Source organism: Bubalus bubalis, chromosome 10, assembly GCF_019923935.1.
Source record: "Bubalus bubalis isolate 160015118507 breed Murrah chromosome 10, NDDB_SH_1, whole genome shotgun sequence".
NCBI classification, from domain to species: domain Eukaryota; kingdom Metazoa; phylum Chordata; class Mammalia; order Artiodactyla; family Bovidae; genus Bubalus; species Bubalus bubalis.
In genome coordinates, this window is record NC_059166.1 from 17371752 (window position 1) to 17515930 (window position 144179).

Genomic DNA, 144179 nt, shown 5'->3' on the forward strand with positions numbered 1-144179 from the left:
TAGTTTGAAATTCGTTGTAAACTAGTTTGAATACACAGAAAATTGCAGAGACTATTATGAGAAACAATTGAGTTGAGTTGTAATATCTTGCCATTTTTTTTTCCGTGTTTGTTTTAAAGAAATGAAATACTGAAGACACAGTTCTCTGGTTCTCCAGAGATAATACTAGCTTAAATTTGGTGTTTATCATTCCTGTGTATTTCTATGCCACCAGTGTGTACTCATAAACATTATAAATATCATTCTGTGTGTTTTCAATTTTTATGTAAATGTTACCATCCACACTACGTGTATTGTTTTGCAAGTTGCTTTTACAACCTCAGTCATTTCAGAGGTTTGTTCATGTTGATATAAATAGCTCTGGTTTATTTATTTGAATCACTATTGTATTCGATTGCATCTCTACAACAATCAGTTTATAAAATTATTGGCTGATTTCGACTTTTTACTCACTGCCGCAAATGTTACGATGATAATTTAAAAACAACTTTATTTAGGTATAACTTGCATACCAAATAGTTTACCGACTCTAAGTGTACAAATTTAGTGACTGTACGTAAATTTACCAGGTTGTGCCACTATTACTATAATTCAGGTTTCAAATATTTTGCTGTCATTCCAACAGGGCTCCCTGCCTGTTGACCATAAATTCCCAGACTCAGGACGGCCAGGCAACTGCTATTGTATTTTCTGTGCAGTGATCATCCTTACACAGGTCTCTCTGTGCTCGTGTGCAAGAGAGTTTCTCCCATGAAGGGTGGCACCGCAAAGGCCATGAGCATGCGTATTTCGAGTCTCAAATTTTGCCTTATTTTTCTTGTGTGGTTGAATCAATTTACACTCTTACCAGTGGTGTGTACACTTTTTCTTTGTCTATGTTCTTTAATTTTGTTCTTTTCTTTGCCAATCTGATGTGTGTAATCATTTTGTTGTTTTAATTTGCATTTTCCTAATTTCTCTCTTTTGGTGCTTATTGACTTTTTGAATTTCCTCTTCTATAAATTGCCTATTCATATTCTTTGCTCATCTTCTAACGTATTGTCCTTTCCTACTTATGTGTAGCCATCCCTTATATGTGTGTGTGTGTGTAATAATTTTTTTTTTTCCATTACATGCTTTGGAAATATCTTCTCCAAATCTGTGGCTTACTTCAACTCTAGGGATTTTTGTTGAAAGAAGTTGTAAATTTTTTTGGGGTGGGGGGGCTGTGCTGGGTCTTCAGTGTGGCAAGCGGGCTTCTCCAGTTGCAATGCTTGGGTTTAGCTGCCCCACCGCCTGTGGCATCTTAGTTCCCCAACCAGGGATTGTACTCTTGTCCCCTGAGTTGGAAAAGTCAGATTCTTTACCACTGGACCACCAGGGAAGTTCCAAAAGTTGTACATGATTATGTAGTCAAATTTATCAAGTTTGGTAAGGGTGTGTGCGTTTTGCATCTTATAAGAAATATCTTCCTACCCCGAGATCACCAAAATATCTTTCTATATTTTCTTCTAAAAGTTTTAAAACTTTACATTTCACTTTAGATTTTCTTTTTTTTCTCTTTAGGTCTTTAGTCCACCTGTACTTGGTTTTTGTGTGTGGCAAGGAATTTTTTTTCTCCATATAGACTCCTTTTCCTCTTTCAAATCACATCCCATGTCGAGTTTCTGTTTCTGGGCCTCTCTGGTCTGTTCGTCTGGGCCTGTGCCTATACTTAGCATCTCCATTATTACAGCTTGAGAGCAAGTCCCGATATTTGGAATGTTACCAAGCTCTACAAGGGCACAGATCAATGATCATTGTGCTAACTTCTATATTCCCAGCATCTAAAGCTCTAGCACATAGTAGGTGTTCAATAAGGGTTTATTGGATGAATGAATGTGGTAGGGCAAGTCTCTTTTCTCCTTTTTCTTCAGGAGAGTCTTCCCTATCTTTGGTTCTTAATAGTTCTGGATAAATGTTGAGATCAGCTTGTCAAGTCCCACAGAAAACTTTAATGGAAATTCTATCAGAATTGCTTTGAATTGATAGACTTGTAGAATAGTTCATGGAGAACTGAACCTTTCCATCTAGGAACATGGCATATATCTAGGTGTACTTAGGTTGTCTTTTATTTCCTTTAGTAATAATTTGCAATTTTCTCTACAAAGGTATGGGTGCATACGCTATTGAAATTATTCCTGAACACCTTGTAGTCTTTATCGTTATTATAAATGGATTCTTTTTTCTTCCCATTTTCCCATAGTCTATTCTTTTTTTTCCCCCGTAGTCTATTCTTGGTGTATTTATTTTTGTATAAATAAATCTTGAATTCCCTGAATGCTTTGTTGACATCTATTGCGAAGATTCAATTTTCCCCTTTAATTGGTTCATGCATATTTCATTCTTTATTTGGCCACACCACATGGCTGGTGGGAAGTTAATTCCCTGACCAGGGATTGAACCAGTGTCCCCTGGTTCACCAAGTTAAAAAGTCACCAAGTCCTAACCCCTGGCCAGTCAGGGACTTCCCATGTGAGTTTCTTTTATAATATTAATGTTGAGTCATCTCTGCATATGGGAGAAGCCGGTTAATTTTCTCTGTTAACTGTGGAGCAGTGTGGAAGTTTCTGTAGTGATGGAAATGTTCTGCTTTGTTTAAGAGAGTAGTTACTACCCATGTGTGGCTACTGAGTGTTTGAAATGTGGCTAGTGCGGCCGAGGAAGTGAACTTTAAATTTTGTTTTGTTTGCTAATTTAATTCTAAATTTAAGTGGCCACACGTGGCTCACAGCTGCTGTCCTGCATAAAGTCCAGTTGTGAGCCTGATGCTGGCCAGCTTGTGATGCTCCTCGGGGTTTATCTCTTGTGTTCTCCGCCCTTGAATGGGCTGTTTGGGAAATGTGATAAAGACTGTGCGAGACCATTGCTTCCCCTGTCCTTGTTCAGTCACTCAGTTGCGTCTGACTCTTTGCGACCCCACAGACTGCAACACACCAGGCTTCCCTGTCCTTCACTAACTCCTGGAGCTTGCTCAAATTCATGTCCATTGAGTTGGTGATGCCATCTAACCATCTCATCCTCTGTCACCCTCTTCTCCTCCTGCTCTCAATCTTTCCCAGCATCAGGGATCTTTTCCAAGGAGTTGGGCTTTCTGTGGGGAAATATAAAAAGGCAGCTGAACCTAAATCATGATGCAGTGAAAAGTCATATGACGGCCAGAGCAGCCTCCACCCCAGACTTTTCTGCTTCAGGAAGCAGAAGCAAGCTTCTTCTCACAAGCAGGGGAGTGGTGCCCCACCGCACATTACCAGATGGACAATGCAGATATCCATATCCTGAGTGCAATGCCTTAATGCTAAGTGTTCTTGGGAAAATACTGCGCACGTGTATTCCACTGTTAAGGGGGTGCATATTCACTATAGACAACAAGGAGATACATATTCGCTATAGACAACAAGGAGATACATATTCGCTATAGACAACAAAGAGATACAGAAAAATGACCAGGAAAAAAATCAAATCAACTACATAACATTTTGGTGTATTTCCTTCTGATATGCTCTTAATAGTTTTTGTTGCTATTGTTGGTTTGCAGATATATAGTTGAGATCATCCTCCAGATACAACTAAAAATTGTATTCTTTCCTATAATATTATAACGAGTAATTGCTCATCTTATTACATGTTTTGTAAACATCATTTGTTAGACAGACTATAATTTTCTTTATTGCACATTATTTATTTGTCTTTTGCTATCAATATACATATCTTTGGCATAAAACTTTTATATCCAGTTGAATTACTAGGTGCAAGCTAAGAAATAGATATGCTGAGGCCTATTGTCCAGTTCCTGGAGAAGGAAATGGCAACCCACTCCAACATATCGTGGAAATCCCATGGACAAAGGAGCCTGACAGGCTACAGTCCATGGGGTTGCAAAGAGTCGGATACGACTGAGTGACTAAGCAAAGCTGCCTTGAGGCCCTGCAGAGGGATAATAAATATTACTATTACTATTGCTGTTATTAGGCTTTAATGAGCAATTAAAGGCTGGGTGGGATGCCTCTTGCTAAAAGCCTTTATCTTCTGCAGTGGAAAAACTGACACAGCTGAAGAGTTGATTGAGGACCTGATAGACACGAACTCCTCAGCCAAGGCAGGTCTGCAGGCTGCTAAGGGCGTCACCCTGGCTGGGAACACATGACCCGTGAGCATGTGATGGGGACATCTGGACAGACGCCTCTAAGGATGTTGGCTCCACAGATTCCCTGAGCCTCAGAGCTGGCAGAAGTGGCCCGTTGCCAGGGAGAGGTGGCCCTGCCCTGTGCAGGAAGACGCTGCAGGGCGGCAGGAGGGCCCCTCGGAGCCGCCCTCATCTCCTTTCCTGGCTGCCAGTTCGATTCCAGCACACAGACTGAATCTGATCAAGTAGGAAAATGATTATATTCCCGAGGAGCTGGGAGAGTCTGAAAGCACTACAGACAGGAGCCAGGGGCATCTCTCCGGAATTGGATTTTGAGGGCCTTGATCAAAGGGGGGTGGAATATAAGATTGGATAAAAAAGAATTCATCGATTTGGGGTGCATTACTGGACATGGGGTTTAACACCCTGGTAAGGCCTCCAGAGGTGGGGAAAACTGCTGAGGTGGCTGTTAGAAGCTGAAGCAGCCAGCACTGAGTGAGGTGAACAGGCCTGAGTTGCCCTAACAGATGGTGAAGGAAGGAATGGAGATGGAGGGGAATTGCCATGCTGGACAGGATGTCCTAGGTGAGGCTGAAGACTTATGGAGGAGATACTCCAGGAGGGGCCGTCAGGAATGTGTGGGGAGAGGGAGTCAGCACCTCCAGGAGATTCATGTGTGCTTTCTGCAGCTGCCCAGGGTTGGTGGTAAAAGGGTGGCACAGAGCAGGGCTCATTAATATCCATTTCCATCCCTGGATTGGGAAGAGCCCCTGGAAGAGGGCACAGCAACCCACTCCAGTATCCTTGCCTGGAGAATCCCATAGACAGTGGAGTCTAGTGGGCTACAGCCCATAGGGTCACAGAGAGTTGGACATGACTGAAAAGACTTAGCACACATGCATGTTACTGGGCTTTGATGATGGGGAGACAAGTGACCATGCAGAACTGTCCATAATGGGCTCCACCAGACCCCTCAAGTCATGGGGTTGAATGAACCACCCTCAGTTCATTTTAGGTTGGAGATGGTCCACCCAGAATCAAGCCCAAGCAGGATCAGAAGCCCACAGGGCTGGGAAATGAGGGGTGAAGAAGTGGCTGCACTTCCCAAGACCGCTAATGATACCGGGGGTTGTGTGCTTCTCTTTCCCCCAACTTTGGGCTCTGCAGGGCCAGAAATGGGGAGCCTTCTTGCCAGAGTGCACGGCCAGGCCCACTGAACTATAGATACCGTGGTGGCACCCACAACCCTTGTGTCCGGCAACCAGTGCATGAGGGTCATGGTCATGGTCATTGGAAGGAGGCTGGGCTGCTTCTTATAAAATGGGGACAGGGAGGCATATGTGAGGAGCCCAGGTGATTGGCTTGGCCTCTGGCTACCTGCCTCCCTGCGGCTCGTAGTAGACAGTGCTGTCCTGAGCTGTGCGGGTAGTGGTTGGCCGGACTCAGAACCCTCAGGGAACAAGGTTTGGGTTATTTCTGGGATGCCCCAAGGACCAGTGGAGGGTGAAGGGAAACTGGAATGGGCAGAGGACGAGGGAGGCAGTGAGTATGGGTTGTGACCCCAAGACCAGCGGCAGTGACGGGAGCTGGAGTTGGACCACCTACCTCCCTCCACAGGAAGAGGCCCACAGACCCCTGGAGGTGTTGGTCCCTAGATCCACGTGGAGAGATGAGGTAGATCCATGAGGCATGTGGCTGGACCGTGACAGCCACGAATACTGACCGTCCAGACATCCCGCTGCCACAAGGCCCTAGCTGCTGCCCTCTGCGGATCTATCACGGCATCTCTGCTGAGGCTTCCAGCCACTGATGGAGCCCAGGGGTGTGGGTGAGGTCCCTCCTGTGCAGACATGGGCTCCTTTGCTTTCCTCGGATAGGTCGCTAGAGCTGATGACTCCCCACCACCCTGGCTAGAAGGAACTGCTTTAGACGTGTGCTGGGGTCCCAGTCTGTCCGCCCAGTCCTTCGCCTCTCCCCCTGCAACCCTGGGGCTCAGGCCCACCTCCAGCTCTACAGGCTCCCCTCAACCCCATCTCGCCTCTCTAATCTCGCCTCACCGTGTCTGCTTCCTGGAGGCTGGGAACTAACAGAGAGGCCCTTCGGATTTAAAGCCTTCACTGCTGGGTCATGTCTCAAGGGGTTTAGGGTCTACAGAGAAGCTTAAAAATGTTTAGAACAAAAGGCAGCCTTAAAAAAATCAGCTATGGAAATGCAGCATATTGTTCTCATTTTTTCTTATTTGCCACAGATCGCTGAAGGAATCGGTGTGGGCTGGGAGTGGCTTGAAGTCTGGGGTAAGGGAGCCACCGGAATAAACATCCCTCTTCGGGGCTCTTCTGTTTCCCTGGCTTTGTTGCTGTTCCTCCCGATGAGCCCGTAAACTCAATGTGTGTGCTCACACTGTGTGTAGTTGTGAGTTTTTTCTTTTTTCTTTGTTTTTCCATTAGTGCTTTGTGAAGAGGGGTAGGGATGGGACTCACACAAGGTTAAATGCCTTAGCCCAGCCAATGTAGGTGGTTGGCAAAGGCCCACTGCTGGGGGGACTTCATTCTCAGGCACTGGAGGTGATGGCTTCACATGGACTTGCAAGCAGCGCCTTCCGAGGCGTGGAGGAGCCCAGACCCCTCCATGGAGCCGTTGCTTCCTCCACTCGACGTCCGTTTCCTGTGATCAGCATCCTAGGTGCTTTTGAAGCCTGCTGGACCATGTCTATGCTGTCTTGTGGAATCAATCACAACTTTAATCCTCTGCTCGAAGAGTTGCTTTTGAACTCTGGAAATATCAGCCCTGTCAGAAACTATTTCTGAAGGGAAAACTGAAAACAGCTTAAACTCCTCTCTCTAAAGTTTTTTTCTGGGTGAGCAATGTTTTCAAGTCAAAAACGTTCCCTTATAATTATGCCTCTGTGTGCATTCGTGCTTTTCTGCTGCTCGACTTCCATTCTGTTTATTCAGCAGTCAGGAGCCGTGCCGCCTGGGGCTGGGCGGATGGAAGATGTTCTCATGATGTGCTTAGAAAGCAAGAAGGGGGGGTCCAAGGGGAGAAGCCATGCATGTGCTGAGTCCCTCACACCCCAGCTCAGCGGTCAAGGAGGGAGGCATCCTTCTGAGATAGCCTCGCTCTCCCCTCCTTATTAAAGAGAACATTGAAAGACAGCGAGAAAGAAGCAACACCGTGTCAGATTTAGGAATCCATCCAACTTAGTATCAGCGGGCGCTGAGCAAATCAAGAAGCAAGGAGTACAGGATTGGAGAGCGCCTCTCCAGCCTTTCGGGTGCAGTGACCCCAGAGTGTTTCCCTTGCCAGTTTCCCTTTCCACCCTCCTCAATCTCACAACCGAAATCCGCTCTAAAGAGACTGACAGCTGATTTTTGGAGCACTCTGGAGCACGTCTTGACTGGTGAGGTTCTCCACTGTTTCACAGAAGTAGAAGCCAGAAAAGCCAGTTCACAGTTCTTCAGTAAAGGAAACGGTTGCTGACATTTAGAAGTGTATTTTTGGGACTTCCCTGGCGGTCCAGTGGTTAAGACTCCATGCTTCCAATGGAGGGGGCACCGGTACAATCCCTGGTTGGAGAACTAAAATTCCACATGACCCTTGGCGCAGCCAAAAAAAACAACCCAAAAAACTACTAGAACCATATTCTCTTGAGTTTGAGCACAGGCTACCAAGGGGAGAACATGAAGCTAAGATATGACAAGACCACTCTCAAAGCAGGCACGTGACAGGCAGTGCAGAAATGTGAGAGATCCCCAGGGCCAGGTGGGCTCAGGGGAGACCGTAACGCCAGGCCTGTGTCTCTAGAACCAGAATAAGCCTTGGCACGTAGGACTGCGTGTTTTGAATGAATAAAAAATCTTCTAAAATAAGGTTTAACTCAGTAGAAGCATCTGATGGTTGTTGAGGAAGTGTCATAAAATGTTACATAGTGAGTATAACCAGAGGTATTAATTTCATATACAAGAAAATTACTAGAATTAAATAGTTTAGTGAAAAGGCAGTCACCCAGGGAGGGCGTCTGTTTGTTCTGCAGAATTTGATCTGCCAGAGGCTGTGCCCTGGGGATGCCCGCCCCGATGCTGCATCCCTTTGTGGGACACCGGCTGCTGACTGCATGGGACTGAGCACCACCAGGACAGGTCAGCTCTTCCCTCCCTCACAAAGAACGGCCCTTAGCAGGGACCACGGGAGCTGAGGTCCTAAGACAGCGCTGATCTTGGGGGTACAGTTCACCAGCCACTTCCACAGTGTGTTCACAGGCGCTGATCTCATGCTGAGCTGCCTAGAATGAATGAGGACACGACGCTCCTCAGCACAGGTTGTTCTCATCTTTCTTAGCATTAATTCAATGGTGTCAGTGGATTGAGGAGAACACCAACCAGGTATCTTGGTCACCTGATAGACGGTGACAGCTTTCAGAGAAACTGGTATATATACTACTATGAACTTGTAAATAAAACACAAGTTAGCGACAGTATCAATAATGGAAATTCTCACATAAGATGATGTCTGTGAGTCCTTAGCTTCAGATGTGGCAAGGTACCACCTTATACCTGATCATTGCAAGAGGGCACCTAGTTGGTACTTATGTTTCTGCTTTTCCCCTTATTTGTCTTTCTCATGAGTGTTTGTTCATTACTTTTCATCTCAAAGTATTAGAGGTTTCCTCCCCTAAAGTTTCTTTTAAGACGCATTCATTATTTTAATTTAATATGTATTGTTTTAATACAATGAAATGCACTCACATTAATTGTGTGATTTTTATATAGAAAGTTCCCAATTTTTAAGTGAGTTTTGACAAATGGATGCATTTGAACTGACTCATTGGGAAAGACCCTGATGCTGGGAAAGATTGAAGGCTGGAGGAGAAGGGGATGGATGATATAGTATGAGATGGTTGGATGGTATCACCGACTTGATGGATGTGAGTTTGAGCACGGTCCAGGAGTTGGTGATGGACAGGGGAGCCTGGTGTGCTGCAGTCCATGGGGTTGCAAAGAGTTGGACACAACTGAGTGGCTGAATTGACTGTCTGGCTTCTTTCACTCAGTGTAACACATGTATGATTCATCTACATTGTGGTGTCAGTATTTGTTCATTTTTAATCATTCCAATGTGTAGACAGATGACATCTGTTTGTCCCTTCACCTATTGATGGGTGTGTGCGTTGTTCCCAGTTTGGGGCTATAATGACTAATTCTGCTGTCAACATTTACGTTCAAGTCTTTACATGGACTTCCATTTTCATTTCCTTGGGCAAGTTACCCCCAAAGCTTCCATGGCTCATTATTGTCTATCAAATTAAGTACACTCTCAATCATCATCAACAGAATGGTTCAAATTATCTTTCCTGTCTTATCTTCCCAGCCTGTACTTACCTTTCAGCCAAGCGAGGTTCCCTGTGGATCATGCAGTCTCTGTAGCTTCTAGATTCCTACAGGAATACGTATTTGGAATGTCTTCTCACCTCTGTCAGATTCTCACCTGCCATGAATCCCATTTCAAATGCCTCCCTTTCATAAATTGTCTTTGAATTGACCAGTAGTAGTCATCTCTCCCATCACTGAACCTTGTGCCCTTCTGTACAGCACTTGCCTTATAATTATAGTCAATTCTCGTTATTTATGGTAGTTGTATTCTTTGAAGTCTCCACAAACACTGAAATGGTCAATACGTAATCGCTGCTCCTAGGGGAATACAGGGTTAGGTTCCCATGAGGCTCTGGTCACAGTGTTTTCATCAACCAATCAATATGTGACCTTATTTTTACTGTGTGTTTTTCATATATATGGTTAACTTCTTGATGTTGACCTCCCCGGTAGCAGCACTGTTTGACTCGCTCATACCCGGATGAAACTTGCCTGATACACCGTCTTCTTCACAGGCACACGCTGGGCTTGAACTCAGGAACACTAGACAGCATTATGTTTGAGGGGTCACTGTAAACAATAAAAAGCACAAAAATGCAAAACCTGTGGCACTAAATAGTCCGCAAAAAAAGGACAGGTGTTTGTAGTAGGAGAGCTGAAACAAGAAGGCGGGGTCCTCATGTCGTCTGTCTGACCTGAGCCTGAGCATCACGAGACCCAGCACTGTCACTGTTCTGTTCATGCCCATGAATGACTATAGTGAGCAGGCAAATCCACAAATGAAAAACAGTGAATTCATTTTGGTTGTGGTGGCACTGGGTCTTTGCTGCTGCGCATGGTCTCTAGGGTGCGTGGGTTTCAGTAGTCATGGCTCGCAGGCTTAGTTGCTCTGCTGCAGGTGGAATCTTCTTCGGACCAGGGATCGAAGCTGTTGTCCCCTGTGTTGGCAGGAGGATCCCATCCATTGTACAACCAGGGAGTTCCCCAATTCACAAATTTTATGGAATTCTGAGAATAACAAGGATTGACTGTACTTATTTCCTTCCTATAAGCTCTAAGATGGTGACTTTATCTGCCATGCTGTCTAACACAATGCCTCGCCTATGGGAGGAATGTGATATTGAGATGCACTTGGTGGGGACATGATAGAAAAATAAAGTTACATGAGGTTACCAAATTTATCAGGTCACTTAAAATTCATTGCACATTTCCGTGTGCCAGGCTCACGTGGGGAGCAGGTACATAGTGATGAACAAAACAAGAGATCCTGTCTTCACTCATAGGAGTCAAATTAGGAAGACGAGCAAAAGGCGGAGTAGCAGAAGTTCAAATGTGAAATTCCTCCTCAGATGGAAAGAAGATTCCAGAGATTTAGAGCTGGAATAAATAGCTGACTTGGAATAAACAGGAATACAAATTGCTCTGCAGCTCCCTGGAGAGCCTGAGGTAGCGCATTGCAGTGGTTAAAAGCACGGCTAGAGACTGCTTGGTTTTTAATATTGGCCAGGACTTCCCTGGTGGCTCAGGTGGTAAAGTGTCTGCCTACAGTGCAGGAGACCCAGCTTCAATCCCTGGGTCAGAAAGATCTCCTGGAGAAGGAAATGGCAACCCACTCCAGTATTCTTGCCTGGAAAATCCCATGGACAGAAGAGTCTGGCAGGCTACAGTCCATGGGGTCGCAAAGAGTCAGACACGACTGGGCGACTTCACTTTCACTTTCATGAGTCCTATTAGCTGTGGGAGAGTTACTTAACCTTTCTTTGCCTCAATTCTTCTTTTGTAAGTGGAAATATCATGTCATCTGCCTCTTTGGGTTGTTATGAAGATCACATGAGTTAATATTTGAGAAGCATCTAGAAAGTGAAAGAAAGTGAAAGTTGCTTAGTTGTGTCCGACTCTTTGTGACCCCTGGGACTATACAGTCCATGGAATTCTCCAGGCCAGAACACTGGAGTGGGTAGCCATTCCCTTCTCCAGGGGATCTTCCCAACCCAGGGATCGAACCTAGGTCTCCTACATTGCAGGTGGATTCTTTACCAGCTGAGCCACCAGGGAAGCCCAAGAATACTAGAGTGGGTAGCCTATCCCTTCTCCAGCAGATCTTCCCAACCCAGGAATTGAACTGGGGTCTCCTGAATTGCAGGCAGATTCTTTACCAACTGAACTATCAGGGAAGCCCTGAAATGCATTTAGAACAGTGCCTAATAATGTAGTAAAAAGCAGATGTTAATTGTTCTTTTAAAAACTATACAGTGGTGACCCCCACGGATTCTGCAACTCACCCACGCACTCTCCACTGCATTGCGGGTAGTCCTCTACTGGCCACAGGAGATGGTCCTAAGATGGTGGAGGAATAGGATGGGGAGACCACTTTCTCCCCCACAAATTCATCAAAAGAACATTTAAACGCTGAGTAAATTCACCAGACAATTTCTGAATGCTGATAGAGGACATCAGGCACCCAGAAAAGTAGCCCATTGTCTTCGAAAAGAGGTAGGAAAAATATAAAAGACAAAAAAAGAGACAAAAGAGGTAGGGACGGAGCTCTGTCCCGGGAAGGGAGTCTTAAAAAGAGAGGTTTCCAAACACCAGGAAACACTCTCACTGCCAAGTATGTGGTGAGCCTTGGAAGCACAGAGGGCAACATAATAGGGAGGGAAAATAAGTAAATAATTAAAACCCACAGATTAGGAGCCCAGCGGTAACTCCCTCAGCAGAGAAGCAGCGCAGACGCCTGCACCCGCCACTAGGGAGCGGGGGCTGGGCAGGGAGGCGCGGGCTGCATTGCTTAGAGTAAGGATCGGGCCTGAATGCTGTGAGGGTAATCAGAGCGAACTAATTTGGGCTAGCAAACCAGACTGTGGGATAGCTACCACGCAAAAAGCCCTAAGACACCGCCAGGCCCACGCACAGAACAAAGGGCTGAACAGAACTAGCCGGCTGCAGACCATCCCCCTCTGGTGACAGGCAGCCAGAGCCCGAAGGGGGCAATAGCAGCCCCAGAGAGACATTATCTACCTAACTGCAAGCAGGCTTCTTTGCTAACTAAGACTTCTTGGGGTTCTGGACAGTCATCATCCACCTGAGAAGGTGCGCCAGTTGTACACCCAGAAAACCAAGTGGCAGGGACAGGAGAGGTGATAAGTCGCAGTGACCACACTCGCCAAACACCCCATCACCCTAGCTGCTCGGAGCTGGGAAGGGCACAAAACGCAGGCCCAACGGAGTCTGTGCCTCTGAGGACTACCCGAGTGCCTCAACCTGAGCGGCTTAGACCTGGGAGGTGCATGCAGCCCAGGGTTGGCCTCGGACGGTTCCCGGTGGAGCAACCTAGAGCCTAAGCTGTGTGGGCAGGGAGGGTGCATGTGCTGTGAGCGGGGGCAGGCCCAGTGTGGCTGAGACACTATGAGCACATGGCAGTGTTTTCTGCAGAGTCCTTCCCCACACCCACAGCGCGACTGAACAAGTGAGCCCCCCCGCCCCCAAAAAAGTGTCCACCACCACCCCCCTTGTGTCAGGGCAGAAATCAGACACTGAAGAGACCAGCAAACAGAAGAAGCTAAAACTGAGGGAACTGCCTTGGAAGTGACAGGTGCAGTAGATTAAAACCCTGTAGTTAGTACTGACTACATAGGAAGGGGCCTATAGATCTTGAGAAATATAATCCCAACCAAGGAACTATCCAAAAATGAACTGACCCCATACTGCGCACAGCAACACCAGAGAAAGTCCTAGATATATTTTTACTATTTTTACGATCATTCTTTCTTTTTTTTTTAACTTTAAAAAGAAATTTAAGTCCTCTATTACTCCTTTTGGAGAAGGCAATGGCACCCCACTCCAGTACTCTTGCCTGGAAAATCTCATGGATGGAAGAGCCTGGTGGGCTGCAGTCCATGGGGTCGCTAAGAGTCGGACACAACTGAGCGACTTCACTTTCACTTTTCACTTTCATGCATTGGAGAAGGAAATGGCAACCCACTCCAGTGTTCTTGCCTGGAGAATCTCAGGGACGGGGGAGCCTGGTGGGCTGCCGTCTATGGGGTCGCACAGAGTCGGACATGACTGAAGCAACTTAGCAGCACTACTCCTTTAATTTTCATTTTTATAACCTACTATTACTTTTTTTTTAAAAAGACTTTTAAAAAGCAAACTTCATATATATATATATTTTAACAACTTTTGTGACTTTTTTTTCCCTTCTTCTTTTCTTTAGTATGGTATTTTTGAAAATCCAACCTCTACTCTAGAATTTTAATCTTTGCTTTTTGGTATTTGTTATCAATTTTGTACCTTTAAGAACCCAATCTTCAGTACCCATTTTTACTTGGGAGTGAGATTACTGGCTTGACTGCTCTCTCCGCCTTTGGACTCTCCTTTTTCTCCACCAGGTCGCCTCTGTCTCCTTCCTCCCCCCTCTCTTCTCTACTCAACTCTGAATCTCTGTGTGTTCCGGATGGGGGAGAACACTTAGGGAACTGATTACTGGCTGGATCTGTCTCTCTCCTTTTCGTTCCCCGCTTTTATCCTCCTGGCCACCTCTGTCTCCTTCCTCCCTCTTCTCTTCTCTGTATAACTCCATGAACATCTCTGAGCAGTCCAGACTGTGGAGCGCACGTAAGGAAGTGATGACTGGCTAGCTTGCTCTCTCCTCTTTTGATTCCACCTCATCTCATTCGGGTCACCTCTAACTCCCTCCTCCCTCTTCTCTTCTCCATGTAACTCTGTGAACCTCTCTAGGTGTCCCTCACTGTGGAGAAACTTTTCATCTTTAACCTAGATGTTTTATCAACAGTGCTGTATAGAAGGAGAAGTCTTGAGACTACTGTAAAAATAAGACTGAAAATCAGAAGCAGGAGGCTTAAGTCCAAATCCTGAGAACATCAGAGAACACCTGACTCCAGGGAACATTAATTGATAGGAGTTCATCAAACGCCTCCACACCTACACTGAAACCAAGCACCACCCAAGGGCCAAAAAGTTCAGAGCAAGACATACCACGCAAATTCTCCAGCAACACAGGAACACAGCCCTGAGCTTCAATATATAGGCTGCCCAAAGTTACTCCAAAACCATTGATATCTCATAACTCATTACTAGACACTTCATTGCACTCCAGAGAGAAGAAATCCAGCTCTACCCACCAGAACACCAATACAAGCTTCCCTAACCAAGAAACCTTGAAAAGCCACCGATACAACCCCACCCACAGCGAGGAAACTCCATAATAAAGAGAATTCCACAAACTGCCAGAATACAGAAAGGCCACCCCAAACTCAGCAATATAAACAAGATGAAGAGACAGAGGAATACCCAGCAGGTAAAGGAACAGGATAAATGCCCACCAAACCAAACAAAAGAGGAAGAGATAGGGAATCTACCTGATAAAGAATTCCAAATAATGATAGTGAAAATGATCCAAAATCTTGAGATAAAAATGGAATCACAGATAAATAGCCTGGAGACAAGGATTGAGAAGATGAAAGAAAGGTTTAACAAGGACTCAGAATAAATAAAAAAGAGTCAATATATAATGAATAATGCAATAAATGAGATCGAAAACACTCTGGAGGCAACAAATAGTAGAATAACGGAGGCAGAAGATAGGATTAGTGAAATAGAAGATAGAATGGTAGAAATAAATGAATCAGAGAGGAAAAAAGAAAAACGAATTAAAAGAAACGAGGACAATCTCAGAGACCTCCAGGACAATATTAAATGCTTCAACATTCGAATCATAGGAGTCCCAGAAGAAGAAGACAAATAGAAAGACTATGAGAAAATACTTGAGGAGATAATAGTTGAAAACTGCCCTAAAATGGGGAAGGAAATAATCACCCAAGTCCAAGAAACCCAGAGAGTCCCAAACAGGATAAACCCAAGGCAAAACACCCCAAGATGCATATTAATCAAATTAACAAAGATCAAACACAAAGAACAAATATTAAAAGCAGCAAGGGAAAAACAACAAATAACACACAAGGGGATTCCCGTAAGGATAACAGCTGATCTTTCAATAGAAACTCTTCAGGCCAGGAGGGAATGGCAAGACATACTTAAAGTGATGAAAGAAAATAACCTACAGCCCAGATTACTGTACCCAGCAAGGATCTCATTCAAATATGAAGGAGAAATCAAAAGCTTTACAGACAAGCAAAAGCTGAGAGAATTCAGCACTACCAAAACCAGCTCTCCAACAAATGCTAAAGGATATTCTCTAGACAGGAGACACAAAAATGGTGTATAAACTTGAACCCAAAACAGTAAAGTAAATGGCAACAGGATCATACTTATCAATAATTACCTTAAACGTAAATGGGTTGAATGCCCCAACCAAAAGACAAAGACTGGCTGAATGGATACCAAAACAAGACCCCTACATATGTTGTCTACAAGACACCCACCTCAAAACAGGGGACACATACAGACTGAAAGTGAAGGGCTGGAAAAAGATATTCCATGCAAATAGAGATCAAAAGAAAGCAGGAGTAGCAATACTCATATCAGATAAAATAGACTTTAAAACAAAGGCTGTGAAAAGAGACAAAGAAGGTCACTACATAATGATCAAAGGATCAATCCAAGAAGAAGATATAACAATTATAAATATAAATGCACCCAACATAGGAGCACCACAATATGTAAGACAAATGCTAACAAGTATGAAAGGGGAGGAGAAGGCAATGGCAACCCACTCCAGTGTTCTTTCCTGGAGAATCCCAGGGATGGGGGAGCCTGGTGGGCTGCCGTCTATGGGGTTGCACAGAGTCGGACACGACTGAAGTGATGTAGCAACAGCAGCAGCAGCATGAAAGGGGAAATTAACAATAACACAATCATAGTGGGAGACTTTAATACCCCACTCACACCTATGGATAGATCAACTATACAGAAAATTAACAAAGAAACACAAACTTTAAATGATACAATAGACCAGTTAGACCTAATTGATATCTATAGGACATTTCACCCCAAAACAATGAATTTCACATTTTTCTCAAGCACACACGGAACCTTCTCCAGGATAGATCACATTCTGGGCCATAAATCTAGCCTTGGTAAATTCAAAAAAATTGAAATAATTCCAAGCATCTTTTCTGACCACAATGCAGTAAGATTAGATCTCAATTACAGGAGAAAAACTATTAAAAATTCCAACATATGGAGGCTGAACAACACGCTTCTGAATAACCAACAAATCACAGAAGAAGTCAAAAAAGAAATCAAAATATGCATAGAATCGAATGAAAATGAAAACACAACAACCCAAAACCTGTGGGACACTGTAAAAGCAGTGCTAAGGGGAAAGTTCATAGCAATACAGGCATACCTCAAGAAACAAGAAAAACGTCAAATAAATAACCTAACTCTACACTTAAAGCAACTAGAAAAGGAAGAAATGAAGAACCCCAGGGTTAGTAGAAGGAAAGAAATCTTAAAAATTAGGGCAGAAATAAATGCAAAAGAAACAAAGGAGACCATAGCAAAAATCAACAAAGCCAAAAGCTGGTTCTTTGAAAGGATAAATAAAATTGACAAACCATTAGCCAGACTTATCAAGAAACAAAGGGAGAAAAATCAAATCAATAAAATTAGAAATGAAAATGGAGAGATCACAACAGACAACACACAAATACAAAGGATCATAAGAGACTACTATCAGCAATTATATGCCAATAAAATGGACAACGTGGAAGAAATGGACAAATTCTTAGAAAAGTGCAACTTTCCAAAACTGAACCAGGAAGAAATAGAAAATCTTAACAGACCCATCACAAGCACGGAAATTGAAACTGTAATCAGAAATCTTCCAGCAAACAAAAGCCCAGGTCCAGACGGCTTCACAGCTGAATTCTACCAAAAATTTAGAGAGAAACTAACACCTATCCTACTCAAACTCTTCCAGAAAATTTCAGAGGAAGGTAAACTTCCAAACTCATTCTATGAGGCCACCATCACCCTAATACCAAAACCTGACAAAGGTGCCACAAAAAAAGAAAACTACAGGCCAATATCACTGATGAACATAGATGCAAAAATCCTTAACAAAATTCTAGCAATCAGAATCCAACAACACATTAAAAAGATCATACACCATGACCAAGTGGGCTTTTTCCCAGGGATGCAAGGATTCTTCAATATCCGCTAATCAATCAATGTATTACACCACATCAACAAATTGAAAAATAAATGCCATATGATTATCTCAATAGATGCAGAAAAAGCCTTTGACAAAATTCAACATCCATTTATGATAAAAACTCTCCACAAAGCAGGAATAGAAGGAACATACCTCAACATAATAAAAGCTATATATGACAAACCCACAGCAAACATTATCCTCAATGGTGAAAAATTGAAAGCATTTCCCCTAAAGTCAGGAACAAGACAAGGGTGCCCACTTTCACCACTACTATTCAACATAGTTTTGGAAGTTTTTGGCCACAGCAATCAGAGCAGAAAAAGAAATAAAAGGAATCCAAATTGGAAAAGAAGAAGTAAAACTCTAACTGTTTGAAGATGACATGATCCTCTACATAGAAAACCCTAAAGACTCCACCAGAAAGTTACTAGAGCTAATCAATGAATATAGTAAAGTTGCAGGATATAAAATCAACACACAGAAATCCCTTGCATTCTTATACACTAATAATGAGAAAATAGAAAGAGAAATTAAGGAAACAATTCCATTCACCATTGCAACAGAAAGAATAAAACACTTAGGAATATATCTACCTAAAGAAACTAAAGACCTATATATAGAAAACTATAAAACACTGGTGAAAGAAATCAAAGAGGACACTAATAGATGGAGAAATATACCATGTTCATGAATCGGAAGAATCAATATAGTGAAAATGAGTATACTACCCAAAGCAATCTATAGATTCAATGCAATCCTTATCAAGCTACCAACGGTGTTTTTCACAGAGCTAGAACAAATAATTTCACAATTTGTATGGAAACACAAAAAAACCTCAAGATAGCCAAACCAATCTTGAGAAAGAAGAATGGAACTGGAGGAATCAACCTGCTTGACTTCAGGCTCTACTACAAAGCCATAGTCATCAAGACAGTATAGTACTAGCACAAACACAGAAATATAGGTCAATGGAACAAAATAGAAAGCCCAGATATAAACCCACGCACCTATGCACACCTTATCTTTGACTAAGGAGGCAAGAATATACAATGGAGAAAAGACAATCTCTTTAACAAGTGGTGCTGGGAAAACTGGTCAACCACTTGTAAAAGAATGAAACTAGAACACTTTCTAACACCATACACAAAAATAAACTCAAAATGGATTAAAGATCTAAACATAAGACCAGAAACTATAAAACTCCTAGAGGAGAACATAGGCAAAACACTCTCCGACATAAATCATAGCAGGATCCTCTCTGACCCACCTCCCAGAATATTGGAAATAAAAGCAAAAATAAACAAATGGGATATAATTAAAATTAAAAGCTTCTGCACAACAAAAGAAACTATAAGCAAGGTCAAAAGACAGCCTTCAGAATGGGAGAAAATAATAGCAAATGAAGCAACTGACAAACAACTAATCTCAAAAATATACTAGCAACTCCTGTAGCTCAATTCCAGAAAAATAAATGACCCAATCAAAAAATGGGCCAAAGAACTAAATAGACATTTCTCCAAAGAAGACATACAGATGGCTAACAAACACATGAAAAGATGCTCAACATCGCTCATTATCAGAGAAATGCAAATCAGAACCACAATGAGGTACCATTTCATGCCACTCAGAATGGCTGTGATCCAAAATCTACAAGCAATAAATGCTGGAGAGGATGTGGAGAAAAGGGAACCCTCTTACACTGTTGGTGGGAATGCAAACTAGTACAGCCACTATGGAGAACAGTGTGGAGATTTCTTAAAAACCTGGAAATAGAACTACCATACAACCCAGCAATCCCACTGCTGGGCATACACACTGAGGAAACCAGAATTGAAAGCAAGACACGTGTACCCCAGTGTTCATCGCAGCACTGTTTATAACAGCCAGGACATGGAAGCAACCTAGATATCCATCAGCAGATGAATGGATAAGAAAGCTGTGGTACCTATACACAATGGAGTATTACTCAGCCATTAAAAAGAATACATTTGAATTAGTTCTAATGAGGTGGATGAAACTGGAGCCTATTATACAGAGTGAAGTAAGCCAGAAAGAAAAACACCAATACAGTATAATAATGCATATATATGGAATTTAGAAAGATGGTAATGATAACCCTGTGTACGAGACAGCAAAAGAGACACAGATGTATAGAACAGTCTTTTGGATTCTGTGGGAGAGGGAGGTGGGGGATGATTTGCGATAATGGCATTGAAACATGTATAATATAATATAAGAAACGAATCACCAGTCCAGGTTCAATGCAGGATACAGGAAGCTTGGGGCTGGTGCACTGGGATGACCCAGAGGGATGGTATGGGGAGGGAGGTGGAAGGAGGGTTCAGGATTGGGAACACGTGTACACCCATGGTGGATTCATGTTGATGTATGGCAAAACCAATACAATATTGTAAAGTAAATAATAATAATAATAATAAATTTCATTGACTAAGTTCCTGTTAACTTCTCTAACTTTCAGAATAATTTTTTCATGATACATTAAAAATTTGGTTTAGAAAAAAATAAAAACTACACAGTGCCCAGACTATTTGCCAAAGAAGCGAACCTTATCAGATCAATGTGATTCTCTTTTAAGAGAAACAGGGAAGTGCAATGTGAGGTACGTACGTCTGCTTGGCATTTCATTATCAAGCCAGTAAATGTGAGTAGCGTAGTTCAAGGATGTGCCGAGTTAGAGGTGTTCAGAGATGATTCCAAGGACTGAGTCATGGTTGATCCTGAGGCTATGAATCACCACCCCATGCTGCTCATCTCCTCGTGGGTCATGTACAGACCTACAGAGAAAATGCTTAGGACGTAGAGGAGGATGAATTCAGGATGGATGGTTAACAGTTAAATAATCTAAAATGTTAGAAAACAAAGAGTCTATAAAAACAGCAGAGGGAATTACCTGGTGGTCCAGTGGTTAGGACTCAGCACTTTCACTGCTCTGGGTGAGGGTTCAATCCCTGGTTGGGGAAGTTCTGCATGCCCCTTGGTGTGACCAAAGCAAGGATGCATTAAAAATAAGGATGTAACAAAAACCAGAGTGTGTAACTGGATAGCACAATTCTGAGGTTAACTAGGTCCATGAAACGGTCCTGAAGAGCATAGGCAGAGAGAGAGAGAGCTGTGTAACAAACGCGGTGGGAGGAGATCTCCAACATGCCCCCAGCATGTAGGCAACGTATCGGACATGCAAGCACCAGGAAACACATATTAAGCCCATTTTCTGAATGAATGAAGATGTCAAAGGTTCTATGTCCAATTATAATTTTTAAAGCATAGTAGAGCAACCTGGGACCTAAGGAAATGAAAACAGATTGTACGAGGAATAACTGAAGGTCACTCTTGTGTTTACAGGAGAAAGCTGGTGTTACTAAATTGCATTTTTTGAGAATGGAAGGGTATTTTTTCCCTCTATTTGCTTGTAGAAATCTGAGAAAATAGAACCAATGACTCAGTATAGTAATAAAATCTTTTTACTTGTGGACTCATGATTACCTAAAAATACCATGAAAAATGAAAGGTTTATACAACGCTAAGGGTCTTAAGATTTCTGCCCTGTAGCAAACATAGATGCCAGAGCACACATGCTCAGAGGGCAAAAATGACTATTGGCTAAAGGTTTTCAGCGAGTCCTGCTGATTTTTAAAAAATTTTTTTCTCTTCTATTTTTTACATTTTGAAAGTATGATAATACATTTATAGGAGACCTGGAAAATACAGAAAAAGTTACATATAGTTCCACTATATATTACAACTGTGGCTTGAGTCCTGCTTATTGTTTCACTTGTCTTAGAACGTGGGGGCCAATTGTTTCAGTAATATGGAATCAGTGCTTTTAACTATGGTATGTTAATGGTTGTGAACAGTAGAAGAGAATAAATTGTGGTTAATGAAGAAATACAAGTGACAAGTTTAAAAAACTTTGCTGTATATTTCTGCTATTCAATAGTAATATAACCATGCTTTGGGATATTGTATCTGGAGCTTCAGTGAAACAGTCTGTGGAATAATTCTATTAAAACTCAAAAAGTCAATGTGATCCCTATCAAATTACCAATGGCATTTTTCACAGAACTAGAACAAAACATTTCACAATTCACGTGGAAACATAAAAGATCCTGGAATAGCCAAAGCCATCTTAAGAAAGAAGAATAGAGCTGGAGGAATCAACCTTCCTGACTTCAGATTGTACTACAAAAAGTCATCAAGACAGTATGGTTCTGACACAAAAACAGAAACATAGACAAATGGAACAAGATACAAAGCCCAGAAATAAACCCATGCACATGTAGTTACTTTATTTTTGACAAAGGAGGCAAGAATATACAATGGAGTAAAGACAGCCTCTTCAATAAATGGTTCTGGCAAAACTGGACAGCTACATGTAAAAGAATGAAATTAGAGCACTTCCTAACTATACACAAAGATAAACTCAAAATGGATTAAAGACCTAAATGCAAGACCAGAAACTATAAATCTCTTAGAGGAAAACATAGGCAGAACAGTCGATGACATAAATCAAAGCAAGATGCTCTATGACCCACCTCCTAGAGTAATGGAAATAAAAACAAAAGTAAACAAATGGGACCTGATTAAACTTAAAAGCTTTTGCACAGCAAAGGAAACTAGAAACAAGGTGAAAAGACAATGCTCAGAATGGGAGAAAATAATAGCAAATGAAACAACTGACAAAGAATTAATTTCCAAAATACACAAGTAGCTCATAAAACTCAATACCAGAAAAACAAACAACCCAATCAAAAAGTGGAAAAAGACCTAAACAGAGATTTCTCCAAAGAAGACATACAGATGGCTAACAAACACATGAAAAGATGCTCAACATTGCTCATTATTAGAGAAATGCAAATCAAAACTACAATGAGATATCACCTTACACTGGTCAGAATGGGCATCATCAAAAAGTCTACAAACAATAAAAGCTGGAGAGGGTGTGGAGAAAAGGAAATGCTCTTGCACTCTTGGTGGGAATGTAAATTGATACAGCCACTATGGAAGACAGTTTGGAGATTCCTTAAAATCTAGGAATAAAACCACTATATGACCCAGTAATCCCACTCCTAGGCATATACCCTGAGGAAACCCAAATTGAAAAAGACACATGTATCCCATCATTCATTGCAGCACTATTTACGATAGTTAGAACATGGAAGCAACCTAGATGTCCATCGACAGATGAATGGATAAAGAAGTTGTGGTATGTATACACAATGGAATATTCAGTTCAATTCAGTCGCTCAGTCGTGTCCTACTCTTTGCGACCCCATGAATCGCAGCATGCCAGGCCTCCCTGTCCATCACCAACTCCTGGAGTTCACCCAAACTCATACGCATCAAGTCGGTGATGCCATCCAGCCATCTCATCCTCTGTCGTCCCCTTCTCCTCCTGCCCCCAATCCCTCCCAGCATCAGGGTCTTTTCTAATGAGTCAACTCTTCGCATGAGGTGGCCAAAGTATTGGAGTTTCAGACTCAGCCTCAATCCTTCCAATGAACACCCAGGACTGATCTCCTTTAGGATGGACTGGTTGGATTTCCTTGCAGTCCAAGGGACTCTCAGAGTCTTTTCCTGCACCACAGTTCAAAAGCATCAATTCTTCGGCCGTCAACTTTCTTCACAGTCCAACTCTCACATCCATACATGACCACTGGAAAAACCATAGCCTTGACTAGACGGACCTTTGTTAGCAAAGTAGTATCTCTGCTTTTTAATATGCTATCTAGGTTGGTCATAACTTTCCTTCCAAGGAGTAAGCGTCTTTTAATTTCATACTCAGCCATAAAAAGGAACACATTTGAATCCGTTCTAATGAGGTGGATGAACCTAGAACCTATCATACAGAGTGAAGTAAGTCAGAAAAAGATAAATATCATATTCTAATGCATATATACAGAATCTAGAAAAATGGTACTGAAGAATTTATTTACAGGGCAGCAATGGAGAAACAGACATAGAGAATAGACTTATGGACATGGGGAGAGGGGAGGAGAGGGTGAGATGTATGGAGAGTAACATGGAAACTTACATTACCATATGTAAAATAGATAGCCAATGGGAATATGCTATATGGCTCAGGAAACTCAAACAGGGGCTCTGTATCAATCTAGAGGGGTGGGATGGGGTGGGAGATGGGAGAAAGGTTCAAAAGGGGGTGGATATATGTATACCTATGGCTGATTCATGTTTGAGGTTTGACAGAAAACAACAAAATTCTGTAAAGCAATTATCCTTCAATAAAAAAATAAATAAAAAAAATCAGAAAGCAAAAACTCAAAATGGTAGTAATTTTGACTTCCAAGCTGATTCACGTCATAAAATGCACACATTTCATGGCATCCATCACACATGTAGTGTCTTGGTTATATACGCACTAGTCACAAATACACACCTAGTCCCTGCTCTCTGGTATTGTTCCTTTAGTTAAAAGTATGCCTTTCCATCCCCCTCTTGGGAAAGGGGAAGAGAGTTATCACACATTTTACATTCAACTTTTGTCTTTTCTAGACCAATTTTCCCAGAAAAATATTCTCCCTTGTTCCTCTCTGCTTCAATAGTTAGTTCAAAAAAAATTGATCCTTGTTATGTTTAAGTCACGCAAACATCTTTATCTAAGAAAAGACAAAATTAAAGCTCTAAAGTGAAATCAGAGGTAACAGAACCAGGAGACTCAATTTCAAATGCCAAATTTCTGAAGGTTCCAGAATATCCAGAGGTCTCGACTTCTCCATCGTCTTCCAGAAATGCATGTTGAGAGTTGAAACGTTCTCACTTCACTTGGTCCTCAAGGATCATTATCACCATCAATTACTGACTTCTCATGCAGAGCAGCATTGACTGTGTGGACCCAAAGCGGGTATGTCACAATACCTACTGTCAGTATGTAAATGGAGAGGTCAAAGCAGCAAAGAACGCCATGTGGGCAGAAAATTATACAAGTGTTACGAGAAGGTGTAGTTTGGAAAGTTCTCTTAGCCTTGACTCTTGACCTGATGCCTGAATGGTTGAACTTAAGTAAGACTGGGGAAATGGGATGGACAAAAGTACATGGTGGGGCGGGGGGAAATGCAAGATCTATTACAGTAAGTGGTTAGGCTGGCTGAGTTGTAAAGCCTATTCAATTGGAAAGTAAAACCATCCTGATAAGACTACACAATCTTTCAAGTCAGCCCAGTTAGCAATGGGAAATAGTTGATATTTCTGAAGAGAACATGGATAAGACATTTTCTCTTTATTCTAGCTGCAGTGTGCAAGGTAAGAGGAAGCTGGACATGGAACCACTTAGATCAGTGTGAAAGGCGTGAGCCTACTAGGAACTAGTTGGTGGTTTCTCAGGCGGGAGTGTTGTTTTTTCCTTTTTAAAATCTCTGGAAAACATTTCCCCAGTGAAGATACTGCAGTATTTATTTAGTGTGCTATAAGGATCAATAAACATTTTTGGAATGTGGATCAGTAAGTTGTAATGGTTCTATTATTTAAGTCATCTCTTGGTATCCTCCTGACCCCATACCAAAATCTGTGGATGTTCAAGACCCTTATATAAAAAGGCATAGTATTTAGTATGTCTGAAGTCATCTCTGATTCTTCCAATACCTCATACAATATAAATAGTTTCTGACACACAATAAATTCAAGTTCTGATTTCTGGAACTTTTTTCCTGAGTATTTTTGATCTATGGTTGCTTAAATCTGAAGATGTAGAACCTGTAGGTATGGAGTGCTGAGTGCAGTTGCAATCAAAGGAAGGATGTATTCCTACCCTCAGAAATGGGGTGGGAAAGGGGGTAAAGAAGGGGATCTGTAAAGAGTAGCTAGAATGAAGTGGACTTTGGGTCAATTTTAGGGTTAAAACAAATATGCAGATGTGCAAACACTGGACTAAGTCCTTTGAAGAAAGTATTTATTTTCCCGGAGAAATAATTTGTTATTCTCCATCATAAAAAGTACATTCTTTAGAGAGCTGGACATGTATAAACAGACTTGATCTTCAGGTCAGCCTTGAAACGTTTGCAAAGCAATAAATCTTTTGACATTAAAAGAGGGACAGAATTCAATCACAGTGACTGAAATACCAAACTCTGAAAGATTGAGATGTTCTGAGGCCAAGTCAAAGAAATAAATAAGTCAAATTACCATTCTGTTCATTAATATTGTTGAGAAAAATGTTTCAAAATCCATTCATACAGAAACGTAACCCACTGCTTTAGGATAATCCGGTTCCTACCAAGAGAAGAAGTTGGCTCTGATGGGCTCACATTAAGCCTCTCAACACCCCTGTGAGGAGCATTTAACATTAATATAATCTTCCTCTAACAAGGTAAGGAGTGAAAAGCAAGTAAGCAAGTAAAACAGAGTAAATCCAGGGAGATGCCCAGTTGGATCACAGCTGTCCCAACTCTAAGACTTGAGGAGGTCTAGCTGTGGAACAAGGTGGCAGTGTTAAGAAAGCAACGCTTTCCCTTCTTAAATAACTAAGTAAATAAATGAACTACTTACTGTTAACAAAGCAACTCTATTTTTGAATCTGTAACATAGAAAAAACTTAATAGTTGCGAAGACAATGCGTAACCAAGCATTTTTAATGATAAACTACACTCCCTGGGAAAAAAAAAAAAGACAAGAACAAAAAACACCAAACAGCCTACTACATATTGAGGGGGGAAAATCCAATTTAACAAGTACAAGGCTATAAAATTATGCTTTCTTTAGAGGAAGTCTTTTCTCTCATTTGCCTAGTTATATTTTCAGATGGAAACAACAAAAATGAAATCGCAACCCTGAATCACTTAATCTTCAAGTAAAATGGATATAATTATAGCTTCTAAAAACTAGAGCCACAAAAAAACATGCTCACTTGTCATGGAGAAATGGAAGTATTTTGTAATATTATGTGTAAAACTGTATTAATACCTAGCAAGCATATATTAAATCTGGAATGGCCTTTGGTGCCACTGCAGACTTATTTTCTAAGGCAGCATGGCCATCTTCAATTACTCACAGGTTATTGTCTCTTTTACCATTTATTTCTTAAACTATCATTGTTCACTATAATTGCCCATCAACATTAAATTGGGATACAGGAAACTGATGAAGTGTCAGTTAACTTTGCTATTTATACACGCCTTGATTAAATTACAAATTTAAAGCTAAGAGCTAATACAGTTTTGGGCTATCATAGATATGATTTTATGCACAATTTCAGTTCTCCAGTATAAAGTCAATTAACATTATGCTGTAGCTTGATCCTTCTTGATCATTTAAAAAAATGGAAAATTTAAAAGAAAAATAAATTTTCATATTTTTTTCTACAAAAATTCTCAATATGCATCTTCTTTGTATAATGTACTAGCTATGATAATAGATACTGGCCAATATTTTGTTAAAAATAAAAGCTTTCCTGAGAGGGCCAGTTTACATGAGCTGCTAACTGCCCACCTACCTTTTAAAAATAATGTCAGCACCCACGTATGATCAGCAATGGGAAGTGAAGTCCATTTTTCCATCTGAGGCTCATAGGACCTGTAATTCTATTTCACTGCAATAATTCTTGAAGGTGGTCTCTAGACCTCATTTTCCCTGGCAAAGAATATATTTGTCCTACTAGGTTTAAAAGACCAACAACGGCAGACAAAGTTAGCTGCTCAGTCCTGTGCAACTCTTTTGAGACCCCCATGGACTGTAGCCTGCCAGGTTCCTCTGTCCATGGGATTCTCCAGGCAAGAATACCAGAGTGGGTAGCCATTCCCTTCTCCAGGGGATCTTCTTGACCCAAGGATCGAACCTGGGCCTCCTGTATTGCAGGTAAATTCTTTACTGTCTGAGCCACCAGGGAAGCCATTGGCAGGGCTTAGTTATGTCATAATGAGATCAGCAAGCGCTACTTGGCTCTTTTTCAAACTCAGAAAAACTGAGTCATAAGTTTTTGAAAATTTTTAAAGGTTCTCTTCCAGAGAAGTACTGCCATCTTCAGCACATACACATAGTGTGAAAAAGCAAATATGAACTAAGCAACTTACTCAGGCTAAATGGCCCAAGAAATCACACTTCAACAATGGGGTAAACTTAAAAAACAAAACTCCACGAGAAATGAAAGAATAAAGCTATAATAAACTTTGAAAAGAGGAATATTCATTTCTCTGGCTTAGCTGAAACATGGTTGCTTTCATTAGTTAAAAAGAAGCCTGGGGAAATTGATACGAATAATCTGAGAACTGCCGCGGAATGCCATGATGTCAGGAGGAGACTCTGGAGGTTGAGTTTCCTCTGATTTCTATTAACTATCAAATGTTCTGCTGGGGTATAATTTACCTCCTATCCCACAAAACTTTAAGAACAAGTCACAAAATCCATGTTAGAATATAAGTTTTTTAATTTTTATAAATAACTTATCTGTTACAAAGATAGTTTACCCAGCTAAATCACAAAACCATCAACTCAAGATATCCAAATTACGTTTTATTAATAAAACAAGTAAAAACTGATTTATCAATCTTCACATAGAACTGCAGATGAAGCTGAAAAACAAGGCCTATTTTAAAACAAAATGCATCAAATGTAAGGGCTTTGGGTTTCTCATCTAATTAACTAGGATTGTCATAGTTCTTCTCATATACAAGATGCAAAGCCTGGAAGTTAAGGCTCTGACATTCATATAGAATCACCTGTAATAATCTTGCTTATTTAAAAAATATTCATTTGCAAACATTTACAGTGGGTGCCAGTCTACATTATCTCCCATCTTTTGCTACATTTCAGCACTTCCCTTAATCCCATTCTAAGCACTGATATATAATTTCATAATTGTTTTTTTTAAATGCATATTGTTATTTTTTCCTTGATTTCATTTCGTTATATACATTCCTGATCATCTGAATATTTATTTTCCTTATAAAAATATATCATCAAAATAAAGAGATGCTTGAGGTTGCTTCAGTGTTCAAGTTTGCTTGTTTTTCTTTTTTCCAGCTTTTCTTCAGTTGTCCTAAATGCAACTAGCCTTGTTTTATAAATATACACGATACTGCCACCAAGTCAGGTTTAGAAACGGACTGCCCCAACAGTAAAGCATTTAAATTTCTCTCCAAAAAAAGGGCTCTTGGTTTTGAAACTGTACTTTCCCAAGAGTAATCTCTTGTGGAAGTTCTGTGGGACACAAGGCAGATAAAGCAAGCTTAACCTTGTTGCTGTCAGTGGGTTAAAAATACCTTTTGTTTTAAGCTTCCCTGTGGAAGATAAAACACCATGTTGTGTTACCCACCACTAAAGGCAGTATATAGTGTGACCTATAGACATAAGTCTTGTAATATTTTCTGCAATTCACTGTGCAGCATCTGTATGTCTTCACAGAACATCGGTACTCATGAGGGCAAAGTACAGAATAAGTAGAGGAAAGTTATTTTGTGCATAGTTTCATTTCATTAATGCTTTTTTATTTTGAAGGCAATGCTTCTCTCATGTAAGGCTTAAAAAGGGACATGATAGTACTTAATCACTAAAAGGAAAAAAGAAAATTAGTTAACAAAAGACTATTACACTATACATATAGAAATATAAGAAAATAATAAGGAAGAAAAGAAATCACTAAAGCAAACTTGAGAGCTCTGTACAGTAGGAAAAGCTCTGGGGTGTTTCACTCCATGTTTGTACAGACAATGCTGCTGCTCTCCTTTCATCTTTAGACCCTAGATGCTGGCTTCACAGAGTGGAGACGTTTTCAGGGAAGACAAAGACAAGGCCAAGAGTACCACAGATGTGTGAAGTTCTTCCCCTTTCCATTGGCACTATACAGCAGCAAACAGTTTTTAAATAGTTAAACCTTGTTGCTTTTCTTCATGTTTGTAGTGTTTCACCGAAAGCTTAAAAAAAAAAAAAGCCATCATTCTATTCCTTCCTCCTGTCAAAATTCAGTAGTGACATGAGGGAAAAAAGTACTGGGAACACCTAGGTATTAATATGTTGAGAATTATCCATGATGGGCTACTGGTAACACTGTACATGGTTAGGCAGTGGGCAACCAAGTCTTTCAGCAGATTACCTTTCATGTGATGAATTTCAACTGCCCATGACATTAGACTGAGGTATTATTAGCTCTGTGGGTTGACATTTAACATTATTAGCACAACACCATCTTGTCACACCTTCAATTTTACAAAATCCTATGTAGCAGTGAAACTTTTCCCCTGATGACAGACTGGTTTCTTGAATTTCAGATGTGGATTTAGAGAAGATATAGGGCCTCCTGGCTCACAAATGCCTTGGCATCTCACACTGTTCGCAACGGTTTAAGGCTGGATGGTTCAAAAAAGTACAGGCAGCACAACTCCACTGAGCCCCCTCATCATCTTCTGTGTCTTGAGTCTTTGGTGTTTTGATGGTGGACCTTTGATCTGCAAGGAAGCAAAAGAATTATTTTAGAAGCAAATTCACAGTCATAAATTACTGGCAACTATAAACACTATGGGACTTTCCTCATAGCTCTGTCAGTTAAGCTCTAGCACCACACAGCATGAAACAGCCTGTTAATCCAATGAAGCATCTGGCTGAAACTGACCCACATGCTTGATCCTCACAACCTGTATCTATCAGGCCGGCACATCTCTGCTGGGGAATAGCAACATGGACATGACTTAATCACCTCAATATCTCCTCAAATGTGAAAAGAGCATCATTTCCCCCAATTTATAGCAGGAGAAAAGGGAAATCACTTCATATGGTCACTAATAGCCAAGATTACCATAATGTCACCTAAGAATGTGAAAAGGTATCCAACTACAATGCAGTACTGCTAGTGCATTTCCGTCTCATTCAAGTGTGAGTTTCATTTCTCACTGATGTAGTAGTTATGTTTCTGATTTCTATCATGAATGGAAGTGTTTATTAAATGTTCTCCATCTGCTAAAATCTAAAATTGCACAAAACGTACTAATTTCTAAAATCTTACTTAACTAAATGTCAACAACAGACTTGGAGAAGCAAATTAGTATAAAATTTTATCAGACTTTATTTCTCATGTTATTTGAAAACGTATTTGTTATGGAACACTAGAAAGACTACCAGCTCCAGAGTCATGAGAATGGAGTTCTATTCATGGTTCTGCTATCAACTCCTAATTTCTTTGCTCTGTTTTCTTAGATAATCATGTTTCCTCTACATCTAGTCTTTCTTTCTTATAAAATAGTCACTGCAGTTTTATGAGGTCAATGTTCTAAATGTTTGAATGTACAGAGGTATCTTAAATGTAAGAAATATATTCCTCCATGGTTGTGTCAAAGATGAAATTACATTTATAAAACTACTTTTTTTGGGGAGGGAGGTATCTTTGTAATTTAAAATAGGATTTAAATAGGATCAAGCATAAAATAGGATTCCTATAAATTATTTTGGGGAGGTTTGAGCATGCACCATTGGGTCTCTCCAGTCACAGTTTATGATTTGCAGTTTACAAATTATATTAAAAATGTATATTAATTTGCAAATTCTACCTATTCCACCGAGCTGGTAAGTAAATGATATCTTTTCTGTTATTTTAAAAGACAAACTGATATATAGTGGATAAAAATATAGGAAGTCAAGTTTCTGTAACAAATTCAAAATAATTAAGTGACGGTACTTTGTTTAGTGGCACTTTATTTAGTGTTTGGTCTTAAGGTTAACATTTTATTGCAAAATTCCCACTTTAGGCATGGGAATTTTTAGGCATCACCATGATTTTGGCACATGCATGAGCACCATGAAAGTATTATTTATATAGTAATTTTCTTTAAATTGAATAGCTTTAAAACAAATATCGAAGGAACTTTGCCAGTGATCCAGTGGCTAAGACTCTGCACTCCCAATGCAGGGGGCCCAGGGTCAGGGAACTAGATCCCACATGCCACACCTAAGACCTAGCACAGCCAAACAAATAAATACATATTAAAAAAATTATCTATTTAAGGTTTATCTAGGTAAAAATATTTTAAAAATCAAGGGTCTTACAATACGAATTAGCATCCACCTAAAACTAAAAAATGAACAGTTTAAAAAAGTTCGACTTTTTACCATCTACAATTATTCCACAATTTTCTAGAACAACTGTTTTAATCTGGGGATAATCCAGTCTATTTATTAGAATTTTGGTCTTACTAAGGTTAGAAAACATTCCAATCTGGCACATTTTTAGTAAAACCTTGTCTATCCTTTTTGTTAACTACAAAGGTTTTTTAGGAGGGCTAATCAATCTGTATTAACACTTCATTCTATTACTAAGTGCCAGGATTATCTTCAATATTTAAATATCTAAGGTAATCAAATAGAGGACCTAATTTTTTTTAAATGAAAAAAATCTCCAATGGTTTTCTTGCAACTGCACAAAATCTTCTGGTCCTTCGAATTATGACTCTTTATTATTAGTGGTATTTGGAAACTAAGTAACCACCAGAATCGAGAAAAGAGGAAGTTCTTTAGGGTGCACAGTAGGAGATGACTTGTGATGGCCACACTTTATTTTAGCTGTTAAAAAATCCACACTGCAAAGCGGAACTGATTTTAAGAACTAAGTAAAACCTCTCTAAGTGAAACTAGTAACTCCCTATTTTAGCCTTAAGGCAAAAATGACTAATTCTTTATTTCTCTAAAAATATCCAGTACACGAGCATTTATCTTTTGTGAAAAGCTTTTTAAGTTTTTTTTTCCCCTTACTTTTTATCATGAAAAATTTCAAATACACACAAAAGTAGTGAAAACAGTGAAATAAATTCTCAGCCCTTATGCTGCCTCAACAACTGTCAAGACAAACGTTATTTCATCTATACCCCATCTCCCTCTTACCCATAACACATAAGTACTGAATTACATGGAAACAAGACAGGATCTTTTTATATGAGAATTTTTAGTTTTTGAAAGAGAATAAAAAGATTAAGGCAACTCATTCAGAGTCTAAAATGTCCATTTTGCTTATTTTAAGGAGCTAGGCTATACCACTGCTTTCCTTATTCCTTTATTCAATTAACATCCAATGTCTGAACACTTGCTTACTCACATACTGTGTCAAATGCCCAATTTCACTTTTGATCCTCTGTACTAAGACTTCATTACATTCCAGCTAACTATGTTTAAAAACTTTTAAGTAATAAAAAAAATATGAAGCCACAGCTAGGCCTAATTGAATTATAACTGAATAAAAACTAAGGAGTGGAGACAACAGGATACTGAGTGAGAATATGAAAATTCTTATAACAAACCAAAGATTGTTCCCATTTCTACATATTTTTTAATACCTGGAGTAAAACTCCCACCCAAATGTTTCAACATTTCTTAGTTTGGTGTGTACATAATCTGTATCGATGACATAAAAATGACAGGTAATAATTAAAAAAAACATTTATCTGAAATTCAGAGAATTCTGATTATAGAGAACTATGCATAAACTATATAGGACAGAATACTTATGAAAAATAAACTTTCCTAAGGTGTCTTCCTTAATGTTTGTCTAAAATTTCAAAGAATACAAGTTTTTATACCTGGTGATTTTTTTTTTTGCCAAGATTTGCTATTCTGGGAGTATACAATGAATCCTAAGGACATGCATATTACTTTTAAAGGGCTAAGTACATTACATTTTTGAACTCTCCCAATTCCCAGCATGTTAAGTGAAAATAAGTATCTTCCTAGTGAATCCATCCAAGAATGCCAAAGTTGGAAGTACTTCTAGAGTGGAAGGCTGCTAAGAATAAAATTTTCTCAGATCTTGTTTTTCAAAACCAACAGTTTCACACCTACTGGATACACTAACCTTTGGGTTTTGGTGGCACAGGGCCTACAAATCCAATATTGTCATAAAAGTTATGAATAGCACTGGGATTGAAATGTGGTCCTGAAATATATAAAAAGAAGTATATCAATGTTTATAGCTCAAAAAAATTAAAAAGATTTTTAAAAAGCAAATATTTTCTTTCTTAAAAAAAAATCAGTTAAATAGAAAAAACACTTTTCTTTTATTTCACAACTCTAATCTCCAGTTACATGAAAGGATTTCAAAAACAGCTGAAATAGGTGTAATATATCGATAGTACCCATAACAGAAGTCCAACCTGTAAACTGAGGAAGAAGTTAGATTAATGCAAGACAGTAAAAGAATTAGAACAGATCCCTGTTGCATGTGACAAGTTAAGATAACTTAAAATTTGACAATGTAAAATATAATTTTAACATGGTCTTAAGCAACTAAATAGCTTGGCCTCAAGTAAGTATAAAAACCTGAACTAATATAATGTGATGCTTCAGATTTTAAACAAAAGGAACAAGTTCAAAGATTACATTTTCTAGACTAGCACCAATCTTTTCTCTCCAAATTAAATTATGGCATTTTCTATGACTGTTTCAAGAGAAACAGCTTACTTACTAAAAGAAAATAAAACGAATCATCTTCCAGTTTAATGGATTTTGGCACACACTGAGAAGTGCGACTATGGGCTTATTTTTTGGCTTCTTCCCTTTCCTATCTTTTTCATTTTATATATTTCTATTATTTCCAAACTTTAGAATTAGGTTTAAGTTATAAACATTCTTTTTAGTTGTCTATGGAACACTTTTTACTCACTCACGTACTGTGCCAAATGCCCCAATCTTAATTTACTCCACAATAAGCAATTATTACTGGTCAATAACAGTTCAAATACCATAAACTATCATTTTCCTAAAAATATTGTATGTCATATTTTAATTTTCTTCTCTATGTCATCAATTAAGTAAGTGCCATTAGAGTGGGGATGCCTTTTAATCATGTTCTTAAAAGCATAATTCTTCAAAGGTAGAAGGAAAAAAGGGAAACAGGAATATGAGTATATATATTACGATCTTAATAAACACTGTAACAGATTATATTAATACATAACAGCAATACTTTTGACAATACAGCCAGACATACTAATCACTGTCTTCCCTTAATGTATGACTAAAGGGGATTTGAAGGCTATTAAACGTATCAAATTACTCCTCAACCAAATAAATGTACAGCTTTGGAGGGAAGAGTGGCAAGTAAGAGAAAGTAAGAATCTCAGCAGCACTATATGGCTCCAAATCAAATCTGAAACAAGATTACAATTGAAAGTCTGTTTTCAGCCACAGGAAGAGCTGATAAATTAACACAAAGAATTTCAGCTGAATATGCATTGAACTTTACCTCGGGCTTGAAAAAGATCAATTTCTTTGGTTAAGCAGTCAATGTCAATCTGGAGCTGTCTATTACAACTTCTCAACTGCTGCATTTCTTCGAGCTGAAAAATAATTCCAGGTGAGGATCTACATCGAACTCTTGTGTTATTAGTTAAGAAGGAGTCAAGTTTTGCAGGGGGAGGTAAGGACAGAAAAACAAGTATGAATTAAGAGCATTTCTAGAAAAGTAGGTCAAGCTTTTATACTGATGACAGGTTGCCTATTCTCATGTTCAAGCATAACAGTTACAACAGTTACAGAAAGAAAGACTTACTGAAGGTATTTGGGATATGGAATTTGATCTTTTCAGACGCCTTCGAGTTAGATTATTTTCCATTTCATTGACCTCAGATTTTAGTTTATCCAGCTTTTTCTTTTGAATCTCAAGTTCTCTTTGAAGCCGTTCCATTCTGGCCTTCTGGTGTACCAAAAGAGCTGCAATACATATTAGTACATATGAAGATCCACCCAGTTTAGTCAATTAACCTTTAAACAACCTTGGGAAAACAAAACAGATAACTATTTCTGTGACAAACAAGAGGTTCCGAAGAATCTCAAAGATAACACTAAAACAAAGTATTGTGTGTTAAATATTTAAAATTTCAGAATTTTTAACTTTAGAGAATTATTTTATTTTTGACTTGAGAATCATTTAAGCATATAAACAACTTAATGGGAATGTGGGTTAGGTTAAATCCATTTTGATGTATGCAATAAATAAAAGTGATTGATTTCGATCCACATGAATGTTAACATTAAACTGCTCAAACTGCAAATCAAAAACAAAATCATTCAGATAAACCAAATACATTTTCTTATATTCCAATTATATTGTGTGAAAATATTTTCCTAAGATTTTTTTAAAAAAGAAAATAAGCAATCAATCTTGTCACATGAATGATGAACTGCTTGGGAAACCTTAGTAAACCATAAAACTGGTATATATGATTTTGCCACTTCTGGACAAAACGAGTTTGACTTTTTAGGATATTGTACTGGTGGTGAAGATAACTGAATTTACTATTAAATGGAGGCCTGGGATGACTCTACCACGAGAAAACAAGCTGATTTGAGAAAGTATAATAAATAAACTCTAAAAATGAAAAATAGCAATTAAAAAAGTCAAGTCGATTAAACAGATTAGATTAATGCTAAATAGTCACCATCAATCAACAAACTAAAATTCCAAGAAGCTAAAAAGGAAGGAAAAGGCTATATATATTCAGGCCATTCAGTCCAGCAGTGTATTATAGAATCTGAATTAGGGTGTGGGGTGTGGGGAAGCTAGTTAGGCTCAAGTGCTTTAAAATTAACTTTAAATGGTAGACAATTTTTCCCAACAAAAATCTGACACTAATACAATTCACAGGTATCTCCCTCTGTAATTCTCCTTTCTTACTTATTGGAAGAAAAGAGTATTAGGGGAATATGTCTCATATTTAAAAGTTTTAAAAATCATGACTGATTCTTGGTATCTTATCTCTCATTTTAATATATATTCTAAAAACGCAGGGAGGTGTTTTGGAGGTACACATGTTCCTGATAGAAAACTCACTGTGTCTTTGTATATCCATAACCACCCCAGGCTTGCTTTGTCAGACCTTTATTAATTTGGTTTATTTTACTTGAATTGCAAAGTTTTATGCCTCTATTTCCAAAACATAAGAATTGTGCATTAGGGTTTATTTTATTCTCTTAAAAGAAGATGAGGAGTGGATTGTTATTTCTGAGTGGGACAGTAAGAAGAGAAAGACAGAGGCATGAAGTGAGAATGAAAAGCAAGGCAAAGGAAAACTATAAGAACATAACATACTTTCCTTCATTTCTAAACTCTGATGATCTACCAATGAGTCTCAAATGCCATTAGTAAGACATTTGTTCAAATTAATGATTATTTAAAAGCAGTATTTCTTAAAAATTAATGGAGATCATCTCCCTAAAAGCTTTTCCCTAAATATGCAAAACAAAAAAAACTTTAAAAAACGCGTTTATTTAGTGCTTCTAATGACTAAGTGATAATTTTTATTTGTACTGAGTTAGAAAATAAGACATACATTTGTGATATTATTCAATATTACATGAGGAGAAGGGATAAGAATAGATTTTCTGAGAAACTGATTTATACGGTGAGGGCAGACAGAGAACCTCTGAGTGAGGAATTACTGTTAACAATTAGCTCTAGGCTGGTGATTTCCTTGAAGTAACCAGCAGAAGCAAATGCAAACTGCTCTGGCAACCTACTTCCAGTATGGAGGGACACCTACTATGGAATCCAAAAACGGAAAAATCCTCAATGAAGAGAAGCTCTCAGCAGAAAAGTATGACCGAACAAGAAAACCATCTACCATGAGAATCAACAGCCCGAGAGGAGCCCCCTAAAACTTGGTTATATAATAACTTCAAAGAAGCTATGGAAATACCTGTTTAAGATGATTATAATGATCATAGAAGAATATAACAAATAAGACACCATGAATAAGTTTTGGAGAAGTACCATTAACAACCTCTAGAAATGGAAAATAGCCATTGAAACAGTCAACCAAATACATTAAACTGTAGATTACACATAGTCAAAGACATATTTAGTGACCCAAGAGATAAATCTAAGAGTATTCTCAAAATGCACAGAGATAAAGTGATGGGACACATAAAAGAGGGGTTAAAAGATCTTAAATAAATATAAAAAGGAGTTGTAGAAGGAGACAATAGAGTATATGGCAAAATTTGAAGAGAAACCTGAAGAAATGAAATAATATTTCAGAAGCTAATGGAATAACTAATTCACTTGATCAAATTACTGGAGTAGGGATGAATAGATAAAGTTGGAGGATTTTACAAACCATGGACTGCTCCTAAAGAAAGAACTACTGAAGATGTTTTTTTTTGATACGGAGGACATTAATACAAGAGGAAGGAACAAGATAATGAACGTAAAAAAAAGTTCTAACTCTGAAACAAAGGAAAAAGACCATGGTAGTGGGTGGGGAGGCAAAGACTGTTCAAAAGAGAGTAAAACTAAAATATTAGAGAAGAATAACAAGAAATTGGAAATACGAAAATTAGATGAAAAGCATTCTAAGGCTTTAAAAGTGTTTATAAAGAATATTCTTAGTTCAGTTTAGTTCAGTTGCTCAGACGTGTCTGACTCTTTGCGACCCCATGGACTGCAGCATGCCAGGCTTCCTTGTCCATCACCAACTCCTGCAGCTTACTCAAACTCATGTCCATCGAGTCAGTGATGCCATCAAACCATCTCATCCTCTTGTCATCCCCTTCTCTTCCTGCCCTCAATCTTTCCCAGTATCAGGGTCTTTTCCAATGAGTCAGTTCTTCACGTCAGGTGGCCAAAGTATTGGAGTTTCAGCTTCAGCATCAGTCCTTCCAATGAACACCCAGGACTGGTCTCCTTTAGGATGGAATGGTTGGATCTCCTTGCAGTCCAAGGGACTCTCAAGAGTCTCCAGCACTGCAGTTAAAAAGCATCAATTCTTTCGCACTCAGCTTTCTTTATACTCTCACATCCATATATGATTACTGGAAAAACCCCATGGAGAACCCCATGAACAGTAATGAAAAGAATATTCTCAAGTGTCGCTAAACCAAATATACATGTTAATATCTAGGGATAAAGATGAAGAGTATACAAGAAAGCTAAATATAGTTTCTAAAAGAACAAAAGGATAGAATTTGATTAAACTTAGATAGCAGGAAAGGAGGAAAGTGGAAAGAACTAGAATACAAATAATTCCAAATATATCAGTAATCATAATAACTGTGATCTAATTAAATGAATCTCTTTAGATATAAAAGATCTACAGCTGCATTGCTGTTTTCTAAAAGCACTTAAAATGTAATTTGCTAATCCATTCTTTTAATATATTGAGAGCCTATGTCAGGATTGTTGTAGCCACTCAGGAAATCAATGAACAAGAAAGGTAAAAATCCCTACCCTGCTGGAGCTTGGAGATATGGGTGTGTGTGTCCCAAGAACAAAGCTCTAAAAAAGGGGTCAGCAAATTATGGCTAAAGGGCCCAATCTGGCCATTGCCTGTTTTGTGAACAAAGTTTTACTAGAATATAGCCACGCTCACTTGTTTACCTATTGTCTATGTCTGTTTTTGTTACAACTGAAACCACGTGGCTTGTAAAATTCCACATAATTTAGTATTTGGCTGTTTATCAGATCATGTGGAGAATGAATAAATGGGGACCCATCACAGCTCAGAAAGGTTGAAAATCAAAGGACTAAAGTAAAGTAATACTTTGTCCTCTAGGCAGCCCTCTAAGAGATACAAAGTAAGAGCAGCCAACTGCTAGAGATATTTGAAGACTGTAAGGAACTAAAAAGGCAACAACAAAACCCAGACCTAGCTCCACTCCTGCCTAAACTGACTTAACCCTTCACACAATATCCTGACAGGAAAAAAGGTATTCTGGTTTCTGGATGTAAAGGTCTCAGTCTCTTCTGTTTTTTTACATATGATTTTTGGCATTCAATAATAATAAAAGAAAAAAGTAACAACACACAGAAAAGTGAGAGAAAAATTCAACGAATCACCAAGAGGGAAAGCAGTCAATGGAACCATATTCAAAGATGACCCAGATGCTGGAAGTAGCAGGCAGGAAATTGCAAAATAACTATGATTGAAGCTTCCTAGGTGGTACAGTGGTAAAGAATCCGTCTGCTAACAGGAGACGCCAGAGACTTGGGTTTGATTCCTGGGTCAGGAAGATCTCCTGGAGAAGGAAATGGCAACCCACTCCAGTATTCTTGCCCGGGGAAAATCCCATGGACAGGGGAGCCTGGCAGGTCCCAAAGAAATGGACACGACTGAGTGACAGAACATACACACAAAATGTTGAAGGAGTTAGGTAAAAAGATGAACATGTAGGAATTGATGGATAATCTGAGAGGAGAGATGGAAATTATTGAAGAAGAGTCAAATATTGGAAATAAAATATGGTATCAGAGATAAAGAATTCTTTCAACATGCTTACCAGCATGCTGGATACAGAAGAATCAGTGAACCTGAAGACAGAGATTATGTCAATTGAACACAAAGAAAAAGAGGGAAGAAGAACAAAGCATCCAAGAGGTGACAGGCAATATGTGTCTATAATATACATGTAACTGGTGAAAGAAATGGAAAAACAGTAAGTCGTATTTGAGGATAATGGCTAAATGGTTTCCAAAATTAATGAAAGACAATAAATCACAGATCCAAGAAGCCCAGGGATCTCCAAGTAATATCAAAACAAAACAAAACCTAGACATATAATAAGACTGCTTAAAAAACAAAGATACAGAGGAAATCTTGAAGGCGGATAGAGACACTTTAAAACTGATATACTAGGCAAATTTAACACTGAAATAAAGCCAGTGTAATAATACTCATTTCAGGAAAAAAGCTGAGCGAGAGAAGGTCAATATTCAGTTCAATTCAGTTGCTCAGTTGTGTCCGACTCTGCGACCCCATGGACTGCAGCATGCCAGGCCTCCCTGTCCATCACCGACTCCCGGAGTTTACTCAACTCATGTCCATTGAGTTGGTGATGCCATCCAACCATCTCATCCTCTGTTGTCCCCTTCTACTGCCTTCAATCCTTCCCAGCATCAGGGTCTTTTCAAATGAGTCAGTTCTTCGCATCAGGGGGCCAAAGAACTGGAGTTTCCGCTTCAGCATCAGTCCTTCCAATGAATATTCAAGACTGATTTCCTTTAGGATGGACTGGTTGGATCTCCTTGCAGTACAAGGCACTCTCAAGAGTCTTCTCCAGCACTACAATTCAAAAGCATCAATTCTTCGGTGCTCAGCTTTCTTTACAGTCCAGCTCTCACATCCATACATGACTACCGTCTAGCTTTGACTAGACGGACATTTGTTGGCAAAGTAATGTCTCTGCTTTTTAATATGCTGTCTAGGTTGGTCATAACTGTTCTTCCAAAGAGCAAGCATCGTTTAATTTCATGGCTGCAGTCACCGTCTGCAGTGATTTAGGAGCCCCCCAAAATAAAGTCTGTCACTATTTCCACTGTTTCTCCATCTACTTACCATGAAGTGATGGGACCAGATGCCATGATCTTAGTTTTCTGAATGTTGAGTTTTAAGCCAACTTTTTCACTCTCCTCTTTCACTTTCACCAAGAGGCTCTTTAGTTCTTTGCTTTCTGCCGTAAGTGTGGTGTTATCTGTGTATCTGAGGTTACTGATATTTCTTCCAGCAGTCTTGATTCCAGCTATGTTTCCATCCAGTCCAGCATTTCTCATGATGTACTCTGCATATAAGTTAAATAAGCAGGGTGACAATATACAGCCTTGACGTACTCCTTTTCCTATTTGGAATCAGTCTGTTGCTCCATGTCCAGTTCTAACTACTTCTTCTTAACCTGCAGTCTCAGGAGGGAGGTCAGGTGGTCTGGTATTCCCATCTCTTTCAGAATTTTCCACAGTTTACTGTGATCCATACAAAGGCTTTGGCATAGTCAATAAAGCAAAAGTAGATGTTCTTCTGGAACTCTCTTGTTTTGTCTATGATCCAGTGGATGTTGGCAATTTGATCTCTGGTTCCTCTGCCTTTTCTAAATCCAGCTTGAACATCTGGAAGTTCACGGTTCATGTACTGCTTAAGCCTGGCTTGGAGAATTTTGAGCATTACTTCGCTAGCGTGTGAGATGAATGCAATTGTACAGTAGGTTGAACATTGTTTGGCACTGGCTTTTTTTGGTATTGGAAGGTATTAATAGGAGATAAAAAACTGATTAAGAAAAAGATATAGTAAGAGAGATGAAGAAGTCATAGTTACTGAAGGTATTATTACGGGGATGTTTTAAAGTTACAGAGTAAATACTTCAGAATGTTTCTTAAACAGAAAAAATACTACATCTTCGGGAATTCACAAAGGAGTTTTTGCAATGGCTGAAGATATGGCTTATCTTTGAGAATTAAGGTGAGATATCACCTATGACAGGCTGAAACTGTAAAGTAAATCCACTGTCTTAGAACTTATCTAAGAGATATTTCTTTTCAATGAAAACAAAGTTGTGGAGCAGAGTTATGACTATATTAGAAATAACAATCTGCAGACTATTCAGGATCTTTTAAGTATGTCTGTTAATTACAAACAAACTAAAAAATGCTCTGGAAATAGTATAAGAGAGACATGGTCTCAATTTCTCTAGTAGGTGCCTGGATTTTTATGTGTCTAGTTCACTTTTCAATTGTGGCTTGGGAGTTGTAGATAGGAGTCTGAGAAAGATGAATTACAAAGTAGTGTCAAGGTGAATTTCTAAAAATCACTGAAAATTCATCTAAAGCTAAACTTTTTCTCCAGTTGTGGTTTTGTCTACAATTTTAGTCTTCACTGTACAAAATATTACACAATACAGATTCATTAAGAAACATTATTAAGAATATTCATAATAAAGAAGAATGATTATAATGCTTACTTATAAAGACACTTTTGCTTTGATCAGTCTCTCCTAAATAAAGGAGCTGGGTATTGACTGTCTGGGGAGAAAAAATATGACAATTATACTTCCAGCATCCAAAAGAAGCAGACAGCCTGGAAACAGTCAGCAAGGGTGACAAGGTGACGGCTGCAGTTGTGGGCCAAGACTAGAACATTTCACCTCTGTTACAGGAAAGACTGAACAGGAATCTGAGGAAATCCCTTAGACTGCTTTTCAGGTTTTTTCTCCCCTTTGTTTTGGCATACAACGAAACTGCTATAAACAAAATAATATCAACCACACCTACAGATGAATGAGGTTCATGCACAATGTCGTGATATGTACTTGTAAAGAAAGAGGGGTGATCTGTTAAACAGACTCCAGTGGGTAAGCTAAGGAAAAAATCCTTTCCATTCCTGTCAATTATTTACATTTAGACTAATATGGACTTTAAAAGTCAAATACAAAGAATCAATTATATTAGAGAGGATTTCCAGTTAAAGGGGACTGAAAGGAAAGTGAAAATGAAACTTGTTGTGTCTGACTCTTTGTGACCCCATGGACTATACAGTCCATGGAATTCTCCAGGCCAGAATACTGGAGTGGGTAACCCTTCCCTTCTCCAGGGGATCTCCCCAACCCAGGGATCAAACCCAGGTCTTCCACATTGCAGGTGGATTCTTCACCAGCTGAGCCACAATATTCTGCCTTTTGAAACCTCATGAAAATAACAGAGGAATAAAATGGATAGAATCCAACAAAGGTAAACAATAGGAAGAAGGTAATTAGTGGCAAGAGATTTCAACAAGTTCCTGGAAGACTGAATGTAGATGAAATGGAATAGACTAATGGAGGACGGAGAAAGCTACAGTCTCTGCAAAGAGGCAGATAATTTGCCATGCAGAAACCTAAAAGAGGCTCCTGGAGAATGCAAGTAAATAACAGAAGGCAGAAGTGAGGGATGGACCAGAAAAGGGGGCTTAATTACAAGTCTCTGAATAGAACAGTCAACCTCTCCCCATCCCATGGAATCTTAAGCACAGCATGCTTAAGCATAAGCAACCTAAAGACCTAAAGACTTTTTAGGTTGCTGACACTACAGAAAGGTGGCTCTTTGATATGCTAATTCTACCAAGGAAATAAGGGATATACTTAAGGCTCCATATAGTGATTTCTTTTTTTCCAAACTATCTAACCTGCCTTTTTAAATAGACAAAAAAGGAGGAGGAATAACAGAAAAATATACTCAGTACTTTTAAAATCTTCTTTCAGTCAAAGTTAAGTTTTAGTAAAGTTTTAAGCTTACAACTCCCTCTGGTGGTTGATAAATAAACATGTAGAATCTCTATGAATTAGTAGAATCTCTTTAGAGAGAGAGACTTAAAATTAAAATTGGTAGCATGTACTGGAGAAGGCAATGGCACCCCACTCCAGTACTTTTGCCTGGAAAATCCCATGGATGGAGGAGCTTGGTAGGCTGCAGTCCATGGGGTCGCTAAGAGTTGGACATGACTGAGCGACTTCACTTTCACTTTTTACTTTCATGCATTGGAGAAGGAAATGGCAACCCACTCCAGCGTTCTTGCCTGGAGAATCCCAGGGACGGGGCAGCCTGGTGGGCTGCCGTCTATGGGGTCGCACAGAGTCAGACACGACTGAAGCGACTTAGCAGCAGCAGCAGCAGCAGCATGTACTGAGACAGTCATCCGTGTTCTTCATCAAATACTTCTGGCTCTCTGCTTTCCAGGTATATAGCAGATATGCGCCTCCTCATCCTCTCTGAATTAGGGGTGGTATGTGGACTTGTTCTTTCTAAACAGTAACACGTGTCGGGGCAGAAAATGAAGGAGTCAGAGCTAATTTGCTGTATGCCCTTTGTCTTGCCTGAACAATCATGGAAGCACAGAGATGGAGCTTCCCTTAACCTGGGTACCTGAGTGAGGGTGATGTAGAACAGAGCCCACCAGCTAATCTATTTGTCAAGTGAGCTAGAAATAAACCTTTGTTGTTTAAAGACACAGTTTGTTAATAGCAGCATAACCAAGCCTAAATGATACATGTATCAAAATTAAAAAAATACAATATCCTTTGACACAGCAGTTTCCTACTCCTGGTAATCTCTTCTGCCAACATACCTGGGTGTGGTTAAAATTTTCATGCATAACATTTTTATTGCAGCAGTTTGTAAAAACAAGACCCTAAGATTTATCAAAAAAGGAGTGATTAGAGATTATGGTACAAAATATGATATAGTCATTTTTAAAAGAAGCAGATCTGCAATTCCTGACTTGGAATACTCTCAAAGAGACAAAAACAAAAGCTCTTATAAAAAGAGAAAGTAAACTATGTTTCACTTGTATTGAAAATGTATAAATATATGTATGCTTCATATACAGTTTCAATTTCTAGAAGAATACAAAATGAACTGTGAATAGCTACTGGTTGTCTCTGGTGTGGAGAACTTTTCATTATAAATCCTTTTGGTTTGCTTATCTTTTTTTTTTTTTAAAAACAAGTATATTTAGAAAAATATTTTGGTGTAATCCCTATAGAATCCCAGCTTGTAGAAACTGATAAGTTGATTCTAAAATATATATGGAATAGCAGGAGACCTCAAATAACCAACCTCAAAAAAGAACAAAGTAGAATGTACACACCGCAATTTCAAAACTTACTATAAAGTAACAACAATCAAGGCAGTGTAGTAATGGCATAAGGACAAACATATAGACAAGCAAACAAACAAAAAAACAAAAAGTACAGAAATAAACCCATCTGTTTATGGTCAACTGATTTTCTATAAAGGTCCCAAGGCCATTCAGTGAGAAAAGTCTTTTCAACAAATGGTGCCGGGAACAGATAACTGACAAGCACCTACTGTATAGCACAGGGAACCCTGCTTCAGTATTCTGTAATAACCTAAATAGGAAAAGAGTCTGAAAAAGAACAGATACAAGTATATGAATAGCTGAATCACTTTGCTGTACACCTGAAATTGACAACATTGTTCACTCCACTCCAACATAAAAAAGAAAAAAAAAAAAAAAAAAAAGGAAACTGATGGCATAGGAGAAAATTTTTCAACAATAAAAACAAACCTAAATGGTGCTGGGACATTTGGATTGCCACATGAAAAAGAATGAAATTTGGACACTTATCTCACAGCCTTATATAGAAGTTAACTCAAAATAGATGAGACAAAAATTTAAACGCTAAAACTCTCAGGAGTAAATCCTGATCACCAGGGATTTATCCACTGATTCTTAGATATGACACCAAAGATAGGAATAATGAAAGGAAAGCGCTAAGTCAGACTTCAGCAAAATTAAAACTTGTGCTTCAAGGACACTCACCAAGAAAGTGCAACGGTAACTCACAGAATGGGGGAAACAGTTGCGAATCACACAAGGGACTTATAACCAGAATATACAAAGAGCTCATACAGCTCAGTAATAAAAACAAGGACCTAATTAAAAAATTGGCAAAGGATATAAACTGGCATTTCTCCAAAGAAAATACACAAATGGCTCGACATCATTAGTCATCAGAAAAATGTAAATCAAAATAAGATACCACTTTACAGCTACTGGGATGGTAAGAATCAAAGAAAATAGCAACTGTGGTGGAAGATGTGGAGAAATCAAAACCCTCCAAGATTGCTGGTGGGAATACAAAATGGTGCAGCCATGTTGGAAAACAGTGTGGCAGCTCCTTACTCGAATGGCTAAACGCAGACCCACCGTAGCACCCAGCAATTCTACTCATGTGTGTATACTTACACTTATGTGTATCCATATGTCCACATAAACTTGTACACAAATGTTCATCGCAGCATTATTTACAATAGGCAAAAGTTAGAAACAATCTAAATGTCCATTAACTGATGAATGAATAAATAAAATGCAGTGTATCTATACAATGGCAGAATGCACCATAAAAAGGAATGAAGTACTAACACATGTTACAACTTGGATGAGCTTTTAAAACATTATCCTAAGAGAAAAAACCTAGTCACAAAAGACTACATATTATGGAATTCTACTCATATGAAGTGTCCAGAATATGTAAATATACAGACAGGAAGCAGATTAGTGACTACTTATGGCTGAGGGTGGGGGTGATGGGATAAGAGGTGACAGATAAAGGGTACTGAGTTTCTTTCTGAAGTGATGAAAATGTTCTAATATTGGTTGTGGTGATGGTTGCACACATGTGACTATACTAAAAACCACTGATTTGTACCCTGTAAATGACAAACTTTATCTCAATAAATGTTAAAATAATGACTAAAATTTTTTAAAGCAAAAGAATAAAATATTTGTACATGCGGAAATAAAATGGTCTTAAGATATGTTAACCAAAATTGTATATCATATAGCCCCACACAGTATGTTTATGTTATACATACTGTAGAGGATATATCGGAGAAGGCAATGGCAACCGACTCCAGTACTCTTGCCTGGAAAATCCCATGGACAGAGGAGCCTGGGAGACTACAGTCCATGGGGTCCCGAAGAGTTGAACACGACTGAGCAACTTCACTTTCACTTTTCACTTTCATGCCCTGGAGAAGGAAATGGCAACCCACTCCAGTGTTCTTGCCTGGAGAATCCCAGGGACAGAGGAGCCTGGTGGGCTGTTGTCTATGGGGTCGCACAGAATTGGACACGACTGACGCGACTTAGCAGCAGCAGCAGAGGATATATACAATTCCTCGTTATGTATTTATATATACTCATATATGTGTGTGTGTGTATATATATAAATACATGTATTTTCTTTCATAAAAGAACTTTTTATGAAAGTTTCATAAAAAACTTTCATAAAAAAAGTGAGTGTGAGACAAAGACTATAATTATAAACAGAAGGAGGATAAAGAACTGATAATGGAGATTTCCTCAGATAATTAAATGGTGGGATGGCTGGGCAAAGTGAGAGGTCAGGGGTCAAAAGGAGACATTTTTATTGTACCTTCCCTTTTTGGTGCTAAATTTCTTTTACCATATGGATACGTTATTTTCATTAATACTTGTAAAAAAGTTCAGCTTAATGTAGGAAATAACTTGCTAGTTGGCAAAACTCTTCACAAATGGAATGTACTACCTCAGGAGGTAGCTTGTTTCTCAGAAGTACCCAAGAATAGGATGGATTCACATTTGATAGGGTCCAATTGCTGGACGGGTAAGTGGACAGGATAACGTCTGCTGCAGAGTTCTAGATGATGTTCAGAGTCTCTTCCGGAGAAGGCAATGGCAACCCACTCCAGCACTCTTGCCTGGAAAATGCCATGGATGGAGGAGCCTGGTGGGCTGCAGTCCATGGGGTCTCGAAGAGTCGGACACGACTGAGCAACTCCACTTTCACTTTTCACTTTCATGCATTGGAGGAGGAAATGGTAACCCACTCCAGTGTTCTTGTCTGGGAAATCCAAGGGAAGGGGGAGCCTGGTGGGCTGCCGTCTATGAGGTTGCACAGAGTCGGACACAACTGAAGCGACTTAGCAGCAGCAGCAGCAGAGTCTCTTCCAATCTTGAGATTTATTCCAACTTAAAAAGGTGGTTAGTCTTAAGAATGGGAAGAATCTATGAGGAGTAGGCCATTCTTTTCTCCAAAAGAAAAAAAAATTCTTTAAATGGTCTGATGTCAAGTAATTACTGAGTTAATTTAACATGATCTCACTGTCAACACAGCAAGTCAACATTTAAAAAAAAAAAAAAAAAGGCATTTCCAATTAGCAGATGAATAAAAGTTAAAGTGCAAATTTTAAAATTTAAATTAATTTTTAGTTCTTTTTGAAAAGAGTATCTAACACCCTCAATTTTTGTTATGATTAGCAGTTTTATTAAATCTTGTTAAGTAGAAAGGTGCTGTGGTTTGGAGGGAAGTACTGCTGAAAAAATGACGAAGGAATGAGAAGTTCCAAGAAGCTAATTTTCATCTCATAAGTTTTTTTATTTGTATTTCTATTTTAGGTTCAAAGTCAAAGCTACTTCTTTTCAATATAATAGGACCATAAATATAACTGGAAAGTATTAAAGTATCATAAAAATGATTATAAGAAAAGGTCAATACCATAGGCGTTTTTTGTTATCGATAATGGAGAAGGAGAAGTCATTTTTGGCAGCAATGTTAGTTTGGTAAGAGCTTCTGGTAACTATAACAAAATACAGAACACAGGCCAACCCTTTCCTCCCCTAATCCCCAATGAAAACTGGTTTGAATGAGTGGAGCATTTGTTCTCCACACTTACACAAGTTGCCAGTGTTACAAAAAGCATATGTTTATGAATGGGAGAGGACACCAGAAAGTCTCAGAATACAGTGAATGATGAAAGTGCTTATTGGTTCTTTACAGAAGTTAGGTAAAGTCAGGTGGTATGACTCAAGGAAGGAAATGTAGTTATCTGGCCAGTAACCTTACTACTGGTAAGCAATTTTCACTTTAATATTTGTTCTTAGCAAGTAAAGTAAGAATCTACTTCACGCTGACAGACTCTGAACTGAAATTTCTAACCTGAATTTGTTTTTTCTATTTGGGACTCATTTTTGTCTCTGATTCTTACAGTGGTTTAAGGACTCAGGTATAATTTATTTCCTTTACAGGGGGTAGTGATAGACTTGGTGCTGAGATGAGCAGGGTCCCGATTGAAGTCTCTGTGTCCTTGTCTTCTGAAGTAAAATGCTGACTCAAGAGTTAATGACTGGAAAATGTGAAGATGTAGAAACAGAGTAACTGTTGGGCTAGGGAACTGCTAACAAGTTAGACTATAATCTGGCCATATAACACAGTCACCAACTCTCAGTTTTCTGAAACACAGAGATAAAGGCCTGACAAACATTCCTAAGTTGTAGTTGTTTATACAGGAAGGACCACACTTCAGATGAAAACTGCTGACCACAAGAACACAGATCCTAGACTAGCTGAAATCAGAAGGCTAATGATACTTGAAACCTCACCCTGATGCCAACCAATCGAAGAACTGTCCATGAGCTCATCAGCCCTGCTCCTTGAACACTATAAAACTCACTAACCTTCCAGGGTGGGTCACATGGTTGTCAGGGAACTAGTCCACTGTGGCCTCCTTTGCCTGGCAAAGCAATAAAAGCTTCACCCAAAACTCTGTCTCAAGGTTTCTATTAGGCACTGGTGAACAGAGGCCGAGTTTCACTAACTTCCTCCTTCCCTCTCATTCTACAACAGAGGGCATATAAGAAATTATAAAGAAATTCTCATTTTTAAATTTTTATTGTAGTATATATTTCAAATGTTAAATGGTAAGTTAAAAATAATGCATTTTGGTTACCAACTTATTGATGCATGTTCTCTCAATTTAAGAAAAATATTTTCCTATGATTCTAGTACTTGGCTCAATTTCTTTTTTCTACTCTGAAACAGTGTTTCAGGAGCTTTAGAAAGATCAATTTCACTGCAGGAAGCAGGGACATTTCTTTTCTCTTGATTACCCACACCACAGAAATTAAGAGTTCAGAAAAGATCCTTACTTAGACACCAGTGTTATTTGGGTCACCTCATTTAGTGCTGTGTAAATGACAAAGCATTACACATGCATAAATTAACAATGCAAGAGATGCACTGTGTAGGAAGGAACAGTCCTTTGATTTGATTGGATGATATATAAGTCTAGGTCAACACTTGTTCCATGGTAACTAGAAAAACGAGATAAGAGGTGGAAGAACAACAGCCACCCCACTACAGTGCACGCACGCAGATAACACAAGGGTACACAGCCATACAAGTGTTAGGAAATTCCATATGTATGTAGGTATGCTTAAGGAAAGTGATCATGGTTGTTCCAGCTGTCTGAAGGTGATTAGTAAAGAGAAATAATCAGTGGCCTATTCTGGGAAACCCTGCTTTTTTGGGTACGATTTGAGTTCTCAAATCAGATCCCTTATTCATTAGCAATTTTTTTTTCTACCTTCAAGTGTCTTTATAAAGTGCTTCCTATCCCTACTCAGGGTATTCCTTTATTGTTTCAAGTTATTTCTAATTATATCTACATATCATCTATTTGTGACTTCTTTCCTAATAGCTGCCTTTATTTATTTTTATTAAGTGATCTTTTAGCTCCATGCTTCTCAAATTGAGCCATACATGGCCCCTCATACATGGTATAGCAGGGGTTATATAAAGGTACAAGAGAAACTTGAACCATTTTTTCAGAGGGTTCATTTTGAAAATCTGAAAAGACATTATAGTGCTGTGGGCTCTGTTAACTGCCTAGGTGAGAATCTGGATGCTGCTACCTGTCCTTTGTACAGGTATCAACCTGTTCTTAAGCATTTTAAGCTGAAAATAGGAATATTACTAGTGTCTACTTTATATTTGGTTATGAGAAATAAATGGGCTTTCAGAACAATGCCTAACACACAGTAAGCTTTCAGCAGGTTATTAGTTGTTATGTATCTTAACATGTTGCACTTATCTCACACACTAGTAAAGTAATGCTCAGAATTCTCCAAGCCAGGCTTCAGCAATACATGATCCATGAACCTCCAGATGTTCAAGCTGGATTTAGAAAAGGCAGAGGAACCAGAGATCAAATTGACAACATCTGCTGGATCATTGAAAAAGCAAGAGTGTTCCAGAAAAACATCTCTTTCTGCTTTATTGACTATGCCAAAGCCTTTAACTGTGTGGATCACAATAAACTGTGGAAAATTCTGAAAGAGATGGGAATACCAGACCACCTGACCTGCCTCTTGAGAAATCTGTATGCAGGTCAGGAAGCAACAGTTAGAACTGGACATGGAACAACAGACTGGTTCCAAATAGGAAAAGGAGTATGTCAAGGCTGTATATTGTCACCCTGCTTACTTAACTTATATGCAGAGTACATCACGAGAAACACTGGGCTGGAAGCAGCACAAGCTGGAATCAAGATTGCTGGGAGAAATATCAATAACCTCAGATATGCAGATGACACCAGCCTTATGGCAGAAAGTGAAGAAGAACTGAAAAGCCTCTTGATAAAAGTGAAAGAGGAGAGTGAAAAAGTTGGCCTAAAGCTCAACATTCACAAAACTAAGATCATGGCATCCAGTCCCATCACTTCATGGCAAATAGATGGGGCACCAGTGCAAACAGGGGCTGACTTTATTTTTCTGGGCTCCAAAATCACTGCAGATGGTGACTGCAGCCATGAAATTAAAAGAGGCTTACTCCTTGGAAGGAAAGTTATGACCAACCTAGACAGCATATTAAAAAGCAGAGACATTACTTTGTCAACAAAGGTCCGTCTAGTCAAGGCTATGGTTTTTCCAGTGGTCATGTATGGATGTGAGAGTTGGACTATAAAGAAAGCTGAGTGCAGAAGAATTGATGCTTTTGAACTGTGGTGTTGGAGAAGACTCTTGAGAGTCCCTTGGACTGCAAGGAGATACAACCAGTCCATCCTAAAGGAAATCAGTACTGGGTGTTCATTGGAAGGACTGATGTTGACACTGAAACTCCCTTACTTGGGTCACCTGATGAGAAGAGCTGACTCATTTGAAAAGATCCTGATGCTGGGAAAGATTGAGGGCAGGAGGAGAAGGGGACGACAGAGGATGAGATGGGTGGATGGCATCGCAGACTCAATGGACATGGTAAACTCCAGGAGTTGGTGATGGACAGGGAGGCCTTGCATGCTGTGGTTCATGGGGTTGCAAAGAGTTGGACACAACTGAGCAACTGAACTGAACTGATCTGATCTTAACATTATTCATTTCCCCCTTGAGCAAATGTAAGCAAAGATGGAGAGAGGAAATGCTGAGGGGTGGATTCAGATAAGGATCTCAGAAATAGTCTCACTGAAAAGGTGACTCTGAGTAAAGACCTGAAGGGACTGAGGGAGTTAACCGTGTATTCAGGGAGAAGAGAATTTTAGACAGAGAGACCACCAAGCACAAAGGCCTTAATGTATGCCTTCTAAGGTTTAAGGGGCAGAAGCATGAAGGCCAGCAGGGCTGGGACAGAGTGAGTGAGGTGGTGAGTAAAAGTAAGAGATGAGGGAGAGCCAGTGGATCTCTGAATGAAAAGGTGGTGATCATGTGCAGATGAGTCATACAATCTGACTTATGTTTTTCAAACCGTATTCCTTTAGATGCTGAGTTAAAAGACCCTAAGTAGGCAAGGGTGAAAGCAGGTAGGCTACTGTAATAATCCACTTGAGAGAAGACGGTGGCTCAGACCAGAGTGGTGACAATGGATGGGGGTAGTAAGAAAAGAGAATTCTTGATATACTTTGAAAGTTAAAGTTGACAGGATTTAGTCAAATTAGTTGTGAAATGTGAAAGAAGGAAGGAGTCAGTGGTGTTTCTGAAGTTTCTGGCCTGATTAAGATGTCATTAATGGAGACAGGAAGAGTAAGCTGGGGGCAATGTAAGACGTTTTTTCAGACACAGTAAACTTGGGATGCATTAAATGGAGATGTTAAGGAGATAGTTAAATAAACTGCTTGAAATTCAGGAAATAAATCCAGGTTAGAGTTATAAATTTGGGAGCATTTGGCATAAAATTTAAACTTATGAGGCTGATGGAGATCATCCAGGGAACAGTAAAGACAGAAAAGAGAGAAAGCCCAAGGACTGAACTTTGAGGCTTTGCTCTCACTTCTTTGAACAAAGAAGTGAAAGGTCAGAGAGATGAGGGAGAACCACCAAAGAACACAAGGAGAGGTGCGATCCGAGGGTGGCATACTGTAGCAAGTCAGGTGGACAAAGTGTTTCACAGCGGAGAGGGTGCTCAACTGCAGCAAGCGCTACCCACTCAGATCAAGAAAGACAAGGACTGAAAGACCACCGGGTTTACAATGATGCTGTCAATGACGGCCTTGCCAGGAGCAGGAGTGCTGCAGTGGGAAAAACTCTGGCTAGAGAGTAGGCTCAAGGAAGAAGGGGAGAGAAATGGGAGACAGCAAGTTTAAGCAACACTTTATTTTCATATGCCAGTCAATATATGAGTATGTCTACTTTAGTAAAATATTCCCCTTTTCAAGTTATCTTCATAAAAACAATTACACCCTGGGAGAGTGGGAGGGGAGAGATACAGGTGAGGAAGATTAAGAGGTACAAACTTTCAGTTATGAAATTCTCAGTCACACGTAAGAAATGTACTCTGGGGGAATATAGTCAACAGTTATGTAATATTTTTGTAAGGTGACAAGTGACAACTAGACTAATCATGATCATTTTGAAATGTACAGTAATAATGAATCACTATGATGTGAGTGCCAGGAATTAAAAGAGTGCTGTAAGTCAATTATACTTCAAAAGCAAACAAATAACTTGAGAGACATCAGATATGTGGCTATCAGAGGGGAGAAGAGAGAGAGGAGTTAGATGGAAACAGTCAAAAGGTACAAATTTCTAGTTATAAGATAAATACTAGGGATGTAATATACAATACAGTAAAGATAAAAATAAACACTGTTGCACATTGTAAATGAAAGCTGTAAAGAGTAAATCTCAAGAATTCTCATCAGAAGGAAAAAGTATTTAAAAAATCTATTTCTTTAATGTATCTATACGAGATGATGGATGTTCACTAAACCTACTGTGGTATCATTTCATGAGGTGTGTAAGTCAGATTATGTTGTACACTTTAAGCTTATACAGTGCTGTATGTCAATTATATATTAATAAAATTGTTACAAAAAAATAGTCTCCATTTAAAGATTAGCAACTATCCAAACATAGGAAATCTACTTTGATGGAGAGAGTAGAGGAAAGAACTTTGGGGTGTAAGAACAGGAATTAAATATCAGTGGAAAAACATGATGTTATATTAAAAATTACTTATTGCCAAAACTAAACAGAAATGGCTCCAGTTTAGTCAGAGATACATGGAACATAAAGTTTCAGCACAATTTCTAGAAAATTAGAAAAACCCACAGAGCTTTAAAACACATGTGCATGCATGAACATGTATGCTCACGTGCACCTAGGCTTTACCATTCAGAAGCTCTAACTGAGCAGTCTGGGGCTGAACCTGGGCAATTTTATGTTTTGAAAGCTTCAAAGGTGATTAAGAATTTGAAAGCACCACAGCCCAGCATGGGTTGAGAATCACTAGAATATAACTGTTTAAAACAAACCAAACGAATCAGGCTCCTCTATGAAATTCAGCAGTAAAATCACTATTTTTAGAAATTTTAAAAAGGACAAGTGGTACTACCAGTAGTAGGAGACTATTTACTGCATGGGGGTGACTATGTAGTATTTCCCAATCTATAATACTGAGAACAGTTTACCAGGGGATAGATGATAATGATAAATCCTTACTTTAAAGGACTCTGGCTAATTTACGAAACCTTTGTCAATACTGAAGAAACAAACACTTATCTTCTTTTTTATCTGACTGAATTTAATAGCTTCCTATTGAAGATTAAATAACTTAAGAGGTCAGATATAATATAAATGATCTCTAATTGAATTAATATAGATATAATTTAGTATTATGCCAATATTAACTAGTCTATTTCTGAAAAGCATAATCAAGTGAGATAGATTTGAAATTCTTATTCACAATTCCAAACAAAAAGATTGCATTAACTGATGTTTAAGGGAGACTGAAAAGAAGAAAAAGAGAAATTTGAATCCTGTTACTGATACTTTTGAGTTATTCAAGAATGCATAGCAATTTAGACTTTGATACAAAATAAGGCAAAACCGTATTAGAACAATGAAGAACAGAGGATTCTTCTGGCCAAAGACGGCAGAGTTTGCTATACTAGTTCACTAATCTCTTATTAAAATGCATGTTTTATGAATTTTTATTTGCAGAAAATTTAAAGGGAAAGTCAGCATCACTACAGGTGAAAACAAACTTTTATGAATATTAAGAAAACAAACAAATCAAGAGGTGATTATTTGGAACATCTGATAAGGCTATCATTCAAGCTTCAAGTTATAACATAATAAAACTGATATATTTAAAATTTATATGAATACTCTCAAAAGTTCTTAAGATAGTATTATTTTGGACAACATTTACAACATAAAATAATAATACCGATACCCATTTCTGCAGTGAAGTCAAATGTACACCAATTAAACCCAGAACGGAAAATGATCCCATTGCAGTATTTTCATTACCTTGTGTGTAGGCAGCATCATCAGATCCCATACTCAACTTCCGTGCGTCACTTATTCTATCCGCATGTGCTAAAGCAGGGTCCGTGAGGTGCTGAATATTCTCTGTTTCTACATAATGATCAGGATGGTTTAAAAGGTTTGTAAGTTCAAAGGTAGGGGACACCACCCCTGGTGAAACTGCAGGGGGTTTATTGGGAGAAACTGTAATTTTAAAAGTATATTTTGTATTGGGTTGAGTGACCACTACTCGAGGAGAAGTTGCAGAGTTATTGCCTATTGCTCGACTTTTGGGAGGGTGGTGATGAATAAAGGCAGGACCCATGCTCACTTGCCCAGACATATTCCTGGAGGCAGCGGATGCTCCAGAGTTGGTGGATATGAAGAGAGTGGGCTGATTTCGTATGACCTGCTCATCTCCTGTGGCAGCATTTGCTGATATATATACCTTAGGTTGACTACGGGACATCACCTCATCAGTATTTGGGGGACTGGCAGCTATGTAAACAGTGGGCTGGTTTCTGTTTAAGGTCTGGCTGTTGACCGAAGAGGAACTGCTGGAGGTTCGAGGTCCAGAAGAACGCAATTTCGAAGAATTGTTTCTTTGTGGGGGTTCAAGTTTGATTTCAATCTGGTTTTTTCGAGGTCCTGTTGAAATATTCTGAATGTTATATTGGCTATGGGCAGAAGACTGTGAGCTACCAGACGAATGAATTGTGGGTGGTTGTGGAGTCGTAGGTGAACTGATGGGCATATAGACATGAGAGGTCTGGTGGCCTTGCTGATTCGGCTGCTGGGCTGAGGTATGTGGCAGGGGACTGGATGCAGGATATGTAGTCCAGGGACCAGGTTGTGAAGGTTGATAAACTTGTTGAGGGTTCATGGGATTAAACTGAGATACCCAGCCAGAATGCTGTTGTGTCTGTCGAGCTGTACCACTAGGAGTTGTAATGTAGGGCCTAATATAGATAGAATTTCCCTGTGGACTGTTAAGTACAGGTGGAGGTACACCATGTATGTGCAAAGAAGTAGGAGTATTACGACCAGTCTGGATATTTGGGGCTAACGTTACCATAATGGGATTAAATCTTGGAGTTTGTGGAGAAAGGTTAGATGTTCCTTTGCTGCCTAAGTGAAATCCAAGGTGTGGTGCTGAATTAGAAGCACCGGATGCACTGGACATTCCAAAAACATTAAAGCCTTGAGGAACTTGAGCTGGTGCTGTCTGTGGCTCCTGCTGAAACAGTTCATTATTGGACTGACCACCTTGAAGTTGTCCGTCACTAATGCTGTGCGTTAGAGTCCTGCTTCCATTCATTCTATTTCCCTCTCTTCCATGGTGGTAAACATTCTGTGACTGCAAGTCCAAGTTGAGAGAAGTCATGTGATTGCGTAGACCAGAAATTCCAGAATCATCCGAAAAATTCAAGTCTCCTTCACCATAAAGATACCTTGTACTCTCCTGAGAGAGAACTGCACAGCAGGCATCCAGGTTATTATTATTCTATAAGACAAAATAAAAACAGCTTGTGTTAACCAGAAGCCAACGCATATACTCTCATTGCTATTAAAATATTACAAGATTAATCAGAGATTAGTTAGTACAATTATAACAGATACATTTGAGCCTTTTTTCTTGAGAAACTAATAGTAATGCAAACAGTTGAATTAAAAATCCTCATTACTGGGATGTCCCTGGTGGTCCAGGGGTTAAGACTTCATCTTTCAATGCATTGGCTGTGGGTTCAGTCCCTGGTCAGGGAGCTAAGACCCCACATGTGACTCGGCCAAAAAACCAAAACACAAAACAGAAACAATATTTTAACAAATTCAATAAAGATAAAAAAAAATCCTCATTACTAAAGTAATGGTAAGTTCTCTAACAAACAATAGCTATAATAGGAGTTATTATTATAGTAGAAATAAAAAAGGAGACAACAGAGGACAAGATGGTTGGATGGCATTGTTGATGCAATGGACACGAGTTTGAGAAAGCTCCGGGAGATGGTGAATGACAGGGAAGCCTAGCGTGCTGCAGTCCACGGGGTCGCAAAGAGTTGACATGATTGAGCAACTGAACTGAACTGAACTGATCGATTTACAAAACAGATTCACACAAATATAGTAACACTGCAACTTAATTAAAAATGCAGTTTGAATGTTGAACAAAATATAAATACTCAACTTAAGCATATCAGTTGGTTCAGTAGCTCAGTCATGGCCGACACTTTGTGATCCCATGGGCTACAGCACGCAGGCTTTCCTGTCCATCACCAACTCCTGGAGCTTGCTCAAATACATGTCCATCAAGTCGGTGATGCCATCCAACCATTTCATCCTCTGTCGTCCCCTTCTCCTCCTGCCTCCAATCTTTCCCAGCAACAGGGTCTTTCCTAATGAATCAGCTGGCCAAAGCATTGGAGCTTGCTGTATAATGAATACTTTGCATGTTCATGTGTTATGTATAATTCTTTCAAACCAATGACCTTTTAAAAACTATTTTTTGTGGTATTTAAGTTAAAAAGTTCTAAAATTCATGACAAAGGTGTCACAATTCCTTAGGTGCTTCCTCTTTAGTGTTAAAAACAAACAAACCACATACGTATATGTATGTAATATAAGCTCAAGGTAGCCCTGGAGAAGGCAATGGCACCCCACTCCAGTACTCCTGCCTGGAAAATCCCATGGACAGAGGAGCCTGGTAGGCTGCAGTCCATGGGGTTGCTACGAATAGGATACGACTGAGCAACTTCACTTTCACTTTTCACTTTCATGCATAGGAGAAGGAAATGGCAACCCACTCCAATGTTCTTGCCTGGAGAATCCCAGGGACGGGGGAGCCTGGTGGGCTGCCGTCTATGGGGTCACAAAGAGTCGGACATGACTGAAGTGACTTAGCAGCAGCAGCAGCAGCCCCCAGAGTAACTTGAGTTCACATCTTTGCCTTTAGAGAGCATCAATAATTCTACTCCAGAGAAATGAAAAAAATAAAAACAAACCAAAAAATGACTGGATTGTTTCTTAAGATGAGACTGACTAACCACTACTCACAAATTATCCATAAAAATATTTGCTGAACACCCACAATGTGTACAATATTCTGTTTGGGACTGTGGAGGACTCAAATGATGTATAAACCCAGACTTTCCCTTAGAAGAGCTTGGAACTCAATTAGGGAAACAAAATATGGATTTGTGAAAAAGTAACATTTTAAAAATATGAACATGTGCCAAATAATAAGTGGTACTGAAGTTCAACAGAGAGTTAATATTGTAGGCTACTATAAAAAGGACTGTGTTAATGAAGCAGGTACAATCTCATTGATTTCCTTAGTACATGGAGGACCTAAATAGGAAAAAAAGCATTCCTGGTGAAGGGAATGGCATGAGTAAATACAGACATAAATGTGACAGTAAGTAAAAGTATGTTCTAAACAAAGTGATTGGAATAGATCTGGCTGGAGTTAAAGGTTTCTACTGGAAATTCTGTGGAACAAACTGTTAGAAAATCAGATTGGGATTAAATAATTCACGGTTTTGAAAAATGAGTCACACTACGGAGTTTGGGCTTTAATATAGGAAACGGGAAGAGACAATAGAAGTGAAGACACAAAGGGTCTCTGGTGAAGATAAAGAACTCCACTGATACTTAAGATAAAGAAGAGAGGGGAAACTTTTTGACAAGAAGATCAGTTATAAGACATGAAATAATGACTGATTGTGAAAACAAATTATGAAGGACTACAAACAGTCTTTCCCTGATAAGCTTCCCTGATAGCTCACTTGGAAAAGAATCTGCCTGCAATGCAGGAGACCCTGGTTTGATTCCTGGGTCGGGAAGATCCGCTGCAGAAGGGATAGGCTACCTACTCCAGTATTCTTGGGCTTCCTTCGTGGCTCAGCTGGTAAAGAATCCGCCTGCAATCGGACCCTGGGTAGGGAAGATTCCCCTGGAGAAGGGAAAGGCTACCCACTCCAGTATTCTGGTCTGGAGAATTCCATGAACCGTAGAGTCCATGGAGTCACAAAGAGTTGGACACGACTGAGTGACTTTCACTTTCACTTCACAGTCAACACAATTTGGCTATAAGGGAGAAAGAGAGTTCAAGGACAACTGGAAGACTAAGAGCCTGACAGAAAGGGCAGTTTTAGAGATAAAAAGGATGAACAGTCAGGTTAAAATGTCTATAGGTGATTTGATATGAGATAAAATCTTAGTAGAGAAAATGGTACTAAAAGGCATCTCCAAGTCTTGTTAAGAAATGGTAGTTCACAATTTGAACAGGTAACACAAAAGAAAAGATTAGTGAGTAAGGTTGGACTTTTTTCCCTCTTAAACCAACAGTTCAAATCTTTCATGCCATAAACATCCTTTTATCCTATACATAGCTCTGAATTAATATACACTAGTTTTTCAAAGAAAATTTAAAAATTCATCACAATCTTTATCAACTGATTACTCCTTATTATAGTAAGACCTTATCTTTTGCTAGACCTAACTGGTGCTTTTGCTTCAAGCTAAGTTTATTGCTATTCCTAGTAAATTCTTCTCCCTATTCTAAGTCACAAAAGACCTCATCTTCTCATCTCCTTTTTGCTAACATTCCCAAATTAAAATGCATATTCCCTACTAAATCCAATCCCACACTTCCTTTTCAAAAGCTGACATCCATATTTACAAAATGTTTTAATTCTCTCGAGCTCCCAAAAATCCCTAATTCTTTATAATCTCTCATTAGTATTAATACTAGTCCCAGCTACACCATAACTCACATGTCCTTAGGTTTTTTTTTACTCTCTACAGACATTACTTTCTTATTAGCAAAACCATAAAAGAGTTCACAGGGACTTTTATAAGGCTACAATAGGATAAAAGGAAATATACTTTTTAAACATTTTATTTCAGAAAAGTTTAAACACATATAAAAGCATAGTAAATATCGCAAGTGAAGTAAAGTGAAGTGAAAGTTGCTCAGTCGTGTCTGACTCTGTGTGACCCCATGGACTATACAGTCCGTGGAATTCTCCAGGCCAGAATACTGGAATGGCTAGTCTTTCCCTTCTCCAGGGGATCTTCCCAACTCAGGGGTCAGACCCAGGTTTCCTGCATTGCAGGCAGATTCTTTACCAGCTGAACCACAAGAGAAGCCCAAGAATACTGGAGTGGGTAGCCTATGCCTTCTCCAGTGGATCTTCCTGACCCAGGAATCAAACTGGGGTCTCCTGCATGGCAGGTGTATTCTTTACCAACTGAGTTATCAGGGAAGTCCAAATATCACAAACTCTCCTATATTCATTATCAATCTTTACATGGCAAATCTTTCTTCACCAATTTATCTGTCCCAGCTGCTCCCATTAAGCTAGATCAAGCCTGACACTATTTTGTTTCCATCTGTAAATACATCAATATGTATCTTAAAACATAACTGTAAATGGCATTATCATATCCTAAAATAATCAGTACTTAATATCACATAATATGCAAGTAGTATTAAAGTCCCGTCTCGTAATATCACATAATATCCAAATAAGTGTTAAAGTCCCTTGTCTTGCAGGTATTTTTTTAGTTAGTTTAAATCAGGATCTGAGCAAGGTTCACATATTTAATTTGGTTGAAATGCCTCTTAGATGTCTTATGATAATAATTAACCCTCTCCTCTTTCTATAATTTTCTAAGCCATTTGTTTTTGAAAAATGGGTCATTTGTCCAGTAGAATTTCCCATCTGGATTGGCTGATTGCACCCTTGTGGTATGACTATTTTCTGTATTTCACTGCAAACTACTTCACTACAGGTGTGCGCAGGTTCATGCACACAAGTTTTTGGCAAGTCCCTTTGTAGGCTTCGTTTCTTATTGTATCACACAGGAGGCACAATAATATATCTGCCTGTCTTTTTGCGACCTTAAGGCTGATTGGTAGGTTCTGATATTGTCACAGCTTGATCCAGCTAATGACTTTTAGCAGTCAGGGATGGTCACTGTTGAGAAACTTTATGAGGGGATGCAAAAGGGTAGTATTCCAATTAAAAGATTCCTTCTTCATGTATTGAGCTGCAATTCTTCCTCAAAGAATTTGACCTTTTCAACTCTTACTTTCTGCATAGAACAGGCAGGATAAATAAATTCTCTTTACTGGTTTTTAGAATAATGAATTGGTGCCCTAGCAACTTCCAAAGGTGACACATTTTCAGTATCATGATAAACTCCTGTATCTTTAACATTTTGATACGTGTCAAATGCTTGTCATTTATGGTCATTATATCCTATCTTTAGGCTAGTGGGAATGATTCCACATTGGCTCCAGTGTACATAGGACATTAGCCCAGTAGTCTTTCAAAGCTTCCTGGCTTTCTAATATGACAAGATGTTCAAGATCACCTTGTACAGCTCTTATCCCAGAACTATGATCAGCTGTTTCTCAAAGAAACCCTGGTTACATTAGTGGGAAATGGTACAGGACTCCCATTAAGTGTATCAAAAGAGGTGGGGTGAGTTTTTAAAAGGTTAAAAGTCACTGCTTTTTTGTATATATACAAATCTGCATTCTCTTCAAAATTACAGGAGAGTCTGAATTGTTATTTCCAGTTCATCTTTCGTTTTCCCCCAAGCTTCTTGCATAGGCAATATCAAAGTATACACTATAATCATCCTTCTCATACTTTGATTCATTCACTCTTTCAACCAATATTTACTGAGCATCCCATTAGCCAAGTAGAAAGGAATATAATTGTTGTCTTAAGGACCTCATGGTCCAGTGGAGGAATTTAATGTGTACATAAGTAAATATAATGCACAATGGTAGGTGTTTTAATAGGAATATGGATAAGGTTTATGGGTGGAGGTCATCTGAAAAGACTTCAATTAAGGCTATAGTAGTTAACTACTAAGGCTTACAAGTAATACTTAATGCATTATTTTGAAAAGAAAAGCAATTTTAAACTTAACAGATTTAACTGTCATATTAAGAGAATTAAAAAATAATGAAAATTTCAGTTGAAAAACTTAAAGTGCCAGCTACACAACATTTGTATACTATTCTAAGTTATGATTTAGTTACCAAATATAAATGTTAAAGATATGAATTACACCTGCTGAAAACACAGCTATCTTAGAGAATCCACAGCACAAGGAAATGATGTGAGTAGCTCCAAAAAGAGGGAGCTGACCAGTAAACAAAGTCAGAAAAGAACAGAAATAATACTGATACTTCTGTTCTAAGAAGTAAGATGTTTAAGAACATGTATACAAAGTGGCAGTGTGATATGATCCTTTAACTACTGATTTTTAATATTCTGTATACTATTTTTTTATCTAGAAAAGTTCTGAACCAGTATATTATAGGGAGGATAATATACTTGTCTTCAGAGAAAAGACAAAGAAGCCTACCCAACTGAGACAGGGAGTTGCTGTTCAATCAGTCGTGTCTGACTTTTTGTGACCCCATGGACTGCAGCACACCAGGTTTCCCTGTCCTTCCCCATCTCCCAGAGCTTGTTCAAACTCATGTCCATAGAGTCCAGTGATGCCATCCAACCATCTCGTCCTTGTCTCCTCCTGACTTCAATCATTCCCAGTATCAGGGTCTTTTCCAATGAGTCAGTTCTTGGCATCAGGTGGCCAAAGTATTGGAGCTTCAGCTTTAGCATCAGTCCTTCCAATGAATATTCAGGGTTGATTTCCTTTAGGATGGACTGGTTGGATCTCCTTACAGTCCAAGGGACTCTCAAGAGTCTTCTCCAACACCACAGTTCAAAAGCATCAATTCTTTAGTGCTCAGCCTTCACTATGGTTCAACTCTCACATCCATACATGACTACTGGAAAAATCATAGCTGTGATTATAAGGATCTTTGTTGGTAAAGTAGTATCTCTGCTTTTTAATACACTGCCTAGGTTTGTCATAGCTTTTCTTCCAAGGAGCAAGCGTCTTCAGTGATGTCCAACTCTTTGTTACACCACAGACTGCAGACCGCCAAGCTTCTCTGTCCATGAGATTCTCGAAGCAAAAATACTGGAGTGGGTTGCCATTTCCTTCTCCAGGGGATCTTCCCAACACAGGGATAGAACCCAGGTCTCTTAGGTCTCCTTCACTGGCAGGCAGGTTCTTTATACCACTTGCGCCACCTGGGAAGCCCAAGTAAGGGAGAGCAGCTCCCCAAAGAAAGTAAGTAAGTGTTAGTCGCTCAGTCGTGTCCAACTCTTTGTGACCCCGTGGACTGCAGCCCACCAGGCTCCTCTGTCCATGAGATTTTCCAGGCAAGGATACTGGAGTGGGTTGCCATTTCCTTCTCCAGGGGATCTTCCCAACCCAAAGAAAGGCTGTCACTAAATAAGAGCTATTTACACTATGTTTAGACGTAGTTTATTTGCTGTGACAGTTTAAAAGTAACTTTCTAAATTTGGGAAGATTCACACCCTAGTTGTTTCCCTAGAGGAGTCTCCCCATCCCTCACTTGTCACATTTTTGTTATATCAGCTAGAAGACATATTGCTTGAATGCCCAGAAAGATTATCAACTCAATTTAAAAGAGCTGGGTATTGGGAAGGATGTCATACAGAGTTTTGTTTTCATAAAACCAGATTAATATATTAAAGTTGACACTACTGAATGCCCAAAAGAAATTCTAAATTATTTATTTTCTGGGTTTTTTTTGTAGTTAAAAACCTGTTTACTTATTTCATCTTTTTAAAAAATAGGTAATTTATTTACAAAGATCAAAAGAACACTAAAAGATAAACGTTGAGAAGTCTCCTCTCATCTGGCCTGTTCCTTTTCGCCCACCATGGATAACCCATCTTTTATTTCATTTTTAATCCTTCCAGTATTTCCTCATGCAAACAGGGGCAACTATATATACATATGTATATTTATTTATAGATGTATTTATATACATCTATATATACTCTGCATTTTATTTAACTTAATACACCCTGAAGATTATACTTTAAGAGCTTCTCTCTCCTCCCTCCCTCCACATTCTGGACAGTTCTCTCAGTAGCAAATCTTACACAATCGTATTGAAGAATATAGTATTTTTCTATTTTTCAATGATTCAGTGAACATTCTCAGTATATTCTTATCAGAGAATGTGATTTAAAAAATTAGGAAGAGGTACCTGAGTTGTATAGCTCTGTGTATTCTTGCTACCTCTTCTTAATATCTTCTGTTAGGTCCATACCATTTCTGTCCTTTATTGTGCCCAGCTTTGCATGAAATGTTCCCTTGGTATCTTGAATTTTTTTGAAGAGATCTCTAGTCTTTCCTATTCCATTGTTTTCCTCTACTTCTTTGCATTGATCATTGAGGAAGGCTATCTTATCTCTCCTTGCTATACTTTGGAACTCGGCATTCAGATGCTTATATCTTTCCTTTTCTCTGTTGCCTTTCGCTTCTCTTCTTTTCACAGCTATTTATAAGGCCTCCTCAGACAACCATTTGCCTTTTTGCACTTCTTTTTCTTGGGGACAGTCTTGATCACTGCCTCCTGTACAATGTCATGAACTTCCATCCATAGTTCTTCAGGTACTCTGTCTATCAGATCTAATCCCTTGAATCTATTTCTCACTTCTAGCCCCCGGTCTTATTTTTGCTGACTGTATAGAGCTTCTCCATCTTTGGCTGCAAAGAATATAATCAATCTCATTTCGGTGCTGACCATCTGGTGATGTCCATATGTAGAGTCTTCTTTTGTGTTGTTGGAAGAGGGTGTTTGCTATGACCAGCGCATTCTCTTGGCAAAACTCTATTAGCCTTTACCCTGCTTCAATCTGTACTCCGAGGCCAAATTTGCCTGTTATTCCAGGTATTTGACTTACTACTTTTGCATTCCAGTCCCCTTAATGAAAAGGACATCTTTTTGGGGTGTTAGTTCTAGAAGGTCTTGTAGGTCTTCATAGAACCATTTAACTTCAGCTTCGTCAGCGTTATTGGTTGGGGCACAGACTTGGATTACTGTGATATTGAATGGTTTGCTTTGCAAACGAACAGAGATCTTTCTGTCCTTTTTGAGACTGCATCCAAGTACTGCATTTCAGACTCTTTTGTTGACTATGATGGCTACTCCATTTCTTCTAAGATCCCGGATTCTTGCCCACAGGAGTAGATGGAATGGTCATCTGAGTTAAATCCATCCATTCCCATCCATTTTAGTTTGCTGATTCCTAAAATGTTGATGTTCACTCTTGCCATCTCCTGTCTGACCACTTCCAATTTGCCTTGATTCATGGACCTAACATTCCAGGTTCCTACTACTCTTTAAAGCATCAGACTTCACTTCCATTGCCAGTCACATCTACAACTGGGTGTTGTTTTTGCTTTGGCTCCGTCTCTTCATTCTTTCTGGAGTTATTTCTCCATTGATCTCCAGTAGCATGTTGGGCACTCCTGATCTGGGGAGTTCATCTTTAAGTGTCCTATATTTTTGCCTTTTCATACTGTTCATGGGGTTCTCAAGGCACAAATACTGACAAACTTGTATGTAGGTCAGGAAGCAACAGTTAGAACTGGACATGAAACAGCAGACTGGTTCCAAATAGGAAAAGGAGTACGTCAGGGCTGTAAATTGTCACCCTGGTTATTTAACTTATATATGCAGAGTACATCATAAGAAACGCTGGGCTGGATGAAGCACAAGCTGGAATCAAGATTGCTGGGAGAAGTATCAATAACCTCAGATATGCAGATGACACCAGCCTTATGGCAGAAAGCAAAGAAGAACTAAAGAGCCTCTTGATGAAAATGAAAGAGGAAAGTGAAAAAGTTGGCTTAAAGCTCAACATTCAGAAAATTAATATCATGGCATCAGGTTCCATCATTTCATGGCAAATAGATGGGGAAAGAGTGGAAACAGTGGCTGACTTTATTTTGAGGGGTTCCAAAATCACTGCAGGTAGTGGCTGCAGCCATGAAATTAAAAGATGCTTGCTCCTTGGAAGAAAAGCTATGACCAACCTAGACAGCATATTAAAAAGCAGAGATACTACTTTGCCAACAAAGGTCCGCCTAGTCAAGGCTGTGGTTTTTCCAGTAGTCATGTATGGATGTGAGAGTTGGACCATAAAGAAAGCTGAGCGCCGAAGAATTGATGCTTTTGAACTATGGTTTTGGAGAAGACTCTTGAGAGTCCCGTGGACTAAAAGGAGATCCAACCAGTCCATCCTAAAGGAGATCAGTCCTGAATATTCATTGGAAGGACTGATGCTGAAGCTGAAATTCCAATACTTTGGCCATCTGATGCAAAGAGCTGACTCCTTGGAAAAGACCCTGATGCTGGCAAAGACTGAAGGCAGGAGGAGAAGGGGATGATAGAGGATGAGATGGCTGGATGGCATCACCGACTCAATGGACAAGAGTTTGAGTAAACTCTGGGAGTTGGTGATGGACAGGGAGGCCTGGTGTGCTGCAGTCCATGGGGATGCAAAGAGTTTATATGACTGAGTGACTGAATTGAACTGAACTGAACCTGAGTTGTAGGAGAAAATACTGGCCCCTCACTGTTGCTGCTCCTTTTCAGATTTTCTTTAGTTTTTGACTCCATTTTTATTACCCTTCCTTCCTCTTTCATTTTCATTACACATCTGATATCAACAAATATGGACTACTGATTCACTCACCAAATATTCATTATAGGCCTTCCACTATTATTACTGTTATTCATATTGGTTGCTAACATTACTTGAGCACTCATTATGAATCAGTTATCCTATTAGCTGCTTTCCTGCATTATCACATTTAATTCTCTGTGAAGTTTTTTTTAAAGTTTCCATTGTACACTTGAGGAAAATGAAGGTCAGAGAAGTTAATTCAATTGCTGCGATTAACTGTCAAATATTGAATTCAAGTCTCTTTTACTCACAAAACATATGCTACTTGTTATTATTAAAAATTTTAAATTATTTCCCTTTAGCTTTACCTGAGGTATGATGGATAAATAAAAACTGTATATATTTAGGTTGGACAACATGATTCTTTTTAAAGGTTACAGTGGGAGGATTTAATATACTTATATGTTGTGAAATGATTACCACAAGTAACACATCCACTACTCCACACAGCCAATTTTTTCTTTCTTTCTTTTTTTTTTTTGCAGTAAGAATACTCAAGATCTGCTCTTGTAGCAAATTTCAAATATACAATACAGTACTATTAACTCAAAACATATGCTTTTAAATAATGTACCATAGAAAGAGCCAGACATATTTGGAGAATTCCAACTAGCTGAGGATGATTATGGCAAAGGGTATGAGAAGGAAGGATTAGGCAAGAGGTCATGCTGCAGAAGGCAGCAAGATTTTAGATCACAGATCTAGTATGCTCTCATTAAGATTTATCAGCTTTACTCTGAAGGGTATGGGTAACAACCATGGGGCTTTTAAGCAGGTAAATAAATATATGATAAAATCTGAATTTAAAAGGACATTTCTAGTAGAAGTGAGACAGACAGACTGGAAAGACCAAAACTGGGTTAGACTAAAGGTGGGAGACTAATTAAGTGTACAGGAATAGCTGACAGAGTGTGAACAAAATGGAGATGCTTGATATCAAATACAGATATTGAGCCTTTTCAAGTTTCATATAATTTAAAACTTTAAAAATTATTCAACAAGAGTAAATATGTCTGAGCCCCAATCACCTTTATCTCCATTTGAACAAGCTGAAACTTTTCTTGACAGAAAGATTTTCAGTTTAATCAAATGAGAAAGTACACTATCACGAAATATTTAGAATTATGTATTTCTAAAATTGTATGTACTAAGAAAAATCTAAAAATGTATTAGAGAGTGATATTAAATGGAAAACTAACAGAGTAAATTTAAAAAATATAAAAATAAACTTTTTTCTTTAGAATTGGGACTTCAGGCATTGTCTAGTCAAATCCCTCCATTTTACAGGTAAGAAAACTAAAGGACAAAAGAAGGCATATTACTTGTCAAATACGCTTAGGGTGCCATTTAGGATTAGATCCCAAGTTTCCTGATTCCTTATTTAATGATTTTCTCATTTTCATATGAAGTGGAAGACCTGGAATTTTTAAAAGTTCTCCTGGCAAAACTGGGTAAGGGAGGAGTCAAGCAAGCTCATCATATATGTGGACCATATATTAATGCTTTATATAAGATCTTACTTAATCCTCACATCTACTTTACAAAGCAGGTATTATCCATATGACAGATGGGAAACAGAGAGCCTAGAACTTGCTAAAGGCTAAATGACTATCAGACATCAAAGCTCATCTCTCCATCATACTGCACTAATGCCAAAGAAGATAAAAGTGTTTTCTTCCAATGTTTAAAAAAATACCAAGTTGTATTAATAAATTCAGAAATCATTAAACACTGACCTGTAACATGCACCTGGATACAACAACTTCAGGTACTTCAGGGAATTTTTGTCGCAGGTCATGCAAAACCTGAAAATCAATTTGGTGGCTTCCTTGGGCCATTCGTATATTGCCTGATCAGGACTATTTGTACAATAGGCAATTCTAGGCCTTAGTGGAAATAGTACTCATCTCTTCTGTCCAAGCATTTTCTGTGAAAGAAAGAAAGAAAAATTTTAATGAGAACTGTTATAGAATTAATATTATCATGGATTTAAAATTTCAATACAAAAGGGTATGTGCTTTAGTATCTAACATTTAGTATAAATTATAAAAATATTTAGTCTTATAATGCTTCCAGTATAGTTATACTGTCTTTTCAGTTTATAACTACTGATGGCAAACTTTAAAATTTTCTAATTCCTATGTGTTTGTGTATGCTTTATAATGGATGTGCCTAAAGGCATTCAAATAAGAAATTACTGTCAAGGTTGTTTTAAAAGGTAAGATATGAGTAACGTCACTGATTTTTTTCTTAATTATCAGAGGACAGCCTAAGGGAGTAATCTTATTTATTTTACTAAAATTTTTTAAACTTTGGATCCTAAAAAACTGTGGTTCTACAAATAGCTTTGCATGCTCTATCTAAAAATGATCTGTAAATCAAAATCATTGATTTACATTGATATCATTGATATTTTGTCTTAATTTTCAGATGTACTTAATCCTTAAATGTGTAATCAATTCATCTTCAGGGGCTTGGTAGCATTTTATTCCCTCTGTCTTTATTAAATCAGTATTTTAAAATACTAATGCTTGAGCCCCAACCCCAGAGCTTCTGATTTGATTGGTTGGGAGCAACATGAGCATATGGATTTTTAAAAGCCCCCCAAGAGAGTCTAATGTATGGTCCAAGTTGAGAAATACCAAATTTATTTATATCCCTAACATTCTTAACATAAACCATGTTTAATCTTAAAGCCTCTTTGGGATATAAATAGCATATAAATATATTAAACCTATATAACATATTAAAATATTTAAAATCATACTATTTGTACAATAATTAAAATACAATTAATTTTAGAATAAATTTAACAATAAGACGATCTCTTTAAAACAAATTTATCTGTAATATTTCTTTTCCATAAGCTTAAATACAAGTCTATAAACTCCATGAATACAGAAATTGGTCTTTTGTGTCCCTTATTGCACACCTAGCACTCTGTAGACAGTTTTCAGCGTAACGGTAGATATTAAAACACTTTTGAGTAAATTTAGTTATGACAGAACTCCTGAATCCTCAATAGAATAAAAGCTCATTTAGATATCATGTTTGGTAAAGACTTTCAAACTCTTTACCATCATTTGGTTAATTTTTCCCTACTTCTTTTGTCTGTGTGACTTCAGCTTAGTTACACCTCCTAGGTAAAAGCACTGCCAAACCAAATTATTTGCATTACAGATTTCCCAAATCTATTTCCAAAACACACACACATAATATTTTAGCACCCATTGTAATATTTCTACAAATGGGTTGTAAGAGAAAAGAGGATTACTGGAAATTAGTAAATGATATTTAATATAAGGGACAGTAAACATGCTATAGCATTGCTGATCTTGAGAAAGTCTCTCTGGACTTCACTCCAGCTATCAACTCATTTATCTGCCCATTCCCTTTTACAGGCTAAACTCCTTGAAAGGATGGTTTATACTTTGTCTTCATTTCCTCCCTCTTATCACTTTAAAATCTACCAAGTCAGGTTTTCATAGTTTTTCTCCACTGAAACTACTTATCAAAGTTGCCCAGGATCTTCAGATTGTTAAACTTAACGTCACTCCTCAGGCCTCATCTCACTAGATCTCTCTTCAGTTCATAAACCAGTCAACCACTCCCCATTCTTTAAACAATTTCTTCACTTGGCTTCTGAGATTTATACTCTTCTGGATTTCTACCCACCCACTGGCAGTTCCTTGTCAGTTTTCTTTGTCAGATCCTCCTCTGGACATCGAAACATCAGTGAGTTATGCAGTTCAGATCCAGGGTTTCTTTTCGATTACACCTATGCTCCTTGTCAAGGTAATCTCAACCAAACACACTACTTTAAACAAAGGCTTTGCAAATCTATATGTCCAACTCCAAGGGAGCTCTTTCTCCCTTGAGTTCCAGGCTACATGACCAGCTGCTTTCTTCACATCTATGTCTGGATATCTAAAATTCACTTCAAACTTAATATGTCCAAAATGGAACTCTTAATTTCCCCTACCCAGACCAAATCTTTCCCAGTCTCTTTCACCTCCATATATGGTACCATCAATCACTCAGTTGGTCCTTCTCACATGCCATATCTAATCTATCATCAAGTTTTGCTGGCTGTTATCTGCAAAAGAATTATTCTGAATCTGATCACATTTTCCCACCTCTATTACTGTTCTTATTCAAGCCATGATCACAGCTCACCTAGACTGCCACTGCCAAGGTCTCCTCCCTGCTTAACTCTTTGCTCCACCCCTACCTCTTACTCTAGGAACAGACTGATCCTTGTGAAAAGTAAATCAGAACAATCAATCATTTCCCCAGCGCAAAATCCTGTAACACAAGACCCCTGGCTAACTACCACCTGGGACTTCATCTCCTACCACTGTCTTTGTTCCCTCAGTTCCACACTGAGTTCCCTCACACTGGTTCTCTCTCAAAGAGAAGCTAACCTCATTTCTCCCTTGGGGCTTTTAGACTTGTGGACCCTTTTGCTTGGAACCCTTTCCCCTCAGATATTTGCATGGCTCTCTCACACTTCACTAAGATCTCTGATCAGACTGCTTCCTTGACCAATCTCTCTACCTAAAATATTGCCACACTTCTCTCCTCTCTCTCCCTATCACATCTTCATACCTTGCTTTTACTTCATAGCATTTTATCAATACTGACATATCTACCTATCTACCTACCTGCCTATCCTTAAAGTGTTAGCTCCACAGGATCAAGAACTTCAAAGTTTACAGTTGTATTCCCAGGACCTAGGTCCAAGATGTAACATTTGCTGGATGAAATAAAGGTTTTACTGTATGGTTTCTTCATGTATTTTGCTTCTAAAATGCATTTCAAGTAATCTAGATTTGGAAATTATCATTTGAAGGAGAGGCAAATAAATAAATCCTCAGTCTAAATTCAGGACAACCTTTCGTATTTAAAAGAGGATGAAAATAAATTTCAACTCATTCTATTATTAACACATACACAGAAATCTCTGAAGTTCTTTGAAAAAACTCTTATATGACTATCAAGTATACTAACAAGAAAATTGTTCAAATGCACAATTGTATTTCAGGGATTCCACTTCCTGAAATGGCAAAGTAGCTCCTACTCGACTGATGCTCTCATGAGTAACTTCTGTAACTAGACAAAACATAAAGAGCTTGAAAACAGAAACAGCAAAGTGGGAGTGGTGGTGCTGGGGGTTGGGAGGAGGAGAAGAGAGTCAGTAGTTGGAAGAAGTAGACAACATGGGGTGACTTTCCATTTTTTAAATGGTTTTTAGCCAAAGAGCACATCCCAGTTGTTTTTGCACAGCAAAAGCCCAAACAAGTAAATCTTCAGTCTAATTCGCTTAATGAACCAAAGGACAGATTTTGGCATGACCACAACAGCTGAAAACTTAGCGAGTAAATCACCAAAAGGAGAGAAACACCGAATTTTGTGTATAATATCTACATATATCTCTGGTTCCCAAACTATACAGACTTGAGATTCCAAGCAATCAGGCTAAAGTTAAAGTAACAGAAGTGAGGTTTCAGTTTGTAGTTTAAGTTCAGCCAAGTTAACTGCCTACTAAAACTAACAAGCAAGCATGCAAACCACTAACCAAACATCAACATATTCTAAAGGAACACAATAGACTTCAGTCTCTAAAATGTGTCATTCATAACACCCAAGTTATAATCTAAAATTATTACACATAAGAAACAGGAAAAACTGACCCATTGTCAAGAGAAAGGCAACTGAGGGAGACCAAGCCCAAGATGACCCAGATGCTAGAATTAGCACGTAAGGATTTTAAAGCAGCTATTTTAACTATGTTCAAGAATGCAAAGGCCAATATGCTTGGATTTCTCAGTCAAGGAAAAAAAAAAAAAAAACTATAAAAGAAATGCAAATTCAAGAAGTGAAAAATAAAATGTCTGAAATAAAATTCACTGGCTAGGTTTAATCACAAATTGGAAATGACAAGAGTCAATGAACTTGAAGACACAGCAATAGAAATCATTAGAACCTGAAGGATAGAGGAAAAAAAATGACCGAGGCAGGGAAATGAACCTACCTCAGGGACCTGTGAGAAAGAATCAGTGACTCTTAACATACCTGTAACTGGAATTCCAGAAGGAAAGGGGACAGAGAATGGGATAGAAAAAAGTATTTAATGAAACAGTGTCTAAAAATTTCCCCAAGTTAATAAAAGATCTAAATTTACACATCAAGAACTTGACTGGCTCCCTGCCCATCTTGGAAGTTGTTCTTGGTTGGGAGCCATCTCACACCTAAAGCAGGAAGATGGTGGTCACAAGGAAAGACAACAAAGTTGCCTAAATCACTCAACTCTAGACTCTGTATCAACCCAAGATTCCAACTCCTTATGAAAAGTGGCAAGCACATGTTGGGGTTCATGCAGGCCCTGAAAATGGTAAGATGAGGCAATGTGACACTGGTCATCCTCATCAACAACTGCCCAGGTTGAAGAAACCTGAAACAGAATTACGCCATGTCGGCCAAAACTGGTATCCATCTGCAGTGGCAATAATGTTGACTTGGGCACAGGGTATGGGAAATACCAGAATACGAACCATGGCTATCACTGATCCAGCTGATTTGGTATCTTTAGAAGCATGCCAAAACAGATTAGTGAAAAGTCAACCATGGAAAAATTTTCTATAATAAAACTGGTCAGAGTCTGCTTTAAACACAACAAATAAGCAAAAAGATCTTGATCAAGAAGATCAGCAAGTCTTAAACAGACAAAGCCAGAGAAATCACACATAGGCATAAGAGTCAGTGATATGAAACCAAAGAAAAAGAAAATCCTGAAAGCAGTCAAAGAAATAAAATAAGGGACAACAACAATTTAAATGAAGGCTGACTTCTCATCAAAAACAGTGAAGGCCAGAAGATACTGAAAAGACAAAATTCAAGTGCTGAAAGGCAAAAGAAACAATTAACCCATATTCTGCATCCACCAAAAGTAAACTTTAAGAACAAAGCAAGATAACTATTTTTAAATGTAGCCTTGTGGGTGAGTGAATAAGCTTTATAACTAAACACACTATTGAAACAAACAGGTATTTATTTAATTTTGAAAGGAAAACCAAGAAATACCTTACAATTTAATCTGGAAAATTATTTCTAATAATAAACAGAAATGCATTTTCTATGGTTAAGATGCAAAATGACTGCTCTTCTGAGAAAAGAATAAAGAAATCATGCTTTACAGGAATGCTTCTAACAATGGAGCAAACTTTTAGCACCTAACCTGCTGCCAGCTCAAATAATCTGGGAGGAATAAGTTCTTAATGATTTTAAATAGTAGCAGAGTATATGTGCTGCTGTGTGCTGTGCTCAGTCGCTAAATTGTGTCTGACTCTGCAACCGCATGGACTGTAGCCTACCAGGCTCCCTTGTCCATGGAATTTTCCAGGCAAGAATACTGGAGAGGATTACCATTTCCTCCTATCTTCCTGACCCAGGGATTGAACCTAGGCAAGAATACTGGCGAGGATTACCATTTCCTCCTATCTTCCTGACCCAGGGATTGAACCCGTGTCTCCTGCATTGGCAGGAGGATTCTTTACCACTGAGGCACCTGGGAAGCCCAGCAGAGTATATACAGCACTACAAACCCAACCGTAAGTATACTGGAAAGATTTAAAAAATGTGCCATGTTATCTCCTTTCTTAAGAGTATGTAAGCAACTTATTTCTAACCTCTATTATGACCGTGCAGAGTACTAAGTATCAGTTAATGGCTCAGACTGCATGTTATGATAATTATCAAGTCTTCATTTTCACTACCATTTACTATGGCGAATTTTTCCAGGACTGTAAGAGTAGTATAACACGTGTAACTGTTAACTGTACTCCCAAGAAGGGACCATAGCCTCCAGATCAAAAAACAACAACAAGAAAAGCAACAGGACTTACAGGTCTGAACAAAATTTGAGCATTTATAAGGTACCTGGATATTTAAAATTGGACTATCATCATCCATTCACAATCCACGAATTTAAGGAGTGTTTAGTATGCAGCAGAACCATGCTGGAGATACAAGTATTAGAGTCCATACCCTTGCTCTCCAGGTCACAGAAATTCCTGGATTAAAGACACATCAAAAGAAGCTAATAATTTAGATAACTACTTTAACTTGCCCACTATTTCATCTTTTGTCTGCCTTCTGCTACCAGATCTGCTGACTGCTATCTCAGTCCGTCTCATTGCTGACACAGTAACGTTTTTCATCCCTTTCACATCATTCAAAAACAGACTACAAGGGAGTATATTAGGAAAAACTAGAGATAGGAGCAGCAAGAAAAAGGTAGGAGCCAAATCATGCAGTGCCTTTATAGGCCATTAAAATTTGGAGGTTTTATTCTCAGGGTAATGAGAAGAAACTGAAAGATTTAAGCTCAGAGGCAGGAAAGGTGACATGATCAAGAAATCATGTATGTGTGAAGAATGGCTACAGTATGGAGAAAATGGCAAAAGATGAGAAGACCAGTTAGAAAAATGCTTTAGTCTAGCTAAGAAGGCAGGAAGAGAAGGGGACAACAGAGGATGAAATGGTTGGATGGCATCACTAACTCAATGGACATGAGTTTGAGTAAGCTCCGGGAGTTGGTGATGGACAGGGAGGGAGTCCTGGCATGCTGCAGTCCATGGGTCGCAAAGTTGGACACGACTGAGTGACTGAACTGAACTAGCTAAGAAACAGTTAATACTTTGTAATTGTAGAGACAGCAATGGACACTGAGTAGAAGGAAAAACTGAGGGTATAATTAGAAAGTAAAATTTAATAGAACTTGGGTTAGATATTGGTGTAAAGAAGGAGGTTGTAAAGGTTGCTTTCTTATTTGTTCAGATGGTTGGTCCCATCTATAAACTAAGGAACAAGCTAGAAAAGGTCCAAGAAAACAAAACAAAGTTTAGTTTTGAACATACTGAGTCTAGGGTACCTTTACAACCTCAAAACAGTGATATCACAGAGGGAGCTGGGATATATGGACCTGGAGCTCAGAGTTCTGGGCTGCAGATAAACATCTGAGAGGCATCCTTGGTGCTGGCATTAATTAACCAGTGTAGACGAGACAATCCTACCATATAATTTAAGAATACACAAAGAAAAATATTCTTGGTTATACTTTATATGAAAATTACATAGTCATTATTAATTTTTCCCTAAAAGGCCAATGTTCCTTCCAGCCCAAATACTAAACACAAAAATTGATTTTAAGATATCTTAATTTTTTGACCTACCCTATAATGAAAAATTTAAATAAAAATTTAAAGAAGAACATACATACATGGTTTTTAAAAGCCAAACAGTATTACAAAGTTTATTGGGGAAACCAGCAGTTTCCTTGCCTCATGCCTCTCCACTTTTATCCTATTCCATATTCCAGTGTCAACACTAAGCTGTTTCTTCACAGTCCTATACAAGATGATTTATAGGACTACTTCTTGATTTTTTTCAATTTTACACATTTTCTATGGATTTCCTACTATGGAAAATGAAGAGTTAGCTTTGTAACTTAGTTCTCATGGCATAATATAACCATCCTTCTCTACTCCTATGTCCATCTGCCCAATTACTTATTTCACAGTTTTTGCTTAAATCCATATTCAATATTTATATTACTTTCCCCTGTAAATACTATCAGCCTAGCCAGTTAATAGATTATGAGGGGTGGACTATATACCAAGGTCCTTTCCAAACTGGTCTTTTGGGAAGCAAAGTGTGTGTGTTGCTAATGAAAGAGCGATAGAATATTAATCACGTATGACTAAAAGCTGGCTTTACATCAAGTCCAATAAAGCAGTAAAGCTCTTGCAATTCTAACCCTAGGGGAAACGAGGAGATGTGAGGGTGGAGGGGATGGGGTAAACATTACTATTCCACCATTTAAGTTACAGATTTAGATGAGATGTGTTAGTTTTTAGCAAACCTTGATAAAAGATTAAAAAATAAACAAAACTCCCAAATGATGACTATACAGATATGTAAAAGATTCTAGTCACCTGCTCCTGACCAGGAGGTACCATACAAAGTAAATGACAGAGCAAAGCTAAATTCCCAGAGATCCAACTTTTAAAAAAGGAGTAACTGGTAATATATCTTATATAAACTACTTAGATATACATAATTTAAAACTGACAGTCAAAGTGTTGCCCCTTAGGGTCAAAGTCTTATTAATGAATAAATTAAATGTTACTCTCAGTTCAGTTCAGTCCCTCAGTCGTGTCCAACTCTTTGTGACACCATGAACTGCAGCAGGCCAGGCCTCCCTGTCCATCACCAACTCCTGGAGTCTACCCAAACCCATGTCCATCGAGTCAGTGATGCCATCCAACCATCTCATCCTCTGTCATCTCCTTCTCCTGCCCTCAATCTTTCCCAGCATCAGGGTCTTCTAATGAGTCAACTCTTCACATCAGGTGGCCCAAGTAAGGGAATTTCAGCTTCAACATCAGTCCTTCCAATGAACACCCAGGACTGATTTCCTTTAGGATGGACTGGTTGGATCTCCTGAGAGTCCAAGGGACTCTCAAGAGTCTTCTCCAACACCACAGTTCAAAAGCATCAATTCTTCTGCACTCAGCTTCCTTCACAGTCCAACTCTCACATCCATACATGACTACTGGAAAAACCATAGCCTTGACTAGACGGACCTTTGTTGGCAAAGTAATGTCTCTGCTTTTTAATATGCTGTGTAAGTTGGTCATACCTTTCCTTCCAAGGAGTAAGCGTCTTTTAATTTCATGGCCGCAATCACCATCTGCAATTATTTTGGAGCCCCCCAAAATAAAGTCTGACACTGTTTCCCCATCTATTTGCCATGAAGTGATGGGACCGGATGCCATCTTAGTTTTCTGAATGTTGAGCTCTAAGCCAACTTTTTCACTCTCCTCTTTCATCAAGAGGCTCTTTAGTTCTTCTTCACTCCTTGCCATAAGGGTGGTGTCATCTGTGTATCTGAGGTTATTGATACATCTCCCGGCAATCTTGATTCCAGCTTGTGCTTCCTCCAGCCCAGTGTTTCTCATGATGTACTCTGCATATAAGTTAAATAAGCAGGATGACAATATACAGCCTTGACGTAATCCTTTCCTGGTTTGGAACCAGTCTGTTGTTCCATGTCCAGTTCTAACTGTTGCTTCCTGACCTGCATATAGGTTTCTCAAGAGGCAGGTCAAGTGGTCTGGTATTCCCATCTCTTTCAGAATTTTCCACAGTTTATTGTGATCCACACAGTCAAAGGCTTTAGCATAGTCAATAAAGCAGAAATAGATATTTTTCTGGAACTCTCTTGCTTTTTCGACGATCCAGTGGATGTTGGCAATTTGATCTCTGGTTCCTCTGCCTTTTCTAAAACCAGCTTGAACATCTGGAAGTTCACGGTTCACATACTGCTGAAGCCCAGCTTGGAGAATTTACTAGCATGTGAGATGAGTGCAATTGTGTGGCAGTTTGAGCATTCTTTGGCATTGCCTTTCTTTGGGATTGGAATGAAAACTGACCTTTTCCAGTCCTGTGGCCACTGCTGAGTTTCCCAAATTTGGTGGCATATTGAGTGCAGCACTTTCACAGCATCATCTTTCAGGGTTTGAAATAGTGCAACTGGAATTCCATCTCCTCCACTAGCTTTGTTCATAGTGATGCTTCCTAAGGCCCACTCGACTTCACATTCCAGGATGTCTGGCTCTAAGTTGGAGATGACACCATAGTGATTATCTGGGTTGTGAAGATATTTTTTGTGTAGTTCTTCTGTGTATTCTTGCCACCTCTTCTTAATATCTTCTACTTCTGTTAGGTCCATATCATTTCTGTCGTTTATTGAGCCCATCTTTGCATGAAATGTTCCCTTTGTATCTCTAATTTTCTTGAAGCGATCTCTAGTCTTTCCCATTCTATTATTTTCCTCTATTTCTTTGCACTGATCGCTGAGAAAGGCTTTCTTCTCTCTCCTTGCTATTTTTTGGAACTCAGCTTTCAAATGGGTATATCTTTCCTTCTCTCCTTTGGTTTTCACTTCCCTTCTTTTCACAGCTATTTGTAAGGCCTCCCCAGAAAGCCATTTTGCTTTTTTGCATTTCTTTTTCTTGGGAATGGTCTTGATTTGTCTCCTGTACAATGTCAAGAACCTCCGTCCATAGTTCATCAGGCACTCTATCAGATCTAGTCCCTTAAATCTATTTCTCACTTCTACTGTATAGTCGTAAGGGATTTGATTTAGGTCATACCTGAATGGTCTAGTGGTTTTCTCCACTTTCTTCAATTTCAGTCTGTATTTGGCAATAAGGAGTTCATGATCTGAGCCACAGTCAGCTCCCGGTCTAGTTTTTGCTGACTGTATAGAGCTTCTCCATTTTTGGCTGCAAAGAATATAATCAATCTGATTTCGGTGTCAACCATCTGGTGATGTCCCTGTGTAGAGTCTTCTCTTGTGTTGTTGGAAGAGGGTTACTCTCAGGTAAGCTTAAAACTTTCCTAAGCAGCAGAATTTCAAGAAATAATATTCTGTTTTAACTATTTGTTTCTAAAATTTTCTGGTGAAAGAACATGTTAATAGCTAAAAACATAAGTAACACTGCTAAATATTTCGCCCACAATTCTATATCAGTAGGGGTTGTCTCATTTAGTAAGATGAGACAATTAAATGGTTGGTTAAGTATAAACTCTGGTTCCATAACTTCACGGCAAATATATGGGGAAACATGGAAACAGTGACAGACTTTATTTTTTTTTGGCTCCAAAATAACTGTAGATGGTGACTGCAGCCATGAAATTAAAAGACGCTTGCTCCTTGGAAGAAAATTTATGACCAACCTAGACAGCATATTAAAAAGCAAAGACATTACTTTGCTAACAAAGCCTTTGAGGCCTTCCTTTCCCATGTATATGGGACAATCATTTGTCTTAATTGGATAACTCAGACAAAGCTACCTGAAAACCAAATATTAGGTTCAAAATAAGTGCCAGGTAAGTGGTATAAACTGTGCTATAGGTGTTCACAGTGCTCTCAGGCCTGAGGGAGGAGGTGGAAGGGCCTTAAATCATCATAGGTTGAAGTATGAAGCAAGGCAATCCAATAAATACTAGGCAGGTTCTGGAGACAATGAGTCAGTCACCTGTTTGGCTAGGAGGAGGAGGGACAGGAGGAAAGAGGATTAAGAAGAAAGAGTTTCGGGTGGGGAGTATCTACAAGAGAAGATGAGAAAGGTTGATGAAGGCTGTAAGTGTACAGTGGCTTTTATTATAGACGGTCTTGAGACACACGAATGGTTTAGCCTATCATTATGTAAATAGATATATGTATTTCAATCTTTGCCCTGTTTGTACATGGTTGAGTTTTACCAGGACAAATTTACTACTATAACAAAGAAAAATATAGCTTATGTTGAATATCATGAAAGAACAGGACAAAATATATAAAACTAAAATTCACTTCTCAATTGCACTGGGATTCTCCTTTAGCTTAACAGACAATACGGTAAGAGGTTGTTACATTTTAACATATATACTATCCTAAAATTTAACTCTGATTTCCATAGTGACCTCCAGAGATACTAATTTTTTTCTATAAACAATGGAATCTTGGCTTGGACAGACCCCTAGAAAATTATGTTATAAACATATATAATTTAGGGAGTTAGAGAAAAGTCTTGATGCCCAGTAGACTCTTTTTTTTTTAACCAGAGGTCCATTCATCTATCCAATTTTACCTCTTAAAACCAACCTGTGACAATAAACAGAAACTTTTACACAAGTAATATTGGTTTCAAAGTGGAGAGACTATCTTGTTCACTGCTGTATCTTAAATATTTAGAAAGTAGAAGGCAAGTAGTGGATGCTCAGTAAGTATCTGTTGTAATACATCTCTAAATAAAGATCAGAATACATCTAGATTAAAGACTACTATAAAAAGTGGTAGCTATCCCTCCAAACTACAGTGTTTGTCTTACCCTTGGCTATATATGAGTGCTGCTATAACAGTTGTTTTGAAAGTGCATCAATGCAATTGATATATTAGGCAACAATTTGAGCACTAAATGAATTCTGCTGTGAATTCATCCGTCAGAAACACTAGGTGAATGCAAAAAACCACACTCAGCTGAAACAAGCTGCCTATGAACACTCAAAATGTAAACATGAACACACCTCAAACATCTGCCAGCAACTTCAGCTTACTGCAGCTTCGAGGAATCAGTCACACCCATCCACAACTTGTGTTCAACTTTCTTTCCGATTTCAAAAAATCATTCTTCACTTCACAATAACAAGCTTCCACAACTATGTGAAAGTTCCTTCTATAAGGCAAACTTTAGGACTGTTTAAAAGCAAAGTATAGTATTTATTTGTATAAATATTATATAAGTACTTACACATATTTCTTAGCCATGTGACATGTGTAAAATTACAATATCATGCTTTTTAAGGTTTCTACTTTTTAAAATGTTCACTGATGACATTCTGAGTGTTGTACCCCAATTCCATTTTTCTTGTTAAGTCCTGTGGGGTTCCATTTTTTAGTTTTTGACTATAGTGGTGCTTTTTAGGGACACACAACCTCAACAACCATTACTAAATTTCCCAGGATGTCTAATGGGAAGGAAGAGTGTTTCAACTTATGTACTTGGTTGTCAATATGACGTTAACAGTTTTTTATTACTAAGTTTAACTTGTGTCTCTTCTGTGGACTGGCTGATGACTGTGCAGTGAGTTAGCTGCTAATTTTTTTTTGAAGTTAAAGCAAGTTTTGAAACTTTTTGGCCTTAATAAGGATTTCAGAAGTAAACTGAAAAAAAAAAAAAAAGTATTATCTTTCTAATTATATACACTATTTTAAGTACCTCTTTCATTACTGATGACATAACTATTTCATCAAATGTCAGTGAAAGTGAAGTCGCTCGACCCCATGGACTGTAGCCCACCAGGCTCCCCCATCCATGGGATTCTCCAGGCAAGAGTACTGGAGTGGGGTGCCATTTCCTTCTCCAGGGGATCTTCCTGACCCAGGGATCAAACCCGGGTCTCCTGCATTCCAGGCAGACGCTTTAACCTCTGAGCCACCAGGGATATAATAGTTGATGCTTCACATTTAATTAATTTTAAAATAATCTACAAATGTAATTGAATGAAAATTTCAAAATTACTTTTAACAGCAAATTATTAGAATTGTATTTCTTGGAACATGATGTTACATCTTTATTAAAGCAAACTTGCTGCTCTCCAAAGTCTATAATATCAAATTATTTTCCTAAGAGTTAAAATGTAAGAATTACAGCTATGGCATTTAAAAATCTAAAATTCAAATACTATCATCATTTATGATAAAAAAGAATATAATCCATCTTTAGCATAAACTTTAGCATAGAACAGCTGTAGTCTTGAATCACTTTACATAGATATTTGCAAAAATAAAATAATAGAAACACACCAAATTAAGTCACCTAAATGCTACTGACTTGAATTACTTATCATGTTCAGATTTAGTGTTACTTAAAAGCTTAAAGGGAACAAAGGATTATGTCACCAGGAAATGTATTTCTCAACTTTATAAGCCTATAGTAATTTATTTTCTATAGAAAAACAATAAATATTAATAGTGTAATTTTATACATGTCAAATGGCTAAGAAGTAACATAATGGCCCACTCTATCTCCTCTTAAAAAAAAATTCCCAATTTACTCATTAATACACTGCCTCAAGTCCATGAATACTGACCATTTCTTATGGTTAAAAGGTTTAGCAGTTATAAGTTCCTCTAAAAGGAATGTGCAAGTCAGCCACACTTGGCAATTTATGTACTGTGGTTTTGTGGTGAGTGCTACCATTTTCTAAGGATCAAGAAAAGTGCAATAAATCTAAGGCAGAATGGTTATAATTCATCAAAACATATTATATAACTACCTTGTGTGTATTTTCCAATTCATACTTCATTATTATTTTCCAATACATTAGGGCTTTAAGATGGAAACAAAGTTACTTCTGAGTGTGCCCCTTTTAATGTAATTTTTGGATAATCCATCTCCTGTATAAATATCTTTAAAAGAAAGCACAATATAAATAAATGATATGATAATGAACTCCTATTTATAAGTAAAGGGGAAAAAAGAGCAGAAAAGAAAATGAAAGCACTTGAAAGAACCAGTTTTCATCTTACATCCACCATAAACATTTGGAATGGACTAAGTAAGACTCAATGACATGTGAAAATTACAATAACTTGGCTATAATATTAATCTAAATTGACATTTTAAGATGAAGATTTAGAGAAAGTTAGAAGAAATTTCACCAACTGATTCCCATGCAGTTTCAGCCCCTTACTTGACCCGTTTCTTCTGTTCATCTCATCGAATTTAACATAATCTTGTTAAGTATGTGCCAGTGTTTCAAATCTAACACTATGGAACTGTTAAAAAGTCAGTTGTTAATCTTGTTATAGTTATGGGGGATGAATTTTATATTAGATGGTCAAGAATAATTTCAAAACTGTACAGAAACTTCTATCTCAACATATTTATTATATATAAAGCTATTTCACAATTCTCCAATTATAGATACACTTAGAGAAAATTTAATATCATATAATTGAATAAAGAACCAAAAATCTCATTATGTAATACTTATCCATAAATCTAGAATGACTTTCATAACAATATAAACTATGAACATATAGGAAAGTGATCATCTACTCAACATTTTGATTTATGACACATTTTCTAATGCATTATTGTTATATATTTTCATATATACTATACACATTGCTTATGCAAACATTTGTTGCAAGTCTACTACTCACTCTCTACTATAGTGGGTGCTGAAAATATTAAAATTAATAAAAGCACACTTTTCAACACTCAAGAAATTTACCTTTTAGTAGAGGAAGACAAATACATCAACAAGTAAACATAATAACTGAACTGTAACTGAGCTGTGTTGCAGTGCACAGTGGAACACAGGAGGGGCCAATCAATTCTGAGGGAAGTGGAGAGTTTAAGGGTAGGATTAATTAGAGAGGGCAACACCTAAGCTCGGTCTTAAAAGATAAAAATGTGTTTACCAGGTGGGCAGGCAAGAGGGGAAGAAAATTTCAAACATAAGTAGCTGTCTGGGAAAAGACTTGAATCAGACAGCATGGCAAGTTTGGGTAACCACAAGTAGCTGGTTCATGTTGAAGGGCAGGGAGTGAGAGGAACAGGGATAAAGTGGGATACAGGATGAAGCTGAAGAAGTAGGGTAGGCATGGGCATATCATAGATGATCTTAATTGCTTTCCCCTGCCCCATATGTGCTGAATCCCACAAGTGAGCAAGAACAACACGCCTCTCACTTTCCAGATCCACCTAATTTATCTCTGAAGTTCCAAGCCCTGCCTGATTCTGTGACATTCCACACAGTCCCAGAGGCGGGCACGCAGTCGTTCAGTAACACTCACTGTGCGGCACTGAGAGGTATAAAAGCAGCAGTGGAGATCAGGACGCAGTAGTGCCTAAAACTCAGGAACTGAGGAGAGGCAGGAGAAATTTCACAAAGAACGCAGTACTTGGACTTCGTCATTACAGATAAATCATAAAGAGTCTTGCAGGATATCACTGACAACTGTTTGTGTTAGGGAAAAGACCATGAAAGAACAGGATAAATTTGAAGAATTATAGCTGTACTGCAGAAGGGAAGTGAGATTAAGGCTAAAAAGGTGGAAAGTTTTCAATGAAAAATGCACAGATTCCAGATTATGTATAAGATCTAAGAAAATTCTACTGGCCTGGAATTTTCATAAATACAATCTACTTTTTGGTTCACCTTAATGTCTGTGATTCATTCCACAAACACTGCCCACTGTAAGCCAGGTAACGTGCTCTAAATATGCAAAGATGAATAAAATATAGTTCCTGCTTTTGAGAAAATCATAAACTAGTAGAATTCAGATTTATATGAGACTTCTTAGAGCATTTATCTCACTTCATCATCCCCACACGTGAAGCAGAGAAGACAAATGTTACTCCACTTTTTTTTTCTTTTTAACTGAAGAGAATAATGGAAAGACGTATTAAGAAGTGTATTTACAATTCCAACTAAGTCAGCAGCAGAGTTGTTTTCCAGGCCAGTTCCCAACTGTGGTGTCACTATCCAGTGCTAGCACCATCAGCTGTGAATGGAAATTTGTTGCTGATCATGAAGTACCAGAGCTCCATCTATAACAATATAAAGTATCCAACCTACGGAGAGGCATATGTGTTTAAAGAGGAGTGTGTAAGAATGTCAGTTTAGTTCAGTCACTCCATCGTGTCCGACTCTTTGCGACTCCATGGACGTAAGAATGTCACTTCAGTGTATATCACTAAAAGAACAATCTGAATAACCGTTTAGGAATGAAGGAGTAAATCAATGTACAGCAATTTTCTTTTTAAGTTGAGTAAGATATAGCCAAATAATTATATGCAAAGGCCTATTAAGACATTACTGGATTAAAAAAGATGCAAAACTCATTTTTAATGATGCCCTTGTGTTAAAAAAAAAAAAAAGACACCAAAAAAGTCTGAAACAGATATTTTTATATGAATGCACAGGTAATGCTCTGAAAGGATACACACTAATTATTTTGGAGACCTGGCTGGGGAAAGGAACACATAGACAGAAAGTGGTCCAAGGAGATATAGTCATGTTATATAGTCTCTGTTATGTTTTAATTTTTTATAAGAATATATATTCATGTATTTTTGTATAATTAAGCACAAACAATGGAGATTAGAGCAGAATATTTTCCTTATAAAAGTATTTCCTATATATTTTCTATGTATTTCCCCATAACACTACTTGTATTCTGATATGGGGGGTCAGAGAGTAGGAGCAGCATAGAATTATTTCAAAGTACCAGAACTGAGCCAATTCAATGTATTTTCAAATAACCCTATGCCTATGCTATCAATGCTGAAATTGTTACTAATATACTTAATAACTGTAACAATGCTCAATCATCAGGAGTCTTGACAGATGGGATTTAAAAGTTCACACATAAAGGTGGACAAGGGCACTTTCCTCTGAGCTTACAGCATGATCACTTTGGTGAGTCAAAGTGATCGTGTAAGTGATCATGTAAGGATCGGGTTCTGTGCTGAACAATGTTAACCTCTATTATTTCAGTTCTCACAACATTCCTGTAAGGAAAGTGAGAAATTACAGGTAAAATTCTTCACACATGATGCTTAATCAAATAAGAGTAAGTGCTGGCCTTCATAGGTATTGCTACTGCCTAATCTCTAACTTTTTTAAGTTTCATCCCTCACTCTTGCAGTCAGCTTTTCAAAAGACTCACTGACTTAAGTGCGAGAATGCTAAGAAATGAATCTGCAATGGATTCTCATGACCTACTGAACTAAATCCAAACTCCTTCATCACACATTTGAAAGCACGTGTGGCATAGCTCCACTATCCACCATATCCTTCTATACCCTACTATTCTGCAGGCATACTGGGCTGTTTACAATTTTTAGAACACATTATATACTTTGACTTCTACAACTTAGGAATACTCTTGTCTTTCTTGCTAAGGATTTCTATCTCCTCTTCAAGGCTCAGTAGAAATATTACTTTCTCTACAGTTTTTTCCACCTCTATTATAATACTTTTTTATGGTATTACTTGTCCATAAACCCACTGAAAATAAGGTTAATTTATTTTTACATCCCTAGTGCACCTAATAAAGTGTTTTATATACACTTTACATTCAATGATGTAGAAAACTTTCACCATTACTCATAGCCCCAGTGATAACTAGTAAGACTTCAAATTCAGAAGCAATTCTCTCTTATCTCCCCTTCAATTCATCTACCAGTGGTAACGACCCTAGTAACTCAGGTAGTAGCTCTCTTTCATGCCCTAATTCAGCACTCAGTGAGATATAATTATTTCAAAGCTAAACAAATAAAGTGGCACAGAATCAGTGACCTAACATTGACAAGACTGGCTGACATTAAATTCATTATATGCATGAACACTGGAGGAAGGCATACAAAGCATAAGCTAGGATATCAGAATCATCTTTTAAAATCACAAGTGGGATATAAAATTCCTTTGTTCAACTTTGGGTAATCTCTAACCTATCTGAACTGAACTTTAAAATCAAAAGATATGTATGGTCATCTATCCTTTAGCAAATAAAGTCATCTTTTATGGATTAACTGTTTCTAAGTCTATACGAATTAATAAAAGTGATAAATATCCTTAAAAGCTAACTTAGCCCTCACAAGTAGTTCTTTCTCAGTTAAAATCTACCTTAATTTTTAGTTTTGCGGTTACCTTCCACAACAACTCCAGCTACTGATGACTTTCTCGCCTGGTTTCTTTTGGGCAATCAAGTAAAAATATAGCAAATACTAGTTATATACTTACATTTAAAACAGAATTAAATTCTTCAGGTAAAACTATTACATAATACATTACCTGATTCTATCCAGGAATTTTCTTTCAATTTCCCCACTCCCACCCCACCCGCATTTTTGAAGACCATATTAACTCTTTATATGAAGGCACTCACAGTGTAGATTAGTTGACCTCAAGACAGGGAACTGTTTCATTTATTTAATTCTCTAAATTACTTGTACTGTATGTGAACCTCTTAAAGGAAGACAGTTTGGTTGTTTCTGTACTTCTCAATGAAGACCAGAGTACTTTTTGTACATTTTTACAGGGCTTAACTCAATAGCATTTCCAATTAATTTTTCTTTAATTGTTTTTCCATTAGTTTGCTGTTACAAACAAGTTAAATTAGAAATAGTCAGGCAAAAGGTATGTTAAAGTCAATACTAGTTGCATGTCACCCAGTGGTTAGGGATGTTACTAAACTGTGAGCAAGATGACCAAAGTTTTGAAAGTAAAGTTTTGCTTATTATAGATTTCATAGTAAGGCAGTTACATGGCTAAGCTTGACTGGTGCCATGGACTTTAGCATACCTGGAAATAGAAAAATTCAAATGGTAGCTGTTCTTGATTGGCCCATTGCCATTTTTGCAGCTTACAAATTTTTAATTAAGTAACTGCAGTGAGCTCATCTCTACTGGATACTTCTTTTCCAGGGCAGGTCCAGGAACTGGGTCTGGAGCCTTGAAAGCAGAAGAGAAACTAGAGTAAACTAGAGGTAGGCAGAACAAGAAACGTGACCAGATAACATTGTGAGCTAATAGCAGTGAGGTAGTCCCCAGTGTCTCACATAGGAAATATTCTTAAATGGAAAAGACTCTCTTAAATACAAGTTACCAAAAGATGCTATTTGCATTACTTAATTCATTGTCTTCATCTACCCAACTCTACTCTAAACTCCCAATTCTAGAAACTAAACCAGTAGCCTTTATGAAATCTCTACTGGCTTTCAGCAACAGACTGTCCAATATGGGACCAGAGTATATAGAACGAGAAAACCAACAGTAAGTTCATTTTCATTAGTAAGACTGGAATTGTAAAGTTCTCATTTTTAGGTCACTTTACTCTTCTCTTTTGCTATCTTATTTCCAATTACCTTCTGTTTCCCTAAATTCCTACAATCAGTTCTCAGACTTTTCTTAAGAAATGCTTTAGATACATCTAAGCAGTGAAATAAAGTTCCAATTTTTAAAAACACTTGGTAATTCTTAAAGAGGGACGCAAAGAACAGCTCATAAGATGTGGTTCTTTACCACACTAGAAATTCTTTTTTCCATTACCAAAATAGAGTCAATGATTTTTTTTTTTTTTGTTAGGTCCACATTATTAAAACACACACAAGAAAACTTGCAAGTACAAAGGTTACAGAAATGGTAGGCTATTAAAAATGTTAGACTGTTGTACTAATTAGATTACTAGGGCCTAGAAATGATGTTCTTATGCTTGGCAAGCTGATAATTTTAGGAGTGTCTAAGAAAGAAGAGACTCAATTCCACAGTAGTCAAAATAAACTGAATCTTCTGCTGTTGTCCAATGATGGCAGATGGTGAGGATTTTAACAGGACAAAAAAGTAGTGAAGACAAGGATGCAAAGAACTTATCTCCCTGCATTTCTAGTAACTAGGACACAGCAAAGCAAAATAGAATGAAAGTAGTTTTTAAGGACAGGGTCAATTTTCCACCTTTTGTAATGGCATGCTGTAGATGAAAATATTCTGGTAGAGCAAGATCTAGGTTCCAAATCTGGTTCCTGTACAAACTAAAACTCTGCAGGAGTTTCTGTTCTATTAAACGGGATAGCATCCCCTACCTCACTGGATTGTCATGAGAATTAGCACCTAACAACCTGGCAGACAGTAGGTATTCAATATAGCTTTCTATATGCTCAGTTGTGTCAGTCTCTTTGTGACCCCACGGGCTAGGGCCTGCTAGGGTCCTCGGTCCATGGGATTCTCCACACAAGAACACTGGAGTGAGTTGTCATCTTCTACTCCAGGGGATTACCCTGACCCAGGGATCGAACCCACACTCTATCATCTCCTGCAATGGCAGGCGGGTTCTTTACCACTGTGCCACCTGGGAAGCTTTGCTCTAAACATCTGAGTATACTTAAGCTTTCATTTTCATAAAATGCTGAAACGACAGCTGTGTGGCAAGCTTTAGCTTTAAATAACTCAACTGCATCACATCCTAAGAGAGATAACCTGATTTATCAACATTGATCCCAGAACAAGGCAAATGTGAGAGAGCTCAATTCTGAGAACTGATGATAAATAAAAATAAAACAATTTACATTTAGGATAAAGAGAATTAATGGTAAACAAGTAAGGAGACAGGTAATTCTTCTTCTTTCAAATAAAGCAGAAAATACTTTTGTCAACACATCTCTAGTCAAAACATTATAGAACTGGGATACAGTGTCTTTTAAAAAACAAAAGGAATCAATATATGATCTAACTTGGTCTTTAAGTCAGGAAATGCTTTAAGGGCATAGAAAAGCCTTACATTTGAGCAATAATTTTCCTCTTACTGATAGAACAGTGGGTTCCACATAAAATTATTATTTACCAAATATGGTTCAGAGCTCAGATTACACCTTCCCTGGCATTACCAAGTAATACAGCAAGTATCACAAGCCACAAGGAATTCTAAAAAGAAAAAAAAAACAACTTTTCTTAAAGTTTACTTTAAATGTGTTCACTACTACAACTTTATTTCAGAGGTTGTAAAAGTTAACATGGAAAGAATCTTACTCAAAATAGATGATTTACTTAGAGATGATAAAATAAGTTAAGTTTTGCCAGAAGGCATAATAAAGAGTATTTAAGAATGAGGATTCCCATTCATTAACCCATATGGATAGGCTTTCAGTTTACAGACCATTGAAAGAAACACTTTTCTAGATAAACCATTAATATTGGGGTGTTTTTATTTTATAACCAGATTATCACATTGAAATCTCATTACTCACATAATGTTTCAGTTGATTCTTTTGGATTTTCCAGATATAAACTGTCATTTACAAATAAATGTGCCTCCTCCCTTTCAATAATTACACCTCTTATTTTGTTTTTGGTCTAATTATACTGGCCAGCATTCTCAAGACAATGTTATGTAACAGTAATGCCAGCCAGACCTTTTTTGATTCATGAGTTTTTAAAAGGAATTTAGTATTTCACTAAATACTAAAATAGAAATTCCAGTATTTCACCATTTCTAGTAACAAAATGCTGGCTTCTGGTCTGAGATATATAAAATCTTATATATCTATGTTCATTTCTTTTTGTTTCACTAAGGATTCTTAGTAGAAATAAATGTTGATTTCCCTTCTTTTGATATCCCTCAGGATATTCACATGTCCCATCACCTAATATGACTTAATTTGATTTATTTCTAACAGGAATACCACTCATTTGTAGTATTCTGTTAATGTAATGCTAGATTCCATTTGATTTTATTATGCATTTTTTGCATCAAATTATGTGAGACTGGTGTGTAATCTTCTTTTATGCTCATATTTTATGTTATCTTGGTTTTGTAAAAAGAATATGGAAGCTTACTTTTCCCCCTCCATGTTCTGAAATACATAATTATCTGGTGCTTTTCGTAAGGAAGAGTCTCTCTACCAGTTAAGACCAGAATTTTCATTTGTGGCTCCAGATCCTATCCCTTTTTTTCCTGTTTCTTTGAGAAAACCAACACCTTTTCTTTCCAGTCTCTCACTTCAACCTAAGAATATGTTTAAGTCTTAACCATCTTAAACATTCATTATGCATAAACTCGTACACAAAAATTTTCTTTACTAGTTAAGTCTTGTTCAGCAAGTATTTATTTACAAAGCTATTTATTAAAATTGCTACTCTATTCAAGGCATGAGAATGAACTGCAGTTCCTGCTTTCTGCCTATCCCTAATCCAGTAAGGAACACAAACAGGCAAACAAAAGTCTGCAACAACAATGCAAGGAATAAACAAGCCATGCCAGGCCATCTCTCTCTAACATCTGTGCCTTTCCAAACTTCTCTACTGAGCAGTAATGCTCTGGCCTCAACTTTACTTTAATCTGCCCTCAAGTTTCCTCCCTTGGTAATGGTTTCATTCAAATCAACAAATTCAATAACCTCTTCAGGATCCTTACCTATCATTTTGTAATAACTTTGCTGCTTGATTCACATATTTTTAAAAATAAATACAATCACATCTCCAAACATACTCAGTTAAATTTTGCTTTTTAAAAGAAAGTTCACAGAATATTTTAAGTTTTATTGCATATGTGTGTGCTAAGTCGCTTCAGTTGTGTCCGACTCTGTGATCTGTAGCCCGCCAGCTTCCTCTGTCCAAGGGATTCTCCAGGCAATACTGGAGTGGGTTGCCATGCCCCCTTCCAAGTGATCTTCCTGACCCAGGGATCAAACCTGCATCTCTTGCGTCTTCTGCATTGTCAGGCGGGTTCTTTACCACTAGTGCCACCTAATTTACCATATCATTTTATTTTTATGAAAAACCATTAAGTAAGGTCAGGTACTTATTACTCTCCTTTGCAAGGTTCAGAAAAATTAAGTAATTTTCTGATCATCAGAACTCCAAATAGCAGCAGAGTTAGAGCCAGAAACGTAGTTGTGGCTTTCTAACTTCAGGTCCAGGGCTCCTTCCTCTATAGTTTATTAACTTGACTCATTAATTAAGTACTAACTTGAATGCTTTCTGATCATGCTCTTCTTGAAAACTTTTCTGGTCAACACTGCACATTCTTCTAGTTTCCAAGGTTCCTTGTTTCAGTGCTTCTTGTTTGTCAAAAGGATTTAAGTACAAACTATGACATTTCTTCTTTCACTTCTTCCTCTGGTATCTTATCTACACTTGTAGTACTAATCTAGGGAGAGGCTTCTTTAAGTAGCTGCTTTCTGTTCTGATGAAAATTAAACAATCAGAATCATAGAATTCAATGTTGAAAGGGCCTTAGAGATTTAGTCCAACATCCTTATTTAATAGAAGAAAAACATAAAGTTCAACTCACACAAGTCACTAGCAGGATTTGAATAAAAGTTTAAGACAATATTTGCCTTTTTAAACTTATGAATCATAAAATATACACTTTTACAGCATATTTATATATAGTAAACAGAAAGCAACTAAACAAATTTCAAGAGTAATGATTGGATCCTGTTTCATTTTTGCTAAAGATACTTGTCCATATTTCTAGTATGACAATACTAATGTATGAGTCCATACATTAGTGGACTTTAAGTCACAGAATGGCAATAAAGATAAAACCCATTCAATTTCACAAATTCATGCATTAGTTATCTATCTTCCAGATTTTTAAAGGGGACTTGGGAATCAAAATCATACCACTCTCTACCCTAATGCTTCCCACCTAGGTTGATAACCACAACCTTGTCTACAAGGCAGGAACAGATGCCACTAGACTGTCTGCTGAACACGGCCTAAAATAGGGCCTGGTATGTGGTGAGCACTGAAAACATGTCAGTTACCACTGCTTCTCCAGCAATTACTACTTCTGAATATATTCATATGATTATAAAAACAGCCATACTAATGATTCAGCCACACACACAAGCATCCTGTTAGAGGACCCCCTACCTTACTCCACTCCTTCCAGTCTATTGGCCAGGTTCTTTTTTTAGCGAGCAGAGCCACAATCCTAGTTATATAGGAATACCTTTCCAACCACTCCCAAGCTAGAAGCAGTTTCATATCTCAACATCAGAGTCTACAGGCTCTGAAAATTAAGAGCTTATTCTAAAAGGAAATTTTCCACTGCAACACTTCTAAACTACTAAGCTTGTTTACCCATGATACAGAATACATGAAAAATAAAAGGGCATCTCATGTAAAGCAAGATTTTTTTTCCATCTGAATTGTGCTGAAGTTTAAACTTAAACTCTTCCCCAAACTGGCTTCCCCTCTTCAACTTCCCGTTTTCATTAGAAATAGCAATTTTCTTGTTAACCTGAAAACTGAAATTACCTTTTCTCTTGCTTTCTTTTACTTTTCTCAACTGCTTCAAATTTCATCCATCCAATAACTAACACTCCTCAAAACACCACTCCTAAGACTCTCTTCATTGGATATTACAGTCAACACAGCTCACAATTACTTCTGTAGTTCCAAAATCTAAAAAGTTCTGAAAAGATTTCTTATTAAGTTTCATGTCAAAGCTCATCTGATAGTGGCAAAAATCTGCTTTGAAGTGATGTGAAGCTACTTACAGGCTTTATTTAGCCTACTTACTGCAAACATTTCCATTTTCCACTGCAGAAATACTAGTGTTTAAATACTGGGTGATGCCTCAAACTTTGCTGGGGGTGTTACATAATATACAATATATTCAGCCCAATTCAGGGGTCCTGTTCTTAACTTTCCTTTTGATACTTTCCGTAACACCACTCCATGCATTTCAGCCTTCATATCTGCCACCAAGTCCTACAGGTTCTTTCCAAATACCACAACTGCCAATTCTGCTCCACCCCAACTGCTACCACATTATCCCAGTCGTCCAACTTCGAAATGACCAGACCCACAGCTTATATCCCAGCCATTAAGTCCTTCACATTTGACCAATTACCTATAGTAGAGCAGATTAAGAGAGGTTCCTATATAACCACCCTAAGTATTTCACTGCTTTGCACAAGAACTTAAGAAACTGGAACTGATACATAATAAGAGGGTAAAGACAGTGTCTGTGGTATTATATTTGAACTTCTGTGCACTTTTAAAGTTTAGTTTATCTATAACTGTAAGCTAAGAAGAGGCTCTCTTTTCTCCAACTTGATGAAATTTTAAAAATTGTCTATTTACTCTGTACACAGAGTAAATACACAGTACAGAGAAAACAGACAATTTTGTTAAAACAACAAAAACAAATGAAAAATATACTAGGTTCCTCCCCGTTTATCACTTCAACTAAAACTTCTCAGTGTGGTTTTCAAGGCCTTCTCCAGTTTGGTTTCACTAGAACTGGTACCTTGGACTCCCACTTGGCAGGGAAAAAGCTACATATCGCCTCTCAGAATGACTTGAAATACATAAAACACAGTACATAGGATTACGAAGAAGGCCAGCTTTATTTTAAATGAGTAAAATAAAATCAGTGATCACAAAGAAAATCAATTATACTGAAAATCACCAAGTGTTTTTCAGAATCCATATTTTTGATATACTTATGTATCAGCTTCTTTACTAACACCCAACATGTAAACTCCAGTGGGGTCTAATAACAACTAGTTTTAAAGTAGTAATTTGCATAAACTATATTCTGCTGCTGCTGCTGCTGCTGCTGCTGCTGCTGTGTCGCTTCAGTCGTGTCTGACTCTGTGCGACCCCACAGACAGCGACCCACCAGGCTCCCCCCTCCCTGGGATTCTCCAGGGAGGGAACACTGGAGTGGGTTGCCATTTCCTTCTCCTAAACTATATTCAGAGATAGCCAAAACAGTAAACATAATATTTGTGCTTTTTCTATGACCAATAAAATCACAGCACTGGTAATACTACTGTGCTTTACTGATTAAAATCATAATAGAAGGACAGGTTAAATTTCAGTTACAGGTTATTGTTAGTAACAATATAAAGAGCTTTATTTTTTCATCTAAATGCAGGGACTCCTCTAAGTTCTGTCCTCAGATCCTCTTCAGGGTTTTAGAGTCTAGAGTAAAACCCTATTAAATCTAGTTACTTTAACTTCCCACTAATCCCCACACTCAGAGAAATCTAGCCTTTGTCTAAACATGTTCAACCCTGTTTTCATTCCTGACTATGCTACTGCTCTATCTTAGAATGTCATTTCTCCACCGGATGCTTGTCAAAATCTTAACTACCTTTTCAAAAGCAATTCATGTTGCATCTCCTTTCTGCATTCTTTTTCTACTGCTTCAGCCCACATGGATCCCTCCTTTTCCTAGAACTCCTAATGCACCTGTGGATCAATGCTTCATGACCCAAAATGTAATTATTCTCTTAGAGCTCCACTTCTGTGTCTCTTCATCTAAAGTGTAATCCCTGGGGACACGGGTGACATACTTGTATACAGCAGCACTGCCTATATGTAATACAGGCCCACAGAATGTATTCAGTAAAGAAACTATTCTCCATAAGGGCTTCCCTGGTGGCTCAGATGTTAAAGAATCTGCCTGTAATGTGGGAAACCCAGGATCAATCCCTGGGTTGGGAAGATCCCCTGGAGAAGGGAATGGCAACCCACTCCCATACTCTTGCCTGGAGAATCCCATGGATAAAGGAGCCTGGTGGACTACAGTCCATGGGGTCCCAAAGAGTCGGACAGGACTGAGTGACTAACTTGCTCATTCTCAATAAACCAAGTAGTAGAAGATCATTTCTTTCAAAAGTTTAAGGACCAGAAAATGCATCAAGAGGACTGAAAATTCTACTAAGCAGCAAAAACAGACTCATAAAGGAAGTTTAATATTAATAATTCATCTCAATTAGAACTTAGATAGTCATATTATATTAAAAACTCAGAAACTCATTTACTAGGCAGTGATGAATTCCAAGTAATAAATCAGGGAAAGAGTGCTAAAGCAGACATAAAACAATGATTCATTCAAAAAATACTAAGCATCTACTCTATGCTAGGCACAAATTCAGATTTCACAGATTCAATGGTAAAAAACAACCAAAAAAAAAAAAAAAGATCCTCAAACAAGAATTTACTTTTAGACCGTAGACTAGAATCAGGGACTCCTGATTCTCATTCTGAAACTCTGGAACAAAAAGCAGAACTGGAGGTAAAGTTAGGGTGGAGAAATGTTCTCAGAAGGCAGTAAGTCATATAAAACATTATAAAGAAATAGATTTGGAGCTATTTATATATAATCTACATAGTATATATAAAAATAGCATTAAAAGCTCTATATACATAAAGTCTACATGGAAACAGATTTGGGGATAAGTTTCAATTGTCTTATTTAGAATATTTGTTGCCCAGTAATACTAGATGAATGAGGTATTACTCTACTCACTGATTAATGTTTTAATCACAAACACTTCATAAAGTTTTATTTTTCTTCAGAGAGCCCAGCCAAGTTGCCCCATTTACTTTATATAAAAATAAAAAATTTATCTGTGAATATCCCAGAAGTGGATGGGTGATAGTAGTAACGGTGGTAAATATTACTCTAAGTAATCTTTTTGGAAGGTTCCAAAAGAGGGCAATGGGAATGCGGGTGGGAAACAAGAGACTGCTCTCCACGCATTTCAGTCTCTAGTGCTGATTATGACCAGACAGAAATTACCTTTCTTAAAGGGAAGTTCTCAGACTAATAGCAATGGAATTCAGTGAGTGAGTGAGGGGGGAGGATGAGTGGGTGGGACTGGAATAAATAAAGGAATAGTCTGACAGTGCCATGCTACTAAAGTATCTTGCCCAAAACTCAACCCTCTGCCTCCCACACACTAATATATCTATATGTTAATTACTAATAGTACAGGACTGATTCTGAAGCTAGAAATCTCAAGGCTTTCAATTCTTTTCCTCACCATATACAATCAGTGGCAAAGCTCTACTGATTACTCCCACAAGTGTATCTCGCATTAATCCCCCTTCTATTCCCACAACATCCTTGTTCAGGTCCCTGCTATCTGGACAACTGAAGTAACGCAGTAATCTCTTATCTGATAGCTTACTCCACTCTTAGGTCTTCTAAGCTATATTTCAGAGTGGCAACGAGATTTCTAGTTCCTGAAACACTGCTGGATCATGTCATTTTCCTTCCTAAGAGAGGTAAGAGATTCTGCAGAATTCAACTGCAATGAATTTCAGTAGAAGGTGAAGACATTGACCTAGGGAATAACGGAAAAGAGGCTGGACAGGAAGAAAGGAGACGTAAAGACCAAGAACTTACAACAAAGGAGTTAGAAAAGTTAGATAAAATGCAAGAAGGAACGGGTCCAAGAAAGTCAAATGAATAAGAGGTATAACAATAAAGTTTTAGTTTATTATTTTTATAACAAATAGTTTACAATTTTGTAACAATGAGTAAGACCAAACATTTATTTATGCACTAAGCACTAGGTCAAATGATTTATAATGCATTTGCTCATTTAATGTTCTCAAGAATCCTCAGCTGACGACACACTGGTCTCTCCCAGAGAAAATAAGGATTATTTTATATAGCCCCCCTGTCTTTCCACAACAATGCCTAAAACAGAGCACTAAACAATTTATATTCTGACTATGTTGGTGTCAACAATATCAGAGGAAAGCCATTTTTCCTATAAACTTTACTAATGTTTCCTGGACTAGCACAATATAGACATGTATATACAGATACATACATGGTTTTCCAGGTGGCTGGACAGGCCCTCGTGGCTCAGATGGTAGAGTCTGGCTGCAATGTGGGAGACCTGGGTTTGATCCCTGGGTCGGGAAGATTCCCTAGAGAAGGAAATGGCAACCCACTCCAGTATTCTTGCCTGGAGAATCCCATGGACAGAGGAACCTGGCGGTCTGCAGTCCGTAGGGTTGCAGAATCGGACATGACTGAACGACTTCACTTTCTTTCTTCTTTTCTCAGGTGGGTCAAAGGTAAAGATTCAGCCTGCCAATGCAGGAGATGTGAGTTTGATCACTGAGTTGGGAAGATCCCTTGGAGGAGGAAATGGCTACCCACTCCAGTACTCTTGCCTGGGCAATCTCATGGACAGGGGAGCCTGCATGTTGCAGTCCATGGGTCGCAAAGAGTCAGACATGACTTAGCAACTGAGCATGCATGCACAGATATATACATACACGTACATAAACATACACACACAAAAAACACACACTAGAGATTTGGAAATAAAATACTATGGCTTTCAAAAATAACTGTTCTCCTGGGGCTTAAATATGAATTGGAACAGAAAAAGCTCAGGGTATTTTTGTCTTATAAAGCTCAAAGGAGAAAAGGTATAGGAAAATGTTTTTTAAAGTATGTATAATCATTACTGAAAAGAAACATGGCTTATACCTCTACCATCAACCTGGAAGTGAGGGGGGACTAGGTAAAAGGAAGATCAAAGTTACTTTCTTTTAAAATGTGTATAGGAAATTTCCAATGAGATACTAATTAAACTCTAAGCCCAACCTACTATTTACAACGTATGCTCTGCATACAAGAAGTCTAGGCCAGGTTTAGATTTTGCAATGTGTGTGTCTGTGCACTCAGTTGTGACCAACTCTTTGCAACCCCATGGACTGCAGCACACCAGGCTCCATTTGTCCATGGAATTCTCCAGGCAAGAATATTGGAGTTGGTTCCCTGGTGGCTCAGAGGGTAAAGCATCTGCCTGCAATGTGGGAGACCTGCCTGCTTCTATCCCTGGGTTGGGAAGATCCCCTGCAGAAGGAAATGGCAACCCACTCCAGTATTCTTGCCTGGAGAATCCCATGGACAGAGCAGCCTGGTGGGCTATAGTCCACGGGGTCACAAAGAGTCGGACATAACTAAGTGACTTCACTTCACTTCGCCATTTCATTTCCTCCTCCAGGGGATCTTCATGATCCAGGGATAGAAACTGCATCTCTTGTGTTTCCTGCACTGGCAGGGGGATTCTTTAAAACCACTATTACTATGAAAAAAGAACAAATAACAAGGGGCAAAATGTGTGTGTCACTGACCTTGGGTTAGTAATGTCGCTATGTTTGGGTGTACTTTTCGGGGGTATAATGTTTGCTTGAAAGCATCAGGGCACTACTCAGAAAAGACTTGACCATAATTGACACTCTGGAATCTCAAAAACACACTTTCAAAAGCAAGTAAATCTAACAGCTTTAAACTTTAGTAATGTGTGTGTTCACTCACTCATTCATAAATATTTACAGAGAGCTTACTGTACTAAGGCATTGTACTAATGCTGTAAAACCTTATTCAGTGGGAGAAACTGAAAAATAAACAGAATATCATAATGTAATATGGCAAACCCTGCAACAGGGGAAATAATGTGCTAGAGATAGTTATATTATAAATAAGAACAGATCATTAATTAGCTACAACAGAAAATATCATGCTACTTAAAAAGCATTTTCCAGAATACCTTAACAGGAAGAAAACATATCTGAATGGAACTCAGAGGATATCTTTTTATCAAGTTTGTAAACTGAGGCTCACCCTTTCCCTTTACCAATTTAATTCTGGCTCTAAGTCAAAAGTCTTAAAAAAAAAAAAGTCTCTCTTTGCTATCTATTTTGCATTCTCGTTTTTAATTTTTGTTTTTGATCTGTCTCTCTGGCTATCTGTTTTCTCTACAAAAGAAATGTTGCCTCAGAAAGGCTCTCAGCCACTTAATAATAGTATCAAAACTTGTCTACAATATGCATAAACTTTTTACTTTGCTTACAAAGATTTAGGACAAAGCTCTCAGAATTAATAAGGCACATGTGTCTATACTACTATTATAGCCATCTAGTTATCAAATAAGCATGATTAAATACACATTACAATAAACACATATCTCCCCAAATTGTCTCCCAATCACATGATTTCTGGTGCATTCAATGTGAGATAAGGCAACAGTGTTAATAAACAAAACAATCCAAATTTTCACAAAGTTTTTCATGTGCTGGGATAATCATGTTTTTTGCTAATAAACCTTAAATAACAGCATAGTAAAAAGAAAAAGGTTATAGGTAAAATTTTTAATAAATATCACTGTAATTTCTCATACATCAACTCAACTGATGATTCTAATTTCTATTTCCAGCCTGAATTTCTTGCTTGAATTCCATTTTGTATTTCAAATTACCTACTTGACAGGTCCAGTTAAATGTCTAGTAGGCCTTTCAAAGTTAACAAGTCCAAACAAAAACCCTCTTGATTGTCCAGCCGAACTTGTTACTTCACTGTCTTCCCCAACTCAGTCAACAGCGACTCCGTACTTTCAAATGCTTGGGCCAAAAATCTCTGAGTACTCCTTGACTGCTCTTTTATGCCTCAGATCCAATTCATCAACATATCCTGCCTGCCATTTAGGGTTTGTAACATATCCAAAACCTGCCCTCTTCATGCCATTTCCTCTTGTTACTGTGGTCCAAGCCACTATCAGCTCTCATTTAGATAACTGCAGTAATTTCCAATATGGCTTCCCTGCTGACATCTTTGCCCTGCCCTTAGAGTTTATTCCACAAAGAGCTGCCACAGTAAATCTTTAAAAAGGGAAGTTACCATCAGTTAACAGTTTAAATAAGAAAAACCATATGACCGTATCAATTGACATAGAAAAACCACTTGAAAAATTTCAATACCCAGTCATGATAAAAACTCAAATGAGGAAAAGACAGGCACCTACAAAAAACCTACAGCTAACATGTACTTAATGGTGACAGACTTAATGCCTTCCCCTAAGATCAGGAATAAGACTAGCTTGTCTAATCTCCCCATGCCTACTAAACATAGTACTGAAAGTATTTATCAGAGCAGTAAGGTCAGAAAAGGGAATAAAATTCACTGGAAAAGAAGAAACGTAACTGTCTGTATTCACAGATATATTAGAAAACTCACACAAAAAAATTACTAGAATTTATTAGTTTAGCTAAGTCTCAGGATACTGAATCTACTCACAGAAATCAACCACATTGTTATAAACTATGATAAACAACTAGAAACCAAAATTTAAAACACAGTATCATTTATGACTGCTAAAAAAAAAAAAAGTGCCTAGGTACTAATCTAGCAAAACATATATAAAATGTGTGTCCGTTAGAAGCTATAAAATGCTGATCAAAGAAATTAGACAATCTAAATATAAGGAGAGATAAACTCTGTTTATGGATTGAAAGACTTAACAAAATTAAAATATAAATTTCCCCTAAATAGATCTAAGGATTTAATGAAATTCCTACCAAAATTCCAGCATTTTTTTTAATAGATCCTAGATTTTACATGGAAAGGAAATGGAATAGTTAAAAACAATTCTGAAAAAGAAGAATTAGGGAAATTGTTTTAGGACTTACCATACAGCTATGGTTATCAAGAAAATGAGATACTAGTACAGGGATAAACACAAACATCAATGGATCAGAATAGAGAATCCAGAAGTAGACCATCACAGCACAGCCATCTGATTTTTGACAAAGTTGCAAAATTAATTCAGTGGAGGAAGGGTAATTTTTTTTCAACAAGTGGTCTTGCAACAGCTGATCATTTCACAGACAAAAAATGAAATTCAATCTAAACTTTATACCTTTAAGTGAAAATTATGTAAAAATGGATCACAGATCTACATATGCAAGATGTAAAGCTTTTCAGAAAATTTTTAGAAGAAAACAGGAGAAAATCTTTGGAACCTAAAGTTAAGGAGATATTAGACTTGATAACAAAAGAACAATTCATAAAAAAGATAAATTAGACTTCATAATTTCTTTTTCTTTGCAAAAGCCTCCATTAAGAAGATGAAAAGATAAGCTACAGACCAAGAGAAAATATTTGCAAATCACATATTTGACAAAGTGTTTCTATCCAGAATATATAAAGAACTCATTAAACTCAACAAGAAAACAATCACATTAGAACATAAGCAAAAGACCTGAACAGACACTTCACAGAGGATATACAGACATCAAACAAGCACGTGCAAATACATTCAACACCATTAGGGAACTAGAAACTAATGTTACAATGAGCTATCACTAAATATCTATTAGAATGGCTGAAATAAAAAATATCCTGACAGTATCAAATGCTGACAAGGATGCAGAGAAATTGTATCTCTTACACACTGATGGTGGGAGTGTAAAATGGTTCAGCCATTCTGGAAAAGTGGCAGTTTCTCATAGAGTTAAATATATATTTATCATACAACCCAGCAACTGTACTCCAGGGGACTTATCCTAGAGAGATGAAAACATATTTTACCTGCAAAACTGTTCACAGCAGCTTTGTGTTTATAGCCACAAACTAGAAACACAAAAGTCCTTCAGCCAATGACTGAACTAATTGTGGTATACCATACAATGGTGCCCTTCCAACTTCCTCCCTGGAGAAGGGAATGACAACCCACTCCATTATTCTTGCCTGAAGAACACCATGGACAGAGGAGCCTGGCGGGCTACAGTCCATGGGGTCTCAAAGAGTCGGACATGACTGAGCAACTAAAACACACACTCACAAAAGTATACTTCTTAGAATTAAAATGGAATGAACCACTGATACAAGAAACAACTAGAATGGATCTCAAGGGTATAATGCTGAGGGAGAAAAGCCAATCTCAAAAGGTCACACAATGTATGATTCCATTTTTATAACACTCTCCAAGTGACAAAATTACAGTGATGGAGAAGAGATCAGTGGTTAAGGCTGGGTAGTACAGAGGAGTTTCTTTGTGCTGATGGAATAGATCTAGTTCTGTATCCTGACTGTGAGGATTATATGAATTTACATAGATGAAAATAATATAGAATTACACACACATAGCCACACTCAAATCATATTCTAACAAGTGAGAGGAGGGGAAAAGGCAAATAGCTCATGTTTTAAAACCCTTCAGTGGCTTCTAAGCTCATCCTAAATACTAAAATCCCTACGACAATCTAAAGGCACTACATGAAAAGCACATACTCACTAGGATCTCATCTACACTTCTCCCACTGTCAACTCCAACCACACTGGTCTTCTTGCTCTTAGAACATGGCAGGCATGCTCCCACCTCTCTATTTCGAAAGTTTTCTCTTTATTACTTCACTCAGATACCTGCTCAAATGTCATCTAATCAGAGAAGACTTCCCAGCTGTTACCACTCCCCCCACACATAAAGTGATGTCTTCTTCTTCTCTCTCTATAGGACCATAAAACCATAAACAGAACTCAAATATCTTCCTCACCTGTGCCCCTGGCATGTTCTTGTATTGATGATTGGCAGGCATTACACTTTGCACCCAGGTACTCAAGCCAGGGCGTGTGAGATTCTTACCTTACTTCACACTCAGTATGCTCAAATTCATCACCCACTCTTCTCCTTAATTACAGCCTTAACTCATCTCTTCATCAATTCTCAAATAATGGTTATAAAGCTACCTCTTCCACCCCACCCCCAGCTCCTAAATATTCTCTACTCTAGAGCCAGAGAAATCTTTCTAGAATGTTAATTTAAGCATTCCATCATTTATGGGATGAAGTCAAATCTACTTTATAGAGTATACAAGTATTTTCATGCTCTTCTCACTTTCCACCTCACTTCCGATTAACCCACGACTGGTACCTAATACACTGTACTGAGTAGGCGTGTCCTCTCCTACCTCCATCCTTTACACATGTTGTTCTGACTGAAATGGCTTTGCTTCTCCCAAATTCTCCTCTTCTTGCCTATCTGGCACACAGATTGTGTCACTTTTCCTAGGAAGAACTCCCTCTCATATCTTTCCTTCCCTCACAGGGTCGGACACTCCCTCCTGTAGATCCCTGACGTGTTTTACATCTAACCTGGTCACTGCATTTGCTAGAGTACTATACTAGTTTGTATACCTATCCCTTGAGGGCAAGGACTTATCTTACCCATCTTTCCAATCTCACCACCTAGCAAAGTACCTGGCACACAAGCAGGACTCAAAACTAATTCAAAACTACTGGATAGGTGAATTAGGTTGACTCAGGGTGAAAGGATGAATCACGCAAGACTTCTTGGGTTAGTCAGCTGTTGTGCACAGGTGTATCATGGAAGGCATATGAAACAAACTCTATGGAGTTTCTATTCTTTTGGTCATGTACTACCCTACAGAAGTTGAAGTACTGATTCCGCAGCTTGGTTAGGCTAAGATCACCAGTTCCATTTTCCTGTGAACCAGTTTCCTTCCTCAAAAGAATACAATGGATTTATTTCATTCACAAAGCTACCGCAAGGGCTCTGAACCGTCATCCTATAAATTCACACCGGTGTTCACGAAGAGAAGGAGGGTGTCTCACTCAGGGCAACCCTCACCTCAGCTAGAAAAATCTCAAGAAAAAGAAAAATCAAGCTCAACCAACAGGTGTCAATAATTTTCATATGTAAAAAAGAAGAATTGGCTTTGTGGAAATTGAAAGTTTTTTTGAAACCTCATTTCCACGTTTATTTTTCCATTTCCTTTGAAAATCATCATAAAGCAGCAAACAGCACTTAGGGAAGTACAGTTCAGGTTCACACTTGTCACAAGGTAAACACCAAATTACTCTCAATGCAAATACACAGTGCCTGATGTTCAACTTTTGATGACAGTGATCCCTTAAGATATCTTGAGAACTTTTTCTCTTCAATTCTAGTAACTACTTAACTGTGACCCCTACATACATCAGCTTGTGTCCCAAAAAGTAGATGCTCATGTTTATCTGGTCATCAATAGTCTTTTAAAAAGTAACCCAAGCAATTTTACCACAATGTGCTCAATGAATTAAAATGCAACACATACCCTGTTCTGAATTCCTTTTAAAAAGTAGATTTTCTTGTCTATATTACTATCTTCTCTGTAACTATTTTCTAGTGATAACTCACCACCAATAAAAGCTGATGAAAGGAAAATGTTAGTATAAGCATAACTGTGTAATACAAGTATACTACTAATCTGTTAAATATTATTTATACAAATAGCAATTAATACTCATTAGTAGAGCAAAATATTCTACAACCACCACCAGTTTGATGAATTAACATAAAAAACTTTTAGAAAAAATCAAAGCAAAAAAATCAGTCAATCTAGTAATAAACATCAGGAAATTTAGCACTAAATCTTTTCTGAATGTGAAATATGGACACAGAAAATAATATTGAATTTAAAAAAATATTGGTGATGTTTTAGTTCATCCTTGGTCTAAAGAGTTACTGTAAATTAAATAATAAAGAAGTTACTTCCCTTTTATTTTACTTGTTGAGAAAAATGAACTGAACAAGTATCCTGAAAGAAAAACCTAACCAAACTAAATTCCAAGAGTAAAATTGCTTCCCATTATTTAAGTATAGTTAACTAAGTGAAAATTTACTTTTTTGCACTTTTTTACCTCAATAATCCACTGTCATCTGTTATTCTCCCAGAATCTGTCTTCTGCTCTAGCCAAATAGACAAGTTAAATGATCAGATCAACCCCCCAGAAACTCTGAAGTTTCTGATAATAGCACTAATCTCTAGAATATACCTCAGTATGTGATATATTGCTTTTGACTTACTATTAACATTGTGGCAAGTATGGGCAGGGGCTGGTTGCAGGGGTCACAAATTTTCTTTAACAGATGGATTCTTTCCGAATCATTTTATTAAAAACAATCAGCATTCATATATTTCCACAGAGTAAATCCTACACTTTGTTACTCTTGTTTCTCTCTGTGGGACCGTTCCAACCTCTACTTTATTATTTGGCTTCTGAGGCTTGTACAAGGACTGTATTTTATTTTTTTTCTTAAGTGAAACAAGAATGCCATTGTCTTTAATAAGGCAATTAAAATATTACAAATTCTTAAAATGCCCTTATCTATGTTGTACCTGTTTGTGGATAAATCAAGACTTTCTTTCTGAAGCCACTCAAGCTGACACCTTGTAGTAGTATCCCTTTCCAGTGGTAGGTTTTGTTACAGTTCAAAACAAGCAAAATCCCACAACAGTATAAAAATATTCAATTGCAGGTATTTCTAGATCATTTCTAAAACAAATTTGAATATCAAACAATTTGTTTCTATAAATCTTCAAAAAAATTTTGGCTTTTTTTAAGCCAAGAAATAATTTATATAAATGACTAAAGATCTTAGACCTTAGGGAAGTTTTCAGTTTTAGGAAAGCTAAAATTATTACTGTATTCATTAGGCCGAGAATAACTTGCCACAGAACAGGAAAAAGTTGACTGATGCTAAGATTTAAACATCTGAAAAATGATTACTGGTAAGGGTGGGGTGGGGTGGGATGTTTTCCCTTTTCTGTAAAAACACCAATACTCTCCACATCATAAGAATGTAAGAAATTGATTGAGCCATTTAATTTATAATGTCAGTATAAATCTACAGTTTCATTGAAATTGCCTTAGAGAGACAAACAAGAGAGAAACTTGTCTTTTAAAGGTTGGTTAAGAGTGTAAAATTATGCCTGAATTATTTTTTCTACTCTGCTTTAAAAATTGCTATTCACTTTTTTACTTTAATGTCAATAACTTCATATGAATAGGTTCACAAATACTAATCTAGTTGTAAATAACTGATTTCTTTTCTTCCTTCTAATCTCTAGGATCTTTTTTCAAACTTTTGGCTAAACTGAAAAAAAAAAAAAAAAAAAAAAAGGCATTCGGAAGACTCTGTGTGAACCTCAGTCTGTGCTTAAAACAAGAGATTTAAAGGCTTAAGTCCAGCGCAAGCACTTTTCAAAATCAGAAGGTGATTACTACCAAAAAGAGCTGTGATAAGAAAGGAACACTATCACTAAGAGTCGTTCAGCACTGAACACAAAGCATTTCTTGAGCTCCAAAGCACAGGCCAGGCACTGAAGATATGGTGAAGTCAAGCCTGAAAGGAAAATGAGACATGGTCTGTCCTTGACAAACTCAGTTGAGTGATTTCCCAGGCTAAAAATGAGAAACAAATAACTGCAATGTGATCGACCATTCCACTCTTTCTTCAAAAAACGTATCCACAATTAGCATTATTTTCTCTTTGTAAAGTTTTCCTTAATATTTTGTGAATACTTTGGATTACTCCCATCACACAATAAAGGCATAATAATTAAAGAAAAAGTGAACATTTATTGAATACTTAGACTGCGCTAAACGTTTCACGGTGTTTTTTATCTACTTCTCAAAATGCTGATATCCAGCTCATTAATAAGATCTGTCACCATGTTTCTTCATCATAAAGACTAGATTTACTCCTGACAGCATACTGATTCAACAACATGTACAAACTCTCCAGAAAGTTTGACTACAAATTACAGCTGAGTTTTAATTAACCTTTCTACCAGAGAAGAGTGGTAACTGTTCAGATACAATGTGTATTAAACGATGTCCCCCACAGGGCTGTGAAAGCTTCTTGGAAGGGTCACCAACTTCAACTATGTCTGTTTTATAATATAACTCCAGATAAGCAACAGACAAAAAAGTTCCAATTTATCAAGCCCCTTCTATAAATTAGATAATTTACACAAAATGTATAATTTATCATAACCTTATAGATACACTCATTTTACAGAGATGAAAATAAGCTCAAAGAGGCTGAGAAACTGTAGTTGATCTCAAATCACAAAGCTATTAAGCAGCAAGATCAGGATGCAAACCAGTATAGCAGACTCCAAGTTTTCTATTGAGCCAAAAAGCAGCTTTCTGAAGCACTACCAACCCCAAACTGCTATTAATTAAAACTCCGAAGTATAAACATAATGTCGTTCCCAAGTTATGAAATATATTCTTAAAAAAAAAAATTATGTATGGGAGTTTTTGTTTCTGAAATCAAATATAATATCCATTATGCAGTTTTCAAAAGAGCAGATAGGCAATGTCTGTTCCCCAACCCCCTTTTCTGTCTTACGTTTCTCCACAGTACTTTTCTTTCCCAGACACACTTGATTTTCCTCATTTATTATGTCTTCCACTATTAAAATGTAAACTACATGAGGACAGAAATCCTGTCCATGTTATCCACTGCTGTCATCTCCAATATCTCCAAAAGCCCTGGCACATAGTAAGTGCTCAATAAATATTTGTGAAACAATAGAAAACTTGACACCCAGTAGGTATTCAACAAATATTAGTTTCTCTTTTCTTTTACTCTGTAGGAAATACTAAAAAGGTTAATGTTAAGATATTAAAGGCCAAAAGAAATTTACCACTTCCTTGATACCAAATTTTGAGCTGAAACAGATTAGAAATCCAATAGAATTTCTTGTTAAAGTAAAATGTTAAGGCAAATCAACAAAAGACACATTCAGCAAAGTTTGATTTAGCAAGCATCCTCTATTGGGGTCTACATAAATTATATTTCAAACAAAGCACTTTTTAAAGTGCCAAAACTTAAATCAATTTTCATAGAAATCCTTTGTTGAAATTAATATTCACAATTTTAATTTGTGGCAATTCTGACGTCTATCTCCTTCCAAAACATCAACTTCTCAGCTGACACATTTTACTGTGCTTTTTAACAGGACCCCATTCCTTTAGAGGATTCAGAAATTAGAAACTAAACATATTTTATAAAATGAGTCAATAAAAATCAGTCTAAATGAAATGAGCAACTTTAATGCTGAAGGCTAGTATTAAGTACTACTTAATACCAAACAATGTGTTTTAAGGAATGGAATACTTAGAAAAACTAAGAAAAAGAGAGCCATTCTTAATCTCTGCCTCTGTCAAGATCACAGCCAAGTTTAGTAGTTAGTTAACTAAAGGGAACAGGGGCTTCCCTGGTGGCTCAGATGGTAAAGAATCCACCTACAATGCAGGAGACCTGCGTTTGATCCCTGGGTTGGGAAAATCACCTGCAGGAGGGCATGGCAACCTATTTCATTATTCTTGCTTGAAGAATCCCATGGACAGAGGAGCCTGGTGGGCTATACAGTCCATGGGGTAGCAAACAGTCAGACATGACTGAGTGACTAAGCATATCACAAAGGGAACATAAAGCACAGTACTGGATACCCCTGAGTACTTACTCAGGGATTTTAGCTTTCTGATTAAGTCAGTGTCCTTGGTTCAGTGGTCAAGAATCTGCCTGCCAATACAGGAGATGCAGGTTCAATCCCTGGGTCAGGAAGACCCCCCTGGAGAAGGAAATGGGAACCCACTCCAGTATTCTTGCCTGGAGAATTCCATGGACAGTGGGGTCTGGCAGACTACAGTCCATGGGGGTCACAAAAGAATTGGACATGACTTAGGGAGTAAACAACACTCTGTCATTCACCATAAAAAAATGAAATCTTAAAATACTATATAAGTATTCTGGAAATACAAGCCAGAGGCAAAGAAATAAGAACATATGAATACATATGTTTAGACTTCATATGATTTCAGTCACCAAATCCTTATCATCTTAATACAGAGGATTAAAAATTACTTACTACTAGCATTCCAGCATTAAAGTTATGCATTTCATTTAGACTCTCATTTTGATTTTTATTGGCTCATTTAAAAAAATATGACACACAGATTGTGAGAGTCCATCAAAAGATTCAGACCAAACCTTCTTAGAGCAGTTCAGCATGATCACTTTCCTGTGCTTGGCACCCACCACCATTCACATCTCCATTTTCCTAGTTGCCTAAAATTGTTCATCTAATCCTCTACTAGCATCTTAGCCCCTATCCTCTTCCTCATTACTATTTTGCCCCATTTTCACATTTGCCTCTGTTATTATCTCATAATCCTTCTATTTTACAGAGTCCCCATCTTAGATGGATCAAATCAAGATGACCTAAGTGACATAATGGAAAAGTGCTACTATTGTTCTCCTTTGGGTCATGGGAGCCTGGCCAGGTAGAGATACAAAGGAACTGAAGCTTTCCTGAATTATAGTTTAATTCACAAATTTTATATGTTATAAAGATCATCAGGAACTTTTTCCCCAAAACATCTACAACAATGTAAAACATTGCCTTTTAACGTATGTTGATAATTGTTAAAGAAATAAAATTTTAGTCTTGAGTGTATACAATTAAAAACGCTGTTTCAGAAAATTCACACATTCCTCATGGGACTTTTTTGGCACGGAAACCCACAAAGTTTCATGTAAATGGTGTACATTACACCTATTTTGCACAGTGCCATATGTTCATAGATACATATGTCGATTTTATCCTAAATAGTATTTTGAGAAAAGAATTTTCCTTACAGAGAAATGTACAGAAGTATAATAAATTTTTATTTCTGTCAAGACAGAAGACTAATCATTTTAAGACAGTTACCCAAGTGTAATGTGTTACTAATACTAAATGAGCAATACTCAGTAATAATGTAATTGGGGATCTGAGTAATTTTTACTTTGTAGTTTAAAAACCTCCTGATTTCATTAGATGCAATAATTATATGCAAGTTTTAAATAATATCATTAGTTGAAGGCAAGTGCTTCTTTTCAGTAAAGAGAGGACCAAATATAGGTGTTATTTCAATCAGACCAGATTAAGTTAAAACATTTTTCAGAAAATTTCTATCAGATGAGAGAGGCTGTTTACACACTTAACAAGTTACAAAAGCACAGGTCGCACTGTTTGACAGTTCACTAAAGAGAAGTGAAAGGCACGCATTTCATCAGTGTTCCCTGAGAATAGTGTTGAACTCAAAAAAAGGTATTCCACTTGCCCAAAAGAAAAATGAAGTAACACAGTATATGCAGTAGATGACTTACTCATCCAATTAACACATTCAACTTTCAGTTGATCCTTTAAAGACTTAAATATTAAGCACCCTCTATCAGAAACTAATAAGATTTAAGGGGGGGGGGGGACAACAGAAGTTCTGAATCACTGGAATTTTTATTCTATTTCCTGTTAACACGCTGATAGTGCCATCATTCAATATATTCGTTCCATACACTTTTTAAAAAAAGCTATAGATCCTTTTTAAACTTGACCCTTTTAAAATTTGTAACTCATTTATCTAACAATTCCTCCCATTGTTTCTAATTTAAGTGCTCAGCCAAAGAGCACAACAAGATGAAAAGCATGTCTGTCTTTATTAGAAAATGTAATGGTTTCAAAATCTAAAGTTTCAAACTGGGATTAAAATCAAGCACGATTTCACTGTTACAAGGAATTCAGTTCTTTTTAAAAAGGTGTCAATACTCTGCCACTGTACGAGGAGTGTGGTAAGCAGTAGTAGTGTAAAAACTGAAAGCAAAATTCTGTTCCATGCCCACCAAAATTCCCGGCCAAATCCGAAATTGCATAATGAGCAACATACTCTTTAGAGTGAGCTAAAGCACAAAGTGATTCCTTTCATAAAAATGTGAATCAACCTGACCTTAAAGTCTGACACTTTTACAAACCTACCTAAAACAGACAAAATGGATGCAAAATTATACTGCCTCACTGTTGCCTCAAATACGACCTTAGTGTTCAAGAACTTTCCAATGAAATAGAGCACTCAAAACAGCCTCTTACTGGCGACTCGAAATTCACGGACTCCTGAGAAACCCCGGGAAGCTGCAAATTCCCTCCACCCTCCTGGAAACCCCTCTTATCAGAAACATTTGAAGAATTTCTCCACAACAATTAAGCTGACTTGAAGAATGGAAACCTAACATCTCAAATATACTATATATGGAATGAAACATGGCCAAACACATAAATACGAACGCACACGGTCTCTGACACTGTGGTACACTACCCTGCTCGGGCCATCCCACAGCATCAGCCACAGAAAGATACACCTGTCACCTGTTCGGCGATACCCAGACCCTTCCAGCCTTCCTGCCACAACCACAGTCTTAGGGTTTGAGACTGATCGGACAGAAAGCTAGAATTATCTATCCACTGAAATCTAGGGGCCGCAAGTTCCCAGAGGGGCTGGCTCCCCACTTGAAAAAAAGCTGCAGAAAACCAATATTGGAAAGGGAAACGACGATCTCCCCTCCACTAGCACCACCAGATTCCCTTGGTCTTTCCCTTCGCCCCGAAGTCATCTTGATTCGGGCCACGACTCTCCCCCAAAAGCGTTCTCCTCCCCCCACCCCCCATCTCACACATGCCAAAGGGGCGGACCGGGGGGCACCCGTGCAGGCAGGGGCCCTCCCCACCCCCCTGGCACCCTCCCCCACCCGGGGCTCTCCCGGCGCCCGACTCCAATGAATCTCCCCCTCCCCCTACACACTTACTCCCCCGAGCCCAGGCCCGGCCCGATGCTCCCCACCCCCGGCCGCTCAGGAGGACTTGGGGGGGCCTCCCTCTCTACCTCGCCACTGGGGAAGGAAGGAGGCGGAGGAGAGGAAGAGTGAGAGGAAGAAGCGGACGCCCCGCAAGGGCCTCGCGAGTCGGCAGAGTCCCTTCCAGATGAAGGGGGGGCTGGTGCGGAGAAATGAGGGGAGAGCCGGGACTGGGGGGTCCCGCCGAGGCCCGGCAGCGCTGTCCGCTTACCCTTCGCCGCCGCCGCTTCCCCCTCCTCCTCCTCGGCCGCCGCCGCCGCCGCCTCTCCCACTAGGGCAGCCGTCTCCACCGTCGCCGCCGCCGCCGCCTCCACCACAGCCGCCGCCAGCGCCGCCGCCGCCTCCGATTCCACCCGGCAGGGGGGACACCTCAGCCCTCCCTCCCTCCCCGCTCAGCCCCTCCGATCGGCCGCCGCCGCCGCCAACTCCCTCCGGCCGCCGCCGCCGCCGCCGCCGCTCGTGGCTGAGGGGGAGGGGAGGGGGGTCGGGCTGGGTCGCCCCGCCGGCGGCCGCTGCAGATCAAAAACGATGGCTGGGTGGCGTCGCCGCTCCCCGTTTCTCCGCTCCAGCTCGCTCGGCCTCCCTACCTCCCTCGGCCCCCACCCCCCGCGCGCTCGCCTGCCCTCCCCCCACCCCCCCAGCTCTCGCTTGCTCTCGCCGCGGCTCCGCCAGCCCAGTGCAAATCAAAATACTGTCACACAATATGGCGGCGCGGCCGCCGGCAAACACCGCGAGATCTGCAGCCGCTGCTGAGGCGGCGGCTGTGACGAGGCCTTCCCCCAGTCGGGTGGCGGGGGAGCGGCCGGCGGCGGCGGCGGCAGCGGCGAGGGGATGCTCTTTCTCCGCCCTGTACCCCTCCCCCGACACTCGCAGCCTCCACGCCCGCCCTGCGAAGGCTGGAGCGAGGAGGTTGCTTGGCCGTCCGGATAGGCGCGGGCGGCCGCCGGGGCTGTGCGGGAACGGGCACCTAGGCAAACGGCTCCGGGAGGGCCCGGGATCCTACTTCTGAAGTTTTATCCCGGCCGCCGTTAGTTGGAGGGGTGTGTGTATGTCTGGAGGGAAGGAGCAGGTTTCTACTCCCCTCCCGCCCCCAACGGGGGCCGGTCGCAGTTTGGGTTGAAAGGAGAAAAGACCTCCGCTCCCCGCGGCTCGGCCCGTCCGGAAGCGGGCGGCGGGACCTGCAGGGCAGCCGGCCTCGCTGCGCGGGAAGGGGGCCCCGAGGTCCCGGCCGGGGGCGGACCGGACGCCGCGGCCGCCCCGCGCTTGCTCCCGGCCGAGCCGCCGAGGGCGGCAGGTGGGCCTGCGGCGGAGGAGGGTGTGCGGCGGCTGCGGGGCGGAGACACACCCCCTCGGAGGCCGGCGGCTAGGAGGCCTCAGGCTGAGGGGGGTGACCCGAGCGGGAGACCGGCGTCGTCCCGAGGACGTGCGGGAAACGTCCTAAAAGGCTCGGAGCTCGCAGCTTCGAGTCTGGAAAAGAATGTTGGGCTCTTGAGTTTTCTTGAGCGCTGGAAAGAAAAACCAGTCTAAATGCTGCGAGGGTTTTGTTGTTTCGATTTTATTTTAATTGCACGTTCCTAGAAGTCCTAGAAGTTGAGCCAAAGACACTTTTACTTGGGGGGTGAGGGGGGGAGGAGAAGGAAAAACTTGTTTCTATCTTCTTAAAGAAATATTTGTTTAATTTCCCCCTGAAATAAAACGTGTTCAACACTCACACATTTCTCACAATGTAAGATATTTATTTAAACATTCGGCATTTTAATGGTGTCCAAAACACTACAGCATTTTTTTTTTTTTTTTTTGGTCCCTGTCCAAAATGTCCATCTCCCTGCCAGTTTGTTGAAACGATTCTTACTCCCCAGAAAAATCCTCCAGAATGAGCGCTGTGGTTACAGCCAGAGCCTTTAAGCGCGTGTACACCACACACACACCCCTTTAAGAAGTACAGGCTTCTTTACACATACACATACACATACACATACACATACACATACACATACGCACACACACACCCTTTAAGAAGTACAGGCTTCTCTACGGTTACAGCCAGAGTCTTTAAGCGTGTGTACAAACACACACACACACACACACACACATTCTCTGTGGTTAAGGTACTTTCGCCAGTATCATTTAAAAATCCTTGAAATACTGGGATAGGACACCAGTTCAAAACTTTCCTCACATCAAAAGCCGAAAGTACTCATTGTTACGTACTATATCAGAATATTTTTCTATTGTCGATATCATTAAGAGGAGTAAATTAGGATTTAAAAAAATGGGAAGACTATAGTTTTAATGTGTTCAATGTTGGATAATAAAAAAGATCACTGAACCTTAATACTTTACATTCGTTCTCTCCGAGGAACTATTTCCATACTAAATGTTAAATTAATTGATGAAATGAGTTTAGAGCAATTGAATCCATTATGTAATAAGTTTAAGCAAAACCACTATAAAATATAGAGCCAACGATTGCTTTTGATATGGTAGAATTACGTATTTTATCCAAACTATTGTTAGAAATTTATTTAATGAAATAAATATACACATTTTAATAGAACTATAATGTTTTATAATCTTAGGAATACAAATAAGTATGAATAGCTCAAGTCTAAGAACCAGTGGGTGGCAGAGAAGGTATGTATAACAATACATCCTTGAAGCAAATGCCGAAAAGCTTTAATCTGGATCTAATGATGAGAAGCATCAAACCCAGATAGAGGAAAATTCTACAAAATAACTGGCCTGTATTCTTAAAACACTGTCAGTGTTCTGAAAGCAAAACAAAACTGCAGATTAAAGGAAACTAAAGACCTGACAACTAAGTGCAATTCGTGACCTTGAACTGGATCCTTTATTGGGGGAGGAAAGTGCTATAAAGGACATTATTGGGATATCAGTGTGGGTGGAATATGAACTATAGATTAAAGTATGGTTTAAGTTTCCTTTTAAGTTTTCCATTTAAGTTTCCTGAATATATTATGTATGAGACTATCCTTGTTCATAAGAAAACACACTGAAATAGTAAGGGATAAAGGAAACTTATGTATGCAATTTTTCCCCTAATGGATCAGAAGAAAGAAATTGTAACCCTTATGCATATGTACACATTTCTCACATATCCCATTCACATATACAGAAAGATCGATAAAAACCGATGAATCTAGGTAATTTTTTTTTCCACTAAAGAATCAGTTTTATTTCTCTTGCAGTTCAAATATGATGGAAAAGTGGTTATCTTCTAAAACAAAGAAAATAAGCCATAACAAAGGACTAATAAAAAGTGAGATTTCCAAAATACAGGAACAGATGGATTCCAAGAAGGATCATTCACAGGACAAAAGAGAAGATACTTTCTTTTTTGGAGTTCATGACAACATTATAGCTCATTTTTCAAGGATGGTTTAACTGTTGTCATGCTGGAAAGTGGGAGTCTGGGTTTTTTTTTTTTTTTTTGGTAGTAAAAATCATAACCTTAAATTTACCATCTTAACCACTTTTAAGTGTACAGTTTAGTAGTGTTAAATATATTCAGTTATTGTGAATATCTAGAACTTTTTCATCTTGCAATATTGAAACTCCACCCACTAAACACTAATTCCCTTACTCCCTTCCCACAGCCCTTGGCCACTACATGGTTATTTTTAAATTTTAAAATATGTTTAAATATTTTTTAAAAACTTGGTGAATATGGGAATTTCTGTACTATCCTTGAAATTTTTCACTATATGGAATTACTGCAAAATAAAACATTTGAGCTTTAAACTGCAGAGTTCCTTACTTAACCAAAAGAAGGAATATTGTAAGATAGAGAAATAGAGATACTCTTGCACAATGAAAGAGAAAGAGAGATATCCTTTCACAATGGTACCAGCCATCTTTCTCAGTAACAGATGGGAGTTTTGGTCATTCAACTTTTCCTTCTTCTCCCTTATTTAAATTACTTAAATTTGGAACAAAAATAGTTAGGAACCCTTATTTATTTAGTAAATGTGATATCCATAATTAGTGATCCAATAAATATGCAGTGTCTATTATCCACAAGGCTCTGTGGAGAAAACAAGAGGGAACAAAACATACTGTGCCTTTCCGATGCTCTCTCTAATGATTACAGAGATAAAACAAGATACAATCCCTGTAGTACACTCAAGAGCCTTTTAGTCTAGTACTGTGTAGCCACTAGCTACCGGTAGCTATTTATATTTAAATTAATTAAAAGGAAAAATTCAGGCCCTTAGATGCATTAGCCACATCTCAAGTGCTCATTAACCATCATCACAGAAAGCTCTATTGTACAGCACTGGTAGTAGACAAGAATAGTACACTGTATAAATACCAATAACGTCAGTACAAAGTAGACAGTAATAAACACCACAGAAGTTTAGAGAAAGGAGAGACTACCTTGCATAGACTGGCAGTAGGGGAAACATCAGGGACAGTTTCCAGAAGATTGTGTATAGGCAAGTGGAAATGGAGCAAGAGTATTTCAGACAGAGAAAATGTGAACAAATTGGGAAAAAGAGAGGTATATTCAAGGGACTGTGCTTGTGCCTGTGTGTGCTAAGTCGCTTCAGTCCTGTCCGACTCTGTGTGACACTATGGACGACAGCCTGCCAGGCTCCTCTGTCCATGTGATTCTCCAGGAAAGAATTCCGAAGTGGGTTGCCATTTCCTCCTTCAGGGGATCTTCCCAACCCAGGAATCGAGCCCGTGTCTCTTGGGTCTAACCTGCATTGGCAGGTGGAATCTATAGGGGTGTGGTGGTAGTGGTTTAGTCACTAAGTCGTGTCTGACTCTTGTGAACCCATGGACTGTAGCCTGCCAGGCTCCTCTGTCCATGGGATTCTCCAGACAAGAATACTGGAGTGGGTTGCCATTTCCTTCTCCAGGGGATCTTCCTGACCCAGGAATCAAACCTGGGTCTCCTGCATTACAGGCAGATTCTTTACCAACTGAGCTACAATAACATAGGGGTATACAAAACCACAAATGGTAAGCTGCTAAGTTTGGATTAATCTCTAGGCAATGGGAAGTTACTAAAGGTCTATGGACAAGACAAAAGATATGATCAAATAGTTCTCTAGGAAGGATAATCTAGCAGCAGATTATGAAATGGATTAGGTTTGAGGGCATAAAGACCACATACCTTTGCAATAGCCCAAATGAGAGATAGTGAGTTGATATAAAGTGGTCTATAAGGATATAATAAATTCCAATTTAAAATGGCTTCAGTTCAGTTCAGTTACTCAGTTGTGTCTGACTCTTTGTGACCCCATAGACTGCAGCATGCCAGGTTTCCCTGTCTATCACCAACTCCTGGAGCTTGCTCAATCTTAAGCAATAAGAAAATGTGTATTTCACAAGTTTGGTAATTATAAAGTAGTGTAAACTTCAGACTTGAAAGATTCAGAAACTTGATAATACTATCAAAGACCAGGTTCTTGCCATCTCTGCTCTGATGTCTTGGGTGTTGGCATCATTCTATAGCTGATAATAGCAAGATGATAATGGCAGTCCCAGGCATCATTTCTTGAGGTTATGATGTCCAGAGGAAGAAAAGGAGTTCTTCTGAAGAGAGGGAAGGGCTTCCCAGGTGGCTCAGACAATATAAAGAATCTGACTGCAATGCAGGAGACCTGGGTTCAATCCCTGGGTTGGGAAGATCCCCTGGAGGAGGGCATGGTAACTCCATGGCAACCCATAGAGAACCCCCATGGACAGAGGAGCCTGGAGGGCTACAGTCCATGGGGTTGCAAAGAGTCGGACACAACTGAGGGACTACGCACAGCACAAGGAGAGGGAAAATGTTCCCTAGGACCACCCTTCACTTCCCCTCTCACTTCCCTCCATCTCCTAGGCCATAGTTGAATCACATGCTTATTCATGAAACAGCTTCGGGTTCACATGATGGAACAAGTGTCAAGCAGTCAAAGATGGAGGGGTGAGATGGAGAGGTGAAAGTCAAAATTAAAGCCTAAATGACCAGGGTCCATAAGAAGAAGAGAAATTATGGAAGGAAAGATGATGACTTTTGTGAAAGTCCTTCTAATGTGAGGTATCTAGGTAGACATGATCATCAAGTAAAACCATGGGATTGAAGTTCAGAATGAAGATCAAAGTTGGGAATATGCATTGGATGTCCTCTGCAGAGATAGAATCAATGAAGAGCAATCATGAGATTGCTAAAGCAGAAGAGGGGTAGAGAAGGTCTACAGCACAATTTCAGAAAATAAGGAGGATGCAAGGAAAGTGTGGTCAGAGAAGTAGGCACACCTTGGCCATACATTACACACCCTAAAGGATTACAAATACAACCCTAAAGGAAATCAGTCCTGAATATTTATTGAAAGGACTGATGCTGAAGCTGAAGCTCCAATACTTTGGCTACCTGATGTGAAGAGCTGACTCATTAGAAAAGACCCTGATACTGGCAAAGATTGAGGGCAGGAGGAGAAGGAGATAACAGAGGATGAAATGGCTGGATGGCATCCTTGACTCAATGGACATGAGTTTGAGCAAACTCCAGGAGATAGTGAAGGACAGGGAAGCTTGATGTGCTGCAGTCCATGGGGTCGCAAAGAGTTGGACATGACTCAACAACTGAATAACAACAACATTACACTTAAATCAAGGGGTAATGGGTGGAATTTCAAGAAAGCCGACAGTGTTAAGTGCTATGGAGAGATTCAGGATGATACAGGTTTAGAAACATCGGGTTGCTAACTAGACAATTGTGATCTTTTAGAGTCGTTTCATAGTAAGGTAGAAGCAGATATATTTCAAGAACTAGGGGTAAGCAGATAGGTAGAAGCATGAAATACTGACTATTCTTTCAGAAAGTTTAGTAGTTATAAAAGGGAAAGCTATATGAATGAATGTGTTTATAGCAATATTTATAAGACTAAAAGCTAGAAGCAACTGAACTTTCTGAATACATTATTGTTTTAAAAATTGGAATTTGTGTACTCCATTGTATGTGATGCAGTCATTTAAAATAACTAAGATTATGGTATGGACCTAACAGAAGCAGAAGATATTAAGAAGAGGTGGCAAGAATACACAGAAGAACTGTACAAAAAAGATTTTCAAGACCCAGATAATCACGATGGTGTGATCACTGACCTAGAGCCAGACATCCTGGAATGTGAAGTCAAGTGGGCCTTAGAAAGCATCACTACGAACAAAGCTAGTGGAGGTGATGGAATTCCAGTTGAGCTATTCCAAATCCTGAAAGATGATGCTATGAAAGTGCTGCACTCAATATGCCAGCAAATTTGGAAGACTCAGCAGTGGCCACAGGACTGGAAAAGGTCAGTTTTCATTCCAATCCCAAAGAAAGGCAATGCCAAAGAATGCTCAAACTACCACACAATTGCACTCATCTCACATGCTAGTAAAGTAATGCTCAAAATTCTCCAAGCCAGGCTTCAGCACTACGTGAACCGTGAAATTCCTGATGTTCAGGCTGGTTTTAGAAAAGGCAGAGGAACCAGAGATCAAATTGCCAACATCCGCTGGATCATGGAAAAAGCAAGAGAGTTCCAGAAAAACATCTATTTCTGCTTTATTGACTATGCCAAGACCTTTGACTGTGTGGATCACAATAAACTGTGGAAAATTCTGAAAGAGATGGGAATACCAGACCACCTGAACTGCCTCTTGAGAAATTTGCATGCAGGTCAGGAAGCAACAGTTAGAACTGGACATGGAACAACAGCCTGGTTCCAAATAGGAAAAGGAGTACGTCAAGGCTGTATATTGTCACCCTGCTGATTTAACTTATATGCAGAGTACATTATGAGAAACACTGGGCTGGAGGAAGCACAAGCTGGAATCAAGATTGCCGGGAGAAATATCAATCACCTCAGATATGCAGATGACACCACCCTTATGGCAGAAAGTGAAGAGGAATTAAAAAGCCTCTTGATGAAAGTGAAAGTGGAGAGTGAAAAAGTTGGCTTAAAACTCAACATTCAGAAAACGAAGATCATGGCATCCGGTCCCATCACTTCATGGGAAATAGATGGGGCACCAGTGGAAACAGTGTCAGACTTTATTTTTGGGGCTCCAAAATCACTGCAGATGGTAACTGCAGCCATGAAATTAAAAGACGCTTACTCCTTGGAAGGAAAGTTATGATCAACCTAGATAGCATATTCAAAAGCAGAGACATTACTTTGCCAACAAAGGTCCGTCTAGTCAAGGCTATGGTTTTTCCAGTGGTCATGTATGGATGTGAGAGTTGGACTGTGAAGAAGGCTGAGTGCCAAAAATTGATGCTTTTGAACTGTGGTGTTGGAGAAGACTCTTGAGAGTCCCTTGGACTGCAAGGAGATCCAACCAGTCCATTCTGAAGGAGATCAGCCCTGGGATTTCTTTGGAAGGAATGATGCTGAAGCTGAAACTCCAGTACTTTGGCCACCTCATGTGAAGAGTTGACTCATAGGAAAAGACTCTGATGCTGGGAGGGATTGGGGGCAGGAGGAGAAGGGGACGCCAGAGGATGAGGTGGCTGGATGGCATCACTGACTTGATGGACGTGAGTCTGAGTGAACTCCAGGAGTTGGTGATGGACAGGGAGGCCTGGCGTGCTGCGATTCATTGGGTTGCAAAGAGTCGGACACGACTGAGTGACTGAACTGAACTGAACTGAAGATTATGGAACAATATGGAAAAATACTTATTAAGTAAAAGAAGAAGACAGAAAACTAAACAAGCACTAGCGACATGGATAATAACAGCAAAAAGTGTACATACTTGTGCATATGTGAGATATTGTTGTTGTTCAGTCATGTTGTTCAGCTAAGTCATGTCTGACTCTTTGCAACCCTATGGACTGTAGCATGCCAGGCTCCTCTGTCCTCCACTAAAATATATAAAATAATTATAATTATTTTGGAGTTTTAAAAATAGTATATGTATTTTCTGAACTTTATATGTTACAGAAATTGTGTAATTAAAACACATATACATGTATTTTAAAATATTAAATGGCAAAGACAGAGAATGGTAACTTGAGATAACTATAAGGTTGAAAAATGTTTGCTTTTTTTTGTTTGTTTGCTTTGCTTTGGCAGGAAAGAAAAGACATTTAGCTGTGTTTATAGGCTGGAGGGAGGAATTCACAAAAAGAGTTTAGCTTTTTAAGACAAGGGACATATTATGAGACAAAAATAATTAAGAAAGGCAAAATATCCTTAAACATTTCTATGTGTTTGTGTGTGTGCAAACTGAATGGCAATTCTAAAATTTATGTGGCAATATCAGGGTCTGTAGTAACCAAGAGAGTTTTGAAGAACAAACTTAAGATTTTACACTACCAAGTTTAAAGACTTGTTAAAAGGCTCATTAATTGAGACAATGTGCTATTGGCACAGGGATAGATGCATATACCAAAGGAACATAATAGAGAATCCAGAAATAGAACTTGATTTACGACAAAGTCACTGTTGCAATTTAGTGAGGAATGGATATATTTTCAACAAATGGTGCTGGAACAACTGACTATTCATATGGAAAAAAAGGATAATTCACTCCTACCTCACACCATATACAACAATTATTAAAAACTCAAGATGGATCACAGACATAAATGGGAAGTTTAAAAAGCTTCTGCTAATCAAAAGACACTATAAGAAAAGTGAGTATGGAAGAGAATGTATTTCAATACATATATCTGATAATGGACTCACATTGAAAATATATGAAAGAAATTTCCATAAATCAGTAAGAAAAATTAATCAGCCCAATTTTAAAATAAGGGAAAACTCTTGAAAAAGTATCCCTGCAAGGTGATTTCCAAATGGCCAGTAAGTCCACTGGAAAGTGTTCAACATAATTTCCTATAAGGGAAATGCAAATTAAAAACACAATGCCATATTAGTAATATTCACCAGAATGGCTAACATTAATAAGTCTGATAATACCAAGTATTAGCAAAGAAAAGCGTAGAGCAACCTGAACTTTCATACACTGCAGAAACAAAGTGTTAGTCACTCGGTCACATCTGATGCTTTGCAACCCATGGACTATGGCCTGCCAGGCTCCTCTGTCCATAGAATCCTCCAGGTAAGAATACTAGAGTGAGTAACTATTACCTTCTCCAGGGGATCTTCTCAACCCAGGAGATCAAACCTGGATCTCCTGTGTTGCAGGCAGATTCTTTACAGGGAAACCCAGACTGCAGACAGGAGTGTAAAATGATTCAGCCACATTGGAAAACTCTTAGACAGTGTCTACTGAAGCTAAACATTTGTCTACTTTCTGACCTAAATACAATATGTTGATTTATTTTATAAGTCAACTTGGCTGGGTCTGGTGGCCAAACAGCTGACTGAACATTTTTCTGGGTGTTTCCATGAAGTGTTCTTGTATGAGATAAACATTTAAATTGGTGGACTCTGAGTACAATATGGATGAGCTTCATCCAACCATTGAAGGCTTGTATAGGACAAAAGAACAACTTTTCCCCAACTAGGAGAAATTGTCCAGTGGATGGCTTTCTGACTTGAAGTGCAACATAGGCTCTAGTTCTCCAGCCTGCTGGCTTCTGAACTGAAACTACAGCATTGACTACCCCTGGGTACCCAGGCTGCCTGTTCATCCTGTAGATTTGGGACTTGCTGGCATCCATAATCATATGAGCCAATTCCTTATAATTTCTCCCTCATTCTCTCTAAGTATTCTATTGTTTCTCTTACTCCAGAGAACTCTTATACACCAACAATTTCACTCCTGTATTTATACTCAGAAGAAATAAATATATGTGTCCATCAGAAAACACATACATGAGTATACATAGCATATTTACTCATAATAGCCCAATAATGAATGTTCATAGCAGCTTTACTCTTAATAATTCCAAACTGGCCACAGCCCAAATGACTGTCAAGAGAAGGATGAATAGATTGTAGTATTTTCATACAATGGAATATTACTTAGCAGTAAAAAGAATAAACTAGCCCTTTTATTTATAGTCAATTGATTTTCTGCAAGACAATTTAAGAGGGGAAAGAATTGTTATTTCAACAAACGGTACTGGGACAACTGGATATCCATATGCAAAAGCATGAAGTTCAAATTATACCTTACACCATTACCTAAAAATGAACTCAAAATAGATCATAAGCCTAAATATGAGAGCTAAAACTTTAAAAGTCTTAGAAGAAAATATAGGAATAAACCTTCATGACCTTGAGTTGGGCAGTGGTTTCTTTGATATGACATCAAAAGCATAAATGACAAGAAAAAATAAATTAACTGGATTTCATCAGAATTAAAAACTTACATAACCAAGAGAAGTAAGAGCATGTGTTCACACAAAAACTTGTGGATGAACATTTATAGCATCATTATTCATAATAGCCAAAAAGTAAAAACAACCCAAATGTTCATTAACAGATAGAGGGATAAACAAAGGGTGATATATCCACCAGTGGAATATTATTCACCAATAAAAAGGAATGAAATACTGAAATATGCTGCAACAGCAATGAACCTTGAACACCTTATGCTGACAGAAAGAAGCTAGTCACAAAGGACCACGAATTGTATATTTTCATTTATAGAACTGTCCAGAATAGGTAAATTCATCTTTCTAGAGAGAGAGAGTAGATTAATGGTTGCCAGGGGCTGGAGGAAAGAGTGGAATGTGGAATGATTTTTAATTGGTACAGAATTTATTTTGGGGGTGATCAGAATGTTCTAAAATTATATGTTGGTGATGGTTTAATAATGCTGAGTATACTAAAATTCACTGAAGTTTGCACTATTACATGGTATGTGAATTTTATCTTAATAAAATGTAGCATATTTAAAAAGAATCAATTGCTGATGGGCTTCCCAGGTGGCACAGCAGTAAAGAATCTGCCTGCCACTGCAGCAGATACGGGAGATGCTGGAGACGTAGGTTTGATCCCTGGGTTGGGAAGATCCCCTGGAGAAGGAAATGGCAACCCCCTCCAGTATTCTTGTCTGGGAACATCCATGTTGGGGTTGCAAAGAATCAGACACGACTGAGCATGCAGGTTGCCCATGGGGGCTATAGGATGAGGAGTTTTGATTAGGATTCATGAAGGAGCCTACCGAGGTACTAGAATATTCTACATCTTGATCTGGGTGGTGGTTGTTTGGATTTAAACACATGCATAAACCCATTGAGCTATATATACACTAAAGTTAAACATGCTTTAGGTACTTTACTGAGTATATTTTGTACTTCAATAAAAACATTTATTGAAGGAGGAGGACAATGGGTAACATTGTAGAGAAATTTAATCTTAGAAAGAGAGACAAGAAAGAGGTTATGGGGCCTCTAAGTTTTCATACACATGGAAAGCAAGAATTTTACTTAGAGTGTGGGGAATGGGATTAAAAACTTACGGGAAGGAGACAGAGATACGAAGGATGGAGGTCACTCATTCATTGTTGCCTTTCTCTTTAGGGTAAATGCAGTAATGTGATTATGTCATGGGCTCTCATGTATACAAAATATGGTATGTGTGTGTTGTGTAATGCCACGGTGGGTGGAAGCACCAGAAGTTGTCATGAATAATTTGAAAACTTATTCCACGAAAATAATAATAATAGATGGATCCATGAGAAATCAACAGTCCTTTTCACTGACTCAGCTACCCTTTGCCTCCGGACTAGACTTGAAAACTAAGGGAACTAGAATGGCTAGTCTTCTCACCTTTGTGTCTCCCTTTCCTTTCACCCTAGATCATAAACTCTTTAATAAAAATCTGTTTCATTCAGAATAGCTTATGTCAGCATAATTAGCAAGTGTTTACAATCCATAATCTATCTTTAGACTAGACCTGGGTGCTCAGTACTTTTAAGGCTTGTCTTCACCTTTGGAGAACTATTAAACCATTATTTAAAAAGTCTGTTATCTTCCCAACCAACCAGTCATACTGTTTTCCATTTCTGAGACTAGATCATGATGCAAGACCCTATCAGAAAAATGTTGCTACTGTCTGATGTGGAATATAATAGGCTGATACACTAGTGTGAAACACAAATGTGACAGGAACCATACAAACTTCACTAGTTATAAACCACTATTATACAGTACTTTACAATTTACAAGGTTTTTTTTAATATATATTTTCTCTGTTCATCACAATTTCTTTTGTTTTATACCTTACTACAACCACCAATTCACAACTAAAGATTTTGAAGGTTCAAGAGGTTAAAGGACTTACTTTAGATTGAGTAATCTAAAACAATTATTAAGTGAACAGTGGGGCTTTGAACAGATTCTCTGATCACATAGCCCAGGTCCTTTTCACCCTACCATCTTGCAAGACATCTTCTCTTTGCTGAAACAATATATAATGACCGTAATAATAGGGTGGGCAGTTTAAGAGAAACAAAGTTACTCTGGGAATTCAAAAGAGGAGGAGATCACAGGAAACTTTTCCTGGGGGTGATATTCCAGATGGGCCTTGAAGAAGTGATAGAATTGCAAAAGATCAGGAAAAAACAAACAAACCCAAAACCAAACAAAAAAGCAAACAACAAAAAAGGGAAGGCATTCCAGGTCCCTGTAATAGCAAGAGCAGAGCCATAGAGTCAGAAAAGCATACAGTGCATTTTGGGAATATTAAGTAGTTTGGTTTTGTTGAAGTGTAGGAAAAATGCAAAATGATGGTAGGAGACAAGACAGAAAAAGTAGCACTATAAACTAAGTTTAGTGGGCAGTGGCATACCATTCAGGTCTTATGAGCAATGCAATATACCTTGGAATCCATGCTTCGTGTGTGTTTAGTTTCTCATTCACATCCTAGCCCACCAGCCTCCTCTGTCCATGAGATTTTCCAGGCAAGAATACTGGAGTGGGTTGCCATGGCCTTTTCCAGGGGATCTTCTTGACTTAGGAATTGAAGCTATCTCTCCTGCTTTGCAGGCAGATTCTTTCCCCTCTGAACCACCAGGGAAGCCCAGAATCTGCGGTTCATCTATTCTCTCTTTGGGTGGAGAAGAAAGAATGAGTGGGAAGACCACAAAGCCAGTCATTTCTAGGCAAAGGTATGGACAACCTGAACAAACTTGTGGCAGTAAAAAGGAAGAGTCAGGAGCAAGATTTCAACAGCAGATTTTATGAAAAGTCATTTTAGGCAAATGAAAGAAAGTAATGTGTGAGGAAGAAAAAAATGTATCAAAAAAGACTGAAGAATGGAGAACTGTTATCCTAATTAACAGAAACAGAAGTGCTTTTGGTGGGAATAGTAAATTAGATTTTTAGTGTGTTGAACAATGGTTTTAATTGACCTCTGCACTTTTTCAAGCCTCTGTCATTCAGATGTTTAAAAATGAGAGATTGAATTTACAAAGAATATGATTGGCCAATAAATGTATGAAAATGTGTTACCTCATTGGTAGTAAGGCAAATGACATTGCTTAAAAAAGGAGGTATTTTTTTTCTTCCAGTCTATCAGATACAGAAAAATTGAAAAGACTAACTACTCAGGAAAAAACTTAACAAATACTTAGGATTTATAAGAAAATGAAAAGCTTTACTGAAGAAAACAAAAGAAAACTAAAAAAAAGAAATAACATATTCTTGAGTTGCAAGATAATATTTTAGGAGCAAAATTTTTTCCAAGATTATAAATTTAACTCAACCATAATCAAATGTTGACAAAGTGATTTTGAAGAACATCTGGATATTTTATTAAATAAAAATTGCAGAACAGTGTGTATAGCATGCTGCAGTTTGTATAAAAAAAAGGGGGAAATACACACACATACATATACACACACTGAGGAGGAAAACAGGGGCAGCTGAGATGAGGGGGAGAGAGGGAGACATCTCACTTTTAAAAGATTAATTTTTATTAGAGTATAGTTAATTTACAGTGTTATGTTAATTTCTACTGTACAGCAAAGTGAATTAGTTGTATGTACTCTTTTCCCACATAGGCCATTACAGAGTATTGAGTAGAGTTCCCTGTGCTAGGCAGTAGGTTTTTATTAGTTACCTGTTTTATTTATAGTAATGCATATATGTCAATCCCAATCTCCTAATTTATCCCTCCTCCTGCTTCCCCCTTGTTAACCTTAAGTTTGTTTTCTACGTCTGTGACTCTGTTTCTGTTCTGTAGACAAGTTCATTTGTACCAATTCTTTTTAAGATTCCACATGTAAGTGATATCATATGATATATATCGGCATCTCACTTTACTCCTTTTCCTCCTGATTTAGAAAATATGGAAGTATTATATATTAATATTAATGAAATCGATTGAGAGGAAGAGCTAGAATGATTTTTTTTAAAGAAAAATAATTGAGGTGGGAGTAGGATGAGATTGTGATAACTAGACAAAGGCTTGTTACAAGAATTAAATGAAGAAACATAGGTAAAGCGGTTGCAACAGTTTTGGCACATTTGGTGTACACACAAATGCTTGCTGATATTATTTTTTATAACCTTTAGATGGGAACTATAAGACTCAAATATGTAAAGGAATGTGTTGATAAATTTTTACTGCATGAAGTTTAAAAATTTTTGGATGGGGGAAAAGAGGTTAAGAACATAAACTGAAAAAACTATATACTTACAGCATATATGAGGGACAAGGTCAGTCATTGCACAGATATTTTTTGAGTTTCTGCCCTTGAGTGTGGCATTATACTAAAGGCAGGCTATGTGGTGAGGAAAATGGTCTTCACCCTCATGGAGCTTATAGTCTATATAGAGTAATATTATTATCCCTATAGTAATATTACTATATAGTCTATATAGAGTAATATTACACAAAAACTTACTAAAGATCATAAGGTTGGAAACCTACAGGCCAACAGAAGACAAAGGCCATCAAGAGGTTATTTTAAAAATTGTTACTGGTCAATAAACATAGAAAAGTAAAGTCATCCTCATTAGTCAATTTCACTCAAAAGCAATGAATTTTTTGTTTATTAATGGTGAAAATTTAAAACAAACGAAAGCCCAATATTGGTGTGGTGGAGACAGAGGCATTCTTATATCCTGGGAGTGTGAGTAGAATAGCGTAAGCTTCCCACAAAGGCTGTTTAATAACACGTATTGGTATTTTAAATGTGCAAACTGTTTGACCTGGCCATTACACTCCTAAGAAGCAGCATATATTTGAAGGCGTGTGTTCAAGGATTTCTATTTCAGTCATCCTTTCGACAGTAAAACAAATAGAAAACAATTGCAATATATCTTAATAAGTAAAGGGTTAAATTATGGTGCATTGATAAAGAACATGATGCAGTGATTTAAAGGGGTGGCGTACTACACACATTGACAGGAAAAGAAGGCACAATATTATATTAAGTGAAGAAGGCAGATTGCCTGACAGATAATAAAAAAAAAATAAAAAGCTGGTCGCATTGAAAACAGTGCATGTATATGTATAGAAAAAATTCTCGAAAGATACACTCCAACATGACATCGAGTGATGACAAGAGAGATCATCCTTCTGTAAAGCAATTATCCTTCAATAGAAAAATTAATTAATTAAAAAAAGAGAGAGATCATCTTTATTGTATGTTTTATACTTTTGGGGGAGAGTGGTATTTTCTGAATTCTTACCAATGAATGTGTTACTTATACATCCACAGACAAAATAAAACTCTATAATAAAAATAAACAAAATAAAGCCGTTTCTTAAATATTTTCTTTCAAAATTCCTTTAGGAATAATCTTTGCTTAACTAAAGCCATGAAGATTGAAATTTTTATGATTAGGAATCTCAGGTTTTGTACATTCATAGTCTTCTTGTCCTAAGTCAGTAGGGAAATCTTATGTAAATAATAAAATATTTCAAGAAATTGGATTGAATGACAATCACAGAGTACTGACCTCATTTCCATGGTGGTTAAAAGAATCGAAGAGAAAGAAACCTTGACAGGGCAGTGGACAAGAAATCTCAGCAGCACTGGCTGCCTGAAGTTTGCAGCAGGTTCTCTGGCCGGAACCAGGAGTGGGGATGTGGGGGAGGTGGACTGGAGGAGAGACAGGTAGTTTGATCCTATTTTGGTTTTCATCCTGCCTTACTCTTCCCCAATCTGTGTAAATGTCCATGTATGTAAGGCTTTAGGGTACAGGAGAACTCTTTTCCTGGTTCCTGTCCCTCTTCCCTTATCCTTGCTGAACCTGATCTTATTTGTACTGTTATCTGGATGTTAAGTCCTCTTGGCTCTTCGGCCATTATTACACAAAAAAAGGTTGAAAATCCTTAGTTCAACCTACATTGTTGTGGGACTCAGGGGCCTCATGCTTAACAGAATCATCCTGTGACTCACAACACTTGCTGCCCATCTCTGAGCAGAAAAGAACTGTGTCCCAACCTCAGGCCTTGGAGATGGAGAAGGGAGCCCAACTCCATAGTTCGGGGGGCTATTATAAGGAGTCAGTAATTTCATATAATTCCCAAGCATAGTCTGAACACTGAACTGACCAAAGCACAACTGCTGTTGTATGGAGAGAGCCACCTTACTAGGATACTTAGATTAAAAAGAGTTCTTATTCTCAAAGAAGTTTACAAACTTCAAAATTGATATAATAAACTTTGTACGGTCTCTCATATCTCTGTATATGCAGTCATCCCCACCCTACTCTGCTTTCCTGCCCTGGTGAACCCAGCAGGAGCATGGAGTATAAAGTTAGTCTTCAGTAAGATGATTTAGTCCAAATTCTGTAGACATTTCAAATAGCACCCTCTCTTACTCTTCCTCTTACTTCTCTTAGAGCAAAATTCCTACAGAAATACAAGAACAAAAAGTAAAAAATGAAAACTAACTTCGATTGTTCAGAGGCAGGGGTGAGGAGGAACACTGAGTAATCTTCATGATCCTAGATCTAATTATTGGTCTACTTACTAGAAAAATGCACAGATTTTTCTAAACAATTTTTTTCCAAAATAAATGCTGAAATGCTTACTATTGCAAAATGGAAAACCTTATGAATTCTGAAGAACTTTATAATATGTCTATGTATCTGAATTGGAGGAAAAAATGACATGTTAAGGAAACACCTTAGACTCTAGTTTCAGCTACTATAGCATTTGGTTAAATAAAATTCAAAAAAATGTTACCTCAGATTTATGAATAACTGCTTTGTCTATGTTACACTCAAAGTCAGCATTTCACTGAAGAACTTTGTGTTCTGTTGTTTTTTCTTCAAACCACTTTTCTTCCCACAAGATAATGTCAGGATTTTTCATTTCTAACAGCTCATCTATGAATGGCAAAGAACAGGCAGGACTTTGGAGATAAGAAAATGACTTGGAGGTGCTTTTATACATTTAATGGTTCTTGAATCTGAACAGTCATGTGAGATTTGGATAGGGCTCTTGGAAAAAGGAAACATGTTCAGAGAGACAAGCTATTGCAACATTTGAATTTCAAGCTTGTGGTGAGTCGAGTATTAATAACAAGACGGGCTCATGTGGCAGAATTTGACTTTAGGTTATCTTAATAATGCACCCTCCCACTCCAACTCTACCCCACCTATATTAATACTTGACATTTCAGTAAGATATTTGAAGAAAGATGTTCTAATCATGACAAAATAATTTTCAAGCAATGGCTCCCACGTTTGGAAAAACTGCAGCATTAAGCCCCTTTTAAACAAGTGAGTTTAGTCCTAAAGGTGAAATGATGGGAGATCCCGGGAGATGCTAGTCAGGGCTTACCTGTGCCATTTTCCATAGATAATCCAGGTACGTGTTATTAATTTGTAAAATCAACTGCTTTGTGAACTGAAAGTACAGCGTTGGGACCTAACCTCTTGCTGTTGCACCTGTCATTTTTTCCATCTCTACTCATCAAAGGGTGACCTGTTTTATAACGTGTCTGTCTCTGGTGAGGGACATAACCCAGCTTTCTGAAGCTCCCAAAAGAGAGTTTATCTGACTAAAACAGACACTTGAAGACTGAACTCCCAGACTTCTGTTACTGAAGGAGTAGGAGAAGTCAGCAGGATACTGAGCTGTCAGGCAAAACCCACTGTGCCCATCAGTACATATGAAGGTGAGATCAGTATGAAAACCAAGAGCATCTTTTGATTTAATGAGAACTCCTTTAAGCTAAGAGAAGAATTTTTTGTAGGTTCTCACTAGTAACCTATTTTATACATAGTAGTGTATATACGTCAATCCCAGTCTCCCAGTTCATCCCACCCCTACTTCCCGCTTGGTGTCCATACATCTGTACTTTATGTCTGTATCTCTGTTTCTGCTTGAGAGAACAATTTGAGGAAACCATATTAGTTGGCTAGAAAACTAAGAGTAATGATAATGACTCCTTGATTCAGGTTCAGGACTGGGCTGGCAGGGAGACCCCCAGAAGGAGAAAGCTGGTGGATAGGAAAATGGCCACGGGAAGTGCAAAGTGCCATCAATAACGTTACTTGCACTGGGACGCATGATGAAGTATAAACACACCTCCTCAAACCTGAAGCCCTTTTAAACTGTGATACAAACTGCTGAGGTGGTTTCAATAAAATTCAAAAATAATTTAAAAATTACCTATTCGTCCTGAGTCTAGCTGAAAAGTGAGACCCCGGTCTCTTTCCAACTTCTGGGCTTTCACAGCACTTGCTTTGTGCCTCTCAAAGCACTTACCATGGCCACTCACCTCCACTCAGATTCCAGCTTCCTTGATGTCCTGATTCACCTTTACCTTTGCCTCTGTCATGGTTCTTAGCACAGGACTTGCACATAACAGGCATAATACATGTTTCTGTACAGAAATGAACGAATGGATGTATCTTCCACCAATCTGGTAAAATGTAAAATTAGGCATAAATATATCTGTCACAGATCAAATTAAATTAACAATGTAGAAATTTGCTTTTAATTGATTATACAGTAACACATACTTAGGGCTTACATGGTGTCTCAGTGGTAAAGAATCTGCCTGTCAGTGCAGGCCATGTGGGTTTGATCCTTGGGTTGGGAAGATCCCCTGGAGAAGGAAATGGCAACCCACTCCAGTATTCTGGCCTGGGGAATCCCATGGAAAGAAGGGCCTGAAGGGCTACAGTCCATGCGGTCATAAAGCATCGGACACGACTTCATGGCTAAAAATCAAAGTATAATAATATGCTATAATGCTTTGTAGCCTGTGTTATTTCAGGTTCTCTAAGAAGCAGATTCCAAGATAGGACCAAATGTACATGAATTTCATTAGGAAAGCACCTATGAGAGAAAACGGGGAGGGAGCTCAGAGAAGCTGGAGGGGCATCGGCCTATGACCTAGGTCTGACCCCAAATGAAGGAGAGAGAGACAGCAGGTTGAGTGGTAGCAGGCTGCACTGTCACGTCCTCTAGGGAAAGTTCAGCAAGCCTCTGGGGGAGTCCTGGAGTAAGACTCCACCATCAGAGGAGTCACAAGTCCCACTGGAAGAGGCCCGCCTTACTAACCTTGTCAGGCTACCATTGGTTGGGAGCTGCCATAGGGGGTGTGGCCTTGGCACCAATGCTGTGGACGGATTTCAGAGCACAGTCTCAGAAGCCAATTAGATTCTTTGAAGTTGGAACTCAGCTACATTTTATTTTGAACATCTTTTGAAATCATAAACTATTCACCTATAGTGTTCTGATAAATGCTTCTTTTTCACAAGTAATACGTTGGCCACTTTAGAAAAACTGGAAAATAAACAGAACACAAAACTTAGTAATAGTTCTAATTTATTTATGTATAAATATGCACACATAAATAAAACACATGCATATTTATGTGTATAAAGTACAAATATACACACAAAAATATGCACACGCATATACTGTCATCGTTTTCTAGCATTTATGAGCGTGGTGGGATCTGTTCCTGAGCCTTTCTTGGGCATATTTTTGAATGACGACATGAAACAGAACAGGCTGGAAGTCCATAGAAGTGGATTGATTTCAACGTGCAGGAGTTTAAGACTTTATATATGCCAAAATGATTTCTTTCTTGGATTTGAAAGTAGATTTAATTTTATACTTTTGTCAAAACTGTTTTACAAATGGCATATACAGGTTTGTATCAAATAAAATAAGAATGTAATGAGTAAATATGCCCTAATCCTGTAAGTTTCATTCTGTCCTGCAAAATGGTGGCTCAGTGACTACTGAGTTCATGGCTTTATAAAAGTGATTTATTTTGGAATCATAAAGATAAGATTTTAAAGGATGTTGACATGTTCAGTATAGTGTTTTCTGACAAGCATTTTTTGAATATATAGCACTCTTCTCAGTCACAATGCACAAGCCTGAAGACAAAATATTACATGGAAACAATAGATGAAGGCACTATAGCTGTATGACACAAAATAACTGTCACTTGGATCAAATAAATAAACAAAAAGAAATTTTAAAGTGAACTGACATTCATAGAGTTCGGATTTATAAACATGGCTTCTTGTTACTCCTAACTATATTTTCTTGATGAATGTCTAAATATAATATGCAGAAATCACCATTCCATCCTCATATTAACTCTCCACTGGACTTCATTTTAAGAAATTTTAATGGTTGAAAAGATAATCTGTGTATTGCTGGCTTCAACAACCTCAACTGTTACCTTACTGCTCTACATTACAACGGCCCCAGAGATTATATAATTTGATTAGCATGATTTCCAATTTTTTTTTCACGGTTATTGTAATTCCTCTTTTAATATTCATTAGAGGAGAGACAATGGCACCCCACTCCAGTACTCTTGCCTGGAAAATCCCATGGGCGGAGGAGCCTGGAAGGCTGCAGTCCATGGGGTCACTGAGGGTTGGACACGACTGAGCGACTTCACTTTCACTTTTCACTTTCATGCATTGGAGAAGGAAATGGCAACCCACTCCAGTGTTCTTGCCTGGAGAATCCCAGGGATGGGGGAGCCTGGTGGGCTTCCGTCTATAGGGTCGCACAGAGTCGGACACGACTGAAACGACTTAGCGGCAACAGCAGCAGCAGGAGAGGAGAGAGAACTCAAGTGTCTGTTGGGGCTAAATTCTGTAGCTATTGGCTCCTTGCCATGCCATCTGGTGCTGGTTGCCTCACATGCCAGAGATCTGCTCTTGATGTTTTATGGTTGCTGACCACCATGCCAAGAGCCCCTGCTGTCCCACAGAGATGTATCTGGGGACATCTGACCAACCCCACCGTGGTGGACCTCTGCCAGTTATCCCAGTTCATGATGATTCCAAGGCTGAGAGGGAAGGTAGCTTCCCGTCATCACTCAGTCTCTACCCCAGTTATATCTTAGCAAAAATCCCTAAGTCCTGAGTGGTAGAGTACATGATACAGTGTTTCAGTCTACACATGGGTTCATTTTAGCCGAGGTGTATCCTATGAACTTGGGTAACTGAGTCAGGCTCCTCCCTTTCGTTGCAGCCAGATGCGGAGTCCAGAACATTCCATGCCAGTGACTTAGGCCTTAAAGCTAAGGCTCCCTGGGATAGACTCCCACACCTTCTCTCAAACTTCAGCCCAGCTCTCCCTATCTTTGACTTCTTAATTTCTTGCTGAAACCCCTGGTCCTTTCCTCAGTTTGACATTGGGTCTGTCTTTTAACCACAGTGGAGTATATGTGTGTGTGTGGGGCGGTGGGGGGGTGGGGTGGGGAGGTAGAATAGGGTGAAGTAAGGGGTGGGAGAGATTGTTTTAGACACATAATGACATTAAGTTCTGTTGCATAACACTACACTATTCTCTAGGACTAATGTTCAACCAGGAAAAGTTTGAAGGAAAGAGAATGATTCTAAAGAGTCACTTTCAGTCTTACACTGAATTTTAAAATAACCCACAGAACTACATAATTTTACAACTGGAAGGGATTTTAAAGACCATTTTATGCAGTTTCACTTGACCTGTGTAGGAAGGAAATGTTTGCCCAAGATCAGAGTTATTGGTAGAATTAGTTCTAGAATCAAGATCATTTGACTCCAGTTGATTTTAAATCCACTATTCAGCAAACATGTCTTGTTGGTCAAAACCATTCTGTCTGATTTTCCTTTTATATGAAGGACATAAGACAGTTGAGATCTAGAGCCAAATATACCAATGGGGGCTTAAAATTTAATCAGAGTAACTTAACAATGCATAGACTTTAAAGAAAAGCTTTACTTATTAAAGTACAGTTGCTTTACAATATTGCATTATTTTCTGCTGTATAGCAAAGTGAATCAGCATATTTATACCTATGAATCCCTTTACATGGCCTCACTCACAAACGATCAGGATCGCTGGGTCTATCCTCAGTTTACCATCTTTCTAGTCCTATATAAGTGAATGTTCCTGTATTATTAATACTGTGAGACCAACATTCTTCAATAACAATAAAAAGAAAAAATTCCTCTGTCTTCATCCAGAAGCTCTCTTTTTCTAGTAAAAATATCATCTAGTTTATCTAGCTTCATTTATATCTAGCAAAATCCTGAATGTAAGAAAAGCAAAGTTTACCCCTACTTGTATTGCACTGTTTACTTTCTGTTGCAATTTACAACAGCAGCTGACAATAGACACTAAGGCAATTACTATAGTCTCTTTTTCTTTAAAATATTTTTTTTTTTTGGATGTGGACCACTTTAAAATCATTATTGAATTTGTTTCAATATTGTGTCTGTTCCAGTTTTGGTTTTCTTAGCTCCCTGATCAGGAATTGAACTCACACCCCCTACATTGGAAAATGAAGTCTTAACCTCTGAACCACGAGGGAAGTTCCCTATAGTCTCTTGATCAGAATTAAATATTTCAAGCTGATGCTATATTCACAGATGAACATTTCCACTAAAATTAGACAGATTCTTAACACAGTTTTTCTCTTCCACAGTAACACTTTTCATTTTCTGTTGTATTCAAAATATACAAAAATTTCAGAATTAGCTGTCCAGTCAAGGAAAAAAATTAAATCTCTCTATTTATTTAGCATGAAAAGATTCTTTAAGTAAATCCCCAATGAAAAGCTATGATTAATAATAATAATGGGGCTAGGCATACATTTTAATTCAAAAACAACTTTGAGTAGAAAGAATGTACTTGGCTAGTTATGGAGTTAATCCTTTTAGCTGAGATAATCTGCAAAATTCTCAAACAGGTTCTATCAAGTGAGAGAATATAACATTGTTTTATGGGATTTGCCCCGAAATAAAGACAAATAATGTTTCTCTGTGTGTGTCCTAGGCTTTGTAAAATGTCTTCCATATTTGAATTCTTCCTTAGAATATCTTGAAGAGTAAATACTATACTCTCCAATTCATAGATGACAAAACTGAATTTCAAAGAGGTTAAATGGCTGGTTCAAGTTTATTCATGTAGAAAGTGACACAGTCTTGATTTAAAATGATGTATTTTGACTTTAAAACTATGTATCTTTCTCCAACAAAACTGCATTCTCAAGGAATATTACACATATTTTCAGAGATATTGAGCTCCACTCAAATCTCCTAGTCAGTTTGATTTCCTTCAGATCTTTGGGAATGTCAAACCTTGAATTTGGTATAAGGTGGTCTGGGGTTGGTAATGCCAGATTTGGCAGAAGTAAACACCAATCATCTCTGGAGGAAAGTGCCTTTACTGTAAGCCTCAAATTATTCCTAGAAATTATTCCTTTTACAAATATGCAGTGCATGGTTAAAGATAACCAGGCACAAAGATAACCGAGAAGGGAGATTGTGCTGGATTTGAAGCCATCAAATATAAAAACCAGACCTAGGTGAACACATATGTGAAATAATTTAGTTTAGTAGATGGTTTTAGCCCAAGATCAGAGGCAGCTAAAAATAGAATCTGTGAACTATATAATAGGTCAGAAGAAATTATCCTGAGAGCAGAGAAATAAGAGAGTTAGAAAACACAGAGCTATTGAGAGAAAATCTAGCATGTTTAATTGAAGTTCCAGAAGGAGAGGAGAGAGACAATGGGACAGAGTAATGTTTGAAGACATGTGCTTGAGACTTTTCCAGAACTGATGAAAGATACTAATCCACACATTATAAATTCTCAAGCGAGGTAAGTCACAAAAAAAATAAACAAACCAAAACCCTCACTTAAACTCATCTTAATGAAACCGAACGAAACTAGTGACAAAAACAAAGTCTTAAAAGCAATCAGGGAAGAGAAAGACATATTGTCTTCAAAGGAGAGATGGTTGGGTTGAATAAAGGCTTCAATGGCTTCACTGGCAGCTCTACTAACCATTTATAAAAGAAATAAATCAGATCTTCCACAAATTCTTCCAGAGGATTTTGAGTCTATCTTAAAAGTCCACTGTAACATCCACTCATGATGAAAACTAGTCAACATTGTACTGGGGGCTTTGGAGGTATAGTAAGATGAGAAAGAAAAACAAAAGTATAATGTCTGGAAAGGAAACAAAGCAGTAATTTAAATGGTATGATTATATGCTTTTCTATATCTGAATTACATTTCACTTTAAAAACATTTAAAAAATTACTTATATTTGCATAGCATTTTATGGCTTTCAGTGTGCTCTTACATAATGGTTGTATTTGATCATCACACTTCTGTGAGGAAGCTCAGGTTCAGAGAGGTCAGGTCACAGAGCTGGTCAGTTAGAAGAGGCACTAGAACCCAGGTCTACTGACTCTTCAAGTCTTTCTAGTTAACAAGTATTTTTACTATGGCATACATTGCAATAACAATTGTCCATAAAGCAATCTATTTATTTGAGAACATAATTTATATCATATATGGTACTATTTGTTATAAAGCAATGCCAATGGATATGTGTCCTTGGCATTAGGTAGGAGAAAGAAGCTATAATATGATCAATGCAGCTGCTTTAGCTGAGTGTCTTGGTGTATCAAACCTGTAGGTGGAAAAATTATGTTAGAAACCATTGAAAAAACTAATGTTATAGTTTGGTTGTGCACTCTGGCCCTCCGCCTACTAACTGATACGTTTGTACTTGGAGGTTGTTGTTTAGTCGCTAGTTGTGTGCTAGTCTTTTGCAACCCCGCCAGGCTTCTCTCTCCATGGGATTTCCCAGGCAAGAATACTGGAGTGGGTTGCCATTTCCCTCTCCAGGGGATCTTCCTGACCCAGGGATTGAACCCGTGTCTGCTCCATTGGCAGGCAGATGCTTTGCCACTGAGCTACCTGGGAAACCTGGATTTGGAGATAGGACCTTTAAAGAGATCAAATTAAAACGAGGTCATTAGGGTGGGCCCTAATCAACTACGACTTATGAGAAGAGGAAATTTGGGCACATATGGGTAGAGAGGGAAGACTATGTGAAGACATAAGGAGAAGATGACCGTCTATAAGCCACAGTGAGAGAGGTGGCATACATCCTTCTCTCATGGCCTTAAGGAAGAATCAGTCCTACAGACAGCCTCCAGAATTGCGGAAAAAGAATTTCTTTTGCTTTAGCTACCCCAGTCTGTTGTAGTCTGTTACAGCCTACCAAACTGTTACAGCCCTAGCAAACGAACACTGCTAGTGACATACATGCCATTACTCTTGAGCAAAAGTGATGCTGGATTTGTACAGTGATATTTTATCTATAGCTTTAAAAACTTTCTCTTAGTTAAGCTTTTTTTCAGGGAAAAAAACTTTGTTATTGAGTGTCTGATTTTCTCTAGTCTCTGCCTTTTTACCATTGAAACGATTGCTTTTAAAACATTGTATTGAATTGTTGAGGTTTTTCATCAATTAAATTGTCACAGCAGAATAAGCACTCTTATGATGAGTCATCTAATATTATCAGGTGATGTAAATGAAGTCGTATTGTCCGTGAAGTTGTCTTACTAGCGTTTTGGAAGATATCATAAATTGCTCCTTAACAGATCATGTTATGCTTATATTTAGAGTATGGCAATTTTGAAGAGTTGAAATGAATTGTAATTCATTAACGCTTTTTAAAAGGCACGGTGGCCCTGTCACATATGCCGTTCTCACCCAGGCTGATGTACCTGGAGCATCTGGTCTTTCATTCATTAAATTCAACATTCCAGTGGAAGATGCTATTGGAATGTGCAAAGATTCAAACAACAAGCCAGGACAGCTGCATCTGAGACCAGTCTTGTTTTGAAACCAGAAAACCCATGCAAATAAACAATAGCAACACACATAAGAAGTGAATTAATGACAGCTTACTGGAGAACATAACAACAAAAAAAGTCTCAAGAGTCATTCCCAGATTTCTCTCTAGAATTAAACAAGGTGAGTTAGGTGAACAAGATAGTGGGTTATATAAAACAAATTGATTCTACATTAATATTAGAAAATATTTCAGAACATTTTACATTCAATGATTTTTGAAATAAAATAATTCCATTTATACTTCATTAAAAATTTCTCCTCTCTCCATGCCCGCATTCCTTGTCCCTAATTCTAATGAAGAAGAGAGACAGTTCAAAAGTTTTCTACTGTCTTATTGTAATTAGTAAGTTCCCTAACCGGAGGCTTGTGGGCACGAAGCCTGGCCCAAGAAAGCAGTTTCTGGAGTTCCCAGGGCTATTTTCACTGGGAAGGAAAACTCAACTGAAAACTTCCAACTTGTCAGCTTTCAATAAGGGAAACTAGTAAAGATACGTGCCTGGAAAAATTAATTTATTCATCTAGTCAAAAAATTTTAATTCAATCCTCATATATTGAGTAACAATGAAAACTTTCATAATTAGGTTGAGTTATATATTTTTATTAAAGAAAAACAAAGGAATTTAATTAAGATTGTCAAGGAAATAGGTCATATGATTAACTATGAAATAACCTTAACTTTTGAATAAGCTCATTGTTGCTTAATTAAGGTATATGGATTTATAGAAACTTCAGGGGTGCTTTTGTTCCAAGTTTGAAATATGTTGGATTTCTTAATATATATGCATTATGCTTCTTAATTTACCTATGGGAACATTGCTAATAACAGACTTTAGTTCTTTCAGATATAAAGTTAATGATTAGTTCTTCCTCTACTTCAAGAAGTCTATTTAGTTCATTTTAATGCTCTTTTTTAAAGTAAGCAAAAACTTCTAGAAATGCTACCAGGCATAGTCTCATTGTTTGAACTTGCAGCTCTGTATTTATAGCTAAGCCCATACTTACTAATAACTTTAATTGCATCAATCACTCAGTCTAAAACTGTGCTTTTTATCTGGACTTGTTCAGGACTTATGGACTCCTGATTAAGAAACACATTTTCTAATGCCAATGTGGATGGAGTTCAATCTGTGAATCAAGGCACAGGGAAATGAGCTTCATCAGTCCATGTGGTTAAAAATTTACTCATTCACTCTTTACAGAGTGAAGTGCTAAAATCAAAGCACCGTACTTCTGTTGAGTAAGTTAACCTGCTTGCTGTTCTCGCTCTTAAATTCTGCAAAATCCAGTTGTCAATCATTTCCTCCTGGAAGGCTGCTAAGGTTATGTTTATGTTCCTCATTTATGTTCCTAATTTGTGTCACTTAAATGACCATTCACTGATATATTGCCTCATAACTTGTTTTCTAATGATTTCATTTTTACGATGCGTCTTCATAGTTAGACTGTAAACTCTTAAGGCAGGCACTATCTTCTATTGCTTGTATGATCAGCAGCATCCCTGAAATAGCATGTATTCATATATTCCTAGAAAACTCTAATAATATTCTTAATGATGACATCCAGTCACAGTAAAATTCTGCAGTGTTTTCTGAATAATCAAAGGAAATTTAAACCGAGCTTCATTCTGGACTCTAAATTTTTTGAAATTTGACAATCCCTGAATGGTCAACGTACACCACCACTTTCAGTTCACAAAACACCCATTCCCCACTCATTCTGAAGAAACAGGAGTTTACTCTGTGGTGTCCTGCATACAGCAGGAGTTCAGGGACTGGGTTTGATTTTAACAAAATGGAACAGCTTCTGCCCCACCCCCCTGCCCCCCACATAAGTAGAAACTGTCTCCTTTAATTCGAATCCTATTATTTTAGATTTTGTGATAAATTGTCAAACAAGGTTCAGGCTGACGCATATTTGTTTTTAGCTACAAGAACTGGGTTTATCTAGTAAATTATCAAGAAGATGAGGCAATTGTAAATCATTCCTTCGTTCAACAGCTATTTATTTAGCACCTACTAAGTGTCATATGCGCTTTTAGATTCATGGGACATATAAGAAAGCAAAACAGGCAAGTATTCCTGCCGTGATGGAGTTTACATTCTAATGGAGAGGATTAGGGCAGGAAATGCAATGAAAAACTAGTAAATATATGGGATATTGACAATTGCTATAGAGGCAAAAAAAGCAAGGAGGGAAGATAGAGAAGAGAGAGGCTGAGGGGAGAGGACACAGGGTGGTTAGGTAAGTACCTTTTATTTGAACAAAAAGTGATGGCTGAGCCATAGGTGAACCTGCAAAAACCAGGCACAGGCACCAGCGAGCAACCCAGTGGCCTAGAGTGGGAGGGTGGTGGAAAATGAGGTTGGATCCTGCAGAACTGGTTCTCCACACTGCCTGCATATGCGAATCACCTGTGGAGCTGGGACTCAGGCCCCAAGCCAGACACTATGGGTTTCATTAAAAAAATTTTTATATTAATTTCAAAATTTTATTTCATGGTGTTCATGGGGTTCTCAAGACAAGAATACTGAAGTCGTTTGTCATTCCCTTCTCCAGTGGACTGCATTCTGTCAGACCTCTTCACCATGACCTGTCCGCCTTGGGTGGTCCCACACGGCATGGCTTGGTTTCATTGAGTTAGACAAGGCTGTGGTCCCTGTGATCAGATTGACTAGTTGTCTGTGATTGTGGTTTCTGTCTGTCTGCCCTCTGATGCCCTCTCTTAGTGCCTACCATCTTACTTGGGTTTCTGTTACCTTGGACGTGGGGTATCTCTTCACAGCTGCTCCAGCAAAGTGCAGCCACCGCCCCTGTCCTTGGACGTGGGGTAGCTTCTCTTGGCTGCCACCCCTGACCTTCATCATGGGGCCAGAGCTCAAACACAGCAGCTAGAGGTGAGTGGAGGCAGAGGCACTGCAACCCAGGCGCTCCGGGAGGCGTGGGTCTGGGGAAGCGGCCAGGGTGGCGGGCGCATCACAGAACGGGGGCGGGGAGGGGGTGGGGACAGAGGATGAGATGGTTGGATGGCATCACCAACTCAATGGACATAGGTTTGGGTGGACTCCGGGAGTTGGTGATGGACAGGGAGGCCTGGTATGCTGCGGTTCATGGGGTCACAGAGTCAGACACAACTGAGTGACTGAACTGAACCGAAAATTTTATTTTGTTGTTCAGTTGCTAAGTTGTGTCTCCTTGTGACCCCACGGACTGTAGCACGCCAGGCTCCTCTGTTCTCCATTATCTCCCAGAGTTTACTCAAATTCACATCCGTTGAGTTGGTGATGCTATCCAACCATCTCATCCTCTGTCGTTCCCTTCTCCACCTCCTCTCAATCTTTCCTAGCATCAGGGTCTTTTCCAGTGACTCAGCTCTTTGCATCCAGTGGCCAAAGTATTGGAGCTTCAGCTTCAGTATCAGTCCTTTCAATGAATATTTAGGGTTGATTTCCTTTAAGATTGACTGGTTTGATCTCTTTGTAGTTCAAGGGACTCTCAAGAGTCTCCTCCAGCACCACAGTTTAAAAGCATCAATTCTTCGGTGCTCAGCCGTCTTTATGGTCCAACTTATAATTGCCTTACAATGTTGTGTTAATCTCTGCTATGCAACAAAGTGCATCAGCTATATGTATACACATATACCCCCGGCTTGAGCTTCCGTACCACCGGCCTACCCTGCCTCTGCAACTTTCCCACTCCTCTAGGTCATCACAGAGCACTGAGCTATACAGCAGCTTCCCACTAGCTATCTACTTTACACAAAGTAGGGTATATATGAAACTATGGGTTTCAAAGCTCCTCAGCTGACCCACTGAAGGCCATGATGAGAACTTGGGGTTTTGCTTTTATTTTCATATTTTTCCAGTTTTATTGAGATGTAATTGACATACAACACTATATTAGTTTTCAGTGTACAGCCTAATGATTCGATATAAGTATATTTTGTAAAATGATCACCATGGTAAGTCAAGTTAACATCCATCACCTTACATAGTTATAAATTAGTTTTCTTGTGATGAGAACTTTTAAGATCACTCTCTCAACAACTTTCAAGTAGACAATACAGTATTGTTAACTATAATCATCATTATATCTCTAAGACTTACTTGTAACTGGAAGTTTCTATTTTTTGACCACCTTCATCCATTCCCCCTCATCCCCAGCCTCTGGCAACCACTCATCTGTTCTGTTTCTGAGTTCAGTTTTTTTCAGATCCTATGAGTGAGATCATGCAGTATTTGTCTTTCTCTGTCTGACTTATTTCACTTAGCATTATGGTCTCAAGGTCCATCCATTTTTTTATAAATGGCAAGAATTCCTTTCTTATAGTTGAATTGTGTGCATGTATACATTTTTTTTATCCATTCATCTATGGGTGAAGACTTAAATTTCCTTCTCTGACTTTTATTTGAGCGAGGTGGGGGTCATTGGATGGATCTGAGCACAGGAAAGACATGATTTATCATTTAAAAAGAATTCCCTTGATCCCTATGTTGGAGTGCAAGTGCAGAAGTAGGGAAATCATTGACTTAAACTGCTGCTGCTGCTAAGTCGCTTCAGTCATGTCCGACTCTGTGTGACCCCATAGACAGCAGCCCACCAGTCTCCCCCGTCCCTGGGATTCTCCAGGCAAGAACACTGGAGTGGGTTGCCAGTTCCTTCTCTGATGCATGAAAGTGAAAATGAAAGGGAAGTCGCTCAGTCATGTCCGACTCTTAGCGACCCCATGGTTTGCAGCCTACCAGGCTCCTCCGTCCATGGGATTTTCCAGACAAGAGTACTGCAGTGGGGTGCCATTGCCTTCTCCGTGACTTAACTACTTGTGTGCAGTTTCACAAAGAACTACCATGAATTCAAGACGCTCTTATCAGGGGACTTTCCCAGTGATCCAGTGGTGAAGACTCTGCACTTACACTGCAGGTGGCATGAGTTTGATCCCTGGTTGTGGAACTA

The 144179-nt window shown here is 38.5% G+C and overlaps 1 protein-coding gene across 3 annotated transcripts; it reads right to left on the reverse strand.

The window, feature by feature from the left end:
- Positions 1–28031: 28031 nt before the first annotated feature.
- Positions 28032–112533, reverse strand: TAB2 (TGF-beta activated kinase 1 (MAP3K7) binding protein 2). Of its 3 annotated transcripts, XM_025294417.3 has the most exons (8): positions 112430–112521; positions 87951–88099; positions 68756–68946; positions 55420–56920; positions 35148–35308; positions 34842–34935; positions 33453–33533; positions 28032–30066 (listed from the first exon to the last, which is right to left on the reverse strand). In XM_025294417.3, the coding sequence occupies exons 3-8, from the start codon at positions 68855–68857 to the stop codon at positions 29924–29926; spliced, it is 2082 nt and encodes a 693-aa protein (XP_025150202.1). In that variant the 5' UTR covers positions 68858–68946; positions 87951–88099; positions 112430–112521; the 3' UTR covers positions 28032–29923. The 3 variants fall into 3 exon arrangements, with proteins under 3 accessions (XP_025150202.1, XP_044780053.1, XP_025150205.1); XM_044924118.2 differs by lacking the exon at positions 87951–88099 and having other exon boundaries at positions 112430–112533; XM_025294420.3 differs by lacking the exons at positions 28032–30066; positions 34842–34935.
- Positions 112534–144179: the final 31646 nt, after the last annotated feature.

Coding starts and splice junctions, on each gene's coding strand:
- TAB2 (XM_044924118.2), bottom strand. CDS start 68,857: ATGGCCCAAGGAAGCCACCAAATTGATTTTCAGGTTTTGCATGACCTG. Junction 56,921..68,755: donor TATCCAGGTGCATGTTACAG/GTCAGTGTTTAA, acceptor TTTGTCTTATAG/AATAATAATAACCTGGATGC. Junction 35,309..55,419: donor TGATGCTGCCTACACACAAG/GTAATGAAAATA, acceptor TATGTATTGCAG/CTCTTTTGGTACACCAGAAG.